Here is a 144179-nt window from a genome sequence, read left to right as displayed (position 1 = left end):
ACATAAATGGGGTGGATAGAGCAGAACAAGACCTGAGTTTTTGTATACCTGTGGAAGCTAATATATGAATTAAAAACAGGAAATGAGAGGGAGGGAGGTATAAAAAATGGTGGAATGAGACAGACATCATTACCCTGTGTACATGTATGATTACACGAATGGTATGAATCTACATTGTGTACAACCATAGAAAAGAAATGATGTACCCCATTTGTGTACAATGAATCAAAATGCAGTTTGTAAAAAATTAAAAGCTAAATAAAAAAATTAAAAAATAGGTTGTTATATATTTAAGAGGTTAATTGTAGGCTCTAGGGCAAAGGATGTGAAAATAATTTTTTTAAAAGACAGAAAGAATTAGAAAGGAATTGAAATTATACACTAAAACAATGCAAAGAAATCAGTAATGACCAGGCATGGTGCTGCACACCTGTAATCCCAGTGATCTGGGAGACTTGAGGCAGAAGGACTGGAAGTTAAAGGCCAGTCTCAGAAACTTAGTAAGACCCTTTCTTGAAATAAAAGGACTGGCATATAGCCCAGTAGTAAAGCATTCCTATCTATTTTAGATATTGGGAATTGAACCCAGGGCCTCAGACATGCTAATCATGCAATCTATCACTAAGACAGTCACATTTCCAGCCCTGCCCTGCCCTGAGTTTTTATGTGTTATGGATATTAAGTTGAAACCCAGTGAGCTGCCCTATCTTATAACAGAGTGACTTTCTCAGTCACAGTATGAATTGCTGTATCAATTTGTAGGATGAAGAATGTGGCAATGAACTTAGGGTTGTATAGCCATCAGAGTCCTTGGTACAATGAGAAAAGTTCAGAAACATTGTCCCTGCCAAAGGTAGAGACCCCATGTTAACTATCCAATTCAGCAGCTGCGTCTTGCAGAATGCTCACTGGGTGCACCTAGACCTGTGCTCCAGAGACCAGCAGATGGCGCAGCTATAACGTAAAATGCTAGCAGGCAGCTAGAGCCCCTTCTCAATGACAGGAGATTGTATAAACCACACTTTGCCTCAAACACTAGGGAAAGAAGCAGGCAAAACAGAGGATTTCCAAGTGACCAACCATTGTTTTATTCAATAGGAACTTAACGATTCCTAAAGGTATCTTTATTATTATTATTTTTTAAAAAACTACTTCACTGTGATATTTCATACATGCATGAATTGTGATTTCATCTTATCCACCTTCCTTCTACTCCACTCCCCACCTCCCAACCAGGCCCAGCCTTACCCTTCCCTAATAGTCCCTCTTCTACATTCAGGTAATTTTTTTTTTTAAAAATTCTCATTTGAGAGAAAACATGCAATACTAGTATTTTTGTCTGGTTTATTTCACTTAAACCACATCTTCCAGTTCCACCCATTTTACTGAAAATGACAATTTCATTATTTTTCATGACTGAACAATGCTGCATTTTGTATACAGAGCATATTTTCTTTATCCATTCTTCTGATGATGGATACCTAGGCTGATTCTATATCTTGTCTATTGTGAAAAGTATCACAGTAATCACGGGTATGAAAGTAACTTCTTTCTCTATAGACCTAGGAGTGGCATAGTTAGATTATACTGTAGTTTTGTTTTTAGTTTTTCAGGAAGTCTCCATAGTTTTTTCTGTAGTGTTTTATATTCCCATCAACAGGTATAAGCATTCATTTTATTCATATTCTTGCCAGCATTTGTTGTTTTTCTGGATTTTTTTTTTTTTTGTAATTAGTTGTTCTAACTGGGATAAAGTAAAATCTTAATGACTTTTTTCTTAAAAGTATATTTAGATGACCATATTGATATAAGTTCAAGCTAGATTGAAATTTTAGTTAATTTCTTTTCTTAAGTCAACCAATAGATGGGGATTTGGGAGGGATATCAGATTAAAATAAAGAGGGCAATATGTTTCTGTACATCATCCAAATTGTGGCATAAATCTTAGAATTCATCCCTGATTGCCCTTCTGCAAAGCCATTGAAATTCCTCCTTGAATGGGTTTCAGATGAGAAAAGAGAATCAGAGAGCTGCATATCAAATTACCTTTCTCTTTTCTCTTTCCTCTCCCTCTTTCCTGATCTGTCTTTGAGTTTGGAAAGTTGGAGGGAATTCAAACATAGCCCTCTTGTTCCTATTTCATTCTACCTTCTCACTGCTTGAGAGAACGCTAACCAGTCAGGAATGTTCTAAAGAATATCTTGTTTAAGGGGGAAGGTCACTGAAGTTTCACTAAGTGTAAGGCCCTTATGATCATCACGAGTACAGAATACACAAGATAGAAAAAGCTGACCATGGCCTGCATGTAAGAAGTAAAGGATAAAGGGAAATAGGCATTTAAACACATGATTGTTATAAGTACCATCCTTGAAGAAGAAGTTGTACATTGCCGCTTTCCAGGCTCATGTCTGTGAAGGCAGCCCTGACCCCCAAGCAGTTATCTCTTCAAACTTTTTTTTTTTTTTTTTTTTTTTGCAAGCATATTAAGCAGGTTTTATTTAAAAGTAGTAATAATACAGACTTCTCCCAAGGGGGAGAAGGGAGCCACGGGTAATGTTCTAGAATCCCCAGAAGTGAGCACACCCTACATCTTTATAGGTTAAGGTCTCTTTTGTTTTTTTTTTTTTTATTTTTTTATTTATTTTTTTTTTTTATTTTTTTTTTCAATTTTTTTTTTATTTTTTTATTTTTTTTTTACGTTTACATAGGGTAATGATGTTTATTATATTTTCCCCTCCCCCCCACCCCTCCCACCCCTCCCACCCCTCCAACCCCTCCCACCCCTCTTTTCCCTCTACACAGTCCTTCTTTCCTTCATTCTTACTGCTCTCCTTAGCCTAACTCTAAACCTAACCCTAAACCTAATGCTAGCCCGTCCCACCCCCCATTATATGTCCTCATCCGCTTATCAGCGAGATCATTCGTCCTTTAGTTTTTTGAGATTGGCTTATCTCACTTAGCATGATATTCTCCAATTTCGACCATTTGCCTACAAATGCCATAATTTTAACATTCTTCATTGCAGAGTAATATTCCATTGTATAAATATGCCACAGTTTCTTTATCCATTCATCAACTGAAGGGCATCTAGGTTGGTTCCACAATCTGGCTATGGTGAATTGAGCAGCAATGAACATTGATGTGGCTGTATCTCTGTAGTATGCTGATTTTAAGTCCTTTGGGTATAGGCCAAGGAGTGGGATAGCTGGGTCAAATGGTGTTTCCATTCCAAGCTTTCTGAGGAATCTCCACACTGCTTTCCAGAGTGGTTGCACTAATTTGCAACCCCACCAGCAATGTATGAGTGTTCCTTTTTCACCACATCCTCGCCAACACCTATTGTTGCTTGTATTCTTGATAATCGCCATTCTAATTGGGGTGAGATGAAATCTTAGGGTAGTTTTGATTTGCATTTCCCTTATTACTAGGGATGTTGAACATTTTTTCATATATCTGGTGATTACTTGTACATCTTCTTCTGTGAAGTGTCTGTTCCTTTCCTTAGCCCATTTGTTGATTGGATTATTTGTATTCTTCGTGTAGAGTTTTTTGAGTTCTTTATAGATTCTGGAAATTAGCGCTCTATCTGAGGTATGGTTGGCAAAGATATTCTCCCACTCTGTAGGCTCTCTCTTCACATTTCTGATAGTTTCCTTTGCTGAGAGAAAGCTTTTTAGTTTGAATCTATCCCAGTTGTTGATTCTTGCTTTTATTTCTTGTGCTATGGGAGTCCTGTTAAGGAAATCTGATCCTGAGCCAACAAGTTGAAGATTTGGACCTACTTTTTCTTCTATAAGATGCAGGGTCTCTGGTCTGATTCCGAGGTCCTTGATCCATTTTGAGTTGAGTTTTGTGTAGGGTGAGAGATAGGGGTTTAGTTTCATTCTATTGCATATAGTTTTCCAGTTTTCCCAGCACCATTTGTTGAAGAGGCTATCTTTTCTCCATTGCATATTGTTGGAACCTTTGTCTAGTATGAGAAAATTGTATTTATTTGGGTTTGTGTCCATGTCCTCTATTCTGTACCATTGATCTACCTGTCTATTTTGGTAGCAATACCATGCCGTTTTTGTTACTATTGCTTTGTAGTAGAGTTGAAGATCTGGTATTGCAATACCCCCTGCTTCGCTCTTGCTACTGAGGATTGCTTTAGCTATTCTAGGTTTTTTATTCTTCCAGATGAATTTCATAATTGCTTGCTCTATTTCTGCGAGGTACATCATTGGGATTTTAATTGGAATTGCATTGAATCTGTATAGAACTTTAGGTAGTATAGCCATTTTGACGATATTAATTCTGCCTATCCAGGAACATGGGAGATCTTTCCATCTTCTAAGGTTTTCTTGAATTTCTTTCTTTTTTTTTTTTTTTTTAAGGGATTCACAAAGAGATAGCAATGGCTTTATTTCCAATTTTCCTGTTAGACCCTGTTACAAGATTAGGCTTATTGCTGACATTCTACCCCCATAAGTTCTTAAATAAATAGCTATATAATGGTGACAAGTATAAGGTGAAGTGTAAAGACCTTAAAATATCATTCTTAGAACAAAAGTTACACTCATGACATTTGGCAAGCATACATATTAACTTAGTGCTTTCAATCCAAAAAATAGTTTACATTTTTAGGAAGTAGTAAATGAGTACAAAAATGTTACTATTTGGTCACCCCCCTCACTTTTGGTTTTAACCTTGGATATTTCTACATTTCTCATTCCCCATTTTCCCATTAAAGCTATTAGTTCTTCTACCACTCACCAAAATTTCTAGACCTGGAGTTGCCACGATACAAGTTTTTTTTTTTTTTTTTTTTTTTTTTTATTTTTTTATTTTTTTTACGTTTACATAGGGTAATGATGTTTATTATATTTTTCCCCTCCCCCCCACCCCTCCCACCCCTCCCACCCCTCCCACCCCTCTTTTCCCTCTACACAGTCCTTCTTTCCTTCATTCTTACTGCTCTCCTTAGCCTAACTCTAAACCTAACCCTAAACCTAATGCTAGCCCCTCCCCCCCCCCATTATATGTCCTCATCCGCTTATCAGCGAGATCATTTGTCCTTTAGTTTTTTGAGATTGGCTTATCTCACTTAGCATGATATTCTCCAATTTCGACCATTTGCCTACAAATGCCATAATTTTATCATTCTTCATTGCGGAGTAATACTCCATTGTATAAATATGCCACAGTTTCTTTATCCATTCATCAACTGAAGGGCATCTAGGTTGGTTCCACAATCTGGCTATGGTGAATTGAGCAGCAATGAACATTGATGTGGCTGTATCTCTGTAGTATGCTGATTTTAAGTCCTTTGGGTATAGGCCAAGGAGTGGGATAGCTGGGTCAAATGGTGTTTCCATTCCAAGCTTTCTGAGGAATCTCCACACTGCTTTCCAGAGTGGTTGCACTAATTTGCAACCCCACCAGCAATGTATGAGTGTTCCTTTTTCACCACATCCTCGCCAACACCTATTGTTGCTTGTATTCTTGATAATCGCCATTCTAATTGGGGTGAGATGAAATCTTAGGGTGGTTTTGATTTGCATTTCCCTTATTACTAGGGATGTTGAACATTTTTTCATATATCTGGTGATTACTTGTACATCTTCTTCTGTGAAGTGTCTGTTCATTTCCTTAGCCCATTTGTTGATTGGATTATTTGTATTCTTCGTGTAGAGTTTTTTGAGTTCTTTATAGATTCTGGAAATTAGCGCTCTATCTGAGGTATGGTTGGCAAAGATATTCTCCCACTCTGTAGGCTCTCTCTTCACATTTCTGATAGTTTCCTTTGCTGAGAGAAAGCTTTTTAGTTTGAATCTATCCCAGTTGTTGATTCTTGCTTTTATTTCTTGTGCTATGGGAGTCCTGTTAAGGAAATCTGATCCTGAGCCAACAAGTTGAAGATTTGGACCTACTTTTTCTTCTATAAGATGCAGGGTCTCTGGTCTGATTCCGAGGTCCTTGATCCATTTTGAGTTGAGTTTTGTGTAGGGTGAGAGATAGGGGTTTAGTTTCATTCTATTGCATATAGTTTTCCAGTTTCCCAGCACCATTTGTTGAAGAGGCTATCTTTTCTCCATTGCATATTGTTGGAACCTTTGTCTAGTATGAGAAAATTGTATTTATTTGGGTTTGTGTCCATGTCCTCTATTCTGTACCATTGATCTACCTGTCTATTTTGGTAGCAATACCATGCCGTTTTTGTTACTATTGCTTTGTAGTAGAGTTGAAGATCTGGTATTGCAATACCCCCTGCTTCGCTCTTGCTACTGAGGATTGCTTTAGCTATTCTAGGTTTTTTATTCTTCCAGATGAATTTCATAATTGCTTGCTCTATTTCTGCGAGGTACATCATTGGGATTTTAATTGGAATTGCATTGAATCTGTATAGAACTTTAGGTAGTATAGCCATTTTGACGATATTAATTCTGCCTATCCAGGAACATGGGAGATCTTTCCATCTTCTAAGGTTTTCTTGAATTTCTTTCTTTAGTGTTCTGTAGTTCTCATTGTAGAGGTCTTTCACCTCTTTTGTGAGATTGATTCCCAAGTATTTTATTTTTTTCGATGCTATTGTGAATGGGGTAGTTTTCCTAATTTCTCTTTCTGAAGATTCATCACTTCTGTATAAAAATGCATTGGATTTCTGAGCATTGATCTTGTAACCTGCTACTTTACTGAATTCACTTATGAGTTCTAAAAGTTTTCTGGTGGAATTTCCAGGTTCCTCTAAATATATAATCATGTCATCAGCGAACAGGGATAGTTTGAGTTCTTCTTTTCCTATTCGTATCCCTTTAATTTCTTTGGTTTGTCTGATTGCTCTGGCTAGAATCTCAAGGACGATGTTGAATAGAAGCGGTGAAAGAGGGCATCCCTGCCTTGTTCCAGTTTTTAGGGGGAACGCTTTCAGTTTTTCACCATTTAGAATGATATTAGCCATGGGCTTAGCGTAGATGGCCTTTATAATGTTTAGGAATGTTCCCATTACCCCAATTTTTTCTAGTGTTTTGAGCATGAAGGGATGCTGTATTTTATCAAATGCTTTTTCTGCATCTATTGAAATAATCATGTGATTCTTAACTTTAAGTCTGTTGATATGGTGAATGACATTTATTGATTTCCTGATGTTGAACCAACCTTGCATCCCTGGGATAAAACCCACTTGATCGTGGTGCACTATCTTTTAATATATATTTGTATGCGATTTGCTAAAATTTTGTTGAGAATTTTTGCATCGATGTTCATTAAGGATATTGGTCTGAAATTTTCTTTCCTTGATGTGTCTCTGTCTGGTTTAGGTATCAGGGTGATATTGGCTTCATAGAACGAGTTTGGTAGGGTTCCCTCCTCTTCTATTTCATGGAATAGTTTGAGGAGTATTGGAATGAGCTCTTCTTTAAAGGTTTTGTAGAACTCGGCTGAGAACCCATCTGGTCCTGGACTTTTCTTTGTTGGTAGGCTTTTGATGACCTCTTCTATTTCATTGCTTGAAATTGGTTTATTTAAGTTGTGTATGTCCTCCTCGTTCAGTTTAGGTAGTTCATATGTCTCTAGAAATTTGTTGATGTCTTCGAGGTTTTCTGTTTTGTTGGAGTATAGATTTTCGAAATAGCTTCTAATTATGTTTTGTATTTCACTTGTGTCTGTTGTGATGTTTCCTTGTTCATTCCGAATTTTAGTAATTTGAGTTTTCTCCCTCTTTCTCTTTGTTAGTGTGGCTAAGGGTTTATCAATTTTATTTATTTTTTCAAAGAACCAACTATTTATTTTATTAATTTTTCCGATTGTTTCTTTTGTTTCGATTTCGTTGCTTTCGGCTCTGATTTTAACTATTTCCTGTCTTCTACTACTTTTGGTATTGGTCTGCTCTTCTTTTTCTAGTGCTTTGAGCTGTAGTGTTAACTCGTTTATTTGTTGATTTCTACTTCTTTTTTTGAATGCACCCCATGAAATAAATCTTCCTCTAAGTACTGCTTTCATAGTGTCCCAGAGATTTTGATATGATGTGTCTTTGTTCTCGTTTACTTCTAAGAATTTTTTTATTTCCCTCCTGATGTCTTCTGTTATCCATTCATCATATAATAGTGTATTATTTAGTCTCCAGGTATTGGAGAAGTTTCTGTTTTTATTCTGTCATTTATTTCTAATTTCAATCCATTATGATCTGATAGAGTACAAGGTAGTATCTCTATCTTCTTGTATTTACTAACAGTAGCTTTGTGGCATAAAATATGGTCTATTTTAGAGAAGGATCCATGTGCTGCTGAGAAGAAAGTGTATTCATTCTTTGTTGGATGGTATATTCTATATATGTCCGTTAAGTCTAAATTGCTGATTGTGTTGTTGAGATCTATAGTTTCTTTATTCAATTTTGTTTGGATGATCTATCCAGTGGTGAGAGAGGTGTGTTAAAATCGCCTAGTATTATTGTGTTGTGGTCTATTTGATTTCTGGAATTGAGAAGGATTTGTTTGACGTACGTGGATGAGCCAATGTTCGGGGCATAGATATTTATGATTGTTATGTCTTGCTGATTTATGCTTCCCTTAAGCAGCATGTAATGTCCTTCTTTATCCCTTCTGACTAGTTTTGGTTTGAAGTCCACATTATCTGATATGAGGATGGATACTCCAGCTTTTTTGCTGTGTCCGTGTGCATGGTATGTTTTTCCCCATCCTTTCACCTTTAGTCTATGGGTGTCTCTTTCTATGAGATGAGTCTCTTGCAGGCAGCATATTGTTGGATTTTTCTTTTTAATCCAATCTGCCAGTCTGTGTCTTTTGATTGATGAATTCAGGTCATTAACATTCAGGGTTATTATTGTGATATGATTTGTATTCCCAGTCAATTGACTCATATTTGTTTTTGACATGATTTGGTTTCTCCTTTATTTGGCTATTCCTTTAGGCTAGTTCCTCCCGTTGCTGATTTGCATCGTTGTTTTTCATCTCTTCCTCATGGAATATTTTGCTGAGAATGTTCTGTAATGCTGGCTTTCTTTTTGTAAATTCCTTTAGCTTTTGTTTATCATGGAAGGATCTTATTTCATCGTCAAATTTGAAGGTAAGTTTTGCTGGGTATAAGATTCTTGGTTGGCATCCATTTTCTTTCAGGGCTTGGTATATGTTGTTCCAGGCCCTTCTAGCTTTTAGGGTCTGGATTGAAAAATCTGCTGATATTCTTATTGGTTTCCCTCTGAATGTAATTTGATTCTTTTCTCTCGCGGCCTTTAAAATTCTGTCTTTATTTTGTATGTTAGGTATTTTCATAATAATGTGCCTTGGTGTGGGTCTGTTGTAATTTTGTATGTTTGGAGTTCTATAAGCCTCTTGTACTTGGTTTTCCATTTCATTCTTCAGATTTGGGAAATTTTCTGTTATTATTTCATTGAATAGATTGTTCATTCCTTTGGTTTGTTTCTCTAAGCCTTCCTCAATCCCAATAATTCTCAAATTTGGCCTTTTCATGATATCCCATAGTTCTTGGAGATTCTGTTCATGATTTCTTACCATCTTCTCTGTTTGTTCAACTTTGTTTTCAAGGTTAAATATTTTGTCTTCAATGTCTGAGGTTCTGTCTTCCAGGTGTTCTATCCTATTGGTTATGCTTTCTATGGAGTTTTTAACTTGGTTTATTGTTTCCTTCATTTCAAGGATTTCAGTTTGGTTTTTTTTCAGTATCTCTAACTCTTTATTGAAATGATCTCTTGCTTCCCGTATTTGGTCTTTTAACTGTTGATTGGTGCGATCATTTAATGCCTGCATTTGCTCTTTCATCTCCTCCTTCAATGCCTGCATTTGCTCTTTCATCTCCTCATTAGCTTCCCTGATCGTTTTAATTACGTACATTCTGAACTCCCTTTCTGACATTTCTTCTGCTGTGCTGTCATTGGGTTTTATTGATGTAGTATCTAGGTTTGTTTGGGACATTTTCTTCCCTTGTTTTCTCATAATGGTCAGTTGTCAGTGGGACCCTGAGATATTTCAGTTTTCCACTATTGGCTTATAGTGTCCCAGTAGATTTCCAGTGTATCACCTCCCAGCCTTCAGTAGCCTGATGTCTTGGAGGAATCTGATAAAGCAGCTCATTCGAAGAATACTGCCCCTAGCCCCCTACTGGTTCCACGTTTTGGAACTGGCTCTGTGCGGAAATGCTCTCACTGTGGGCCTGCACCGTGCAGCTGGCCGTGTGGGAGGAGCCCACTGCCGGAGTGTGGAAGACTACCTTGGGAAGACTCAAGCTGCCCTGCCCGGCTCTGCTAAGCCACCTCTATCTGGGCCTGCCACCCGGGCTGAGCTTTACCCAGTGGGCAGACTCACCTGTGGCTCTATTTCAGTCCGAGTCTCTCTATGCCTCCCCCTCTTAGCTCCTGGGTTCTGGAGCGACCGGGGGTGCAGTCTCCCTCTAGGCCGCCATCTTGGATCGCCCCGTGAAGAGAGCCCGCAGCCGGAGTGGGCAGAGCCGCCTGAAGAGGTCTCCGGCTGCCCTGCCCTTATCCCTGCAGTGTACATCTTTAGAAGAAGAGCTATCCTAATCTTCTTTAGAAGAGTTATCCTAATTCATGTTGTAAAACTCTGTGTCCTGGCAAAATTCTAGATATGTAGACCACAATGGGTGTGAATTTCTGTTTATGGTGGCGAAGATCTTAGGAACTTCCCTTACCTATCAGTAAGAACTTGGCTAATTTCATGCAAAAATATTATGTAGGCATTAATATTAATTATTGAACCAGATCAGTATCTGTTGGCCTAGAAATAGATTCATAATAGGTTTTTAGTAGAAAATGAGATTATAGGGGAGTATGTATAGCATGCCTTGCTAAAACTGTGTGCTTTTAACCTTGTGCCCATATACCTGAGAGGATGGTCATTAAAATGTTCAGAGAAGGTAGGATTTTTTTTATTTTTCCACATTTAAAATATTTTTTGTTTGAATATAGGGTGCATGTTATTTGTTCAGAAAATACATTCATTAAACTTCTTCAAACTTTATTTTATTTTCTGCTATTCAAAATTCATTAGGGTTCCATTGAATGATGGTTCTCAATTGGGACGATCCAAATGTTTCAGGAGTATTTGACAAGGGTACAGACATTTTTGGTTGTCTTGTCTGCTGGGACTACTCCCTGTATCTAATGATAGAGTCCAGAAATGCTTCTAAGCATCCTATAATGCACAGGACAGTACCTGCAACAAAGTTGTCTGACCCTGAATGTTGACAGGTTGAGCTGTCTTGGAATCTAATAAGGCTCATTACCATCTTCTGGTAAGAGAAGGGCCTGAAACTTCATGAACGTTTAACCAGAAACCAGATGATTGAGCAAAGTCCTCAGTAAGATGGGAGGCCATATGAAAGATAGTTATAGGGTTGGAGGTAAGTAAAGAGCAAGGAAAATTCATGGTTGGCAGATGTGATGCTCTAATTAAGACCAGCGTTTGCTCCCAAGAATACCATTCTGTGTTTACAGACCCTATAGTAATTACTATTTTCCAGTCTCATTGTGTCTCCAGAGACCCAGAAAACTAGGTGCTGATGTAAGAAAGTCTTTGGGTAAACATTATAGATTTAACTTGGCAACTGAAAGTCCAGAATCTCTAACTGCACCTACAGGTGTCTCTTCAGTACATAGGTTGATGAAGTTTTAGCTCTAAAAATTTCTAGGCTGAAGCATGTTGGACCAAGGTAAATCTCCTTGTTTTGGCTCGATTTATCTCCGTCTCATTCCTAAGGAATGTGTTAACTAGAACTAGGCTTCTTTCCTTGACTTCCCCAGCCCCATTTCAAAGGCCATGGGAAAAATATTTATTTTAGCTCTGGCCCATTAGTTTCATCTCTTATTGTAAACCCACAGTTTTCTGTTTTCTAATGATCACTAACTAATGAGTTGCACATTGGGCAGCTACATCTCATGCTCCTCTGTACTGCTTTCAGCGGGGCTGTGGGCCTGTTTTGCTTTGGATTCCAGGTGTCCCTCAAAATCTCCTGTGTTCCTATAGGAATATTCAGAGGTGAACTGATTAGATTATGAGAGCAGTAACCTACTCAGTCCATCTGAATGTGAATGGGCTAATTGTGTGTAATTGTAGGCTGGTGGAGCTTGTCTGGAGGAGGGGCGTCACTGGGGTGTGCCCTGACAGGGTTCATCATCCATGCAGCCCCTCCCCCTTTCTCCCTCTGCTATCTGGCTGCCGTAAGCAGAGCAGTGCTCCTCCACCACAACCTTCTGCCTCGGTGTTCTGCCTCGCCTTGGGCCCAGGGCATTGGAGTTGGCCCACCATGGACTAAGTCATTGAATCTGTGAACCAAAATAAACTTTTACTCCTTTAAATTGTTCTTGTCAGGTATTTTTGTCATAGCAATTTAAAGGTGACTAACTCAGGTGACTCACTTTCCTGCCTGCTGTTCACTTCTGGAAGACCTGTATTTTCTCACCCTTTGAAAAGATGATGCTTCACTCCTACAGATGGTGGAAAGAGGATATTATGTAGCCTTTCTTTTCTTCTGGCACTGCATCTTTATTATCCACAACCCATTGTTAAATCCATCTGGACCTGACAATCTTTATCACGACTGATAAGAACATCGATGATCAATTTTTCCAGAAGCAGATTCTGAAACAGCATGCAAGATATTTCTATGAAAGAAGTGGGCAGGAACAGGATGTCAGAGGAAGAAACTGAACTGTGGTGCAGGCCTCAGAAACCTTGAAACAGGCTAGAGTTCTGGAGTGAGTGGAGCCTACCAGAGAAAGTATCCTGTGTCAGGCCATCATGGTGGGGTCTCTGTGTCTCACTCAATCACTGGATAAAAGTTGCCCAGGAGGACATGAACTCAGGCAAAAAGGCTCTCTGCAAGTGAGGCGGAGTAAAAGATTAACGACTGATGAATGGCTGCTTCCTTCACTCCCCTCAGCTGGGCAGCAAATCCTCCTTGAAGGAGGATCTGGGTGGTAAACTTTGTTCTATCATAGAAGAGCTGAGGGAACAAACAGTGTAACCCACCAGATAAACATGATTGTTTTTCTAGTTCAATGGGAAAGAAAGATAATTAAACTATGGGGGAGGGGTTGTTCCCAGGAGAGAATGGTCTGGTTCCCATCTTCCCCAATTTATGCTATTACCTCTGATTGCACTAAAAATATAAAAATAAATATGATATTGGATAATATTATATAGTTGTTGTTAAAGCAACCTTATATTGCTCTTATTCTGCCTTAATTCCCTGCGTTTCTTACCCCATTTCTGAGTCTTATTGTTTTAATTCTACTTTATTTTAAAATAATATTTATGGAAAATAAAATACCCAAAGGGAAAATAGCAACATACTTTTGTAACTACTACTTGGGTTCAAATATAGAACTTGTTCTTCTTCATGAATGTAAAACTGAGCACAGACTGTAGGTACAACCATACTTTAGTATGTTCATAATAATGTGTCAATAACTAGCATAATTACTTATATTAATGTGACTCTGATCCCTGATAACTACTGCTACCTAACATCTGAACACATGCCATGGCCAGACCTATGTATTATTTCAAGTCATCCTCAGAGTTTTATGAGGTAGCAACATTTTATACATGAAGAACATGAAACCAAGGCAGGAATATTCATTCAAGGTCACACACAATTTTGGGGACCCTAAGCACAGCTGAGCAGTCTTATTTCTGAGCTTTACTTTTAACTACTTGTTACATTCCCTAACTCTCAGCACTTGACTCATCCCTCCTAATTTACTTTTTCATCTTGAATCCCTTTCATCTTTTATCCCTCTTTCTGCTTCCTCTCTCCTTTATTCATTTTTACTGGAGTACCTTCTCTAATAAATCACTTGATCTGTGTCTCAAGCCTGCTTCTGATCAACCTGAGACATTATATTCCATACTGAAAAAGAATTGTGGCAGTGACTTTGACTGAATCTTTGGCTGGTTGACTGGTTTTTGGAATAGCTGTAACTACTTAATGAAGTACCAAAGAATTTTGATAGTTTTGAGTTATTAAGTGATAATCACATTTATTGAAAACAAGCTATATTCTCAAATGTGATTTCCCTAGGAGTCCATGTTGAATATTCCTGCCAGTGATCCCCAGGTGAGAATACTTCAACTTATGAATGTGGCTAGTTCTAATAGAAAATTTTTCAAAAGCAAGGAATAAGGAACTAGCAAGAGGCAGTATAGCATAACAACATAATAATGGACAGAGTTGTTACTCTGTGTGTGGCATTGTTCTACATGCTTTACATGTAGAAATTCACTTATTCTTCTTCAAAGGTGCATAAGAAACCTCCCATTTCAGTGCTAGGGAACTGGGGGACACAGAGGTTAAATTACATGCACAAAGTCTCACAGACACTGTTTCTATGATGATAGCAGTACTAGTAGTCATGATGACAATATCAGTATTAATATCTCACTTCCCCCCCTGCCTTGTCCATGCATGCACCACAGTACTAAAATAAAGGGTCGAAGAGCTTGTTCAGACTTTTCCCAAGGATTGGAATAGAGAGAATCACAATTCTGAGAGGAGGGGAAAATGAAAATTGTATGTCTCACATGTTTTTCTCCATAGTTCAAAAGAAAATTATCCCCAAATTCATGGGAATCAATTTTTAAATATTCCCTTGATGTTTTTGAATTCACATTGTTTGTATCTAAAAAACAGATCTCCTTTAAAAACACTCAGTGCATTTTTCTGTTTAATTTTGAGTAACTCATACTTTAATTTTATTTTACTTAAAACCAAATTTGGTTGACAGATAATAATTGTACATAATCATTATGTATAATTATGGGGTAAAATGTGATGCTTTCATACATGTATATTTTGTCCAATAAGCAAATTAGGCAAATTAAAATATTCATAACTTTATGAACTTACCTTTTATTGGGTAGTAACACTTAAAATTCACTCTTCACAAATTCAAATTGTATAATACATTATGTATTATTGTTTGAATGCCACTTTATTTTTAAAATTGTATTTAGATATTTAAATACAGATAAGAAAACAGTTACACTAAAACTTTTGTAACTACTACTTGGATTAAAGTAGAGAGCTTGAACTTACAAGTGAGCACAGAATGTAGACACAACACACTTATGTAAGATAGCAGTACTAATAATGTCAACAATTAGCTAAATTACTAGTCACCTGGCAGCGTAGTAGATCTCCAGAACTTACTCCTCTAGTTTAACTGAAACTTTACCTTTTGACCAGCTTCCCCCTTTCCTCCACCCACCCCTCAGTCTCTGGTAACCTCCATTCTGCTATCTACTTCTGTGAGTTCTAACTTTTAGAGTCCACAATGAAGTGCATAACTCACACCTTGTTCATGAAATGGGATGCTCTCCTAGGATCCATTGCCATCCTAGCCCCATCCCTACTGGCCTTGTGATTCCCTTCCCACTCTACTTGGTACCTCTGCCTTAACTGACTGGAACATCCTAAATCTGCTGATGTGGTGATCCTCAATTCCTGTTTCTCCGCTTCCCAGTTTAGTGTCTGAGGATCATTCCGCTGCCCCTGAGAACCCTGCCCCCACTGACCTTGTACCTCTTGCCAGCTCTAATTCTGTGACCTTCAGTCAGACCCAGGGTTCTCCATCTTGATGGTCTCATCCCACTGACTCCTTTCCCCTGCTCCACCGTTCCTGAGGGCTCTTCCCCAGTGACACACAAACCACTAGCATTGTCATCTCTTCCAATTCTGACTCCATGTTGATTATTTTCCCTACTTCTATCACAGAAAGCACTGTATGAAAACTATCTAGTTTTTTTTTTTTATATTCCGATTTAACTCCTAATTTTTTTTATCATTTTTCTAAGTTGGCCTCTGGATCTCATTTAATAATCACACTGCTGAAATTCCTGAGGAATTATCAAAGAACTTATGTTACTTATACAAAATAATTTTAGCTTGAAAATTGAAAGTGATATATGATACTTCTTAGAGCCTTTATGAATTTATTAAACAAATGTAAAAAGCATTTGGGAAATGTTAACAGAATATCGAACCCTTTCCAAGGGTGCAGTGATGTGAGAGAGAGGCACACTGCTCTGTCAGGGTTCTGCTTTCATTACCACTCCCATTTAGTACTAGGAGGAGATGCTCCCAACTCTCACCAAAAATGTTTTTCTGAGAACCAACAGAAAACCGTACTGTTCAGGAACACCTATATTCTTTATAAATTTTGTTTTCCAAGACTTCTAAAAGCCAGGGTTGGTGATGAACACCGATAATCTCAGCTACATGAGAGGATGAGTCAGGAGAATCACAAGTTAGATTTTAGGGAAACCCCATTGAGAAAGAGGGCGGGGGGAGGTGGAGAGAAGAGCTGTGGTTGAGTGATGCTCCCTAGCATGTGCAAAGTCAGGGTTTAATTCCCAAGACTACAACAAACAGGAAACTTCTGGAGATCATAGTCAGTTGTCCTGAAACTCAGAATATGCTTGAAGCCCTATGAAGGGACAAAGGGGACAGAATCAGCATTCCTATCTCCCATCTCTGAAGATCCATGTTGTTTAACTGCTGTCCCTTGGGCTGTTTTCACTGCCCATGGAGTGTAGAGACTGTACCAGGAAATGGAAACCAAAGGATACCATTGTGTCTAAAAGGAGGAAATTTTCTTCTTTGCATCAGAATTCCTTTAGCTCATCAGCTTTGAGAACTGTGCATCAGGGATAGGTTTGCAGAAGAGCAAATTCCTTCCTTCTCAGGCCCTTGGTTGACTTCAGAGTTTTCTTCATTTTTATTCTGATCATGCCTTTAGAATTCAAATAATCTATAGAGCTACAAATATGTCTGACTTGGAGATAAGCATTACTTTATATTTTTATATATAAAATGAATTTCTTTTGAAATATGAAAACACAAGTATAAATCCTGTGAGATTTTAAAAACTCTGTATTTCTGATATTTTTCTTTAAGGGATAGTGTTTGTAATTAGTACTGGATTAATCAAATTTGACCTCATGGGCAGACATGATTAATATTGTCCTGTTTACATGGTTGTCATGAATTTTGTTTCAGGAAGCATTACCTTCTCAGGAATTCAGTATTTCAAGACCTAAAGTTTGTGAATTCTTAAACCTTTTGTTGCAAAAACAAGGAATCCTCAAGACACCAGGAACAAGAGAGTGATGGCTAAATGAGGAAAACAGTTTTTTGATTTTTTATTTCACATATTTGCTTGACAATGTTTCCTGAGTTGACAGAGGCTCTCCTTTGCTCTAGGCTCTGGTTTGCTCTTTGCTAGAACAAAATATACATAAATAATGCTATGTGTGAATCATAAAATTTCCATGAATGTTTTTTTCAATTAAGGATGGGTAAATTTCCTTCACGAATTGAACGAGTGAAAAAAATAAACTTAAGGAGTTAAAGTCCATTTGTAGTTTTCAGACAAGAAAACTACAAATATATTGGTTCAACTGTAATGTAGCTACCCTAAAGGAATTTGAAGATGCAATGATTAAATTTCCTGTGTAAAGATGACTTTCTCTGAGATATTGTATATTTAAAAAAATTCAGAACAATATTTCAAAGTAGGCAGAGGTATTTTAAATAAATTTTATTTGATTTTGACATATGTTCCTATTTTAGTAATTTGTTTTTAAAGTCATTGGGCTAAGTGATCAAGCATTATTTTATCCATTAGAGGCTGAGTAATTCCTAAAAGTACATTTAAATTGTCAGATTGGGTTAAGCATAAAGTAGATTGAACTATTAGTTAATATTTTTTAATTCTGCTAACCAATGAATGGGGATTTGGGAGGGATATGATTGTAGAGTAAAATAAAGAGAATAAAACATTTCCGTTTATCATTGAATTATAGTGTAAGCCTTAGGATTAATGCTCAATTGTCCTGAAAAGTCATTGGGAATTCTCCTTGGATAAATTTTCAGAAGAGGAAGAAGAGGATCAGAGAATTGCATATCATTTTACCTTTCTCCCTTCTTCCTGTTTCGTGATTTGCCTTATAGTCTGTGAGGTTACAAGGAATTTGAACCTGTATCCACAATCTTCTTGCTTCTCTGTGATCTCCCATCTCTCTCCTTTAGAGAATATTCTCCAGACAGGAAAGTTTGTGCCAGCATTAAGTAAGAAGGTTTATGAAGGTTCACTAATTGTGAAGTCTTATGCTAAATACAGGATATATAAAGAAGAGACAGCCTGACATTAGGAAGCTGGCTAATTACATAAAAAGAAATACTATACAGGCATTAAATTAATTATTAAACTAGAGCAATATTTGTTGACCTGCACCTGAGTAAGAGAAATAGGGAAATAGAAATTAAAACAAATGATTGTTATAAATAATGTTGTTGAAGGGAAAATTGCCAAGACTTTTTACTGCCTTTTTTCCAGGCTAATGTCCGTGAAGACAGTCTTGACTTCCAGTCAGTTCTCTCTTCATTTTCATGAACATTTCCATTTGCATTTCAAGGCTTCTTATCACATTTTATTTGGTCCTGTATTCATATTCTTTCTATCATTTTGAGTACATCTTTGGAAGAAGACCTATGTTTAATGCACTTTATAAAGCTCTGGGTCCTGTCAAAATTGTAGATACATGGGAAATGAGTGTGTAACAGTGTCTATCTCAAGCTGTGCAAAGATGTATATTCAAATATATTGAGTGAAGTTCTATTTATAGTAGCAAAAATTCAGAAACTTCAGTTGCCTACGAGTAGGGCTCTGGTTAATCACATGAAGGAACATTATGTAAGTATTAAAATTAATTTTAAAACTACATCATTATTTGTTGACCTAGAAAGATGTCTGTAGTAAATTTTTAGTGGAAAAGGAGATCATAGGAGACTATACATACATATATATATATATATGTATGTATATAAAATCATTTGTATTAAAACTTGTGTTCATATCCTGGAAGGATGGTCATAAAATGTTTACAGAGGTGGTATTTGGCATTTTAAACATTTTCCCACACTTTAATTTTTTTCAATGTATACAGTATTTTATTAGAAAAATAACAAAACTTTCAAAAAGTCCACCAAAATTTCTTTTTCTCCTATTCAAAATTTGTTGGATTTTCATTGCAAAATGGTTCTCAGGGCAATCCAAATGTTTCAGGGGCATTTAATAATGTCTGAGACATTTTTGGTTTTTACGACTGCTGGAAGTGCTACCAGAAGCTAGTGTGCAGAAGCCAGGAATGCTGCTAAACATCCTATAATGCACAGGATAGGCACCCTTCCGCCCCAACGCACAACAAAGAATTATCTGGCCTTAAGTGCTAAGGTCAAGGTATCTTGAAATTCTTTTTTTTTTTATTGTAAACAAATGGGATACATGTTGTTTCTTTGTACATGGAGTAAAGGCATACCGTTTGTGTAATCATAAATTTACATAGGGTAATGTTGTTTGATTCATTCTGTTATTTTTTTCCCTTCCCCCCCACCCCTCCCACCCCTCTTTTCCCTCTATACAGTCCTTCCTTCCTCCATTCTTGCCCCCCCAACCCCCCATTAATTGTCATCATCCGCTTATCAGCGAGATCATTCATCCTCTGGTTTTTTGAGATTGGCTTATCTCACTTAGCATGATAATCTCCAATTTCATCCATTTTCCTGCAAATGCCATAATTTTATCATTCTTTATGACTGAGTAATATTCCATTGTATATATATATATATATATATATATATATATATATATATATATCACAGTTTGTTTATCCATTCATCAATTGAAGGACATTTAGGTTGGTTCCACAATCTGGCTATGGTGAATTGAGCAGCTATGAACATTGATGTGGCTGTATCTCTGTAGTATGCTGATTTTAATTCCTCTGGGTATAGGCTGAGGAGTGGGATGGCTGGGTCAAATGGTGGTTCCATTCCAAGCTTTCTGAGGAATCTCCATACTGCTTTCCAGAGTGGCTGCTCTCATTTGCAACCACCAGCAATGTATGAGTGTACCTTTCTCCCCACATCCTTGCCAACACCTATTGTTGCTTATGTTCTTGATAATTGCCATTCTAATTGGGGTGAGATGGAATCTTAGGGTAGTTTTGATTTGCAATTCTCTTATTACTAGAGATGTTGAACATTTTTTCATATATTGTTGATTGCTTGTAGATCTTCTTCTGTGAAATGTCTGTTCATTTCCTTAGCCCATTTGTTGATTGGATTATTTGTCTTCTTGGTGTAGTGTTTTTTGAGTTCTTTATAGATTCTGGAAATTAGTGCTCTATCTGAAGTATGAGTGGCAAAGATTTTCTCCCACTCTGTAGGCTCTCTCTTCACATTACTGATAGTTTCCTTTGCTGAGAGAAAGTGTTTTAGTTTGAATCTAACTCAGTTGTTGATTCTTGCTTTTATTTCTTGTGCTATGGGAGTCCTGTTAAGGAAGTCTGATGCTAAGCCAACAAGTTGAAGATTTGGACCTACTTTTTCTTCTATAAGATGCAGGGTCTCTGGTCTGATTCCAAGGTCCTTGATCCATTTTGAGTTGAGTTTTGTGCAGGATGAGAGATAGGGGTTTAGTTTCATTCTGTTGCATATGGATTTCCAGTTTTCCCAGCACCATTTGTTGAAGAGGCTATCTTTTCTCCATATCTTGAAATTCTTTTTCCTAGTAAGGTTTCTTGCCACCATTTGATGGTGAGAGAGACTGGAAACTTTATGTAGCTTTAGCCATAAGTCAGACATAGGATGGAAGATCATAGGAAGGTAGCTATAGAAAAAGTGGGAGGAATAGAAAGAGTTAAGAAACATTCGTGGTTGGCAGGATCTGATACTTTTATTAAGATCAGTAGTTTCTCTTGAGGCGACGATTCTGTGTCTGTAAACTCTGAATTACAGTTCCCATTCTCCTTTGTCTTTGGGACTCCAGAAACCCATAATAACAAGATACTAAGGCAAATCTTTGATAAACTTTATAAATTTAATTTGGTGGATGAAAGGAAAGAATTTTTATTTGTGCCTGTAGGTGTCACCCTAGTACATAGAATGAGGAAACTTTTCTTCTGCCAGGAATATTTCCAGTCTCCAGCACAGAGGACCAAGTCAAGTCTTATTTTGGTTCAATTTAACATTTACTTCTATCTCACTACTCCTAAGGAATGCATTTTCAGAACCTAGTCTTTACCCCACCCTCCTACTCCAAATTCAAAGACATGGAGGAATATCTATTCTTCCTATGCTCATCAGTTTTACCTCTCTCTCTCTCTCTTTTAAATTCACCCTTTTTTGTTTTTTGGATTATCACTGCCTAATGAGCTACTTATCAATAGCTATGTCTAATGCTTCTCTTCTTGAACCTAGCAGGAGTTCTGGAGCAAGTGAAAACTATCAGGGCATCCTGTGTCAGGACACCATGGCTGGACTTCTGTTTCCTACTCAGTCACTGGATCCAAATACACCAGGAGGGCAAGAACTCCAGTGAAGATGTGACAGCTGATGAGTGGCTGCTTCTTCCTCTCCCCTTAGCTGGAGTATGTTCCTCCTTCAAGTCCTTCTCTGAAGGAGGATCTGAATGGCCCATTTCTCTTCCACCATAGAGGAGCTAATGGAAATCCCAGTGTAAACTACCAGATAAACATGATTATTTTCATATTTCAAAGGGAAAGCACCAAAGATAATTAAGCTATTGTGTAGGTTGTTCCAAGGAGAACATTCTCTGGTTCAAGTCTTTTTCAATTTAGAATGAATGCAAGTCCTCAGGATTGCACTAAAAAGAATTAGGATACTGGGTCTAACAAATAACCACTGTCAAAGAAACCTAAGAAAGGTTTTATTCTGCCTTTCTTTCCTCCATCCCTCACTACTTTATGTGGTTTATTATTTTAATTCTACTTACTTTTCAAATCCTATTTAGAGAAAATAAAACACAGAGAAAAAAAATGAGACAACATTTTGCCACCACTACTGGGATCAAAACATAGAACTTGAACCTGCTTCTTTATAAATTTATAATTGAGCATAGAGTGTAGGCACAACTCACATTTCAGTATAATAAAAACAATAATAATGCAAATAATTAATATAATTACTTCTGTTAACATGACTTCATTCCCTGGTACTAGTATTACCTAATATCAGAACACATGCCATGTGCTAGTCATATATATTATTTCAAGTCATCCTCACACCTCTATGAGTTGATAAAATTTTATAGGTGAAGAGCATAAAGTAGAGACAGGTTGATTCATTCAAAATCAGACAGCTAGTGGAGGCTGGATGCAGTTAAACAATCTAATTTCCAAGTTTGTGCAATTAACTACAATTTTAAGCTGACATTCCTTAACTCCAAACACTTGACTTAATTTGACTAATTTGCTTTTGACTAAACACTTGACTAATTTATTTTCCATCTTAAATTCCTTCTTCTTGATTCCTCTCTTCCTTATTCATATTTACTGGAATAACTTCTTTAATAATTACTTCCACACAAATCTTTTTCTCAGGCTTGCTTCTGAGCAATGTAAGACATTGTGGCAGTGACCTTGCTAAACCTTTGATTTGTTGATTAGTGTTTGGAATGCCTGTAATTGCTGATTAAGGGCCAAAGAATTTTGATGTTCTGAAATTCATCTTGAACTAGTAAGTTATAATCCACATGTATTGAGAACTATATTCTAAAATGTGATTTTTCCAAGGAGTCCATGTTAAATATACTGCCAACAAAATTCAAATGACACCATTTCAACCTATGAACATGGTTCTAATAAAATTTTATTCAAAGTAAAAAAAGTAAGGAACTTAGGAGAGGCAGTATAACATTATAATTTATGGAATACTTAATTGTGTGGCATTGTTCCATATGATTTAAATACAGTGGTTCATTTATTCTTTCCAAAGGGAGCATGAGAAACCTATCATTTCAATATGAGGACACTTGAGCACTCAGCAGTTAAATCAGAAGTCCAAGTTTTCATGGCACTATTATTATACTGATAGCAATGTTAGAAGGCATCATGACAATATTAGTGGAAGATCTCATTTTTCCTTTGCTACCTTGTCTACTTATGTACCACACCACTAAAATGGAGGGTTGAATAGCTTTTTCAGACATTTTTGAAGAGTTGGAATGGAGAGAATTAGAATTCTGAGGCAAGAGGAAAATGAAACGGTATTTTTTGTATGTCTTTCTCTGTAGACCAAAGGAAAAGCATTCCAAAACTATGGGGGTCAATTTTTAGACACCTCCATTCCACAGACTTTTGGGTATTTATATTCTTGTCTTTAAGAAAAGAGACTTGCTTCAAAACTTCTCAGTGCAACTTTTCTTCCTCATTTTAGTAACTCACATTTTTATTTAAAATTTTTATTTTATTGATAAATATAATTGTACATATTTATGGGGCACAATGTGGTGCTTTGATGTATGTATACATCGTGGATTAAGCAAATCAAGCTAATAAACATATCCATTATTTCATATACTTCCTTTTGTGGTGAGAACCTTTAAAATTAACTTTAGCAATTTTGAAATGTACATTATTAACTAGTTACTTTGCTGTGCAGTAATCACCAGAATTTTTTCCTCTTGTCTAACTAAAACTTTACTCTTGGACTAACATTCCCTCTTTTCCTCATCCTCCCCACAGCCTCTGGTAACTACCATTCTACTGTTTACCTCTATTCAGGGGTTTTGTTCCCATCACCATTTCAATTTTATCCCAGTAGGAGATGCTCCCAACTTTCACCAAGACTATTTTTCAGAGAACAAAGGAAAAAGCATACTGTTCAGTATCCTTTATAATTTTTCTGTTCCAAAACTTTGAAGACAGTAGGCTTTAAACACTTTGCAGGGATACAAAGGACAGAGTCAGCACTCCTATCTTCCATTTCTGCAGATTCGAGTTGTTTGTCTCCTGTTCCCTTCACTACTTTCACTGCCTATAGAGGGTAAAGAGTGTATCTGTAAATGGAAGCTAATAGATGCCTTTATGTCCAGCATGAAGAAATTTTCTTTATATCAAGATTCCTTTAGATCATCAGTTTTGAGAACTGAGCACAAGCAGTAGGTTTGCTGAAGGGTGATTCCTCCCCCTCATATGTGTTTAGTTAACTTAAGAATTTTCTGAATTTTTATTATGATCATGTCCTTCTGACTGAAATAGTGTGAAGGGGCAAAATGTTTGACTTGGAGATAAGCATTTTCTTTCATTTTTATGTGTAAAATGAGAATTTTTATTGAAATACTACAACATTAAAATTTAATTACTGGAAGATTTAAAAAGTATGTATGTATTCACATATACATGCATATATATGTGTATGCATACAATAATACATACACAGACATATATAAATATATACTTTTTGATAATTTTCCTTTAAGGAGTAGTTTTTGTAATCATTAATGACTTAATCATTTTTACCATCTCCATAGACATGATTAAAATGTTCTATTTTCCTTGTCATTATAAATTTTATTCCAGGAGTGCATAACACCAGCTTTTGAGTCAAAACTTTATGAATAATAGCTCTTTCGTAGCACAAATAGAGAAATGCCAAGATACCAGGAAGAAAGGAGTGAAGGTTAAACAATAAAAACAGTTATTTGATTTCTGTTTCCTACATGTCCTTGATAATGTTTCCTGAGTTGATGGATGCTGTATCCTGGCCCAGTCTCTGGGTTATTCCTTCCTACAACAGCATGTATGTAAATATCTCGATGTCTGGGAATCATGAAATTTTCATGAATGTTGTTTCATTTAAGGGTGATAACTCTTACTCACAACTTCAAAGAGTGAAAAAAAAATCCACTTAAAAATTCAAAAAGTCAATTCGTAGCTTCCAACCAAGACATGAATGTTGGTTGAAATGTCCATAGAGTTTTTATATAGAAAGTAATAGCAACCTGCAATCATTTTAAATTTTCTGTAATAAGATGACCTTCTCTGAGACGTTTTATATTTTAAAATATTTAGAATAATAGCACAGGGTGCGGTGACTCAGGCCTGTAATCCCAGGAGCTTGGGAGGCTGAGACAGAAGGATGGCAAGTTCAAAGCCAGTCTCAGCAAACCAGCGAGGCACTAAGCAACATCAGGACCCCCTGTCTCTAAAATATATATATAAAATATAAATTATAAATTATATAAAATATAAATTATATATGTAAAGGAATGGAAATATGGCTCAGTGATTAAGTGCCCATGGGTTCAATCCCCAGTACCAAAGACAAAACAAAAAAACAAACAAAAAAAAAACCCCCAAAACCCCCCCAAACCAAAAACAACACAAAAGCAGAAAAAAAAATTTAGAATAATAGTTTAAAGTATGAAGAAGGCATTTTAAAATGGATTTTTACCATACATTCATATAATTTTAGTAATTTGTCTTTAAATCAGAGGAATTGAGGCAGAGAGAATGAAGTCCTTTTATAATAAAATCTGCAAAATTTTACACGTTTCATTTTTAAAATGGAAATATTGAAGTTTCTCATAAAGATGAGGTGTTTTAGGATCCTTTAGGGACTTTTACTCCTTTTTCTCAGATGCTGGGACTCTTGTGTGGTAATTGAGAATTATTGATTTTTCAAGTCATCAAGCACATCCTGCTTTGTGATTTTGGCCCATGCATCTGGGATTTTACCAGTACCTGTAAATTTTTTCTGATTTTTTCTTCTAGCTTTGATCTGAAGTGAGAGACAAACCATTTCCAATATGGCTGGGTGGATGAATCTGGGGTGATACTCCAAGTGGCATAATCCCCTCCTGCCTCCCGATAGTTCTTATATGGGATTTCCTGGTCATCTTCAAAACGTATGAAGCGATTACTTGCTACTGAACTAGTACAGCAATCAATTACAAAGTGGTCTGTGTTTTGCTTATACCATCCATTGACAGCTTGGGGATGGTGAAATGGAACACTATGATCTCCTTCGTGTGTAGGAATTGTATTTGTACAAATTGCATTACATAACGGACATTGTTTCCAGCAGCCACAGAGATGTTCAGAGAGTATTTTCTCAATTTCAGGAACCATTTCTTCTATAGGTATGCTTGAACAATTCTGTTCCACTTTCTTCATTGCAGGATCCAAAGCTGAACTCATGGCTTCTTTGAGAAATTCAATATCTTTTATCTCCTGGTGCTCAATACTTATCAGATCTCTTCGTGGGAAGAACAAATTGTTTCCCAGGTGATCACAGAACAAATCCAACCACCCAGACACAGTGCTGCTTTTATCTTTAGCTACTGCTGTGGATTCCTGAATGGCAGAAAGGATGGCATTCTTGATGCTGTTTAAATTTATTTTGAAAAAAGTCTTTATTTTTTCACTTTCGTTGTGTGAACAGTATCTTTTAATATGGTTTTCAATGTAACTGCTAAAAAATGATTTTGTATTATGAAGATATTGGCAATACTTATCAAAGTTTTCTTCTTCTGCCAGTGAAATAAGAATGTGTTTCTCTAGGTTAGCCCTGTTTCCATTGAATGCAGGGCAAGTTGCTTGCATGTCTCCAGCTATTTTAATGATCATTTTTTCCCATATAGTGGCAGAGACAGCAGGAGTTAACTTGTTCCATAGAAAATCAACAAATGCTTTGCGCCTTGGCAAGAGATCTTAAAGCTCATGAAGAAATCATCTTTCTTACTTTCTAGATAGTTTACAGGATCATTTGCTCTCTTGAATACTTTGTGCATTTCCTTAAAACTCTTTGATGCCTTTTCGAATAAATGTAAAGATAATTCAGTGGTGTACTTACTTGTAAATGTGTATCTTTTCTCAGTGGGTGCAGAATTTACTTCCTCATCTATAATTCTCAGGATTTCATGGAAATAACTTGGATTGTAATCACATTGTTGCCTGTGAATGTTGTTAATAGTTTCATTAAATCTTGAAACAATGCAGTCAGTAATCATATTAATGGACTCTATATCATGGGCCTTTAGGGTCCTTGTCATAAAGTTATATTTTTTCTTCATTTTGACATGCTCATCATAATTGACTTGAAACTTCTCTCCAGAATTTCTCTTTAGTATGTCTATCATGTCTGTCTCCTTTTGGAAATATTCCCACAGGATGCTTTCAGAATCTACATCTATGTCAGGCTCTATAACTTGAGGGAGATCTGAAGACACATCATAGACACATTTTTTCCACAGTTGATTGAATTTATCATATAACTCTTCCTCACTCAATTCTTTACCCTTTACAGTTAAAGTAAATTTTCAACTCCTTTCCAGTAATTTATTTTGATAACTTATCTTTTTCTTATTCAATCTTTCTTGATTTTTTTTAAAGTGAATAAGTTCATTTGCTTTTCTTTTACAGTCTGAAATAAGGGCCTCTTTAAGGAAGATTATCTTATTCTCAAAACTTGCTTTCCATTTAACCAGTATTTCAATATCTGGGTCTTCATTAAAATATTTTTCAAGTTCTTGCTTGATAGCTGTATATCTTTCTGTAACTGAAGACTCAAATACACTAGCTTTGAGTGTCTGGATTTTTCCATTCTGAATCTGTTTGATTAGTTGATTCTGCAAGTCCAGCACATGACTCCTGAGCTCCCAGGTCCAGTGGTTGTACATGGTTTCCAGTTTGCTCATGGCCATGACCTCTCGAGTATTCCTAAAACTGAAAATGAAGTTCTCACTTACCAGGGCTCTCCACAAATCTTGAACTCTGAATTTTACATCTGATATCTTCATGATGCTTCCCATGGATTCCTGTTTGGCAGTCAAAAGGATTCTACACTTCAGTTCCTGGACATTGTGGCTATAGCGAGGATTGGGAGGGGCCATGGGGGGATTGCCATCCCAGAGGTGAGCAAAGTAGTACACGTGAGTACTGGCAACAAACTTGATGACGTCACCGAAGCGTGTTACCTGTGAGCATCCTTCTTGTTCAGCAGCAATTATTGCCATTTGATCTAGCCTCTGCTTTAGCAGCCTTCGTCCTTCCATAGTTTGGTCTTCAGCTGTAACTTCTCCAACATTCTGATGAACAAACAGGCAACTTGGGAAGATTTTCACCTTTTTCATCCTCAGAAAGGCTTGGATAGCTATTGGTAGGATGTCCTGCATCTCTGATGGATTGTCCCCAAATATATTGATCAGAGTCAAGTTTCCAATTCCAATGACAAAGGTTGCTAACTCGTTGTCCCAATTCTGGGACTTGTTGCTGAGTTCTGGGGCCTGAAGTCCTTCTGTGTCGAAAACCAGCACAAAGTCAAAGCCAAGTTCCTCTGTGGATGTCTCGTCCACCTTCAGGAGCTGCATGTAGGCCCCCTTGGTACATCTACCTGCACTGACAGTGAACTGCAACCCAAAAAGAGCATTTAGTAGGGTGGACTTCCCTGAGCTCTGGAGGCCAAGGATAGACAGAACAAAGAGCCGTTTGTCTCCAAGTTTCTCAGAGAGCATTTCAAAAACAGCTGCCACCCATTTTAGGGGCACATAGGAAGCATCTGCATCCATCAGCTCTATGGGAACTCCAGATATCATCAGGTCTGCAGCAATTTGGGAAAGGGAGAGAAAAATTGTGTCTCTTTTGGAGGAAGTTTCTTCCAGAGCTTCATAGATCTAGTCAACTTCTCTGAGAAATTGCTCAGAGATTTGGAAGCTGATAGTCCATTACCAACTCTAAGGAAGGACACAATGGGGGGTGGAGATACGACACATCTGCTGACTCTTGTGACTGGTCTTCCCTTGTAGTGATTTACTTCCTTGCTGCCAACTCCTCCTAATTTGTCTGAGAGACCAGAGGGAGAATTCAATTTGAGGAGTGCAGGGATTTGGCACCAGGAGGGGCAGGGCAAATTGACAGATGGATAGTTTGGTCAGAATATATTGTCTGGCCAAATCATCTGCAGTGTGAAAAATGGCCATCTGAATAGCCATTGGGTGAATACCGGGTCTGGTCTTAGAGACTAAAAGGTTAGTAAAAGTATCACCGTCTTCAACAAAGTCTTCATATGGATCAAATATGTCATTTTCCTCACTTGAAGCACTTGAACAGACCTGGTGATCTGTGTTTCCATCATCTTTGAAGATCAAGTGTCTCAGCCCATAATCCAGCATTAGTTGTTTCTGAAGGAAATAGAAGGGAAGTTCCCTTTCTGATTTCGGCTGGGTGTTGTACACAGATGTCTTGTAGATCAGATGGAAATTAGCTCTGCTCATCCTTTTTGGATAGTAATGTTCTAGGCCTAGACGCTGGAGTAAGTCTAGGAAGGCTCCATTTTCTATCACCTCCTCCTGTTTATTTTCATTTTCATGTGGTTCCTGAGACTTTTTCTTTCCATGGAAGAGACATTGCAATTCTTTTCTCACCTTGTCCATTTTCAAAGAAGAGATGGTGGCTTCATAATCCCCATCAATGAGTAACCTCAAGTCTTTTTCTAGATTTTCCCAATCATGATCTGCACCATGTTTGGTGAGGACTTGTAAAACTTCTTTAGACAGTGACTGTTCCATATGCTGTCTCATTAATTCCATGTGCTGCATTTTGTCTTTTGTAGAAATAGCTGCAATTCCAGATGTTGCTGTCAGACCTGTGAGCATAAGGAATGCCTGAGCTCTATAGTTGCAAATATTTTTGAGCTCTTGGTATTTCTTGTGGGCATATTGCATATCATCCAGTAAGAAGTTTAACTCATTGCACCCTAGAAGATACTGAAAAGTATTGCTTTCCACCTGATATCCTGCACCAACTGCAATGGAAAGTAGCAAGAACTGTGTGTCTGGCTGCTCTGTTGCTTGGAGGTGATTCAAGAAGCATCTGAGAACTAAGCAGACCTCATATGTGACATTTCTTTGAGCTTCTTCTACTGTTTCTGGGGATTCAGATTTGACATTCACTTCTAAGAGTTCATTCTGTGTTTCTTTTAAAATTTTAATGAACTCAGAAAATTGGGAGATGTTAACTTGCTCTTGCTCTGGTTGGCTTATCCATTGTATGATGGAGTGAACCTGAGGAAAGTTTTTCACTTTGTAGATGTGAGGATCTAGAAGGCTGTGAAATTGTGTTTTAATAAATTTAGTTTTATGGATTGAAGAGTTTTTGCAAAAGTTGAAAATGTTTACTAGAAAATTCTGCAGATTCCAGTCTGTGAGGCATATGTTAATCCAAGTGTCATAACCTTTTATTTTTTGACTCAACATTTGCATGAAATCTATCAGTTTTTGAAGTTGCTCTTCAGGATCAGATATCTCCCAGGATTTCACATCCTCTAGGAAAATTCTAGTTTCCTGCATAGCACTCAACAATTCCTCTCCATCCTGGATCTGGGCAGTGAGTCCAGTAAGAGCAGTGTAGTTGTCTTTCATGCAGTTAGCCACCTTAAGGGGATCCTTGAAATCACTTCTGTGGTCGGAGAGAATGATGTCCCAAATGGGCACTAGCTGAAGTCCCCGGTCAATGACACACCAGATTTGATTGCTGGCAACAAGGCCAGCTTTCCACTGGATAACGCCATCTGCTTCTGGTGGACCACCTGTCTGGGCCACAGATAATTGGACTTTGATTTGGAGATTTTGGAAAATTTGGTTCTGAGAGGCTTTTTTTGTAAGAGCATCTGACACATTCATACCTGCAGTCACATCTACTCCAAAGCCACTGTAGCTGCCCCTTATGTAAATATTCAGTGCCTCTTCTGTCTGCTGCTTCACATCAGCCAGCTGCTCACTTTGGAAACCCTCTGAAGTTGCCTTCCACCAGTAGATTCCTCCCAGGTGCAGAGGGCCTTGGTTAGCATGAGAGCCAAACCTTTGGAAGAAATTCTCAGTCCTGTGCCTCAGTAAAGGGAATATGTCTGGATTTGCAGTCTGATCCAGGAGGTTTTCAATGCATTTCAGTTCTTGAAGAGCAGGTTTGGAGAACTGGAGTTGATCAATGGGAAATTGGCAAGAGGCCAGGGGGATGTAGCTGAACTTAGTTGTGCAGAAATAAGAGTGTTTAGAATGAAATTGTTCAGTTTCCTTTGGTTCTGAATGTTTGCTTTTATCCACTCCAGCTTCCAGACTGTATCTCCAACCTTCCTCTTTGGCAGAGGCAGTGATACTGAAGCCCAGCCTCTCTATAGTCTGAGTGAACATGGATTCTTCTTGAAAAGATGTAAATTGTTTTGTATCTATCCGTGTGCTTTGCTGAGGGCCATAGAGGGAGAAATCCTTGGGGATGCTGAGTAGCTCCTCTCTCTTCTTTATCATGTCCATTTGGTGGCATGTTTTGTAAATGCCTTGCAGAGCCAGCCCTCCAGATGCCCATCTTATTAGATCTCTATCTGGGAGGTTTTCCCTATGGGACAGTGTCTGCTGAGTGGGTGTGAGTTGTCTCTGCATGATTTCTAAGACTTCCCTTAAGGGCTTTTCAGGCACTGGCCAGTACTCTTCAGGGATCTCCATGGCTTGCCTCAACTCTGCTCCCTTTTTCTATACTGCCTCTTCTTGTCTCTGCCTCCCTTCTGACAGAAAGTTCCTCAGGTCCTGCAGTGCTTGTTCTGCCTGCTTCTGCTCTTTCTTCATCATCTCCCTTGGTGACTCCTGTACCTCTGGAGGACTATTTGAGTGGAATAGATCAATGAGCTTCTCTAGGGTCTTTTTCTCCCATGGATGTCGTACCTGGGATTTCACCTTCTGGAGGTCTTTTTCTGTTAAATATTGTAAGGCCTGGCTACAGGTCACACACAGGTCTTCCTGTAGTTTGTGTAACCAGTACTCAACATCCAGACACACTTCTCTAAGCATCTCTTGCAGATCTTTCTTTCTTTTTTCTTTGAACAGAGCTTCATCTGAGGTGTACTCTGATGTGGCCATGCCTATGTGGAAATTAGACACTCAGTTAGCCTTGAATGTGCCCTGATCTTAGAAAGTGTCAGGTACATGATCAAAAGTGTGAGTGTATTAGTGATGCAAGTTTTCAAGACCTTCTCAACCCCAGCTTTAATTTTTTTCAACATATTCATATTTTTAAAACCATTTTTTTTAATGTGATGAACTTCATTGTGTTTGTTCTCAACATAGAATTTTATTTTTATTTGCCATGGTGAGTTGCAACTTAACAGGTTGATTTTGGCTTTTTCTATTATACAGAATCAACTCTTGGCAAGTCAGAGACTAATGTTTGGAGTTTGAAAACATGCATAAATTTGATAGCCTGATGTTTTATTTCTGAAACAGGTGGTAACATCAATTCTTTATCTTTCCAATGTCATATTATTGGAAAACCACATTGGCTCTATTCCTATCTCTCTGTCACATCTTAGGTCATTTAATAATTTTTGCTCTCTCTTTTTTTTTCAACCACATTTCTATAAAAGTTTATGCTTGTCACTGACTTCCTGCTTTTACTCTCCCCCTGTTAATATCATCTTTCTATTAAATGAACAACTTTATATACTAAGTTCTCTCTACATGTCAATACAAGTAATCTCCTGTATCCAATGTCCTATGGGGTAGTGCAATATGCCTGGGGTGGTATTATGCTGCCTACCTCATGCACTCTTTTTGGACAACATATGAGATGAGATTTCACATGTTTCAGACTCATACATTATTCAGGTTTTCTTTGTTCCATTCAATGGCACTACCATAACTAGCTAATGGGTATTCTCCCCATCTTTCTTCCTGTTAATGTAAATTTAGTATACCATGTCTTTTCAATTTATTCTCTTAAATTTCTTTTTAATCTCATCCCCATACCATGTAACAAGGAATCAGAAAACTGCCTTTGTTAAAAGCAATGAGTCTTTTCTTAGGTATGTAGTTTCTTATGGGTAACAAAAAGCGGGATAAATTTTGATATCTCTGCCTTCATTTTGTATCTGACTCCTTTTTACCTTAAGCTTTGGTCAGTTCCTGTTCAGTTCTACATGGAGGCATGTTAATAATTTAAGGAGTGTTTATCTAAAAACTAGTAATACAGGGTTAGTTAGCCCTGAATTTATAAAACCTCTCTCGGCACCTTTTAAGACTGTGGTCAGACAGATTTTCAGAGAGATTGTAGCTGCCTGTTTCAGTTAGCCTGAATCGTGCCTGGAGGCCTTTGGTCATCACTTCCTTCCAGGAACACATGCCTGAGAGACAAACATCCTGAGCATCAAGTGGACATTGCTTCCTCAATTGATAAGGATTTTTCTGGAGTCATCTCCTCAAAGAACCAGAACTGAGGGAATGATCAACTAGACCTGATTAATTATGCATGCACCTTCCCACCCTCAATTCTTCCCCTTTTTAAACTTAAAGCTTATGTCAGCAAGTTGAAAGAATGGTTGAGACTGCTGGATCTCACCTTGCCTTCCCAATTTAGCTGTATTGATTAAAGTTTCCTTTCCTGTTTTTACCATTACCTTTTCTGCTTGGTGTTTGGGGCTAGTGGCTGGACCTGGTTTGTTGGGGCCCCTGGAATCAGTCCTCTGGCCTATGATGCTGGCAACACTACCAGGTGTCCCTTACTTTTCTCTTCATGTCTTTATTAGATTGATAAAAAAGTCATCTCCTCTGCTGTGCTTTGAACGTTTGTCTCCTCCAAAACTTAGGTTGAAATTCAACTGCAATTTTACAGTATTAGAAAATTATGCCTTTGAGAGGGGATTAGGTCATGAAGACTGAACCCTCCTGGGGAGTATTAATGCCATTACCAAGGATGAGTTTCACATTCTTTTGCCTTTTTGCCCTTCTGCTTTCTATGTGTGATGATGTAACAAGGTCCTCTCTGGAAACTTATCCCTGGATCTTTAACTTCCCAGCCTCCACAACTGTTGAAATTGGAATTTGGGGGTGCAGAAAATTAAGATCTACTGAATCTCAAAAATGTAAGTGACCAAGAACCCAGGAAATGCCCATGAACCTTTGGAATTCAAGACAAGCAAATGTGAGCCATCCAGCCCATGTTCTTAGTTCTAGTCCTTGGTCAGATTCATTGCCTGAAAAAAGTAGCATGATGAGTAGACACAAGGAAAGCTGATGTCAAATTGTGTTAACTCCACCCTGTCTACACCTTTAGTTCAGCCTCTAGCTATTGTCCTTCTCTAAATATCAACATACCTGCCCAAGGGGTTGCATCTCTCCCTCCGGAAATGACTCTTATTCTCTCTTGAGTGTATATTCCTTTCTTTACTCCAAAAGTTTTTCACTGTTAAGACAGCCAACATTTATTAGTGCTTGTATACTTGATCATTGCTATTCTGACAAAAGTGAGATGAAATTCGAGTAGTTTTGATTTGCATTTCTCTAATTGCTAGAGATGTTGGACATTTTTCATGTATTTGTTGATTGATTATAGTACTTCTGTGAAGTATGTGTTCAGTTCCTTAGCCCATTTATTGATTGGGTTATTTGCTTTATTTTTGTTAAGTTTTTTGCATTATTTATATATCCTAGAGATTAATGCTTTATCTAAAGTACATGTGGTAAAGATTTTCTCCCAATCTGTACTCTCTCCTCACATTATTGTTTCTTTTGCTGAGAAAAAGCTCTGTAGTTTGAATCCAAAGAGGTATGGGGGTAGGAGGAATAGTATAGTAAAACAGACATTATTACTTCATGTACATATATGACTGTATGACTGATGTGATCCTGCAACATGTACAATCAGAAAAGTGAGAAATTATATTCCATTTATATATGATTTATCAAAATGCATAAATGCATTCTACTGTCATGTACAGCTAATTAGAACAAAAAATTTAAAAAGACAGCAATGTTCTCTTATGGATAAATATCTGCTTTCCTAAATAAATTTCTGTGTTTCTGACTGGTGTGTGCTAAAATTCTTTTCCACGTGTATAAGTGAAGTCCTAAACTCCAGAATTCCTTGGTGATAGTGAAGCCAACAAATTTCTGTTCAGAATTAACTGCTCAATCTGAGGTGTTTTATTATAGCAACACAAAATGGACTAAGACAGAAATTGGTATAGAGGAGTAAAATGATATTATGACAAATACCTACAAATGTGGAAGGGGCTTAGGAACTGACTGATGAACAGAAGGTGGAAGAACATGGAGGACGAGGATGGAGAGAGTCTGCATTTCTATGGATGTGGTATTAAGGGCAATTCTGGTGAAGGCAGCTGAAGAGAAGAAATGCAGGAGAAGTCTGAAACTTTTTGGAGAAGATGTAAGTAGTTCTGATTGGAATGTTGGTAGAAATATGGATGTTAAAGGCAATTCTGTGAAGTCTCAGGAAGAAATGTGGAACAAGGTATTGGGAACCAGAGGAAAGGCCACCCTGTTATAGAGAGACAAAGAACATTGCTGAATTGTGTCTATACCTGAAGGCAGAATTTAGGAATGATTCATTTAGTAGAATAAATCTAAGTAGCAAAGTTAACAGATTTTTCAGTTAGGGAAATTTCATAGAGAAAAATGTAACATTTACATTGGGAGATGATAGAGCCTCCAGGGATTGGTGCTGTTATTGAAGGGCAAGTTTGGCCCCATTCTGCCTCTCTGTTGTCTGTCTCCCACTATTTGAAGACATGAGAGGAATAATCAAGAAGGTTCTCACCAAATGCCAGTGACTTGTTCTGCATCTTCCCAGTTTCCAGAGTGGTGAAATAATTAATTTCTGTTCTTCATAATTTACCCACTTTCAGGTGTTATGTTCTGGTTTAGGTTATATTGTCATGGTAGTACAAATGGTCTAAAGCCACTGGAGAAGGAACCGATTTCATCCTCCCTAAGGTTGGTGGCAGAATTCATCTTCTTTTGTTTATAGAATTGCAGTTCCTGATTTTGTTGTTGTTGCTATTGTTTGCAGTTTTCTAGAGACCACTTACAACTCCTAGAGGCTGTCTATAGTTCCTCATCATAAGATTCTTTTTTCTATAGGAGTTTCCTTTAGTATGGCAACTTTGTTCTTCAAACCCAGCATGGAAGAATTTATTCCTCCTATCTGTTAAGAGGGAAGCTCAGACAATGTAAGCTAAGCACAGGTGCTTAGATCCCTTCAGCCGTGCCATATTCTTTTTCTACAAGGAAGTCCTAGTACCACCTATATTCAAGCATGGGATTATACCAAATCATGGACCCAAAGAGGTGGAAAATCATTGATAGGCACCTTGAAGTTTGCCTTTCACAATGTTCTCTGGTCCCTAAGAATTCATGTGCTTACCAAACAAGAAATAATTTCATCCTTCTCAAACTCTAAGAGTATCATCTCAGTATTCACAAGCTTGAACTCCAGAATATCATGTAAATCAGGATAAAGTATGGATTAAACTTCTTGTAATCTATTAATTATCAATCCTGGGGTACTGTTTGTTCCTATGTATGGACCTGTGAAACTAAAGATTTATGCCATCAGAATCCACTAATCCTGACATACAATGATATCGGAAAGATACAGAATAATAGCTGTTGTCATTCAGATCGAAAAAGGGAGTGTAGGGAGGAATGAAATGAAAGACAATCACTTGTCCATGAGAGTTCTAAAATCTAGCTGGGAAAATTTCAAATGGAGTTTCTCAGTTAGGTTTCCACATCTGAGTGTAAAACTCAGTGGTTTATGGTTGTAGTTCCTGGACTTTTGACACTGCCCAATGCCTCATTCTTCCTTTTCCATGAAAGGTAGGAAAGGTTCACAGCTAAGCAGTTTTATTTGTGTCACTTGGGGCACATTTCATGCTTTAATACTAATCCTTGCTGCTCTCCCACAGTGGCTTATTTTAAAACCAACATGGTTTTGATTTCCCCTTTCTCTTCTCCCTCTCTGGTCCCTAACTTTGGAGAAAGCAAGCTTACCCTTCTTCCAACCTAGGCCGAGTTATCTGTCTTTTTTTTTTTTTTAATTGTAAATAAATGGGATATATGTTGTTTTCTCTGTTTGTACATAGAGTAAAGGCATACCATTTGTGTAATCATAAATTTACATAGGGTGATGTTGGTTGATTCATTCTGTTATTTTTCCCCTTCCCCCACCCCTCCCATCCCTCTTTTCCCTCTATACAGTCCCTCCTTTTCCCATTCTTGCCCCCCTCCCTAACCCTCACTCTAACCCTAAAACTAACCCCTCCCACGCCCCATTATGTATCATCATCCACTTATCAGCGAGATCATTCTTCCTTTGGTTTTTTGAGATTGGCTTATCTCACTTAGCATGATATTCTCCAATTTCATCCATTTGCCTGCAAATGCCATAATTTTATCATTCTTTATGGTGGAGTAATATTCCATTGTATATATATGCCACAGTTTCTTTATCCATTCATCAACTGAAGGGCATCCAGGTTGGTTCCACAATCTGGCTATGGTGAATTGAGCAGCAATGAACATTGATGTGGCTGTATCTCTGTAGTATGCTGATTTTAAGTCCTTTGGGTATAGGCCAAGGAGTGGGATAGCTGGGTCAAATGGTGTTTCCATTCCCAGTTTTCTAAGGAATCTCCATACTGCCTTCCAGAGTGGCTGCACTAACCCCACCAGCAATGTATGAGTGTACCTTTTTCCCCACATCCTCGCCAACACCTGTTGTTGCTTGTATTCTTGATAATCACCATTCTGATTGGGGTGAGATGGAATCTTAGGGTAGTTTTGATTTGTATTTCTCTTATTACTAGAGATGTTGAACATTTTTCCATATGTTTGTTGATTGTTTGTAGGTCTTCTTCGGTGAAGTGTCTGCTCATTTCCTTAGACCATTTGTCGATTGGGTTATTTATAGTCTTGGTGTTGAGTTTTTTGAGTTCTTTATAGATTCTGGAGATTAGTGCTCTATCTGAAGTATGATTGGCAAAGATTTTCTCCCACTCTGTAGGCTCTTTCTTCGCATTGCTGATAGTTTCCTTTGCTGAGAGAAAGCTTTTTAGTTTGAATCTATCCCAGTTGTTGATTCTTGCTTTTATTTCTTGTGCTATGGGAGTCCTGTTGAGGAAGTCTGGTCCTAAGCCGACATGTTGAAGCTCTGGACCTACTTTTTCTTCTATAAGATGCAAGGTCTCTGGTCTGATTCCAAGGTCCTTAATCCATTTTGAGTTTAGTTTCGTGCACGGTGAGAGATATGGGTTTAGTTTCATTCTGTTGCATATGGATTTCCAATTTTCCCAGCACCATTTGTTGAAGAGGCTATCTTTTCTCCATTGCATATTTTTGGCACCTTTGTCTGGTATGAGAAAATTATATTTATTTGGGTTTGTGTCCGTGTCCTCTATTCTGTACCATTGATCTACCTGTCTATTTTGGTACCAATACCATGCCGTTTTTGTTACTATTGCTTTGTAGTACAGTTGAAATTCTGGTATTGCAATACCCCCTGCTTCATTTTTCCTGTGAAGGATTGCTTTAGCAATTCAGGGTTTCTTATTCTTCTAGATGAATTTCATGATTGCTTGTTCTATTTCTGTAAGGTACATCGTTGGGATTTTAATTGGAATTGCATTGAATCTGTATAGCACTTTTGGTAGTATGGCCATTTTGACAATATTAATTCTGCCTATCCAGGAACATGGGAGATCTTTCCATCTTCTAAAGGTTTTCTTTAATTTCTTTCTTTAGTGTTCTGTAGTTCTCATTGTAGAGGTCTTTCACCTCTTTTGTGAGATTGATTCCCAAGTATTTTATTTTTTTTGAGGCTATTGTGAATGGGGTAGTTTTCCTAATTTCTCTTTCTGAAGATTCATGACTTATGTATAAAAATGCATTAGATTTGTGAGCATTGATCTTATATCCCGCTACTTTACTAAATTCACTTATGAGTTCTAAGAGTTTTCTGGTGGAATTTCCTGGTTCCTCTAAGTATATAATCATATCATCAGCAAATAGGGATAGTTTGAGTTCTTTTTTTCCTATTCGTATCCCTTTAATTTCTTTGGTCTGTCTAATTGCTCTGGCTAGAGTTTCAAGGATGATATTGAATAGGAGTGGTGAGAGAGGGCATCCCTGCCTTGTTCCAGATTTTAGGGGGAATGCTTTCAGTTTTTCACCATTAAGAATGATATTAGCCATGGGCTTAGCGTAGATGGCCTTTACAATGTTAAGGAACATTCCCACTATCCCTATTTTTTCTAGTGTTTTGAGCATGAAGGGGTGCTGTATTTTATCAAATGCTTTTTCTGCATCTATTGAAATAATCATGTGATTCTTGACTTTAAGTCTATTGATATGGTGAATTACATTTATTGATTTCCTGATGTTGAACCAACCTTGCATCCCTGGGATGAAACCCACTTGATCATGGTGCACTATCTTTTTAATATGTTTTTGTATGCGATTTGCTAAAATTTTGTTCAGAATTTTTGTGTCGATGTTCATTAAGGATATTGGTCTGAAATTTTCTTTCCTCGATGTGTCTCTGTCTGGTTTAGGTATCAGGGTGATATTGGCTTCGTAGAATGAGTTTGGGAGGGTTCCCTCCTCTTCTATTTCATGGAATACTTTGAAAAGTATTGGAATGAGCTCTTCTTTAAAGGTTTTGTAGAACTCGGCTGAGAACCCATCAGGTCCTGGACTTTTCTTTGTTGGTAGGCTTTTGATGACTTCTTCTATTTCATTACTTGAAATTGGTCTATTTAAATTGTCTATGTCCTCCTCGTTCAGTTTAGGCAATTCATATGTCTCTAGAAACTTGTTGATATCTTCGAAATTTTCTATTTTGTTGGAGTATAGATTTTCAAAATAGCTTCTAATTATGTTTTGTATTTCAATCATGTCTGTTGTAATATTTCCTTGTTCATTCCGAAATTTAGTGATTTGGGTTTTCTCTCGTCTTCTCTTTGTTAGTGTGGCTAAAGGTTTATCAATTTTGTTTATTTTTTCGAAGAACCAACTATTTATTTTGTCAATTTTTTGTATTGTTTCTTTTGTTTCAATTTCGTTGATTTCAGCTCTGAGTTTAACTATTTCCTGTGTTCTACTACTTTTGGTGTTGGTCTGTTCTTCTTTTTCTAGGGCTTTGAGCTGTAGTGTTATGTTGTTTATTTGTTGAGTTTTGCTTCTTTTGTTGAATGTGCTCCATGAAATAAATTTTCCTCTAAGTACTGCTTTCATAGTGTCCCAGAGATTTTGATATGATGTTTCTTTGTTCTCATTTACCTCTAAAAATTTTTTAATTTCCTTCCTAATATCTTCTGTTATCCATTCATCATATAATAGCATATTGTTTAATCTCCAGGTGTTGGAGTAATTTCTGTTTTTTACTCTTTCATTTATTTCTAATTTCAATCCATTATGATCTGATAAAATACAAGGAAGTGTCTCTATCTTCTTGTATTTGCTAACATTAGCTTTGTGGCATAATATATGGTCTATTTTAGAGAAGGATCCATGTGCTGCTGAGAAGAAAGTGTATTCACTCTTTGTTGGATGGTATTTCTATAAATGTCTGTTAAGTCTAAATTATTGATTGTGTTATTGAGATCTATGGTTTCTTTGTTCAATTTTTGTTTGGAAGATCTGTCCAGTGGTGAGAGAGGTGTGTTAAAATCACCTAGTATTATTGTATTGTGGTCTATTTGGTTTGTGAGATTGAGAAGGATTTGTTTGACATACATGGGTGAGCCACTGTTTGGGGCATAGGTATTTATGATTGTTATGTCTTGCTGATTTATGGTTCCCTTAAGCAGTATGAAATGTCCTTCTTTATCCCTTCTAACTAACTTTGGCTTGAAGTCCACTTTATCTGAAATGAGGATGGATACCCCAGCTTTTTTGCTGGGTCCATGTGCATTTTAAGATTTTTCCCATCCTTTCACCTTTAGTCTTTGGGTATCTCTTTCTAAGAGATGAGTTTCTTGCAGGCAACATATTGTTGGATCTTTCTTTTTTATCCAATCTGCCAGTCTATGTCTTTTGATTGATGAATTCAGGCCGTTAATATTCAGGGTTATTATTGAGATATGATTTGTATTCCCGGTCATTTGACTCATTTTATTCATTTATTTGTTTATTTTTGACACGACTTGGTTCCTGTTTATTTGAGAGTTCCTTTAGGATATCTCCTCCCTTTGCTGACTTGCTTCTTTGTTTTTCATCTCTTCTTCATGGAATATTTTGCTGAGAATGTTCTGTAATGCTGGCTTTCTTTTTGTAAATTCTTTTAGCTTTTGTTTATCATGGAAGGATTTTATTTCGTCGTCAAATCTGAAGGTAAGTTTTGCTGGGTATAAGATTCTTGGTTGGCATCTATTTTCTTTTAGGGCTTGAAAAATGTTATTCCAGGCCCTTCTAGCTTTTAGGGTCTGGATTGAAAAATCTGCTGATATCCGTATTGGTTTCCCCCTGAATGTAATTTGGTTCTTTTCTCTCACAGCCTTTAAGATTCTGTCTTTATTTTGTATGTTAGGTATTTTCATTATAATGTTCCTTGGTGTGGGTCTGTTGTAATTTTGTGTATTTGGAGTCCTATAAGCCTCTTGAACTTGATTTTCCATTTCGTTCTTCAGATTTGGGAGGTTTTCTGAAATTATCTCATTGAATAGGTTGTTCATTCCTTTGGTTTGTTTCTCTAAGCCTTCCTCAATCCCAATAATTCTCAAATTTGGCCTTTTCATGATATCCCATAGTTCTTGGAGATTCTGTTCATGATTTCTTACCATCTTCTCTGTTTGTTCGACTTTGTTTTCGAGGTTAAATATTTTGTCTTCAATATCTGAGGTTCTGTCTTCCAGGTGTTCTATCCTATTGGTTGTGCTTTCTATGGAGTTCTTAATTTGGTTTATTGTTTCCTTCATTTCAAGGATTTCTGTTTGGTTTTTTTTTCAATATCTCTAACTCTTTATTGAAATGGTCTTTTGCTTCCTGTGTTTGCTCTTTTAACTGTCTATTGGTGCGTTCATTCAATGCCTGCATTTGCTCTTTCATTTCATCGTTTGCTTCCCTTATCATGTTGATTATGTACATTCTGAACTCCCTTTCTGACATTTCTTCTGCCATGCTGTCATTGGATTTTATTGATATAACATCCAGATTTGTTTGAGGCATTTTCTTCCCTTGTTTTCTCATGTCTTTCAGGTGTCAGTGGACTGCAGAGATGTTGCAGATTTCCTCTATTGACTTATAATGTCCCTGAAGATTGCTAGTGTATCCCCTCTTATCCTTCAGTAGCCTGAAGTCTTAGAGGAAGTTGATACTGCGGTGTTCCCCAAGGAAGCTGCCTCTCTAGGGGTGGTGGTCTTCAGGTGGTGTATATTTCCTGCTAGTGAACAGAGTTGCCTCTACTTGTTGACCAATGGTCATCCAAAGGGGAACTAGGCTGCGGGCTGAGGCAAGGCCTGTTTGTGCCTGTGTCTCTGGTTTTACCGTCCTTGTGGGAAAACCTCATCCGTCGGGGAAGACTCACCTGATGGGGAGGTCTCGCTGGTAAGTTCCCCTCCTAGAGGTTCCCCTCAGTCCACAACTACCACCTGGGCAGGGCAGCCTTCCCAGGCAATGTTCCCAGGGGCCCGGGCCTACCTCCTGGGCCTCGGAGTCCTGCCCTTCGCAGACGAGTCTCCTTAGGTTGTCCCTCCTTAGAGAAGCTGCCCGCAGTCCTGGAACCTTCGCTCCACCCTTCAGCTTGTCTCTGTGTAGCTCTTTCAACAAAAGGTGCCTAGGTCCCCAGACCGGACCGTGCTTTGCACCTAATTGCCTGGCTATGGGACCCGTCCTCTGAGCAGTCACTTGGAGCCTCGTACATATGCTCCAAGCCCCAGTGATCCGCCGCTCGTCTCTTCCTCCAGGCAGCCACCCGGTGTTCTGTGTGGGCGCTTGGAGACCAAGCAACTCACTGCGCACCTCCACTTCCTCAGGACAGCCCCCCCCGTTGTTCAGGCGGTTGCTGAATCCAAATAGCTCGCCACCCAGTTCTTCCTGTGGCAGCCGCCGAAGCCCCAGCAGATTGCTCCAAAACCAAGCGCTGTGCTGCGCGGCCTCCTTTGCAAAGTTCCCTGCTGTCCGTGTTTACCGCTCCAGCGGGGGGAGGGGCGTCTAGCCGAGCCACTCTACTTCACAAAGTTCCCTGCGTTCCAGGGCTACTGCCCCATTCAGGACGCCTCCCCAATGGGAGAAACTCACCTGGCGGCTTTGAGTTGGTCCCAAGTCACTTACTGTCTCCTCTTTTGAATCTTGAGTCCTGGAGCAACATGAAATGTAGCCGCCCTCTAGTCCGCCATCTTGAAAACCTGAGTTATCTGTCTTTAAGCACACCTCCCACAGGAATGAATAGTTGAGAGTTTGAGGACAGTGCCAGAAGACTTAAGAAACAGCTACCTACAAGTAAATTATGACCCCTGACAGCGCACACCTGTAAAGTAGTCTTTGAATCATCTTTTTAGAAGTTGTTCCCACTGATGATCAGAATCACAGCCTCTGGGACAGGAGTTCCTTTTGCTCCATTGCTAGCAGAGCAATAAAATTTCTTTTTCCTTTTCATCAAAATCATGTCTTCATTATTGAATTAGCACTTGGGACAAGGACTGGGTTTTTGGTAACATTAATTTGCTTCCTGCCAGTAGAATTTTTTATGTGTGTGTGTGTGTGTGTGTGTGTGTGTGTGTGTGTAGGGACATAACAGCTTCCTGTCATTTTGTACTCTGTCTCTTTTAATTCAAGCTGGCAGTGTTTATGTTGAACTAATTTTCTGAAGACCTTGTGGGTCTTCTGTGCATTTCATTGGGAGTTTACTCTTAGACACAAGTCATATCCATATTTAATTTTCAGATAGGCCCTACCATACACTGGTCTCCTGCACTGTTTTAATGAACAGTGCCCTACATGTTCCTCCAGGACTTCTAGTGTGATTGAAATCACTGGCCAAACTCTTATTCTCTTGACCATCTTCGTGTACTTGATTACTCTGACCTTTGGATATTTCCAAGTCTTTAGCAAAAGGTTGCATAATCATACCCAGCAGAGATTCACAACTGAATCTCTTAATTCTAATGCGTTTAGCCTTTCAGACAGGCTGAGAAATTCAACATTATGTAGTCTTTCTTTTAGTATATAAATTCTTTCCTGCATTTATCTTTCTCCTCTCACACTTTATTATAATCAGTAATCATCAGCAGACATCTTTTATATTTCACTTGGAAGTGCCTGAACTGTTCAACCAAAATAACAAAAATCCTCTTCTTTCTTTCTTTCTTCTTTTTGGATACCAGGGCTTGAACTCAGAGGCACTAGACCACTGAGTCACATCCCCAGCCTTATTTCGTATTTTATTTAAGACAGAGTCTCACTGAGTTGCTCACTACCTGGCTTTTGCTGAGGCTGGCTTTGAAATCACGATCCTCCTGCCTCTGCTTACCAAGATGCTGGGATTACAGGTGTGCACCACTGCTCCTGGCTATTTCTCCTGTTTCTTTTTTTTTTTTTTTTTTGGTACTGGGCATCGAACTCAGGGCCCTGTGCTTGCGAGGCAAGCACTCTACCAGCTGAGCTATCTCCCCAGTCCCTATTTCTCCTGTTTCTAATAACATGTTTCTTGCTTTCTTCTAAGCCCTCACTATGCATCCTTAGGTAATTTCTACTTACAGTGTTTTCAAGGTAGTTTAAACTTTACCATGCTTCTCAAAATTCTTCTAGCCTCCACCCACCTTATTCCAAAGATGTTCTCAAGATTTTAGGTATTTGTTATAGCAGTGCCCAACATCTCAGGGCCAAAAATATGTATTTTTTTATTACTATGCAAAAACTAGCACAATCTCAGTATCTTAAAATAAAAGGACATATATATCTGTTACATATTCATAACATGTATTCATGCAATATATATATCTATATATGTTTGTTTATTTATTTATTATTTATTTATATTGGGTGTCCAGGCACTGCTTAACTGTGCCCTCTGCTCAGGGTCTCATAAGGCTGTAATAGAGGTGGGAATTGAGCTATATTCTCACCTGGATTTGTTTGGAGTGAGCTTACTTTGGACTAACACATGCGGGTGGAATTCAATTCTTTGTGGTTGTAGGAGTGAGGTTCCTATTATAGCTGGCTGGTACCTGTGACTACTCTCAGCCCATGGAGTTCTTGCCAGGAAGCCCTGTGCATAAATCCTCTCATAACTTGACAGCTTACTTATAATAGCCACCAAGAGAGAAAAGTATTTACCCTAAGAAGAATCCAATTACTCTTAAAATGACTTTCATATGATTTACTCAGTCTCACCTGGAATTATCAATTGATAAATTATTAATTATTTATTAATAAATTTATTAATTAAAATAAACTGATTCTGGGCCTCAATTGTATCTGAAAAATCACCTCTGCGGTTGCCATATTTTGTTGGCTATAAGGAAGAGAATGGTATTATACATGACATGAATCTTGGGGTGTTCCTCAAAACACTGAAAAAATATATGAAGAACTTCTTCAAGTGCTTGACCTATTGTAGGAGCTCAATAAATGTAAACTCTTTTGACTTTTGAGGGTTTTGGAAGTCCTTACCAGAGGCAAATCTGAGTTCCCAGTGGGTTATGGGACTCAATGAGGTTCATTCTTATCAAAGGGTTGATGGACATAAAGGAGGTTGCCACCATTGAGGGAAAATCTCATTCTCCTAAAAAGAATAGCATTTTTAACAATTTGTGAAAATCTGGGACATTAGCCATAATTGGGGACTTAGAAGATCAAAACCAGATAACTTGTAAGAAATAGATGTTCAAAATGGGTTCCAGAGAATTTGTTAGTGGGACAAATTATAATACAAGAGAGGAAAAAGATAGCACAGCCTTCAGGGGTTTATCCCATTAAAACAGTACAGTATGTCTGTCTTTTAAGAAAATATATAACCTCCAAGATGCCCATTTTCACACACGATTTTATGTTTAGTTAACAAAAGGAATTTGGGGCTTAAGGAGAGTCAGGAATTTAGCTGAACTTTCAGCACATAATTCATTAAGTAGGTACCTCCTCTTTGCAGGTATGAAGGCAAATTTGCTGATGTGCTTTCTGGTTAAGGTGGACCTAGGAATCAAAATACCCAGGAAACTGACAAATGAATCAGCATGAAAAAACACTAGAGGCTTGAATAGGATGAGCAAGGTCTAAGAATCAGGAGATCTAATAGGACTGGGAATGGAAACACAGGGAAGAGAAGCTTCTAAAGATGGACTCTCTGTAATCTCCAGGGTGCCATGAAGATTAAAAGTGGAATGAGAAGGCTGAGGGTGCAGCCTGTGGTAAATTGTGCAAGGCCATGGCTTCACTCCCCAGATTCATTCATGGGGAGGTAAATTGATGGAGCCGTTTAGGTTTGTAAAGTCCTCACTTGTATGCCTGATCAACTAGTGCATTTGTGTATCAAACAGACTTGTTTTTAAGGCAATGTAGAGCTAAAAGTCTGAGCAAATAGTTCAAAGTAGTGGTTCTCAATCTTTATTTGGGTACTAATCACAAGGAGACTTGTTTTTAAACTGTGGATTCTTCTGGGTGTGCTGGCACAGACCTTCAATCCCAGTATTCTTTCTGCAGACTATTTGCATAAATATACCTCAGGCTTGGTTTACTGTGCTAAGATGTTCATCTGAAGAGTGTTTTGGAATTTAGATTCAAGGATAAAGAAATGGAAAATGTGAACTATAAAGAGACACACAGCATAGATCCAGCAATGCTGCCAACTCTGAGTGACTCTGCTATAATTTTGAGGAGAGGTCAGTAAGAAAATGGGAGAAGAAAAGATAATGTTAACAGTATAAGGACATTTTCCAAGAGCAATATGGTCTGATTCTTCATGTTGAAAGCATACATCAAATGTTGATCAGAATAAATAGCAAGAGTAATTTTATAATTAATTTGTTTATATGTCTAGATCAAATTCCCTACTCTTAAAGAGTAAACCACTCAGTGTAGTCAGGGACATGCTTATAATCCTAGTGGTTCAGGAGGCTAAGGCAGGAGGATCACAAGTTCAAAGTCAGTCTCAGCAAGTTATTGAGACCCTCAGCAATTTAGTGAGACCTTGTCTCTAAATAAAATATAAAAAATGCCTGGGGATGTGGTTCAGTGGTCGAGCACCCATGGGTTTAATTCCCCCATCTAAAACTTAAAAAAAAAAAAAAGATTAATGGATACATTAAAGAGCACACTGTCATTTCCAGAGAAGTTAAAAGCAGACTGATATGGGGATGTCATCAGCAGCACTGGCTACTCCATGATAGTACAGCACCATTTTAAATATTTTTAATGAATATGATTTGAAACCTAAGATTATATAGATACCAAATTTGTAAAAGAACAGGTAAAACTATGAGTATAAGTAATTATTGTTGTATAATGTGGAAATTAAAAGCTGTTAGTAAAGTTCCAGCTGGTTCAAAATAGGGAATTATGTTGCATGAATGGGGATAGTGTGAGTGTGAGTGTGAGTGTGTCTGTGTATGTGTGTGGTAAGAATGAATATGTGTGAAGTTGATACAAAATGATTTTTTTAATGTATTAAAAGTCAATGGAGAGTAGTCATGATACATTCAAAACAGGGTGATTACATTTTAATTAAATGGAATAATAAAATGAAATAAACCTCAGTAAATACCTCAAAGGTAGGTAAGAAAAAAGTACAAATGGATTATGAAACCATGCATATACATAATATGAAATGGTGGGAGATAGCCAAGATGTCCATCTCTAGGTATATGCCAACATAAGCAAATATGCATCAAGACACATGAAAGATTCATGAAAAAGTTCATGGAAGCAATAATCATAAAAATCACACAAAACAACCCACATGCCCATCCATATCCAGAGGAGTATATAAATTGTGACACATTTATACAATAAAATGTTATGCAACAATGAAAACAAATAGCATGACTACACATAACAATATGGCTTAATCTCACAATATTGAAAAAATGTATATTGTGTGCTTTTCTATAAAGAAAGAAAAATAACTGATGAAAATAACTTGAAAATAATATCCCCATCTTCCCAGTCTTTTAAACTCCAAAGTGTGTTGTCCTTGACTTTACTTGTTCCTATAATCAACACCATTAAACTTCATATATTCATAATTGAATATCTAACATATACAGTTATTGATCTCTCTCTCTAAATGCTGGTCCCTTTGCTACTCAGTGGAGTTGGAGAGATAGATTAAAGAAGGTCTAAGAGGGTTAAAGTTCCATTTAACCTACAATTCAGGAGCACAGAAGGAAGCCAGGTGCAAAAGACAAGCTATATCAAATCAAGTATTGCTTGAGGCTCCTCTTGCTTTGGTAACCTCATTTTCTAATTCCAGGTAATGTGGAAGCCTTCTGGTCAGAACTTTGTCACCTTCAAAATTAAGATTACAGTGAATATTTTTATGTTTTTCTCTCTGGTCCCTCAAAGAGTTAAGGATAAGGTATCTCAAAATATGCTGAATTGGTATATTGATTATTTCAAATCACTTGAGGAACAGTGACTTCACGTAGAGCCACTGGGACTGTGTTTTCTGACATGCAGCAAGTCTTTGGAGAAGTGCCTCATGGTGTCAAGGTGGAAAAGTAGCCTTAATCACCAGAGACTGGTAGTTGGGGTGGTAATGAACCCGGTAAAGAGACCCTTTGGAGTAACCCTTTCCTTCCACTGGTACAAAGCTTCATGATATATCTAGAATTTACTACCCTCATCCAGAGATCCATTTGTACTGGCATCCCTTCCAAATGTATTTTCTTTTATCTGAAGAGTATGAAAAACACTGATCTTAACTCCCATGTGAAGATCCCTATGCCCACGTAAATTTAATAAAACTTACTGCTTTTCTCTTTTCAATCTGCCTTTCATTAATTTGCTTCTTAGATCTAGTCAAAGAATGCACATAACAAGTAAGGGTTTTGTATAGGGGATTTCTCCCTGTCCTACATCTCCAAGGGAGTTTTGCTAACCTCTTTGCATTATCAACTGTCTTCTAAACCCTGCTTCCACTCTCCTTACCTCCCTTGAGTCTCCTTTTCTATATATTGAGCATCTTAATTTCATGGTTGCTTCACTTTGGACAAGAAATCTTGCTCAAAAAAGTACTGAAATCAGTATATCTAGCTCAACAAATGATTGCTGATGAAAAGAAATGATGACTGCATTCAATGCTTGTTTTATTATTTAGTTTCACTTTTGCCTTTTTTTTTTTTTTTTCTAAAACAAATATCTTGAGATTTTTAAGTTGGGATTTCTCTCCAACATTTTCCTTGTGTTCATTCTCAGGAATTTGTCAGCTATCTTTCCCATCATGATACTGGGTCTTTAAGCAATCCTGATTACACGGTTCATATGTATTAGAAATTTAGCAAAGAGATTCTAAAAATCCTAGAATTTTTTTCCATGCATGTTTAGTGAGTGCTTTCAATACACCAGGAAAATTCCTGGGTGCTGTTTGCTGACTGATGTACAAGACAGACTAGTTTCCTGCCCTTAAAGAGTTTACATTCTAATTTGGGAAGACCATGAACTTATACACACATGAATAAGCAAGATATGTTTTAAGTGATAAGAGAGGAGTAAGCAGGGAATGGAAAAAAGTAGCTTGAGTTGACATTAGATTGTGTGGTTGGGGAACACATCTCTGAGGGGGTGCAGCTTTGCTGTAAATCATGGGATGATTTAAACTCTTCCTGCATTTTCTAGTTCCTTTACATTGTGGCTTGCCTCTCAGTCTTGATCTTCTATCCTAGCGAGTGTTCTTGGATTTGGAGCTGATCTTCGGACATAGATCAACTATGAAGAATGGCTTATGCAGTTAGTAAGTCATCCTGAATTTCCAGTTCCAGTTCTGGGTTCAAATTTTCTTCTTAAAAATTTTGACATGGAAATTCACACAGATTTATTGGGTAAATGGTGGAACAAGTACATTTAATGTCTTGGAACTTGGTTTTTCATATTTCTTCCCCTATAGCTATGCTCCATGATGAATACCTATTACATAGTGGACATTAGTTTGGCCTATTTGCTGTGTAGGAAGAATTCTTGAATCTACTTTTAGCTTCTGTTTTTTTTGGTCCATCTTCATGATGCGTTCAGAAAAGCATATTTAAATCACTTATTACTTGGTTGTGAATTTTTGAAAGCTTTGTATTCTGTTAAGGTACAATAAAAACTACTTGGACATGACATCAAGAAACTTTTAATGTGGCAACTATCAACCTTTCAAATATCTCTCTTTACCTAAATCTGGATTTGTTTTTATTTGATAAAAAAAAAAAATCACCTAATTGTTTCTTGTCTGTTATCTCAGATTTGTAGCTCTTTTGTTGAACAACGAAGATGCCAAATTCATATTTGTGTCCATAGCATATCATGATTTCTGTGCTACTGATTATTCCTGAGGGCTATTGCCATCAATTTCTGTTCACATTTCAGTCTGAGTCTGTCCTTGTATCTCTCAGTTTATTCCATTTCTTACCTTTTGTTTTACCTGCCTGTCTCCTTGACACCCAGTGTTTTTCATTCTGGTTGTTTCAGACAGAAGTGCACCAAGAATAGGTTCCTTCCTGGAGTTTGGTATGCAGCTGACTCATCGCCACAGCTCAGGTTTTGTCTCCTTACATGAGAGGAAGCTGAATTTATACTGAGATCAGGGCACCTCCCAGTCCTCTTTTTATGTGGTGGGAGGTTCTCTCTTACTCTTGATTATTTCATATCCCATTAATTTTTGGCAGGTTGAGCATCTTAATGCAGTGGGAGAAGCTCTCTCTGGAATTCCTTTTATCTGCATTAAAGCCAGACTGCAAAAGGAAAGGATGCCTTCCACGCCATTCTGAAATTCCATTATGTACCTCAAAAAGAGGACTGAGGGATGTAACCACACCTTCATGAACTTCTCTTACAAAATTCTGTCCCTTGGGCTCGTTCAAAATTCAGAGACTATCCCTGAGACCATTGTTTCACCTAATAATTGTTTATAAGCCCTCAAATTTTTCTCTACTCTGCACATTTTATCTCTTTTATAGGAAAGGGAATATGTGATATGTATGTTCGTGAATAATGTTAAACATACTCTTGTGATTGTCCTTCACACGGTGGTTTTTCAATTTTGCATGAAAATAAATCTGTGTCCCACTTCTCCTATTTAAATTTTTGCGGTTTCATTACTGTGATCCTTGAGAGGATAGAGGGGAACTTCCCCCCACATCTCTTGGGGGGATTGTCTTATCCTTTTGTACTGAGGCTTGCACTGGTGCCTGTGTTCTCTGTTGCTATGCTAGGAGTCCACAGATGATAGTTTTTGTCTGATTCCCCTGAGATTACTTCACAGTGAGAGTACACTACCTGTGCTTGGTTCAGTCTCAATAAGTGTTGTCTCAATTGATGAAGTGGGTGAAGCCCTTCATTCCACATTTTGGCTGTGTCATGCATTTCTGAACCATCCCCACTACTAAAAACAGGCTTCAGTTTTCGTTTCCCACTCTCAGTCTCTATTCCCAGAAACACTATTTGTAAATGAGTAATGACAGGGATGTTTGTTGATTAATGAATGTGGTTTGTCATCTGTTTTCTCTAAGTGCTTCTGTAAGGTCATGGGCCACAAATGATAGAGCAGGGACGGGAAGCAAACCTCGGATCAACAAGCTTTTCTTTATTCTGCAGCGAAGTTCATTGATCAGGCATGGGAGGGTCTATTTTCTGGGTATGGAGCTGGCCCCCAAGTTACAGAAGGAGTCTGGGTTTTATAGTTTTATTGGAGACTACAGATGTGCAGTTTGGACAGTCAGGGGCTAGTTGTTAAAGTTTCACAGGTTAAAACTTTAACTTAGGAGAGTACTTATAAAAAGGTTGAAACTCATTGTTATTTGGGGAAATAGGAGTCCAGATCCCGAGGGATGAGTACTCTAATCTTGCCCACTGCTTTTCTTTCTCTGGGATCCATTTTCCAGATATTCAGTATCTGCTGTGCCTCCATTTAGGACTAATTTGTGATAAGGGAAGACCAAAGTTCAGGGTCCAGCATTCAGTATTTGCCGCCTTCCTTCAAGGTCCATAGTTATTGGCAAAGGAGAAGTTTAATGTTTGGCTAATCTCGTCTCTCTCCTCCCAAGTCACACTGTCCCTCTGTTTTTCTTGGTGAGTCCTGTAGGAATATTATTTTCTATAACCCTTTAGCTCCTGTTTCTTTCTTTTTCATTGTCAGTTTTCTAACAAGTTTGTTTTAAAAAATTCTAGCCTTATTATGATACACTGAATAAATGAGAATTTTCTTTGACTTTCCCAGGGGACTTTAGAGGGAACCCAAACACCCAGGGACCACCCAGGCCAGAATCCTAATAGGAAAGAGAGACACCTACAGAACAAGGAAACCAGAGTGTTTAAATTTGTACTCCAGTTGCCTCACTTGCTTCCTCCTATTTCCAATCTTTGCTCAGTTTTGACTAGACGCTTTGTGGATAGGACTCCCAGATCCCAAATATATTGTTTGAAGAAGGAAGGGAAGATAAAATTGCAGGTTCTCTCTTGCTTGGGATTTTTTCCCTGATCCATCCTTAAGGCAGGCTCAACATTTGTCTAAGATGATTTTTCTCTTAAGGGACTCTATTGCTCTCTTCTGAAATCTAGAGAAATATTTGCTATCAAGGAAAGAAAGGAGAAAAAGAGTAAAAATCAGATAACCCAGGGAAAGACACAGAGGCTTCAATTATAGCCTACTAAGGACCTTTCTCCCTACCTCTCAGGAATGTGTCAACTGCAATGGGTAGGACTGTGCTTGCCAGAAGAGGGCAAAAGGAAGAGTGTCCCCCATTCTCCTGTGAACCTTGAATTTTTTGTTTGTTTGTTTGTTTCTGCTGTTTGCATAGTCTATACTTCCCATAGCGCTCAGTTAATCCCAAGGATCTTCACGCTTAGTCAAGGAGTCTAGGGAGGAATTGCCATTTCCATTACCTTGGTGTCTGACAAGGGGCAGAGGACAGGAGAACCATCATCTCTTGCAGATGGGATATATTGAAAGTGCAGGTTTGGCTCCATCCCACTTAGGGTGCTGAACTTGTAGAATGTTGTCTCCAACACCCCAAAAATGAGGGACTGTTGGAGCTAGAGAATCACAGGCTGAGTGTCTGTTAGAACTTTTACTTCTATTTCCTGGAAAATTCAGAATTCAGTCATTTGCTGTTTTAAGTATGCATGGCATGAGACCTGGAATGCAATGTTTTCAATCAGAAGCCCTAAGGCATCTGATGACCTTTCCTAGGTTGCTGAGACTCCAGGAGGCAGGACAAAGGCTGCTGAAGCCTCTGTGGTGGAGGAGAATTTGAGTTCACTAACAGGATCATCCAAGGATTTTAACATAGAAATAAAATTTATAAAAGAGGAATATGTTGCCCCAGGAACCCAAAGTACTAGGAAATATTGTACTTAATTGTCTTTTTATTTATTTATTTATTTATTTTTATTATTGTACACAAATGGGATACATGCTGTTTCTCTGTTTGTACATGGCGTAAAGGCATACCATTTGTGTAATCATAAATTTACATAGGGTAATGTTTGATTCATTCTGTTATTTTTTTCCCTTCCCCCCACCCCTCCCACCCCTCTTTTCCCTCTATACAGTCCTTCCTTCCTCCATTCTTGCCCCCCTCCCTAAACCTAACTCTAACCCTAACACTAACACTTCCCACCCCCCATTATGTGTCCTCATCCACTTATTAGCGATATCATACTTCCTTTGGTTTTTTGAGATTGGCTTATCTCACTTAGCATGATATTCTCCAGTTTCATCCATTTGCCTGCAAATGCCATAATTTTATCATTCTTTATGGCTGAGTAATATTCCATTGTATATATATGCCACAGTTTCTTTATCCATTCATCAACTGAAGGGCATCTAGGTTGGTTCCACAATCTGGCTATGGTGAATTGAGCAGCAATGAACATTGATGTGGCTGTATCTCTGTAGTATGCTGATTTTAAGTCCTTTGGGTATAGGCCAAGGAGTGGGATAGCTGGGTCAAATGGTGGTTCCATTCCAAGTTTTCTAAGGAGTCTCCATACTGCTTTCCAGAGTGGCTGCACTAATTTGCAGCCCCACCAGCAATGTATGAGTGTACCTTTCTCCCCACATCCTCGCCAACACCTATTGTTGCTTGTATTCTTGATAATCGCCATTCTAATTGGGGTGAGATGCAATCTTAGGGTGGTTTTGATTTGCATTTCTCTTATTACTAGAGATGTTGAACAATTTTCCATGTTTGTTGATTGTAGATCTTCTTCTGTGAAGTGTCTATTCATTTCCTTAGCCCATTTGTCGATTGGATTATTTGCATTCTTGGTGTAGAGTTTTTTGAGTTCTTTATAGATTCTGGAGATTAGTGCTCTATCTGAAGTATGATTGGCAAAGATTTTCTCCCACTCTGTAAGCTCTTTCTTCGCATTGCTGATAGTTTCTTTTGCTGAGAGAAAGCTTTTTAGTTTGAATCTATCTCAGTTATTAATTCTTGCTTTTATTTCTTGTGCTATGGGAGTCCTGTTGAGGAAGTCTGGTCCTAAGCCGACATGTTGAAGCTCTGGACCTACTTTTTCTTCTATAAGATGCAAGGTCTCTGGTCTGATTCCGAGATCCTTAATCCATTTTGAGTTTAGTTTCGTGCATGGTGAGAGATATGGGTTTAGTTTCATTCTGTTGCATATGGATTTCCAATTTTCCCAGCACCATTTGTTGAAGAGGCTATCTTTTCTCCATTGCATATTTTTGGCCCCTTTGTCTAGTATGAGAAAATTGTATTTATTTGGGTTTGTGTCCGTGTCCTCTATTCTGTACCATTGATCCACCTTTCTATTTTGGTACCAATACCATGCCGTTTTTGTTACTATTGCTTTGTAGTAGAGTTGAGGATCTGGTATTGTGATACCCCCTGCTTCACTCTTTCTGCCAAGGATTGCTTTAGCTATTCTGGGTTTTTTATTCTTCCAGATGAATTTCATAATTTCTTGCTCTATTTCTGTAAGGTACATCATTGGGATTTTAATTGGAATTGCATTGAATCTGTATAGCACTTTTGGTAGTATGGCCATTTTGACAATATTAATTCTTCCTATCCAAGAACATGGGAGATCTTTCCATCTTCTAAAGTTTTCTTTAATTTCTTTCTGTAGTGTTCTGTAGTTCTCATTGTAGAGGTCTTTCACCTCTTTTGTGAGATTGATTCCCAAGTATTTTATTTTTTTCGAAGCTATTGTGAATGGGGTAGTTTTCCTAATTTCTCTTTCTGAAGATTCATCGCTCATGTATAGAAATGCCTTAGATTTATGTGCATTGATCTTATATCCTGCTACTTTACTGAATTCACTTATGAGATCTAAAAGTTTTCTGGTGGAATTTCCTGGTTCCTCTAAGTATACAATCATATCATCAGCAAACAGGGATAGTTTGAGTTCTTCTTTGCCTATTCGTATCCCTTTAATTTCTTTGGTCTGTCTAATTGCTCTGGCTAGAGTTTCAAGGACAATGTTGAATAGAAGTGGTGAAAGAAGGCATCCCTGCCTTGTTCCAGTTTTTAGAGGGAACGCTTTCAGTTTTTCACCATTTAGAATAATATTAGCCATGGGCTTAGCGTAGATGGCCTTTACAATGTTAAGGAACGTTCCCACTATCCCTATTTTTTCTAGTGTTTTGAGCATGAAGGGGTGCTGTATTTTATCAAATGCTTTTTCTGCATCAATCGAAATAATCATGTGATTCTTGACTTTAAGTCTATTGATATGGTGAATGACATTCATTGATTTTCTGATGTTGAACGTACCTTGCATCCCTGGGATGAAACCCACTTGATCATGGTGCACTATCTTTTTAATATGTTTTTGTATGCGATTTGCTAAAATTTTGTTTAGAATTTTTGCGTCGATGTTCATTAAGGATATTGGTCTGAAATTTTCTTTCCTCGATGTGTCTCTGTCTGGTTTAGGTATCAGGGTAATATTGGCTTCATAGAATGAGTTTGGGAGGGTTCCCTCCTCTTCTATTTTATGGAATACTTTGAGAAGTATTGGAATGAGCTCTTCTTTAAAAGTTTTGTAGAACTTGGCTGAGAACCCATCTGGTCCTGGACTTTTCTTTGTTGGTAGGCTTTTGATGACTTCTTCTATTTCATTACTTGAAATTGGTCTATTTAAATTGTGTATGTCCTCCTCATTCAGTTTAGGCAATTCATATGTCTCTAGAAACCTGTTGATGTCTTCGAAATTTTCTATTTTGTTGGAGTATAGATTTTCAAAATAGCTTCTAATTATGTTTTGTATTTCAGTCGTGTCTGTTGTGATATTTCCTTGTTCATTCCGAATTTTAGTGATTTGGGTTTTCTCTCATCTTCTCTTTGTTAGTGTGGCTAAAGGTTTATCAATTTTGTTTATTTTTTCGAAGAACCAACTATTTATTTTGTCAATTTTTTGTATTGTTTCTTTTGTTTCAATTTCGTTGATTTCAGCTCTGAGTTTGACTATTTCCTCTCTTCTACTACTTTTGGTGTTGGTCTGTTCTTCTTTTTCTAGGGCTTTGAGCTGTAGTGTTAGGTCATTTATTTTTTGAGTTTTACTTCTTTTATTAAATGTGCTCCATGAAATAAATCTTCCTCTAAGTACCGCTTTCATAGTGTCCCAGAGATTTTGATATGATGTTTCTTTGTTCTCATTTACCTCTAAGAATTTTTTAATTTCCTTCCTAATATCTTCTGTTATCCATTCATCATATAATAGCATATTGTTTAATCTCCAGGTGTTGGAGCAGTTTCTGTTTTTTACTCTTTCATTTATTTCTAACTTCAATCCATTATGATCTGATAGAATACAAGGTAGTGTCTCTATCTTCTTGTATTTGCTGACATTAGCTTTGTGGCATAATATATGGTCTATTTTAGAGAAGGATCCATGTGCTGCTGAGAAGAAAGTGTATTCACTCTTTGTTGGATGGTATTTCTATAAATGTCTGTTAAGTCTAAATTATTGATTGTGTTATTGAGATCTATGGTTTCTTTGTTCAATTTTTGTTTGGAAGATCTGTCCAGTGGTGAGAGAGGCGTGTTAAAATCACCAAGTATTATTGTGTTATGGTCTATTTGGTTTCTAAAATTGAGAAGGATTTGTTTAACATACATGGATGAGCCACTGTTTGGGGCATAGATGTTTATGATTGTTATATCTTGCTGATTTATGCTTCCCTTAAGCAGTATGAAATGTCCTTCCTTATCCCTTCTGACTAACATTGGCTTGAAGTCCACATTATCTGAAATGAGTATGGATACTCCAGCTTTTTTGCTGAGTCCATGTGCATGGTATGTTTTTCCCCATCCTTTCACCTTTAGTCTATGGGTATCTCTTTCTATGAGGTGAGTCTCTTGCAGGCAGCATATTGTTGGATCTTTCCTTTTAATCCAATCTGCCAGTCTATGTCTTTTGATTGATGAATTCAGGCCATTAATATTCAGGGTTATTATTGAGATATGATTTGTATTCCCGGTCATTTGGTTCATATTTAAAATTTTATTTATTTATTTATTTATTTATTTTTTGACACATCTTGGTTCCTCCTTTATTTGACAGTTCCTTTAGGATAATTCCTCCCTTTGCTGATTTGCTTCTTTGTTTTTTATCTCTTCCTCATGAAATATTTTGCTGAGAATGTTCTGTAATGCTGGCTTTCTTTTTGTAAATTCTTTTAGCTTTTTTTTATCATGGAAAGATTTTATTTCATCGTCAAATTTGAAGGTAAGTTTTGCTGGGTATAAGATTCTTGGTTGGCATCCATTTTCTTTCAGAGCTTGAAAAATGTTGTTCCAGGCCCTTCTAGCTTTTAGGGTCTGGATTGAAAAATCTGCTGATATCCGTATTGGTTTCCCCCTGAATGTAATTTGGTTCTTTTCTCTCACAGCCTTTAAAATTCTGTCTTTATTTTGTATGTTATGTATTTTCATTATAATGTTCCTTGGTGTGGGTTTGTTGTAATTTTGTGTATTTGGAGTCCTATAAGCCTCTTGGACTTGATTTTCCATTTCATTCTTCAGATTTGGGAAATTTTCTGATATTATTTCATTGAATAGATTGTTCATTCCTTTGGTTTGTTTCTCTAAGCCTTCCTCAATCCCAATAATTCTCAAATTTGGCCTTTTCATGATATCCCATAGTTCTTGGAGATTCTGTTCATGATTTCTTACCATCTTCTCTGTTTGTTCACCTTTGTTTTCGAGATTAAATATTTTGTCTTCAATATCTGATGTTCTGTCTTCCAGGTGTTCTATCCTATTGGTTATGCTTTCTATGGAGTTCTTAATTTGGTTTATTGTTTCCTTCATTTCAAGGATTTCTGTTTGGTTTTTTTTCAATATCTCTAACTCTTTATTGAAATGATCTTTTGCTTCCTGAATTTGCTCTGTTAACTGTCGATTGGTGCGATCATTCAATGCCTGCATTTGCTCTTTCATCTCATCGTTTGCCTCCCTGATCATTTTAATTATGTACATTCTGAACTCCCTTTCTGTCATTTCTTCTGCCATGCTGTCGTTGGATTTTATTGATGTCACATCTAGATTTGTTTGGGGCATTTTCTTCCCTTGTTTTCTCATATTGTTCATTAATCAGTGGGTCATTGAGATATTGCAGATTTCCTCTTTCGACTTATAATGTTCCTGAAGATTGCTAGTATATCCCCTCTTATCCTTCAGTAGCCTGATGTCTTGGAAAAGTTGATAATGCAGAGCTCCACGAAGAAGCTGCCTCTCTAGGAGTGGTGACCCTCAGGTGGCATATATTCCCTGCTAGTGGGCAGAGGTGCCTCCACTTGTTGACCAATGGTCATCGAACGGGGAACTAGGCTGTGGGCTGAGGCAAGTCCTGTTCGTGCCTGTGTCTCTGGTTTTTCCATCCCTGTGAGAAAACCTCTCCCGGCAGGGAAGACTCACTCAGTGGGGACGTCTCGCTGGTCAGTTCCCCTCCTAGAGGTTCCCCTCAATCTACAACTACCGCCTGGGCTGGGCTGTCTTCCTCTGCAGCGTTCCCAGGGGCCCAGACCTATCTCCTGGTCCTGGGAGCCTCACCCTCTGCAGGCAAGTCTCCTTAGGCTGCCTCTCCCAGAGAATCCGCCCGCAGTCCTGGAAACTTCGCTCCTCCCCTAGGCGTGTCTCTGTGCGGCTCTTCCAGAAGAAGCCACCTAGCTCCTGGGACCCTGCTCTACACCTAATCACCTGGCTATGCAGCCCCTCCTTTGAGTTGCCACCTGGAGCCCCGTACAATAGCTCCGAGACCCAGAGACCCGCCACACACCTCCTCCACCGGACAGCGGCCCGGTTTCCAACGCAGTCACTAGGAGCCCAAGCAACTCACTTCGAGTCTCCTCCTCCCGCCAACTGCCCGTAGCCCTAGGCAGTCACTCCAAGCCCAAGTGACCCGCCCTGTTCCTCCTCCTCCTCCTCGGGGTAGCCCCCCGAGTGTTCAGGAGCGGTGTCTCCGAGACCAAGCGACCCACCGCGCTCCTCCTCCAGGCACGCCACTGGTGTTCAGGAGTGGTCGCTTTGAGTACAATCAACTCACCACTCGCCTCCTCCTCTGGCGACCGCCTGTGGCTCTGATGCAATCACTCCTAGACCAAGCAACCCACCGCGCTTCTCCTCTTCCTCCGGGCAACCCCCCGGGTGTTCAGAAGCAGTTGTTCTGAGTCCAAACAGCTTGCGATGCAGCTCCTCCTCTGGCAACCGCCTGTGGCTCTGATGCAGTCACTCCTAGACCAAGTGACCCGCCGAGCTTCTCCTCTTCCTCCGGGTAACCCCCCTGTTTCGGAAGCGGTGGTTCTGTGTCCAAACAGCTCGCCACGCAGCTCCTCCTCTGGCAACCGCCTGTGGCTCTGATGCAGTCACTCCTAGACCAAGCGACCCCCCATGCTTCTCCTCTTCCTCCAGGCAACCCCCCGGTGTTCAGAAGTGGTCGTTCTGCGTCCAAACAGCTCGCCAGGCAGCTCCTCCTCAGGCAGCCGGCCGGAGTCCCAGTGGTTGCTCCAAGTCCAAGCACTGTGCTGAGCCGCCTCCTCTACGATGATCCCAGTTGTCCGTGTTTACTGCTCCATCGGGGGGAGGGGCATCTCGCCAAGCAACTCTACTTCACAAAGTTTCCTGCGTTCCGGGGCTACTGCCCCATCCAGGACGCCTCCCCAACGGGAGAGACTCACCCGGCGGCCTTGAGCTGGTCCCAAGTCTCTCACTATCTCCTCTTTTGAATCCTGCGTCCTGGAGCAACATGAAATGCAGCCGCCCTCTAGGCCGCCATCTTGAAACTCCCCTTAATTGTCTTTAATATGTATATTAAATGAATCTCTTTGGAGAAGGAGGAAGAGGAGGAGGTCCTCAATGCAATGTAACGCTGTGCTCCTGGACAAGGTGAATGTTGTTAAGGTCTCCTCTGCAAAGATTATGTGTGATGACGAAACTATGGAATAAACCCCAGGAAGCTTGGAAAGATGCACTGTGTCCTTTAAAGGTGCAGGCAAACTGCAGCTGGAAGACTATGAAATAGGTTTTGCACAAAACATGTTAGATATTTCTATGGGAGCAAAATATTCACTATTGGGATTCAATATCGACTGATCCCCAGAGAGTCAAAGTGCACACACGATAATGCAAGACACACAACGAGGTTTTATTGCAAGCTCCGGCTTGGACTGCAACCAGCTTCTCAGACCACTACAATGGCTGAGTGGGGCGTGGCCCTGAGGGGTGAGAAAGCACTCTATTTAAGAGATTTTCAAGCATTCACACACAAAGCCTATATATTATTGGTTAACATTTGAACAGCTAAACATTTGTCCTCTTTGGTTGGGTCCCGCCAATCTATTTCATTGGGTCCTGCCAGAACTGAAAGGTCCTGGAGGAAGAAGGGAGGAGGGAAGGGGTGAACTATGCAGGAGATGAGTTGGGGCTAGGCCCCCTTGTCCTTGATAGATAAGGTTCCCGGGCAGCTGCCCATTTCTTGGACAGATATCTCTTAACAGCCTTGATAAACCCCGGGGGCCCAGAACGTCCTGTTTGTCCTGTATTGGCTCTTGAGGGTAGCACCTTCGCGCCCTTTCCTGGGGGGGTTTTATGGGCCAGTTCCCGAAATGGCTTGTTCATACAACATGCCTGCACAGATGTCACCTTGTTCTCAACATCACCAGTTGTTGAATGGAAATTATTAATAGTTTTAATAATATTAAAAACAATTTATGGGCCCTAATGAATTAGACCACAGTGTTGAGGTTGTTGTAACTATCAGTGTTTTTATATGTATTTTTCTTTTTAGGTGAATAATGGTATATAATTGGGGTTGTTAAATGGAGAAGAAAAAGGGAAACTTGCTACTTACTTAAAAATTTTTAATACTTAAGACTTTCATTAATTTACATTGGGCCAGATTATGTATCTTAATTGGGAGCTTATGAGGCTCCATTTCATCAAGCAAACTTGCAAGTGTCTAAAGCTTAAAACCTTAGGATATTTTACAGCTCCGGGTGCATGACTACAGGAAACACAGGCAAGACTACACTTAAAGTGAGCTCCACTTATTTAAAAAACACATTTAATTACCTTTCTTAAGATTAAAAGGGCAAAGAGTTTCAAATTTAGTGGAATTCCTGGGTGTAAGTACAATGGTTGAGCTACAGTATTAAAATTCCTGAATTTTTGTCATTTAGTACATTTTAACAAATGTTAAAGTAAAATCAAAACCTATGTTGTAGAGGCACATTGCCTTATTTTTTACATAAATTCTTTAGTGTATAATTTAGTATATGAATTTTGAACTACTTGAATCAACTTCGGAAAATACATACATATTTTATAAATCTATTACATGTTTTTGTTAAAATATTAGATATATAATTTATTTAACCACTTTTATTTCTTCCTGTATTTGTTTATAAATCAGTTGGTAATTTAAGGCTAACGTGAAGTTTACTAGACCTGGGACTTACTCAGTTCTTTAACTTCCACTTTTCTTTTTTCCTCTTAAAGTTACACCCACCTAAAGCAGTAGTGTCTCTGTCTCTTCTTATCTTCATGTGTTTGTGCTATTTGTTCATGTGTTGACGTAAATTTTTTCTTTTTAGAGTTTTAATGTCTGAAGTCAAAGTTCTTAGTTTTTCTGCCTCTGAATGAAAATGAAAAAGGGAGGAGAAAAGCAGGTCAGTTTTTCTAGGAAGTAGTTCTCTCTCTGGGACAGTCTGCTATGAGTAGATATTCTGTACCTTTTTTTCCTTTTTTTCTGTTATGTAAAATATTTGGAATGACTTGAACTTCTGTGCAACTGAAAACAATATAGATATTTTTTCTTTCTCTGTATGTTTTCCTGACCTGCTCCTGGTGGTATGGAATAGCCTTCTGTTGTTTTGCCTTACAGATGGTTTCTGGCAAAGATTTGAGAGTGACCTTCTGTACCCATATCACTGGCACCTGCTTCCCTTTCCAACATGTTTCAATCAGCCTCTGAGTGGTTAGCCAAAGAGAAACCAAAGCCACAAGAAGTGCAGCAGCCTAAGAGGCACTTGCCTCTGCTTTCCCTATTCTTGGGAGGTGCCCTGGTGACGCAGGAACAGTTATACCATCACAGATGGGGGTAAAGCAATTTGATCCTTTCATTCTGACTGCAGTTCTGACACTGTGAAGCCCAATAATTTATTCAAATAAAGAGGAATTGCTTCTCCCCTGGAGCCCAGTAGTCTGTGTCTTTATCACCTGTAATATCCTGACCAGGATTAGGAACTCAGGTCACCAAAGTAAGACAACTGGTTCAAGGGACAGCACACCCTCAAATAGTGGCCTTCTGTGACTGATGCTGTTGAGGGAAACATATTCTTTTGACAGAAGGACTTTCTCTCCCATGACTTCAGGTTTGCCCTGCCACTCAAAGGACTGTCTATAGCTACCACAATTTTGGGTGAATCAAAAGGCAGTATTAGAAAATCATTACACAATTAAGCACTAGAAAGGAGTAAGAAAAGGTTACATTTGGGGACAATTAAGCAGGACCCTGGGTATTCCTTACTCTGTATCTACATGTCTTCCCTAAACAGATGTCATATTTATCCTGTAGAAATATACCTGATTCCATCTCATAAATTGGAGGTAGAAATAAAAAGGTTTTATATTCATGTCAAAGGTCCACAGCCACAAAACCAATAGCAGGGATGGATTTTTATTATTCTCCAAATGTGTTAGTATAGGTTCTGTGGAGAAACGTATTTCAAGCTCTTAATGTTTCTATTTCTTTTAGGGTCCTTTCATCTGAGTTTATTCTCAAGCCCAGGACCTCCAAAAACTTCTACTCACAGTTTATTTCCAGTTCTGAATATTATGAAAGAGTCTCTCTTCCCATTATAAACACCTCAAAAATTTTGAACAATGCTTCCATCCTTGTCCCAAAGCCTAGTTTTAAAGACATTTCTCTTGAGAGGATCTCTTTTTATCCTCCCCAGCTCTAGAGTTATCACCCATAATTCTTTTTTTTTATTTTTAAAATTTGTCTAATTAGTTTTACATAACAGTGGAATGTATTTTGACATATTATACATATGTGGAGTATAACTTCTCATTCTTCTGGTTGTATATGATGTAGAATTACGTTGGTTGTGTAATCACATCAGCACAAATGATAGTAATGTCCACAGTGATGCAGTCATCAGTATACTACTTTCCTTTTCTTTCCTATACTCTTGGGACTTGAACTAATTCTTTTTTTTTAATTACTTATTTATTTATTTATTCATTTTTTTATTATTGTAAACAAATGGGATACATGTTGTTTATTTGTACATGGCGTAAAGGCATACCATTTGTGTAATCATAAATTTACATAGGGCAATGTTGTTTGATTCATTCTGTTATTATTTTTCCTCCGGCGCACCCCTCTCACCCCTCTTTTCCTTCTATACAGTCCTTCCTTCCTCCATTCTTACCACCTTCCTTGTCCCTAACCCTAAACCTAACCCTAACCCTAACGCTAACCCCTCCCACCCCCCATTATATGTCCTCATCCACTTATCAGTGAGATCATTTGTCCTTTAGTTTTTGAGATTGGCTTATCTCACTTTGCATGATATTCTCCAATTTCATTCATTTGCCTGCAAATGCATAATTTTATCATTCTTCATGGTGGAGTAATAGTCCATTGTATATATATGCCACAGTTTCTTTATCCATTCATCAACTGAAGGGCATCTAGGTAGGTTCCACAATCTGGTTATGGTGAACTGAGCAGCAATGAACATTGATGTGGCTGTATCTCTGTAGTATGCTGATTTTAAGTCCTTTGGGTATAGGCCAAGGAGTGGGATAGCTGGGTCAAATGGTGTTTCCATTCCAAGCTTTCTGAGGAATCTCCATACTGCTTTCCAGAGTGGCTGCACTAATTTGCAACCCCACCAGCAATGTATGAGTGTACCTTTTTCACCACATCCTCACCAACACCTATTGTTGCTTGTGTTCTTGATAATCGCCATTCTAATTGGGGTGAGATGAAATCTTAGGGTAGTTTTGATTTGCATTTCTCTTATTACTAGAGATGTTGAACATTTTTTCATATATCTGTTGATTGCTTGTACATCTTCTGTGAAGTGTCTGTTCGTTTCCTTAGCCCATTTGTTGATTGGATTATTTGTATTCTTGGTGTAGAGTTTTTTTGAGTTCTTTATAGATTCTGGAAATTAGCGCTCTATCTGAAGTATGAGTGGCAAAGATATTCTCCCACTCTGTAGGCTCTCTCTTCACATTACTGATAGTTTCCTTTGCTGAGAGAAAGCTTTTTAGTTTGAATCTATTCCAGTTGTTGATTCTTGCTTTTATTTCTTGTGCTATGGGAGTCCTGTTAAGGAAGTCTGATCCTAAGCCAACAAGTTGAAGGTTTGGACCTACTGTTTCTTCTATAAGATGCAGGGTCTCTGGTCTAATTCCGAGGTCCTGATTCCATTTTAGTTGAGTTTTGTGCAGGGTGAGAGATAGGGGTTTAATTTCATTCTGTTGCATATGGTTTTCCAGTATTCCCAGCACCATTTGTTGAAGAGGCTATCTTTTCTCCATTGCATATTTTTGGAACCTTTAGTATGAGAAAATTGTATTTATTTGGGTTTGTGTCCATGTCCTCTATTCTGTACCATTGATCTACCTGTCTATTTTGGTACCAATACCATGCCCTTTTTGTTACTATTGCTTTGTAGTAGAGTTGAAGATCTGGTATTGCCTTACCCCCTGCTTTGCTCTTTCTACTGAGGATTGCTTTAGCTATTCTGGGTTTCTTATTCTTCCAGATGAATTTCATAATCGCTTGCTATATTTCTGTAAGGTACATCATTGGGATTTTAATTGGAATTGCTTTGAATCTGTATAGCACTTTAGGTAGTATGGCCATTTTGACAATATTAATTCTTCCTGTCCAAGAACATGGGAGATCTTTCCATCTTCTAAGGTTTTCTTTAATTTCTTTCTTTAGTGTTCTGTATTTCTCATTGTAGAGGCCTTTCACCTCTTTTGTGAGATTGATTCCCAAGTATTTTATTTTTTTTTGATACTATTGTGAATGGGGTAGTTTTCCTAATTTCTCTTTCTGAAGATTCATCACTTATGTATAAAAATGCATGGGATTTCTGAGCATTGATCTTGTAACCTGCTACTTTATGAAATTCACTTATGAGATCTAAAAGTTTTCTGGTGGAATTTCCAGGTTCCTCTAAATATATAATCGTGTCATCAGTGAACAGAGATAGTTTGAGTTCTTCTTTTCCAATTCACATCCCTTTAATTTCTTTGGTTGTCTAATTGCTCTGGCTAGAGTCTCAGGGGAACGCTTTCAGTTTTTCACCATTTAGAATGATATTGGCCATGGGCTTAGCGTAGATGGCCTTTACAATGTTAAGGAATGTTCCCACTACCCCAATTTTTTCTAGTGTTTTGAGTATGAAGGGATGCTGTATTCTGTAGAATGCTTTTTCTGCATCTAATGAAATAATCATGTGATTTGTAACTTTAAGTCTGTTGATATGGTGAATGACATTCATTGATTTCCTGATGTTGAACCAACCTTGCATCCCTGGGATAAAACCCACTTGATCGTGGTGCACTATCTTTTTAATATATTTTTGTATGCGATTTGCTAAAATTTTGTTGAGAATTTTTGCGTCGATGTTCATTAAGGATATTGGTCTAAAATTTTCTTTCCTCGATGTGTCTCTGTCTGGTTTAGGTATCAGGGTGATATTGGCTTCATAGAAGGAGTTTGGGAGGGTTCCCTACTTCTATTTCATGGAATACTTTGAGGAGTATTAGAATGAGCTCTTCTTTAAAGGTTTTGTAGAACTTGGCTGAGAACCCATCTGGTCCCGGACTTTTCTTTGTTGGTAGGCTTTTGATGACCTCTTCTATTTCATTGCTTGAAATTGATTTATTTAAGTTGTGTATGTCCTCCTCATTCAGTTTAGGTAATTCATATGTCTCTAGAAACTTGTTGATGTCTTCGAGGTTTTCTGTTTTGTTGGAGTATAGATTTTCAAAATAGCTTCTTATTATGTTTTGTATTTCACTCATGTCTGTTGTGATGTTTCCTTGTTCATTCCGAATTTTAGTAATTTGAGTTTTCTCCCTCTTTCTCTTTGTTAGTGTGGCTAAGGGTTTATCAATTTTGTTTATTTTTTCAAAGAACCAACTCTTTATTTTGTTAATTTTTTCCAATTGTTTCTTTTGTTTCAGTTTCGTTGATTTCAGCTCTGATTTTAACTATTTCCTGTCTTCTACTACTTTTGGTTTTGGTCTGCTCTTCTTTTTCTTCTTCTTCTTTTTTTTTTTTTTTTTTTTTGGTGCTTGGGATCGAACCCAGGGCCTTGTGCTTACAAGGCAAGCACTCTACCAACTCAGCTATCTCCCTAGCCCCATGCTCTTCTTTTTCTAGGGTTTGAACTGTAGTGTAAAGTCATTTATTTGTTGATTTCTACTTCTTTTGTTGAATGCGCCCCATGAAATAAATCTTCCTCTAAGTACTGCTTTCATAGTGTCCCAGAGATTTTGATATGATGTGTCTTTGTTCTCATTTACCTCTAAGAATTTTTTTTATTTCCCTCCTGATGTCTTCTTTTATCCATTCATCATATAATAGTGTATTATTTAATCTCCAGGTATTGGAGAAGTTTCTTTTTTTTATTCTGTCATTTATTTCTAATTTCAATCATTATGATCTGATAGAGTACAAGGTAGTATTTCTATCTTCTTGTATTTGCTAACAGTAGCTTTTTGGCATAAAATATGGTCTATTTTAGAGAAGGATTCATGTGCTGCTGAGAAGAAGGTGTATTCGTTCTTTTTGGATGGTATTTTCTATATATGTTCATTAAGTCTAAATTGTTGATTGTGTTATTGAGATCTATGGTTTCTTTATTCAATTTTTGTTTGGAGGATCTATCCAGTGGTGAGAGAGGTGTGTTAAAATCGCCTAGTATTATAGTGTTGTGGTCTATTTGATTTCTGGAATTGAGAAGGATTTGTTTGACGTACATGGATGAGCCAATGTTCGGGGCATAGATATTCATGATTGTTATGTCTTGCTGACTTATGCTTCCCTTAAGCAGCATGTAATCTCCTTCTTTATCCCTTCTGACTAGTTTTGGCTTGAAGTCCACATTATCTGAAATGAGGATGGATAATCCAGCTTTTTTGCTGTGTCCATGTGCATGGCATGTTTTTTCCCCATCCTTTCACCTTTAGTCTATGGGTATCTCTTTCTATGAGATGAGTCTCTTGCAGGCAGCATATTGTTGGATCTTTCTTTTTAATCCAATCTGCCAGTCTATGTCTTTTGATTGATGAGTTCAGGCCATTAACATTCAGGGTTATTATTGTGATATGATTTGTATTCCCAGTCATTTGACTCATTTTTGGTTTTTGACATGATTTGGTTTATCCTTTATTTGGCTATTCCTTTAGGCCAGTTCCTCCTGTTGCTGATTTGCATCGTTGTTTTTCATCTCTTCCTCATGGAATATTTTGCTGAGAATGTTCTGTAATGCTGACTTTCTTTTTGCAAATTCCTTTAGCTTTTGTTTATCACGGAAGGATCTTATTTCATTGTCAAATCTGAAAGTAAGTTTTGCTGGGTATAAGATTCTTGGTTGGCATCCGTTTTCTTTCAGGGCTTGGTAAATGTTTTTCCAGGCCCTTCTAGCTTTTAAGGTCTGGATTGAAAAATCTGCTGATATTCTTATTGGTTTCCCCCTGAATGTAATTTGATTCTTCTCTCTTGCAGTCTTTAAAATTCTGTCTTTATTTTGCATGTTAGGTATTTTCATAATAATGTGCCTTGGTGTGGGTCTGTTGTAATTTTGTATATTTGGAGTCCTATAAGCCTCTTGTACTTGGTTTTCCATTTCATTCTTCATATTTGGGAAATTTTCTGATATTATTTCATTGAATAGATTGTTCATTCCTTTGGTTTGTTTTTCTAAGCCTTCCTCAATCCCAATAATTCTTAAATTTGGCCTTTTCATGATATCCCATAGTTCTTGTAGATTCTGTTCATGATTTCTTACCATTTTCTCTGTTTGGCCAACTTTGTTTTCAAGATTAAATATTTTGTCTTCAATGTCTGAGGTTCTGTCTTCCAGGTATTCTATCCTATTGGTTATGCTTTCAATGGAGTTTTTAACTTGGTTTATTGTTTCCTTCATTTCAATGATTTCTGTTTTTTTTTTTTTCAATATCTCTAACTCTTTATTGAAAAGATCTCTTGCTTCCCGTATTTGGTCTGTTAACTGTTGATTGGTGTGATCATTTAATGCCTGCATTTGCTCTTCCATCTCCTTGTTTGCTTCCCTGATTGTTTTAATTATGTACATTCTGAACTCCCTTTCTGACATTTCTTCTGCTGTGCTGTCATTGGGTTTTATTGATATAGTATCTAGGTTTGTTTGGGACATTTTCTTCCCTTTTTTCTCATATTGGTCACATGTCAGTGGGACTCTGAGATATTGCAGATTTCCTCTCTTGCCTTATAGTTCCCCTGTTGATTTCCAGTATATCACCTCCCAGCCTTCAGTAGCCTGAAGTCTTGGAGGAACTTGCTAATGTAGTGCTTCTGAAGAAAACTGCCCCTAGCCCGCTACTGGTTCCAGTGTTTCGAACTGGCACTGTGCAGAAAGGCTCTCACTGGGTGGTCTACTTCGAGAAGCTGGCCGTGAAAGGAGCCTGCCGCTGGAGGGAGCCAGGCTGCTTGGGGAAGTCCCTGGCTGCCCTGTCCTGGTCCCTGAAGCTGCCTGCAGGCCAGAGCTTGCCACTGGTGGGACTTGGACCTGGTTCTGTGCAGAAAGGCTCTCACTGGGTGGCCTGCTCTGAGAAGCTGGCCGTGTGGGAGGAGCCCACTGCCGGAGTGAGCAGGGCTACCTGGGGAAGACTCTAGCTGCCCTGCCCTGCTCTGATACGCTGCCCCTATCCAGGCCTGCCACCCAGGCCGAGCTTCACCCGGTATGGGGACTCACCCTGTGGCTCTATTTTAGTCCGAGTCTCTCAATGTCTCCCCTTCTTGAATCCTGGGTTCTGGAGTGACTGGAGATGCGGGCACCTTCTAGTATGCCATCTTGGATTGCCCCCTGGAAAGAGCCTTCAGCCGGTGGGGTCAGGGCCACCTGGAATAGTCTCTGGCTGCCCTGCCCTGGTCCCAGAGGCTGCCTGTGGGTCAGAGTTCTTCGCTGGCTCTGGGACTTGTGGCTGGCTCTGTGTAGAAAGGCTCTCACTGCGCGGTCTGCTCCGAGAAGCTAGCCTTGAAAGGCGCCTCCCACCGGAGGGAGCCGGGCTGCTTGTGGAAGTCCGTGGCTGCCCTGTCCTGATCCCTGAAGCTGCCTGCAGGCCAGAGCTCGCTGCTGGCTCTGGGACTTGGAGCTGGTTCTGTGCAGAAAGGCTTTCACTAGGGGGCCTGCTCTGAGAAGCTGGCCGTGTGGGAGGAGCCCACCACCGGAGTGAGCAGGGCTATGTGGGGAAGACTCTAGCTGCCCTGACCTGCTCTGATAAGCTGCCCCTATCCGGGCCTGCCGCTCAGGCCGAGCTTCACCCATTGGGGGAGACTCACCCCGTGGCTCTATTTTAGTCTGAGTCTCTCAATGCCTCTCCTTCTTGAATCCTGGGTTCTGGAGTGACTGGAGATGCAGTCACCCTCTAGTCCGCCATCTTGGATCGCCTGAAATTGGTCTTGATTTGAATGTCTGGTCAACTTGAGTATAAAATTTTAAAAATACAGACTACTAAGAATTTTAATCTCCAATGAAAGTAAGAAATTAAAAGAAAGAAAAATGGAGAAATAAAGCAAAAAAGAAGCAATGAATAGCAGAGCAAAATAGGGGAGGGAAAGTGGAAATACTGGGGAATGTTATTGACCAATTTACATGGTTATATTGTGTGCATATACAAATGTGAAACAATGAATCTCAACATTATGTACAACCATAAAAATCTAATAAGAATATAGGAAAAATATAGAATCCGAGTCACCTGGAACATTATGAACCTTCACTTACATATGATCCTTTGGGTAGTATTTCTTGAACTCTATGAAGTCGCTGGCTATATAATCATTACCATTAGGGGTATTTCACTTTTTTGACACTCAATATCAAATTATTTTCCTGTTTAACCACTTTCCTGACCCTGTGTTTCCTAATTGTAAACCCTTGTGGCTGTCTCTAACTGAATTTTCTGCCACAGTATCAATTTTGACTTGAAAAGAAAAGTAGTCATCACTTTTTAAAGTAAAGCCTACCCATCTCCTGTAATCACTGTTTATTACCAGCAAAGTCATCATTCTTTTCATGTGACCTTAAGTGAGAGTGTGATATCTGCTGCTTCTTTTTCAGGCAATCATTCCTCTGTCTTTTGGGTATTATCTTTTTGGGATTCTCGAAATCCTCTTCTTCATTTTAAGTCCCTATGTTCCTTTTCAATAAGTTCAATGGTTCATAGGGGTATTGTTTAAAAATTCTTTCTACTTTAATGATCATTTATGACACAAGCTTCAATAAATAATCAAATATCTTCTTAATATGTGACAGCATTGAACTGAATGTTGAAATTGACAGAGATGTCACTACTTTCGTGAAGCTTAACAACCAGTGGGAGAGGCAGACAAGCAATGAGCCTCTGAATCAGGTAATTGATCAATAAGCAAGAGAATAAATACTTGTAACAACAATGGATGTTTTTAAGTGCCAAGAAAGTAGTCAGGGATAGCCGTTGTGGGAGGGTAGATGGTAAACTGAACAGCAACAAAATTTAAACAAAAATAAGGAGACAGCCAAAACAAGAGCTTCAGGTAGAGAATTAGAAGCAGAGAAAGCCCCCAAAGCTCTTGAACTTGAGAAAATAGAAGAGAGTCAGTGTGGTTTGAGTTCAAAGGACAGAGCTACAAATAAGGCAGGAGAGGTTGTAAAAGGCTAAATCATGTTGGATCTTATTTCTCGAGAAAGGAGTTGGTATTTTATTGCAAATATTACAGCAGGTCATTGAAGTGCTCTAGGGAAGGGAACAGCATCTCCTATATGTTTAAAATTATGCAACCTGATGTGAGAGGTTGTAGACTAGTCTAAAAGTCAAAATGTATGGCAGATGGATCAAATCATGTAATGTTTCAAGTCATCTATGCTCTGCAGTGTACATGCCTGAAATAATCAGTATTCCTTTTGTGTCTAACATTTGTAACATCGTCCATAAAAGTTACTTGACCACAAATGTAATTTAAAAATTTACCTTTGTTTATGTTCCAAGCATAGCTACTATAGCCGTCCACCTAAGTGTTCCTGTGTGTACTTTGTTTTAGATTTCCCCTCCTTCCCTGCCTTGATCCCAGTTTCCTCTCCTTCTTTACCACCTGTACTCCTCCTTCTCTTCCTCATTTCTTTTTCAACTTCTCAATGCTGTGGGCACTGTTCAAGTGCAAGGTACTTCTCTATGAGTTATGATTAGACAGGGACAAGAAGCAGTATATGATTGCACAGTATGGTGAATATAGATAGCAATAATGTTCAAAACCTTTCAAAAAATAAAAGAAAGGATCATGAAAATTTTCACCATAAATGATAATAGTTCAAGGAAATAAATATGAATTAAACCTTGTGCAATGTACACACAAATCAAATATTACACGGTATGTCATTAGCATGTCTAATTCATTTTTTAAATTTGTTCTAATTGGTATAGTTATAATGGCAGTAGAATGCATTTTGACACATCGTACATAAATGGAGTACAACTTCTCATTTTTCTGGTTGTACATGATGTACATGTACATGATGTGGTTGTGTAACCATATATGTACATAGGGTAGTAATGTCCAATTCATTCTACTCTCCTTCCTATCCCCATACCCTCTCCCTTCCCTTCACTCCCCTCTGCCTAATTCAAAGCAACTCTATTCTTCCCTAGCCACCCACCCCTTATTGTGAATTAGCATTCACATATCAGAGAAAACATTCGGCCTTTGGTTTTTTGGGATTGGTTTACTTCACTTAGCATGATATTCCTTAGCTCCATCCATTTACTGAGAACCAACATCATGTCTAATTCTTATGTTTTTAAAATGTATCACTTAAAGAATCAATTAAAAAAAAGATACTTCTCTGACCTTTTCCCTTTGTCCACTAACAGTGGCCTGTACAGTGTAGGTAATAGCAACTTTTTCTTTAATGGGCTAATGAAAATCATTAAAGTGTATTGCTTGTGCTTTATCATAAAAATTAAACTGTATTTTCCAACTTGAAAATATCAAAAACACCCAAGTAGTGTTGTCAATTGAATGTGGCAAACTCAATATTTCAAAATAATTCTCATTACACATTATACTTAATTTTGTTCCTGGTAAGTGATCCCTACCTGTGGTTTTAAAAAGTAGACAATAGAGAAATATTTTTTAAAGGAACCTTTAATTCTGCAATTGTCATTTCATTTTCTTTCTAAAAATTTTTCTGGTTTTACATATATAAATATACATATGTAAATTATGTATATTATATATGTACATGTTTATACATGTATTTGTCACAATTGGGAATTGTGCACAATTGGGATATCCTAAGAAGACATTTTTGTTGCTTTTTCATTGACATTATACCTTGAGAAACTTTCTGGAACTTTAATTATAATAGCCATACAATTTCCTTCAGGTAAATATCTCATAATTTATTTAATTTCCTTTCTTTGGTTTTTAAGTTCATTCCCAGATTTCCCAATGTAAATAATTCCACAAGGAAATATATTGCTGTGAAAACCTTGTGTCTATATCTTTGATTTTTTTCTCTGAAATGCAGAAGAGGGCTAGAGGTGGGGCACATGTATTCATATTGCCTTGGCAAAGGGGTTGGAGATGGTCCAATCTCCAGTGACCTGAGTTGCAGTGCCTTGGACAGACCAAACACCTGTCTGAATGAATGAAAGAGGGATAATTGAATCTTTACCTTTATTATGTTCTCTCTTTTCTTTTAAATAAGATAGAGAATGAAGTACACACTTTCTACAGCGTCCTGACAAATTTCAAACCCTCCTTCCTATGATCCCAACTAATGCACTGAGCCTTTGTGTTCATCCTAGTTTGGTCTCTTCAACCATATTTTTTCTCTGGAAGAAAAACATCCTGGTGCATGTTAGGTATTCTACTTCCAGGGACACAGTACCACATAATGGCCTTGAAATTAAACATTGTGTTTTCAAATCCAAACTTTGTCCCTTTCAACCCAAGTCACTTTGTTTTTCTTTTTCTGTAAAGTTTTGACATGTCATATAATTTTTTAAAACAGCTGGTCAAATTTGACACACATACAAATTGCTTGTTCTGATTTTGATCAGGTTTTTATTAATTATATATTAATTTTAGGAATTGTCATGATAATGTGTGAACATCGTTCGTTTTCCCATTGATTTCTTTTTTAAAATATATTTCTTATTTGTTCTAATTAGCTATTCATTACAGTAGAATGCACATGATACACAAATTGAGTGTAACTTCTCATTTGTCTAGCTGTACATGAGGTAGAGTTACGCAGGTTATATAATCATATATGCAGATAGGGTAATAATGTCCAATTCATTCTACTATTATTTCTACACCCATGTTCCCTCCCCTCCCAACACTCCCCTCTGTCTAGTCCAAAATACCTCTATTCTCCACTCCCCACCGCTTATTGTAAATTAGCACCTGCATATCAGAGAAAACATTCACGTTTGGTTCTTTGGGATTGACTTATTTCACTTAGCATAATATTCTCTAGTTTTATCCATTTACTGGCAAATGCCATAATTTCATTCTTTTTTAAGGCTGAGTAATATTCCATTGTGTGTGTGTGTGTGTGTGTGTGTGTGTGTGTGTGTATATATATATATCACAGTTTCTTAAATCCCTTCATTTGTTATATCACAGTTTCTTAAATCCCTTCATTTGTTGAAGGGCACCTAGATTGGTTCAATAGTTTAGCTATTGTGAATGGAGTTGCTATAAACATTGATGTGGTTGTGTCACTATAGTGTGCCAATTTTAAGTCCTTTGGGTTTATAAAAGGAGTGGGGTAATTTGTCAAATGGTGGTTTCATTCCTAGTTTTCTGAGATGTTTCTCCACTAATTTCTATCTTAATATTTTTCAATGACATTTTATAATTATTTCCAAAATATTTTACAAATTTCTTAATTTAAATATCCAATGATTAGAAATAATTTGTCAAAAAGTATTCCCATAAGTTATAGTATTCTAACAGAAAAATATTTGAAATTTAGATAAACTGAAGCATTAAAAACTAAGCAATAAATTTAGACAAAAATAACAATATAAAAAGAAATTCCATTTATATTGAACAGGAAAAAGTTAGAAATTTAATTTTGAACGGCTTTCAAAATACAATTAAGTTTCTAGTATCTTCCCCTGGATTCTACCAAAAGCAGAGCCCAAAACATAAATTTATTCTTTTTTTGTTTTGTGGCATGAGATTTTTCTTATGTGACATTCCTGACATTGGTCACTCTTCAAATTATTTTTATGTATTTTTTCATGGTTTTGGTGCATTCTACCTGTACATAATGGTAGGATTTGTTGCACATTCATACAAGCACACAATATAGAAACAGAATTCAGTTAATATCATTCCCCAGTATTTCCCCTTTCCCTCCCTGCTTTCCTTCCCTGAACCTCTTCCTCTACTCTATTGATCTTCCATGAGACTCACTTCAAACTTTTTCTTTTTTCCTCTCTAATTTCCATACATGAGAGAAAACACATCACCATTACCCTTTCTGAGTTTGATTTATTTCACTTAACACAATGTTTTCTCAAGTTCCATTCATTTTCCTGCAAATGACATGATTTCATTTTTCTTTATGGTTGAATAAAGTTCTATTATATATATATATATCACATTTTCCTTATCGATTCTATATCCATTCATCCATTGAACATCCATTCATCATATGGAACTGAGGCTGGTTCCATAGTTTAGCTGCTGTAAATTGTGCTGCTGTAAACACGGGTATGTATGTATCACCATAGTATGCTGACTTTAATTCTTTAGGATTAATACTGAGGATTGATATAGCTGGGTCATGTGATGGTTCCCTGCCTAGCGTTTGAGAAACCTCCATACTGATTTCCATAATGGTTGTACTAATTTACAAATCCGCCAACAGTGTAAAAGTGTTCCTTTTTCTCCACATCCTCTTCGGCATATATTATTACTTGTTTTCGGCATATATTATTACTTCTTGTTATTACGGCATATATGGTTGCCATATTAACTGGAGTGGTATGAAATCCCTGTGTAGTTTTGATTTGCATTTCCCTAATTGCTGAAGATGTTGAACACTTTTTCATATATTTTTTGACCACTTTTATTTCTTCTTTTGGGAAGTGTCTTTTTAGTTCACGTGCCAATTCTTTATTTGGGTTATTCGTTTTGAATTTTGTGTGTGTGTGTGTCTGTGTGCTGTTTTTTGAATTCTTTATATATTCTGGATGTTATTTTTCTGTCAGAATATCAACTAGCAAAGATTTTCTCCTATTTTATAGGTTCTCTCTTCACATTCTTAATTTTCTTCTTTTGTTTTGTGCTAAAACTTTTCATTTTGAAACCATCTAATAATTTGTAATCTTACAAATTGATGGGTTTGTAAATCTTATTTCCTGAGCTTTAAGAATCCTATTGCGAAAACCATTGTTTGTGCCTAAGTTGGAGTGTTGACCCTATGTTTTCTTCCAGGAATTGTGTAGTTAGTTTCTGGTCTAATTCCTAGGTCTTGGGTTCATTTTGAGTTGACTTTTGTTTTAGGTGAAAGATAAGTATCTAGTCTTATTCTTCTATATAGACAGAACAAGTTTATCAGCAACCTTTGTTACAAAAAGCCCTTTTTTCCAATGTGTGTTTCTGGCACATTTGTGAAGGATCAGATGATCATATCTGTGTGGGATTCTCTCTGTGTTCTCTATTCTGTTCCATTTGTCTATGGATTTTGTTTGTTTGTTTGTTTGTTTTTGCAGTGCCATGTAGTGTTTGTTAGTCTAACTCTGTAGTATAATTTGAAGTCAGATAGTGTGATGCCTATAGCATTGCAGCTTTGGCTTAGAATTGCTTTGGTTATTCTGGGTCTTTTATTGTTCCAAGTGAATTTTAGAATTTTTTTTCCTCCTACTGTTGTGAAGAATGATATTGATACTTTGATGGAAATTTCATTGAATATATAGCTTTTGGTAGTGTGGTCATGTTAACACAATTAATTCTGCCTATCAAAGACATTGGAGGTCTTTTGATCTTCTTGTGTGTTCTTTAGTTTCTTTCTTTAATATTTTATTGCTTTCATTGCAGAGGTCTTTTATCTCTTTAATTAGATTTATCCTAGGTTATTTTATTTTTTGGAGACTGTTATGAATGAGATTGTTTTCCTGAATTTTTCACAGAAGATTCAATTTTGGTGTATAGAGAAATGCTTGGGTTTTGTATGCTGATTTTGTACCCTAGTACATTGCTGTATTTTTTAGCTCTAGCAGTCATCTGGTGGAGCTTTTTGAATCTTCAGACTGTAGAAGTTTCAAATCATCTGCAAACAGTGGTCATTTGACTTCTTCCTTTTCTATTTTTATCTCCTTGCTATGGTTTGTATGTGAGGTGTCCCCCAAAAGCTCATGTGTGAGATCATGCAAGAAGGATCAGAGGAGAAATGATTGAGTTGTGAAAGTCTTAACCCAATCAGTGAATTAATCCCTGATAGGGAATAACCGAGTGGTAACTGAAGTGGCAGGGAGTGGCTGGAGGAGGTGGGAATTGGGTGTGGCTATGGGGTATATATTTTGTATCTGGAGAGTGGATTCTCTCTCTCTCTCTCTCTCTCTCTCTCTCTCTCTCTTTCTCTCTCTGCTTCTTGGTGGTGATGTGAGCTGCTTCCCTCTGCCAAACTCTCCCACCATGATGTTCAACCTTACCTTGAGCCCCAAGGAATGGAACCAACCTTCTGTGGACTAAGACCTCTGAAACTGTGAGCCCTCAAATAAACTTTTTCTCCTCTACAGTTGTTGTGGTCACAGCATTGAAAAAGCTGACTAAAACATCCCTCTATTTCCCTTTCTTGCCTAATTTCTCTGGCTAAAATGAAACATAAATTGATAGTTAAGTTGTTCATTTGTAATCCTAGAAAGTAGAAGAGAAGCAAGAAATGAAGAAAGATCCATTATTGAATTGGTCGCTGTAGGGATGACTTATCTCAAAACTGCATGAGAAGCCTTGTAAAACATTCCTCAGAAGTATCTATCTGGGACAAGAAAGGAGGGAACAGTTATTCATCAATTTCCATTCACATTGCTCCAAAAAGGTCTGGTGGAAATATATTTCATTACCCTCTCATGTTACATAGGTAAGAAGGCCAATAGTTTCCCATGGGCACCCTGTGACATCATACAACACCCTCAGAAATGAAAAAAGAAGTTTTTCAAAACTTAAACATTATTAATAAATCCACCACTTAACACTATCTTTTTATTTATCATTGCTTTTATTCTGTTCAATGGCATTGTCATAACATAGCCCAATGATGGATGATCCACTTTCCTCCCATTCGGGTCCCCTACAGGTTATTCACTGTGATGTCACTGCAGTGAGGAGTAAGCTTTAAGTCCTTGTTATGGACTATTGGATGGTATGAGTCAGTTTAAAGACATAAACAATGGCCAGATCAACAGGTGATATGAAACCATGGTAGCATTTTATCAGTGATTGATGTAATTTCATCCACAGCTACAACAAATGCTTTGATTGCTGTAATACAAACAATGGACTGGTGGAGATTCCAGATTATGAACAGTGGAGTACATATGTTGACCAAGAAAGCAAGAAAAAAAATGTTCACGTATTGCTAATATATCACTAATTCTACTGCAAATAATGTCATCAGCAACATGCACCCTTTTTAAGTCCTGTATTTCCAAGTGGCCCAGTAAGGTTTTGTTTTGTTTTGTTTTCCTGTTAATTGCCACTGAAATCAGTCCTATTTTAGCTTTGGGTATTATTTTCATGTAAGGATCAATGAACTAGTCAAAAAGTGCCCCATTCATGTCTTTAGGTGATTTATTTTCAATAAAAATTTTACATTTTGTATTTAAAGATTATCACAAAATTGTAAGATATTTTCTATTGTTCTGTCATATACTAACAAAAATTTAAATGACAAATGAATCTACATAAATTGATTGACATTTAATTATTTTTTTTTTCTGCCTTTTAGATGTATTCTTTTTTTTTTATGTTTAGTTTATTTTTCCCCCTCCCCCCCACCCCTCCCACCCCTCTTTTCCCTCTACACAGTCCTTCTTTCCTTCATTCTTGCCGCTGTCCTTAGCCTAACTCTAAACCTAACCCTAAACCTAATGCTAGCCCCTCCCACCCCCCCATTATATGTCCTCATCCGCTTATCAGCGAGATCATTCGACCTTTAGTTTTTTGAGATTGGCTTATCTCACTTAGCATGATATTCTCCAATTTCGACCATTTGCCTACAAATGCCATAATTTTATCATTCTTCATTGCGGAGTAATATTCCATTGTATAAATATGCCACAGTTTCTTTATCCATTCATCAACTGAAGGGCATCTAGGTTGGTTCCACAATCTGGCTATGGTGAATTGAGCAGCAATGAACATTGATGTGGCTGTATCTCTGTAGTATGCTGATTTTAAGTCCTTTGGGTATAGGCCAAGGAGTGGGATAGCTGGGTCAAATGGTGTTTCCATTCCAAGCTTTCTGAGGAATCTCCACACTGCTTTCCAGAGTGGCTGCACTAATTTGCAACCCCACCAGCAATGTATGAGTGTTCCTTTTTCACCACATCCTCGCCAACACCTATTGTTGCTTGTATTCTTGATAATCGCCATTCTAATTGGGGTGAGATGAAATCTTAGGGTAGTTTTGATTTGCATTTCCCTTATTACTAGGGATGTTGAACATTTTTTCATATATCTGTTGATTACTTGTACATCTTCTTCTGTGAAGTGTCTGTTCATTTCCTTAGCCCATTTGTTGATTGGATTATTTGTATTCTTCGTGTAGAGTTTTTTGAGTTCTTTATAGATTCTGGAAATTAGCGCTCTATCTGAGGTATGGTTGGCAAAGATGTTCTCCCACTCTGTAGGCTCTCTCTTCACATTTCTGATAGTTTCCTTTGCTGAGAGAAAGCTTTTTAGTTTGAATCTATCCCAGTTGTTGATTCTTGCTTTTATTTCTTGTGCTATGGGAGTCCTGTTAAGGAAATCTGATCCTGAGCCAACAAGTTGAAGATTTGGACCTACTTTTTCTTCTATAAGATGCAGGGTCTCTGGTCTGATTCCGAGGTCCTTGAACCCTGGAGTTAAGAAGGGGAGGCATTGAGAGACTCGGACTGAAATAGAGCCACGGGTGAGTCTGCCCACTGGGTAAAGCTCGGTCCGGGTGGCAGGCCCAGATAGAGGTGGCTTATCGGAGCTGGGCAGGGCAGCTAGAGTCATCCACAGGCAGCCCTGCGCACTCCGGCGGTGGGCCCCGCCCACACAGCCAGCTTCTCCAGGTTCTCGGATCGGAACTGGCCCGCTAGTGAGAGCCTTTCTGACCAGAACAAGCTCCGAGTCCCGGAGCCCCTGCAGCGCAGCGTACTCCGGCAACGAACCAGCGGAGAGCTGCGATCCGCAAACAGCCTCTGGGATTAGGGCAGGGCAGCCAGAGACCTCTTCAGGCGGCTCTGCCCACTCCGGCTGCAGGCTCTCTTCACGGGGCGATCCAAGATGGCGGCCTAGAGGGAGACTGCACCCCCAGTCGCTCCAGAACCCTGGAGTTAAGAAGGGGAGGCATTGAAAGACTCGGACTGAAATAGAGCCACGGGTGAGTCTGCCCACTGGGTAAAGCTCGGCCCGGGTGGCAGGCCCAGATACAGGTGGCTTATTGGAGCCGGGCAGGGCAGCTAGAGTCTTCCCAAGGTAGCCTTCCACACTCCGGCAGTGGGCTCCTCCCACACGGCCAGCTGCACGGTGCAGGCCCACAGTGAGAGCATTTCCGCACAGAGCCAGTTCCAAACCGTGGAACCAGTAGGGGGCTAGGGGCAGTTTTCTTCGGATGAGCTGCTTTATCAGATTCCTCCAAGACATCAGGCTACTGAAGGCTGGGAGGTGATACACTGGAAATCTACCGGAACACTATAAGCCAGTAGCAGAAAACTGCAATATCCCAGGGTCCCACTGACAACTGACCAATATGAGAAAACAAGGGAAGAAAATGTCCCAAACAAACCTAGATACTACATCAATAAAACCCAATGACAGCACAGCAGAAGAAATGTCAGAAAGGGAGTTCAGAATGTACGTAATTAAAACGATCAGGGAAGCTAATGAGGAGATGAAAGAGCAAATGCAGGCATTGAAGGAGGAGATGAAAGAGCAAATGCAGGCATTAAATGATCGCACCAATCAACAGTTAAAAGACCAAATACGGGAAGCAAGAGATCATTTCAATAAAGAGTTAGAGATACTGAAAAAAAAAAACAAACTGAAATACTTGAAATGAAGGAAACAATAAACCAAGTTAAAAACTCCATAGAAAGCATAACTAATAGGATAGAACACCTGGAAGACAGAACCTCAGACATTGAAGACAAATTATTTAATCTTGAAAGCAAAGTTGAACAAACAGAAAAGATGGTAAGAAATCATGAACAGAATCTACAAGAATTATGGGATATCATGAAAAGGCCAAATTTAAGAATTATTGGGATTGAGGAAGGCTTAGAGAAACAAACCAAAGGAATGAACAATCTATTCAATGAAATAATAACAGAAAATTTCCCAAATCTGAAGAATGAAATGGAAAACCAAGTTCAAGAGGCTTATAGAACTCCAAACATACAAAATTACAACAGACCCACACCAAGGCACATTATTATGAAAATACCTAACATACAAAATAAAGACAGAATTTTAAAGACCGCGAGAGAAAAGAATCAAATTACATTCAGAGGGAAGCCAACAAGAATATCAGCAGATTTTTCAATCCAGACCCTAAAAGCTAGAAGGGCCTGGAACAACATATACCAAGCCCTGAAAGAAAACGGATGCCAACCAAGAATCTTATACCCAGCAAAACTTACCTTCAAATTTGACGATGAAATAAGATCCTTCCATGATAAACAAAAGCTAAAGGAATTTACAAAAAGAAAGCCAGCATTACAGAACATTCTCAGCAAAATATTCCATGAGGAAGAGATGAAAAACAACGATGCAAATCAGCAACAGGAGGCGCTAGCCTAAAGGAATAGCCAAATAAAGGAGAAACCAAATCATGTCAAAAACAAATATGAGTCAAATGACTGGGAATACAAATCATATCACAATAATAACCCTGAATGTTAATGGCCTGAATTCATCAATCAAAAGACACAGACTGGCAGATTGGATTAAAAAGAAAAATCCAACAATATGCTGCCTGCAAGAGACTCACCTCATAGAAAGAGACACCCATAGACTAAAGGTGAAAGGATGGGGAAAAACATACCATGCACACGGACATTTAATTTTAATTTTATGTACTTATTTTGGTGACAGAGAAACCACATGTGCAAGACAGAAAACTTACAATGGTCTTACAAACAGAATATGGAAAGAACTTCTATAAAACCAATCCAAAATAAGAATGGATGAAATGTAAGCATATTATGTAAGTGAATATCCAAATAGTCAATAGAGTATTTAGAATATAAAACTTCATTATTAAGAAGGGAACTGAATATCAAAACCATATTATATATTAAAATGATGCTGTACACACTGGAATGGGAAAAAAAGAGAAAGAATAAAACCAAATGCTTACAATATACATAGAAACTAGAACTCTCTGACATTGCTGGCATGAGTTGGTTCACACACTTTTTTAAAAATTCATATTTTTTAACAACTGACAATCAACTTATTACAACAGTTGGCTTTGGCATCTGCAGTGCTGACTTTAGCCTCCACTCCTGGCTCAATACTGATGGAAGTAATTTGTTTACCAATCTCAGAAGGACTGTGCCAGTCAATGAGTCCCTCGAGGATTCTCATGTGGAAATGATCCCATGTCTTACAACCTTCACCACAAGGTGTTTTTCTTGCAGTCATTCTTAATCTTGGTAGGCATGCAAACAGATCCTTTCCCTTTGAGATTCTTTTCCCTTGTGCCTCTGATGAAGTGAACGCACACTTTGTCCAGCAATTTCATATTGCAGGTGGTGAGGGTGATTCTAGTTCACTGAATTGCTACCTCATATTCTAGGGTTTCTTTCCAGTATTTGTGCTATTTTGCAGCTTCTTATCTGATTTGTTCCTTGGCGAAAGAGAACAGCATTGAGTCTGGAGTAGAAGCAGTCTCAATGGTGTTCTGCAGCACCACAATCACACCACTCTCTAAAAATAACCACAACCAAAAACAAACAAAACAAAACACAAAAGTGGTTCACACACTTTCAAAGTGTTTTGGTATTCCTTATTGATGTTGAAAATACGTATGTGCTTCTACTTGACCATTTCAACTCCTAATGTATACCTAATGGAAATGTGTATGTAGGTGCAAAAAAAATGTGCAAAAGTGTTTACTACAGCATTATTTAAAACATTTTCAAGCTTAAAATAGTCAAAGTGTTCATCAGTGGTATAGTGGATAATATAACATCCAATGTGATCATATAATAGAATATCATGCAACAATGAAAATGAACCAACACAGTTCCCGGGTAGTAAGGTGAATAAATCTCACAAACATAATATTCAGCAAATGAAGTCTGGTACAAAACATAGATACTTTATCATCCCAAACAAGATCTAATCTATGTTGTTAAAGTACCTATGGGGAAGTAAGAGGGCATAGTGATTATGAAAAGGCATGTGTTGGGGGCAAAATGTGGGGGTGTGGATAATGTTGTACAACTTGACCTGGATGGTGGTTACTGGAGTTGTTTGCTTCCTGACAAAACTGACCTGCTCATATGGAATCTGTGTATTGTGTATAGTGTGACTGTTAATATATCATTTTTTAATGTTAAAAAAGGATTAACCATATTTTTCATAGTCTTCTGACTCACTGAGTGTTGGTCTCTCTTTGAGTCTGGTACTGAAAGATAAAGTTCCCCAAAAGATATCTACATACCAAAGCCTAGAGCCTGTGAATATGTTCTGTGGCAAAAAATGTCTTTGCAGATATGTTGAGATTCTCCTGGGTTATCAAGGGGCCTAATGTAATCACTAGGTCCCTTTGAGAGGGAGACAGCAGGATCAGAGACAGTGCTACAGCATGGATACGACTTGACTGGCCATTGCTGACATTGAAGATGGCAGGGTCATGAGTCTAGGAATGCAGGCAGTTTCTAGAAGCTAGAAAAGTCAAGGAAATGAATTTTCCCCTAGGGCAGCCAGAGGGAATGAGCTGTCAATACCTTACTTTCAACTTCAGAAGACCTAATTTGGGACTTGGCCTCCAGAACTGGAGGATAAACTTGTTGTTTCAAACCGGGTTGTGGTAGTTTGTGGCTACATCAAAATGAAGCTATCGGTGAGTCACACATTTGTCAAAGTATGTTTCACATAATTACTCTGAATGTGTATTGAATGAGTGGCCACACTCCCACATGACTAAATCCTGAATATTCTAGAAGTAAGTGTGCCTCTCTGAGAGTTCAGGAATAGCAACAGTGGCCTTGACGAGGCAGTGGCCTTCCAGTCCTTCTCTCTCTAATCTTCAGATTTCAGACTTTTCAGACCAGAGGCCTGGAGGGGAAGTGGACCCAGCACAGTCTCCATATTTCCATATTCATCAGACACGACATACTGAGGACAAAGATGTGGATGAAGATGGCATGATTAGTGTTTCTAGTCTACCTGAGGAATTCATTTGTCTGGAAGGAGAAAGGAATTTCTTTTTTCTTTTTTTTTTCTTTTTTTTAACAGAAGTAGAAAATAAGAGGTCTGAAAAAATATTAGTCATTTGACATCTAAAAGGGATTTTCCCATGTATCAGTTTTAGGATTCAGTCACAGAAATGTCTCACATCCTGGTCAGGTAGAGGGAGGTCCTGGGGTTTCACTTTACAAAAATGCCCTGAGATTTTATGTGGCATGGATGTTGAAATGAAACCCAATTGGCTGCCATTGGCCTACCATAGCAGCGTGACTTGACATAAACATAAGCTTGTATGGCCTGCTGGACCAGTGTGAGGGATGGAAGATGTAGCAATAAAATCAGAGTTCTGGAGCAGAATCCTTGGAACAGTGAGATTGGCTCAGAGGCATTGCCTCTGTCAACTGTATACAGCCCATGTTAGCTGGCCAACTCAGTAATGGTGTCTTACAGATTATGCATAGAGAGCTGTGTTCCAAGGACCTGCTGATGGTGATGCTGTAACATAAAAACCAGCAGAAAGTTTAGTCCCCTCAATGCCAGAAAAACTTTTGCATAAGAAACAGCCTTCCAAAATATATTGAGAAAAGAAACAGGGAAAGAAGACTTTGTGTAATTAAGCACTGAGCTTTCAATAGACACAAATACTTCCCATTTATAGTGTCAGAATGGGTAAAGTTTGAACTAGGTTGAAATTTTATTTTTTTCCTCCTCCTACCAATGGAAAAGGACCTGGGAGACATCTCATATTATAATCTGTAATAAAGAGAGTAAAATATTTCTGTATATCATTTGTAGTGTTCTGTAAACCTTCTATAAAGTCATTGATATTTCTCTTTGAATGGGTTTTAAGCGGAGAAATGGGTGAACTGGAAAATGGCACATCAACTTTTCCTTTCTCTCTTCTTATCTCATCTCTTTTCTCACCCATTTTCCTGATTTGCCTTTGAGTTCGGGAAGTTGGAAGAATTTGAACTTGCATCCTTAGCCCTCTTCTCCTGTGTAATTCTTTCTTTCTCTGATTTTATCCAGAGAAGAAAATTTCCCATAATACTCCCATTAAGTGTGAAGTTACTGGATGTTCATTAAGAGGAAAGCCTTGTGATAAATACATAACACAAATGGAAGCAAAATCTGGCCCTGGCCTGTCCACAGGGAACAAAGGAAATGGGCATTTATAGAAATAGTTGCTGCATGCACTATCATTAAAGAAGTTGCCGAGATGTTAATATCAACCGTTTCTAACATGACTTTCAAGACATCCCTGACCTCCAAACAATTCTTCCTTCATCTTTTGCCAATATTTGCAACTTAAATTTTTAACATCACTAATCACATTTTATTTTGTCCTGTGTTCATATTCTTCCCCTCAGCTTGTGTAACTCTTCAAAAGAAGATCCATATCTAATTCATTCTATAAATCTCTGGGTCCTGGCAAAATTCTAGATCAATAGTTCCCATTGAACAGGAAATAGTGTCAAACTCATATTGTGCCAAAGTGTATATTTAAAGATGTAATATTTATAGTAGTGAAAATTTAGGGACTTCCCTTGTCCACGAAAGGATACTGAAGGAATACATTCAAGGAAATCTTATGTAGGTATTCAAATTAATTATTTAAATTAATCAATATTTGTTGACCTAGAAAAAGATACATAATAGGTGTGTGGTAGAAAAGATTAAAGGAATGTGTATACTATACATTGTCTGTGTGCAAAATTGTGTATTTAACCTTGTGTCCACATGCCTGGTGTCAGGGGTGGTTGTTATGCCCTTCAACAGATGAATAGATAAAGAAACTGTGGTGTATATACACAAAGGAATATTATTCAGCCATAAATAAGAATAATATTATTGCATTTGCAGATAAATGGATGGAATTGGAGAATATCATGCTACGTAAAACAAGCCAATCCCAAAAAACCAAAAGCCAAATGTTTTCCCTGATAAGTGGATGATGATATACAATGGGGATGGGGGGGTAGGGGGTGAGAGAAGAACGGAGGAAATTTAGATTATGTAGAAGGAAATGAGAGGGAGGGGGTTATAAAAATGGTGGAATGAGACTGGCATCATTACCCTATGTACACGTATGATTACATGAATGGTATGAATCTATATCATGCACAACCATAGAAACAAAATGATGGACCCCATTTGTGTACAATGAATCAAAATGCAGTCTGTAAAAAATTTTTAAAAAATGAAAAAAATATTCATGGAGGTTGGTATTTGGCATTTTATCATTTTTCTTAATTTTTGAATTTTGTCAAAAATGCATGTTATTTATTAGAAATAAACTTAGAAAAATTTCATCAACATTTCATTTCTTTTTCTCCTATTCATAATTATTTGGGGATCATTACATAGTGGATCTCATTTGGAGCAATGCAGAGGTTTCAGTGACATTTGGCAAAGTCTGGAAACATTTTTGGTGCTTCATTGATTGAAAGTGCATCAGCATCTGGTGGTAGACTTATAGAGATGTAACTAAGCATCCTATAACACACTGTACATTCCCCCACAAGGAAGACTTTTCTGACTGTGAGTGTTAGCATTGCTTGGTTGAGATATCTTGGAAGTCTTTAACTTCATTAGGCACATTATCACCACTTGGTGGTGAGAAAAGGGCCTGCGACTTTAATGTAGTTTCAACCAGAAGTCAGATAATTGAACTGGGTATTGAGGCAGGAAAGTCTTGGAGTAAACTTCATAGATTTAACTTGATGGATGGAAGGGAAGAATCTCCATTTGCACTCAGGGTTTTCTCTCTATTACATAAGATGATGAAACTTTAACTCTTTCTGGAGCATTCCAATCTGGAGCACAAAGGAACACAGCATGAACATGGCGTTTTTCCTTGTTTGGGCTCAATGTGTTTCCTCCATCTCACTTTAAGGAATGAATTTGCAAGACCTGGCTTCTTTCCTAGACCCCTACCCCAACTCCAAATTCAAAGGCCAAATTTAAAATATCTTTTTTTTTTTTTTTTTTTTTTTTGCTTTTCCTCTTTTTTAAATCTATTGGTTTTCTGTTTTCTGATTATTACTGACTAATGAGTTGCTCATCTAGCAACTGTCTTATCTTTCTCTTTGCTTCTCATGTTCCTGTCTGCTAGTCTTTAATCTTCCAAGAATAATTCCAACCTGGAGCACAAAAGACCACAGCAACTTCCCTTGTTTTGCCTCAGTGTGTTTCCTCCATCCCTCTCTAAGGAATGAATTTGCAAGACCTAGGCTTCTTACCTTGACCCGACTCCAACTCCAAATTCAAAGGTCACATGGAAAATATGTGTTCTTGTTCTGCTCATTAGTTTTACTCCTTTTTAAATCTACTGGTTTTCTGCTGTTTTGTAATTATAACTGACTAATGAATTGCTCATCTAGCAACTGACTTATCCTTTTGCTTCTCAAGTTCCTGCTTGCTAGTCTCTTCTGGAAGGCCTGCATCCTCTCTGCTGCTCTCTTCCTACTGGTGGTGGGAAGAGAATATTTTGTAGCCTTTTTTTCTTTTTACATTGTTTCTTTATTATTCGCAACCCTTAGCAATCTTTACCAAGGCATTGAAGGATGTCATAGATTTGTTTTTCCAGAAGCAGGTGTTGAAACAATGTGCAAGATATTTCTCAGGGATCAACATTTATGAAAGAAGGCAGAAGAACTAGGATTTGGCAGAAGGAGAAACTGAGTTGTGGAGCAGGCCTCCCTCACAAAGTTTCTAGGACAAGGAGAAGCTTGGAGAGAGTGGACCCCATCAGAGCAACTTGTGTTAAGCCAACATGGTGGGGTCTCTGTGTCACTCAATCACTGGATACGAGTTGCCCAGGAGAGCCTGACCTCAGGGGCAGAGGCTCTCTGAAAGAAAGGCAGATGTGATAGATGTGAGGGCTGATGAGTAGCTGCTTCCTTCACTCCCATCAGCTGGGTGGCAAGTCCTTCCTTGAAGGAGGATCTGGGTGGTGCACTTCTGTACCCCAGAGAGGAGCTGATGAGATGCACAATGTAAGGTACCAGATAACCTGACCATTTTCATGATTCAAAGGAGAAGAACCAAAGATAATTAAACTATTAAGGGGGTTATTCCTAAACTAACATGGTTCACATTTTTTTCCAATTTATGTAAATCACTTGTATTGCACTAAAAATAATACTGACATTGGAGCAATTAGCTGTTGTCAAGGGAACATTGTAATGCTCTTACTCTGCCTTTCTTGACTCTGATTCTCATCAATTTTTCACATTTACAGATTTTATTATGGTTTATTTTTACATCCTATTAGTGAAATAAAACAGACGATAAAATAATAAGACAAATACATTTATAACCATTACTTGGGTAAAATATGTAAGTTGGACCTGCTTTTTTCAGGAACTTACAATTGAGCTTTGACTGGAGGCCTCACCACATTTCAGTATCATAGCATGAATGTCAGTAACCAGCACAATGACTTCTATTAAGATGACTTTGCTCCCTGGTACTACTATTAACTAACATGGAACATATGCCATGAGCCAGGCAAATATATTGTTTCCAAGTCATCTGCACACCTGTATGAGATGGCCGTGTTTTATAGAAGAAGAACATGAAGCAGACACAGGCTGATTTGTCCAAGGTCAGATAGCTAGCAAAATAGTGGGGCCCCTATTTACCTAACATTTAAGAAGTCTCGACTCCATGTTCCTGCTCTTATCTACAGTTGCAAGCTAGCATTCCTTAAGTCTCAAAACTTGACCTAAACCTACTAATTCCCTTCATCATCTTAAATCCTTCCTCTTCTTATTTCCTCTCTCCATTATTCATTTTTACTGGAGCGACTTTTCTAATAAATTTTGTGCATGCAGATTTGTTTCTCAGGCCTGTCTCTAGGAAAACTAAGATATATTCCACACTGACAAAAAATTGTGATAGTGACTTTGTTACATTTGGTTAATTTGTGTTTGTAAAAAAATCACTATTAATAAAGTACCAAATGACTTTGATATTTTGAACTGCATTTTGAACTCTTGTTATAATTACAAGACTATTTTGGGGGGACTATTTTTTCAAATGTGATTTCCCAAGGAGTCCATGATGAATCTACTTCACCTATTAGTGTAGTTATAGTACAATTTTATTCAAAAGCAAAGGAATAGGGAACATGAGATAGGCATTATAATAACTGATGCACTTACTACATGTGTGGCGTTGTCCTCCATGCGTTGTACATAGTCATTCATTTATAATGAGGATCCTAGCATTGCATGTTAGGCTACCTGAGGACACAGGCTAAAATTGCAATCCCAGGTCTCACAGGCATCACTACTACAGTGATAGTACTATTAGTAGTCATCACAACAATATGAGATAATGTAATATAATATATCATATGTCACTTTCTTTTACTGCCTTTCACACTCATGTACAAAACACTGAAATAAAATTTAAATAGCTTGTTTAGAATTTACTGAAGAGTTGGAGTAGAGAGAATAACAAATCTGAGAGAAGGAGAAAATGACAATTGTACATTTCATATGCCTTTCTCCATAGTCCCAAAGCACTCCAAAACTTAGGGAAACAATTTTTAGACATACCCCATTGCCTAGATGTCATTAGTTTCATGTTGTCTTTCTCTAAGAAAAAGAGATCTACTCCAAAATTTCTCAGAGCAATTTTCCATCTTCTTTTAAGGAACTCACATTTTTATTTTATTTTTTATTTTTATAGACAGAAAATAAGTGTACATAATTATAGGGTACAGTGTGATGATTTGATACATGTTTACATTGTATCAAAAGCAAATTAGGCAAAATAACTTTATGTACTTATCTCTCTTTGGGGTGGTAACTGAAAATTTACTCTTGGCAATCTTGGATTGTAAAAAACATTATATATTATTGCTATAATTCTACTTAATTTTTAAATTATATGTAGAGAAAATAAAGCAAAACAGAGATTACAGAAATACAAACATTTCTGTAACTACTGCTTGGATTAAAATAGTTTGGACTTGCTTCTTCATCTACTCACAAGTGAGTACAGAGTGTAGACACAACACATTTCTGTAAGATAGAAGTACTAATAATGTTAATAACTAGCATAATTATTAGTCAACTCACTGTGCAATAGATCTCCTGAACTTACTCCTCTAGTTTAACTGAAGTTTTACCTTTTGACCAGCTTCCCCCTTTCCCCCACCCACCCCTCAGTCTCTGGTAACCTCCATTCTGCTCTCTACTTCTGTGAGTTCTAACTTTTAGAGTCCACAATGAAGTGCATAACTCACACCTTGTTCATGAAATGGGATGCTCTCCTAGGATCCATTGCCATCCTAGCCCCATCCCTACTGGCCTTGTGATTCCCTTCCCACTCTACTTGGTACCTCTGCCTTAACTGACTGGAACATCCCTAAATCTGCTGATGTGGTGATCCCTAATTCCTGTTTCTCCGCTTCCCAGTTTAGTGTCTGAGGATCATTCCACTGACCCTGAGAACCCTGCCCCTACTGACCTTGTACCTCTTGCCAGCTCTAATTCTGTGACCTTCAGTCAGACCCAGTGTTCTCCATCTTGATGGTCTCATCCCACTGACTCCTTTCCCCTGCTCCACCGTTCCTGAGGTCTCTTCCCCAGTAACACTGAAACCAGTAACACTGTTAATTTCTTCCATTTCTGGCTCCAATTTGATTTTTTCCCCCTACTTCTATCTCAGAAAGCACCATCTACATAGTCCTCTTTTTTCTATCTCAATATAGCTCTTCCCAGTATTTTTGTCCTCTTTCTAGGCTGGTCTTTGGATCTCATATAGTAATCATACTGCTGAAATGCCTGAGGAGTTTATTAAATAACTTTTTATTATAAAAATATTTTGGCTTGAAAATCAAAAGTAATATATGATACTTCTTGGTTAATGTCCTTTGGATTTATTGAATATTAAAAAAATTAGCAATGTTAATCGAATTTGAGCCTTTTCACAACTTACCGTGAATAGAGTGACAGACACTTCCTGAAAAGGGCTTCTGTTCCCATCCCTACATCAGTTTGATCTCATAAGGATATTTTCTCAACTCTCACCAAGACATTTTTTTCAGAGAAAAGAGAAAAACCATACTGTTCACAAACACCTATATCCTTTATAATTTTTCTTTTTCTAGACTTCTGAAAGCCAGCATGGTAACAAATACCTTTAATCCAGCTACTTGAGAGGCTGAGGCAGGAAGATCACAAGTTGCATCTTTACAAAATTCCATCTCAGAAAAAAAATAAAGGTGTAGTTGAGCACTAATGTGCTCCCTGACATGTGCAATGCCAGGGTTTAATCCACAGCATTACAACAAACAAACAGGAAACTTCTGGAGATAGTAGTTAGTTGATCTGAAACTGATAATATGCTTGTAGCCCTAAGGTGGACAGAGGAGACAAAGTCAGCAATCCTACCTCACATTGCTGAAGATTCATGTTTTTTAGCTACTGTCACTTGGGCGTTTTCACTGCCCATGGAGGGGTAGAGACTGTAACAGGAAAGGGAAACCAAGGAACACCTTTATGTCTAAAATGAACTTTCTTTGGATCAGAATTCATTTAGATCATCAGCTTTGAGAACTGAGCAAAAGGTATAAGTTTGCAGAAGGATGGTTTCCTTTGGACTCCAATAGTAGAAAGAGCCACAAATATGTCTGATTTGGCCATAAGCACTTCTTTACATTTTTACATATGAAAAAACAAATTTTTCATTGAAATATAAAAACAATTAAGTTTAATTATTATGAGATTAAAAAATATATTTTTTTGATGTGCTTCTTTGAGGGATACTGTTTGTAATCATTAAAGGCTTAATCAAATTTGACCTTGTTCACAGATATAATTGATATGATCCAATTTACATAGTCATCATAAACTTTTTTCATGAAGGAATCATTCTCAGGTACATAACACCAGGCTTTGAAGACCTAAATTTTGTGTATATCTCAACTTTTGTACCAAGGATAGAGATGTCCCAAGGAACCAGAAAGAAGAGAGTGTTGATTAAATGAAGAAAACAGGTATTTGATTTCTGTTTCCTATGTTTGCTTGATCAAGTTTCCTGACTTGATGAAGACTCTATCCCGGACAAGTCACTGGTTTGTTCTTCACTAGAACAAAATATACATAAAAAACACAATACATGGGAATCATGAAATTTCCATTAATGCTTTTGTATTGAAGGGTAAGTATATTTTCTTCATGAATTGAGAGAGTGAAAAAAAATCATGTAAGGAGGAAAAGTCTATTTGTAAGTTTCCAGTGAAGACCTGCATGTTGATTCAACTGCCATGCATTTACTGTACAGGAATTTGTAGCATAACAAAATGACTCTAAATTTCTTGTTTGAAGATGTTTTCCTCTGAAATATTATTATTTTAAAAAATAACACAGAACAATATTTCAATGTAGGACAAAGTTATTTTAAATAGATTTTATTTCATTCCCTCATACATTCTTATTTTAGCAATTTCTTTCCAATCCAGATGGAATTAAGGGAGAGGGAAATTAAGTACTTATACAGGAACTCTTAAACTCTTGAAATGATAATTGATCTATTTTTACACATTTTATTCACAAAGTGAAATATTTAAATTCTAGTTGTAACAAGGATGTGCTTTAAGACTGGTGTGCGCTGTGATATTTGTTCAGATGCTAAGGTTCTTGTGGGGTCATTGAGAATTATTGCTTTTTCAAGTAATTAAGCATGTCCTGTTTTGTGATTTTTGTCCATTCATCAGGAATTTTACCTCTTCCTTTAAATTTTATCTGATATTTTGCTTCCAGGTTTGTTCTGAAGTGAGAGACAAACCATTTCCAATATGGCTGGATGGATGAGTCTGGGGTGATGCTCCACGTGGCATAATCCCCTCCTGCCTTCCGATAGTTCTTATAAGGAATTTCCCAATCATCTCTCAAAACAAGCAAAGAATCACTTGCTACTAAAGTAGAACAACAATCAATGACAAAGTTGTCTGTTCCAATCACCTTCCCACCTTGTACTGCCCGAGGACGATGAAATGCAACACTGTGATCTCCATCGTGTTTAGGGATTGTGTTTATACAAATTGCTTTACATAGAGGACACTGTTTCCAGCAGCCACAGAGATGTTCAGAGAGGATTTTCTCAATTTCAGGAACCATTTCATCTATGGGTCTATTGGAAAAGTTCTGTTCTACTTTCTTCATTTCAGGATCCAAAGCTGCACTCATGGTTTTTTTGAAAAATTCCATATCTTGTATCTCTTGGTGTTCAATACTTGTCAAGTCTCTTCGTGGGAAGATAACGTTGTTCCCCAGGTGATCACAGAACAAATCCAGCCACCCAGACGCAGTGCTGCTTGTATCTTTCCCTACCTCTGTGGATTCATAAATGGCAGAGAGGATGGCATTTTTGATGTCATCTAAACTTGTTTTGAATAAAGTCTTTATTTTTTTATCTCTGTTGTCTGAACAGTACCTTTTGGTATGGTTTTCAATGTAAGTCTTAAAAAATGATTTTGGATTGTGAATATATTTCCAATAATTGTCAAAATTTTCTTCTTCTGCTAGAGAGATGAGAATGTGTTTCTCCAGATTCGCCCTGTTTCCATTGAATGCAGGGCAGGTAACTCGTATCTCCCCAGCTATTTTAGGGGCCAGTTCTCCCCAGATGGTGGCAGAGACAGCTGGTGTGAGCTTGTGCCACAGAAAATCAACAAAAGATGTGACGGAGGTTGCACCTTGGCAGGATATTTTGAAACTCATGAAAAAATCATCTTTCTTGCATTCTAGATAGTTTACAGGATCATGTGCTGTCTTGAATGTCCTGTGCATTTCCTTAAACTGCTTTGATGCTCTTCGAAATAAACACGAAGATAATTTAATATTGTATTTGCTGGTAAATACATATCTTTCCTTAGTGTGTGCAGCTTTCACTTCCTCTTCTATTATTCTTAGGATTTTATGGAAGTCATTTTGATCATAATCACGTTGTTGACTCAAAATACTATTAATATATTCATTAAATCTTGAAAAAATGTGTTCAGTAGTTACATTAATGGACACTTTATCACAAACTTCTAAATTTTTTGTGAACACCCAATATTCTGTACACATCTTGACATGTTTTCCAAAATCTATTTGAAAATCCTCTCCAGTATTTTTCTTTAGTTTTTCCACTATGTTTTTCTCTTTTTTGAAATAATCCAAAAGGATATTTTCAGCATCTATATCAATGTTAGGCTCTATGGCTTGAGGGAGATTTGAGGACACTTCATAAACCCATTTTCCCCAAAGTTGATTGAATTTAGCACATAACTCTTCATCACTCAATTCCTTACCTTTTACATTTAAAGCCAGGATTCGACTCTTATCCAATAATTCATTTTCATATACATTCTTTTTCTGTTCCAGTCTTTCTTGACTATTTTTGAGACTAATAAGCTCATTGGCTTTTCTTCTGATATCTGAAATAAGTGACTCTTTAAGGATTAGGAGCTTATTTTCAAAATAGGTTTTCCATTGGACAATTATGTCAGATTCTGAGTCTTCAGTAAAATATTTTTCAAATTCTTGCTTGATGGTGTCATATTTCTCTGTAACTGGATACTCAATTATGCTTGCTGGGAGTGTAAGAATTTTTCCATTCTGAATCTGATTCTTCAACTGGTTCTGCAATTCTAGCATATGACTCCTGAGCTTCCAAGTCCAATGATTATACATAGTTTCCAGTTTGCTCATGGCCATGACCTCTCGGGTGTTCCTGAAACTGAAAATAAAGTTCTCACTTACCAGGGCTCTCCACAAATCTTGAACTCTGAATTTTACATCTGATATCTTCATGATGCTTCCCCTGGATTCCTGTTTGGCAGTCAAAAGGATTCTACTTTTCAGTTCCTGGACATTGTGGCTGTAGCGAGGATTGGGAGGGGCCCTGGGGGGATTGCCATCCCAGAGGTGAGCAAAGTAGTACACGTGAGAATTGACATCAAACTTGATGACGTCACTGAATCCAGTTACATCTAAGCACTCTTCTTGTTTGGCAGCCAGTGCTGCCATTTGATCTAGCCTCTGCTTTAGCAGCCTTCGTCCTTTCATGGTTTGGTCTTTAGCTGTAACTTCTCCCACGTTCTGATGCACAAATATGCACCTTGGGGAGATATTCACTTGTTTCATCCTCAGAAAGGCTTGGACTGCTATCTGTAGGATATCTTGCATTTCTGACGGATTCTCCCCAAATATATTGATCAGAGTCAAGTTTGCAAGTCCAATGACAAAGGTTGCTAACTCGTTGTCCCAATTCTGGGACTTGTTGCTGAGTTCTGGGGCCCGAAGTCCTTCTGTGTCTACAACCAGCACAAAGTCAAAGCCAAGTTCCTCTGTGGATGTCTCGTCCACTTTCAGGAGCTGCATGTAGGCCCCCTTGGTACAACTGCCTGCACTGACCGAGAACTGCAACCCAAAAAGAGCATTTAGTAGGGTGGACTTCCCTGAGCTTTGCAGGCCAAGGACAGAGAGAACAAAGAGCCGTTTGTCTCCAAGTTTCTCAGAGAGCTTGTCAAAAACAGCTGCCACCCACTTTAGGGGCACATAGGAAGCATCTGCATCCATCAGCTCTATGGGAACTCCAGATATCATCAGGTCTGCAGCAATTTGGGGAAGGGAGAGAAAAATTGTGTCTCTTTTGGAGGAAGTTTCTTCCAGAGCTTCATAGATCTGGCCAACTTCTCTGAGAAATTGTTCAATTCCTAAGGTAGAGTCACTAATCTCAGTAGAGATGGCTTCTATTTTACTTTTCAAAGAGTTGCTGTTTTGGAATTTTTGCTTATCTGTTTGTACATCTGACCACAAATGAATTAGTTTTTTGTGCAGGTTTTCCAAATGCTCTGCAGTCAGGCTATCTAAAAACACACTCAGCCACTGCAAAAAGTAGAGTGTGGTGTGAGTTTCTGAATACTTGTAGAGAATTTGAAGGACAGATTGCATTACATCTTTGAGAGGAAATGCTCTTTCCAACTGTTGTTGCCGTATTCTTTGTTTATCTGTCTCAATGTCACTCTTGTGTTGTTCAATACTTCGATTCCCCTTTTCTCTCAGATGGTACAGTTCTTTGTCCTTCTTACACCAAAGATGCCACAGTTTTCCCTGAAGGGGTAAGAAGGTCTCCTTCACCTGAGACAACTTCCTTTGTCCTAGGAGAGCTATTATCGTCTGTGCCTTTTCTTTGACTTCCTTGCAATCTCTCTGGTCTTCATCAATGAGAAATCCCTGCTGGCGAGCAACTTGAGAACAGTCCTCTAAACTGAGAATAGTACCAGAGAGCTCTAGCAAATGTCTGATGGTAGTTGTGAGCTCCTCTGTCAATTCTGCTTCATTTCTATTCCTTAGACCAATTTTCACTCTCCTATCACAATTACTAGGTTTGCATTTTTCTTTGTCATCCAGCAAGCAGATCAATGATCTTGACGACTGACATAGGTCACAGACTATTTTTTGGTTTTCTTTATTGTCATCAGAAGCTGACATGAGGACCACGATGAGAGAAGAGACCTCCTTCAGGAAGGCGAGCTGCCTTTTATGCTCCTTTGCATCTCCATGAAGATTGGTGAAGGTCACACAGCTGTCAAACCTGTCCTCCTCTTCCCCGCTAGGGCAGAACCAGCAGATTTCCACCACACCCCCCATCAAGAGGCAGTTCTTGCTGCTTTCTCTGCAGTGGCGGTGGAAGAACACATCATGTTTGCGTTCACTGAGAAGACAGTTCATGATCTGAGATTTGGAAGCAGACAGTCCATTACCAACTCTTATGAAGGACACAATGGGGGTGGAGACACGACACATCTGCTGATTCTTGTGACTGTTCTTCTCTTGTAGTGATTTGCTTCCTTGCTGCCAACTCCTCCTAATTTGTCTGAGAGACCAGAGGGAGAATTCAATTTGAGAAGTGCAGGGATTTGGCACCAGGAGTGGCAGGGCAAATTGACAGATGGATAGTTTGGTCAAAATATATTGTCTGGCAAAATCATCTGCAGTGTGAAAAATGGCCATCTGGATATCCATGGGGTGAATATTGGGCCTGGACTCAGTGGTCAAAGGCCCAGTGAGACTATCACTGCCTTCAACAAAGTCTTCATATGGATCAAAAACCTCATTTTCCTGATTGGAGGCTCTTGGAGAAACCTGATATTCCAATTTTCCTTCGTCTTTGAAAACCAGGTATCTCAGTCCATAATCCAGCATCAGTAACTTCTGAAGGAAATAGAAAGGAAGTTCCTGTTCTGATTTGGGCTTGGTGTTGTACACAGAACTCTTGTAGATCACATGGAAGTTAGCTGTACTCATCCTTTTTGGGTAGTAATGTTCTAGGCCAAGTCGCTGGAGTAAGTCTAGAAAGGCTCCATTTTCTATTATTTCACTTGTGTTATTTTCATTAATATCTGGTTCATGGGACTGTTTCCTTTCATGGATAAGACTTTGTATCTGTCTTTTGACCTCATCCATTTGGAAAGAAGAGATGGTGGCTTCATAATCTCCATCAATGAGTAATCTCAAGTCTTTTTCTAGGTTTTCCCAATCATGATCTGCCCTAAGTTTTGTGAGGACATGTACAACTTCTTTAGAAAATAAATGTCCCATGTATTTTGTCATGAATTTCATGCGTTGTGACTTCTCTTCTGGAGAAAGGGCTTTTAATCCAACTGTGGCTGTCAGACCTGTGAGTATCAGGAATGCATGGGCCCTATAGCTGGAAATACTTTTGAGCTCCTGGTATTTATTATAGGCAGTTTGTATTTCATCAGGTAGAAAGTCTAACTCATTATGCCCCAGGAGAGGTCTAAAAATATTGCTTCCCACCTGATATCCTGCACCAGCTGCAATGGAAAGTAGCAAGATCTGTGTGTCTGGCTGCTCTGTTGCTTGCAGGTGATTTACAAAGCTGTTGAGAGCCAAGCTCACCTCATATGTTGCCTTTCTTTGAGCTTCTTCTATTGTTTCTGTGGACTCAGATTTGACCTTCACTTCCAAGAATTCACTCTGTGTTTTCTTTAAGTTTTTAATGAATTCAGAAAATTGGGAGATGTTCACTTGCTCTTGCTCTAACTCTGACTGTTTGATCCAGTGCATAATGGAGTGAGCCTGAGGAAAGTTTTCCACCTTGTATATGTGAGGATCTAGAAGACTGCACAATGTAGTTTTGATAAAATCAGTTTTATAAGTGAAAGACTTTTTGCAAAAGTTGACAGTATTGACTAGAAAAGTCTGCAGATCCTGATCAGTGAGGCACATGTTAATCCACATGTCATCACTTTTTGTTTTTTGACTCAGTGAGTGCATGAAATCTCTCAGTTTTTGAAGCTGCTCTTCAGGATCAGACAACTCCCAGGACTTCATGTCATCTAGGAAAACTCTAACCTCTTGCCTAACACTCAGTAACTGCTCTCCCTCCTGGATCTGTGCAGAGAGACCAGTCAGAGAAATGTAGTTATCTTTCAGACAGTTAGCCACCTTAACGTGATCCTTAAAATCACTTCTGTGTTTGGAGAGTATGATGTCCCAAGTGGGTACCAGTTGGAGTCCCCTATCAATGACACACCAAGTTTGATTGTTGGCAACCAGGCCATTGTTCCACTGGGCAGGATCATTTGCTTCTGGTGGGCCACCTGTCTTGGCCACAGATAATTGGAATTTGGTTTGGAGGTTTTGGAAAGTTTTGTTCTCAGAAGCTGCTTTTGAATGTGAGTCTGCCACATTCATATCTGCAGCAACATTCACACCATAGCCACTGTAGCTGCCCCTTATGTAAATATCAAGAGTCTCTACAGCCTGCTGCTTTATATCAACGAGCTGGTCACTTTTGAAACCCTTTAAGACAGCCTTCCACCAGTAGATTCCTCCCAGGTGCAGAGGGCCTTGGTTAGCATGAGAGCCAAACCTGTGAAAGAATTTTTCAGTCCTGTGTTTGAGCACCTGGGATTCTGGTGAGTCTGTATTCTGATCCAGGAGGTCTTCAAGGCATTTCAATTCCTGAAGGGCAGCATTGGACAACTGGAGCTGATCAATGGGAAAGTGGCAGGATGCCATGGGAACATAACTGAACTTCATTGAGCAGAAATAAGAGCACTCAGAATTTGCCTGGTGGGTTTCCTTGGATTCTGAATGTTTGCTCTTATGTAGTTCAGTTTCAAAATTAAATCCCCAACCTCCACCCTTGGCTGAAGTAGTTAAACTGAAGCCTAACTTCTCTATAGACTGGGTGAACATGAATTCTGCTTGAGAAGATGTAAATTCTTCAGTTTCCATCCGTGTGCTCTGCTGAGGGCCAAGGAGTGAGAACTCCTTGGGGACACTGAGTAGCTCTTCTCTTCTCTGCATCAGGTCCATTTGGTGGCATGTTTTATAAATTCCCTGCAGAGCCAGCCCTCCAGATGCCCATCTTATTAGATCTCCATCTGGGAGGTTTTGCCTGTGGGACAGTGTCTGCTCCATGGGACTGAGTTGTCTCTGCATGATTTCCATGACTTCCCTTAAGGGCTTTTCAGGCATTGGCCAGTACTCTTCAGGGATCTCCAAGGCTTGCCTCAGCTCTGCTTCTTTTCTCTTCACTGCCTCTTCCTGTCTCTGCCTCCCTTCTGACAGCAAATTCCTCGGCTCCTGTAGCAATTTTTCTGCCTGCCTCTGCTTTCCCTCCTGTGGTGATTCCTGTATCTCTGGAAGACTATTTGAGTGTGACAGGTCAAGCAGCTTCTTCAGGGCCCTTTTCTCCCATGGATGTTGTACCTGGGATTTCAGCTTCTGGAGGTCTTTTTCTTTTAAATATCCTAATGCCTGTGCACAGGTCACACCCAGATCTTGCTGCAACTTGGGCAACCAGTACTCAACATCCAGTCCTGCTTCCCTCAGCATCTCTTGAAGTTCTTGCCTCTTTTTGCCTCTGAGCAGAGGCTCATCAGGGATCTGCTCAGTTGTGGCCATGACTGTGTGAAAAACAGACAGTTAGTCTTGACTGTGTTCTGAGCTTAGAAAGTGTCAATTACTTGTTATTTGATGAAAAGCATGAATGTATTAGTAAAGCTAGTCTCCATTGGCTTCTCATCCTCTGGTTTATTTATCTAAAATATATTTTCATCTAAAACCTCTATTTATGATCTATCAAAATGTATAAATGTATTCTACTGTCATGTACAACTAATTAGAACAAATACAATAAAAAAAATTTTAAAAACCCTCTCTGTGGATGTGCTAAACATCATTGTGGGTGTTGTCAACTGCTTTTTTATTTGTGATGGTGAATTGCAACTTCATAGCATGATTTGGGCATTTACTATACAAACTCAATTGGACGGAAAGTATGAGACTGAGCATGGAGTTTGAGAATGTGAGTTTTTACGCTTGATGCTTATTTTTAAAACTAGTACAATACCACCATTTGGTTATCTTTCTTCTATTTTTTTTTCTTTTGATTGTTTCATTCCTATCAGTGTGTCAGTTCTTCTTAGGTTATTGAATGCTTATTTACTTTCTTGTCCTTTAAAATGAACATCTAACCTGATTTACACTTCTATATCATTTCTTATGCTTCATCTTCACCTAGTTAATATTATCTTCCTGTTACATGAAGAATTGTTGATAGGTGGATGCCATTCAAGTCTATGTATATGGATCCCTATGATCTCCTCAGTCCAGGATTTCATTAGTGTTTTGCAGCCTCTCTGTCTTTAGTGCATATCCTTAAATGCAGATGAGATGTAGTTTAATTTGTTTCAATTTTACACATTATCCAGGATTTTTTTCCTTCTATACTTCTATCTCATTTAATGTCATTGGCATAATTGCTCAATGGGTATCCTATATAGTGGTCTCTATGAATCTAAACTTATGACACCATGTCTCTTCAATTTACCCTCAATTCTCTCCCTTTTATTTGACTTTTTGTTTTATTAATTTTAATTGGGGCATTATCATTATATATAATAATTCACTATGCCTAATCAAACAAGCCTATAGCATAATTTGATCAATCTCATTCTGCAAGACCTTCCTTTCCCACCACGCCTCCACTGATCCTCTTGTTCTACCCTACTGATTTCCCTTCTATTATTATTATGATTGTTGTTATTATTAGTTTAATTAGGATAAAGGCTCACTCCCTTTATTCTTATTTCTTTTTGATATATTTTATTCTCTAGTACTTTCCCATGCCAATCCCTCCTCCCTTCCTCCTGGTCCCCTTCATCTATTCTATTGTTCTCTCTTCTATTTCATGAGATCCTTTTTTTCTATCTAGCTTCCTTTTCCTCTAATGAGAGATAACATTCAATCTTTTTCTTTATGGGGCTGATTTATTTCACTTAACTTGATGTTCTCCAGTTCCATCTATTTATCATCAAATGACATAATTTCATTTTTATGGCTAAATAAACATCGATTGTGTATATACTGCACTTTTTATATCCAGTTTCTTTCTTACACACATGTAGGCCAATTCAATAACTTGGTTATTATGAATTTCACTGCTATAAACATTGGCATGCATGTATCACTCTAGTCTGCTGATTTTAGTTAATTTGGGTAAATAGAAAGGTGTGATATAGTGGAGTCATAAACTTGTTTCATTCCCAGTCTTTGGAGGAATCTCCATACTGCTTTCTTAAGTGACTGTACAAATTTGCAGTCTCAAAAATAATGTATAAATAAATGTACACTATTTTTCCTCACATCCTCACCAGCAACTATTGTTATTTGTGCTCTTGATGTTAAAACTCCCTTTATTCTTATTTCTTTTTACTTGCTACACATGGTCTTTTAGATTTTTCTTTCACTTGCCTTTGCTGGATTTAACATCTTCTCATCTGCTGTGGTTTGAACGTTTGTACCCTCCAGTACACTTTTTTGAAATTTTCCATTTAGCAGTATAAATAGGTGTATAAATAGGTGGTACCCTTGAGAGATGATTAGGGCTTATAGACGGGAAACACTTCATTATAAAATGATGATTTCTTTTCCCTTTGGCCTTTTTGCACTCTGCTTTCTCTTTGTGTTAACACAGCAGGAAGGCTCTGTTCAGACATCTTTGCCCTGATCTTGAACATTCAAACCTTTAGAACTGTTAGTCAATAGGTAGTAGGGTTGCATTTAAGTCACTAGGGTCCAATTTATGCTTCAAATATAAATCTTGCTCTTTGACCACTGGTGGTTTATTTTAAAACTGACACGTTTTCTTTGTTATTTTCTTTTTTCTCCCACAAACTATGAGGGAAGTAGGACTAACATTCTTCCTGACCTAAACCAAGTTATCTGTGCTTCCACTTATTGTTCATAAGAATAAAGAAACTCTGGACTCAAACCTGGCACAACAAATCTTTTAAGGATATGACTTCTTAGACCCACTGATAATAATAGTTGTAAAACAGTTCTTGTATAGCTTCCTTTTAAAGCCCTCTGTTCCCCCTGGCAGGTAGAACGGTTTGTTGCCTGTGTGATGTGAGTCTCTTGCATTTATCCTTTGATAACAAAGGAATAAAACCTTTCCTTTGTATAAAACTTAGTCTTTGTTATTGGATTGGCATCAAGGACAAGGACTGAGGTTTGGTATCAGATTTGGCACCCCAGGTGAGACCTGAGAACAGCCTCTGCTTCTTGGGCAGGTCTGGCACTCCAAGTGTGAGCTGGTTGAGAACAGACCACTGGAGAATTGAGAGACAGATAAATTTGCCTCTGGTCGGACTAGAGCAGTTGTTCCCATAAGGAAAAGGGAGCACCTGAGGAACTATCCTATCAGCTTACCCAGTCTCCTTTGACTTCATGGAACTCCTACTTTCTCTCCCTGAACTGTATTGTATACTGTGCCATCCAGTTTATTTGAGAAAAAAAAGATGTTCAGTGGGATATATTTGCTGTGCCTTGGCAATCTGTTAACTCCTGTGATGCGTATGCCAAGATGCTTGAGTCCACCCATCTGGTTCTCCTTCATGGGAACATTTGATACCTCTTTGTGGGAACATCTGTGAATCTTAGGTGTAGGAATCACAGTTGAGTGGGAGTAGAGAAACTGTGGGATTTGTCCCCATATGGTCTGTCTGTTTTAAAAGATTTCCAATCTGTTGGCCTTGATTTTATGGAACCCCTCTGCTATGGTTTGGATATAAGTTTTCCAAAAGTTCATGTGTGAGACAATGCCATAAGTTTAGAGGTGAGATGATTGAGTTATGACAGTCTTAACCCAATTAGTGAATTAATCCTCTGATAGGGATTAACTGAGTGGAAACTGAAGGTAAGTAGGGTGGGGTTAGATAAGATGGGACATTGGGGACATGCCTTTGGGATATATATTTTGTCCCTGGAGAGTGAAGTCTCTCTCTCTCTCTCTCTCTCTCTCTCTCTCTCTCTCTCTCTCTCTCTCATTCCTGTTACTGGGTTCCAAACAGCTTTTCTCTTCCATACACTTCCATCCTGATGTTGTTTCTCACTCCAAGTCCCAAGGAATGGAGTAGGCTATCTATAGATGTAGAGGTCTAAAACTGTGAGCCCCCAAATAAGGTTTTCTTCCTGTAAATTTGTTCTTCTAGGTCTGGCTGGCACTGTCTCTTCACTCTGCTTCTAGCACTGACCCTACGCTCAGACAGTTTGAGGTTATCCCTGCTGCAAATCAAGATTTGGAGATGTTGGTCTCAGGATGAAGGAATTCGTTTTGGAATCTGAATGGAATGGGGAGAAATGTTTGATGAGTGGGGCAGGTGGGATCCCAAGGACTGAGTTTCTGGCTCACCTTCCAACCTGCCCCTGCCTTGGCAGACTCTCCTCTGCCTGCTGGCTGAAGAGAGTGTGGCATCAGTAATTCCCCTGTTGCTCACACCAAGAGGTTATGACCTGGCAATGGAAATGTTTTCCTCTTTTAATACCTGTAAGGGAACCCCATTTGGTCAGAGAAACACCCAGCACTTGGGCAGGAAATTTGTGTTATTACAGTACACCATTGGTATGAAAGTGCACGGGGATGGCCAGGAGTAAAACAATTGCCAGGAGTAAAACAGACACCCAGATGTCACTCAAGATTTGATGTTAAAATATAAAAACTATAGTCTTTTCCATCAGCCTCACAGCTCTAGGGTGAAAGGCAGGGAAAATAGTATAAGCCAATAGTCTAGGATCCTTCTTCAGCTGCATGTAGAGCAGGAGGGGCCATGTCTATATGGGAACAGGGAGGAACCACTTCTGGAGGAGCCCAAATATGGCTAGATCAGTAATGGTTCAAAAGTGAAAGATCCAGGAGGGGTTGCCTAAGAGGGATGATTCAAATCAGTTCCTGCTACAGAGATATTTACATAATATTCTGAGGTCATATACCCCAATAGAGCTGGTGGAGATGGGGTCCATCTTCAGGTAGAAAATGAGCAAGTATACTAACATGGACACTGGAGAGATGGGATGATGATAAATGGTATAGAAGGGTATAAACTGGCTTTATTAAATCTCCACCCTGATGACATTGGCACCTTTTCTGTAGAGCTGCTGATGAGTGTGGGGTCATTAATAAGTTGACATCTTCTGACCACTCAGAATATGTTGCCAAATTTAGAAGGTTTAATAAAAGCAGAGCCCATGGCTCCTATAAGGAGAATCTGTGCACTTGTTTGAGGGAGAATGTGAGGGGAATGTCAATTAATCAGGCATCTGAGCCATTTTTTATACTAGAGGCCATATATAAAACTTGTAATACATTAGTCTTCAAAAAATATTTGGAGAGCATATGTATTTGTGGACATGGGAACTGACTGTACTTGGTTATGTGGTAATCCTGAAAAGTTCTCGGGTAGATTAACTGCTAGTAATGAATACAATGAGCGCTTGAGCCACAGTACTGATGTTGTAGCCTATAAGTCTGTTGCCCACCCTCTTCCTGGTGTTTATATTTCCCATTAGTGAATACATTATAAGTGGTGATAAACACCTACAAACTACCATAAGCGAGTTCTGTTTGCGTTGCTGGGAGATTAAGCATGTGTCAGCTGGAAAGCCATTATGAAAGGATGCAAAACACCCTCCCATTGCTTGTTAGTTGCCACCTGACAATGACTCACCACTGACCATCAAGAGATAATAAAGTCAAACCTGTAATGCCAAGGACTGGGGAGGCTAAGGCAGGAGGATCTTGAGTTTACACCAGCCTCAGCAAAATTGAGGGGCTAAGCCACTCAGGGAGACCCTGTCTCTAAATAAAATACAAAATAGAGCTGGGGATGTGGCTCTGTGGCCAAATGCCCCTGAGTTAATCCCCAGTACCAAGAGGGCAGAAAAAAAAAAAAAAAAAAAGAGGAGATAATAGAGACCATTCACGAGTTGGATAGTGTACACATAATTTTCCCAAGTGACAGTGCTTTTAACTTCCCCATATGTCCCACAGGAAATACAAATGCACCATGGTACATGACAGTAGATTATGGGGATTTAAATAAGATGCTCTCTCCACTTTAGTAGTTGCTCAGCACTCCTTTGGAAATCAACCATTGCATACTAGATATTTCTAAAAGCTTCGTTAGCCAAAATATAGCTCCTGACAGTCAACACCCATTTTTTTTTTTTTTACGTGAAAGACCGACAGTGGACATTTATGTTGTTACCACAGAAATATCTCCATAACCACACTGTTTGTCATGATAAGGTAATGAACCTGGTCCTGGCTTTCACTGATTAAAAAGTTTACATAAGGATAGTCTAAACTTTTTTTTTTGTATGCACTGAAGCTGCTCCCATGCTTTTGACTCTTTTGCAAAGGAGAGGGTGGGCCATGAAACCCAATAAAATGCAGGTCCCTGGTTTATGGATGAAATGATTGTGTGCCTTCTGGTTGGGTAAGAGGAAGGTCATATGCAGGGCATAATGGATACAGTTCTGGCACTTTCACCTCCCAACACACTGGGACTGCCATAAAGAAGGCAAATGTTCTTGCCGAATGCCAAAAATGTCTTGCCTGCTTTCAGCACCACCCACAATGATTGAATTCCACCCAGGGGACTATCAAATGAGTTGATGTCACTCTTCAGAAATGGCAGATAAACTACATCAGCCTTCTCCCATCGTCAGATAGGGAGAAACATGCCGTGATTTCCGTGGACAGTCATGGAGTTCATGCAAGCCTTTCCCATTAAAAGGGCCAACCAAAGGTCATCTGCTGAGAGGCCTGTCTGCCCGTGCGCTGTGTGTGGCACAGCACAGGTAATTGAAACAGCCCAAGAACTCATTTCACAGAGCATGGCACACATCGGTGGGCTCAAGTCCAGGACACATTATCGATTTTCCATCTGTTGTAAAATGTAACAGAAGCTTAATTGGAAGAATGTCCTGCTCAAAGAAGCCTTAAAGACTGCAAATAACTATGCAAGAATGGACAGCTTGTCTGCCTGAGGTTTTGAATACGTTAAATGAGAAATCCCTGCATTGCCAGCCTGTGACTATTTTTATGTTAATTTGCTCATGCCAACCAGTGTTGCCATTATAGATGAAGGACACATCCACTGAACATTTTCTTAAACTGGCATTGGGCACAAGTAACAACTTTCTGTTGCCAGCACCTCAATAGCACAGCAAAAACCAGAAGAATAAGTTGGCCATGCAATGTACAAGTAAGTCCTGGTCTGGTTGTTTGCCCTACTGATCCTGTAAGGGAAGAGAAACTTTCAAATTTATAAATAAAGCTTACCAAGTGGGGAACATGGCCCTCACCGGTACAGACGGTGTTACTCTCAGGTGTCATCACACAAGAAACACCATGTATCAGTTTATGGCATTTATATATTCCAGAGTTGTCTTTTTCTTTCTATACATCTGAAGTACAAGCACATAGATTGGTCTTCTACATTGCCCAGGCAAGCCAACCATGCAGGTTAACTTTACCAACAGAAGATTATACAGTGGTATCCAGTGGCCTGTATACTGCCTCATAGAGCTGATTTCCCATTATTCAGGCCTAATAAACATTTTTTCAAACCCACCATAGGTTAGGAATAAATAACCTACTGCTGGACTAGGCAACAGAAATTATACATCATGCCACAAAACTATTGGATCTGCTCAGAGTTCCCTGTGACTACAGTATAGGACTTCCCAGGGTAGCTCAACCTGACAATGAGGTGGAATGGACTTGCTTTCTTAATTATTTTACCATGCTTGCTGACAGACTCTTCTTCTTTGTACTGCTGTTATAAAATATGGATATAATGTGTCTCCAGAGATCTGTCCTGAAGGCCTGGTAGAAGACGTGGGGTGGTGTAAGATTGTCAGGGACACTAAGGGGCTTCTGAAGCACTGAAGGGGTGATGTGTTAGGGCAAACACTGTTAGTTTCTAGAACAGCTTGTTATTCCAGGGAGTGAGATCATTTGAACGCTGAACCATGCGATAATAAAGGGAAGGGAGAGGGGAACTGACCACTTCCCCTGTCTCTTAGGTAGGGATCAAAACAGAATGATCTTGGTTGTAAAGACAACGAATGTATTCACAAAACATCTGAAGAAATCCATCTCTGCACTGGGAGCACGACCTATCTTATATATTCCTCCTGCTTGTAGGCATAGCGTGGTCTTCCATTTTGTCCTGGTCTGCCACTGCCAAGGAGCACACGGGTAACAAAATGCCTTCATTGCCTCCATTGAGTCCTCCAAGTTCTGTCTTTGGGATCAGTAAACAGATGCTGGGGAATTGGTAGTCTTAGGGTTGAATACTGAAAATGCACTCCAGTTTAATACAATTGCTTTTTTTTATCGTTATCTTGACAATTGACTTAATAGATTAAAAGTTTGATGGTTTCAAAAAATTTACCTAGTAAGACAGGGAACTCCATTTCAGAAGTTCAGAACTCTCATTCCTGGGTTGTAAGAAACTTGGGTAAGTTTGTCCAGAAGGTGAATATAAGGGACTGGTCACACTCACACCTTGAGCTACATCTTCTACCTGTTGGTGTTTGGGGCCTTCTGAGTCACATAAGAAGGAATGTCCAGATCATTGGTGAAATGGTGGACAGGAATATCTCCAAATAGCACATTTTATTGATCCCAAACATTTCTTATGTCTAATTCTTGCTTTAAAAAAATAATTTTTTAAAAAATGGAAAAAACTCACCTATGATAACTTTATTTTGAGCACATAATTGTTATTCTCTCGTGAAATCACTTTTTAAGTCTGTGTGCTTAAATGATATATTTTTACTTTGTCTCACTAAAAGCTTTTGATTTTTTCTGAGGATTCTCTCTCTCTCTCTCTGAACCAAACTTTTAATTCAAGTGTTGCTAGCCTGAATCCTTGAGAGATAAATATTCTACCTGGCCTCAACTGAGAATGCAAATTTAAGATTTACAGATTGTTAAAAGCTGTATCTTATATTATTTTTGTATTTAAAACTGCTGACGAGTCAATCTAAGCTATTTTTTCTGACTGCCTATTATGTTTATTGCTCACATGTTTTTTAATTACATGGTACCAAATTAGCTTATGGATAAACAAGCACATAACTTAAAACAGTTGTTAGCCTCAGTCAACTTCTCAACATGACTTTTATAAATCCATGACAAAGAAATTAATTTGAATACATTTTTGTGGTCCATTAATCAACTGGGATAGTATTCATCTCTACATATTTAAGATATAATGTTTAATGCTTTCTATGTCTATGGGCAGTTTAACAATTACAGTTAAAATGAGTTTGTGAGACTGACACCAGAGACCACACCCACCCCCCACCCCCACATTCCCTCTATAAACTGGAACAAGACAGGGATGCCCTCTTTCACCACTTCTATTCAACATCATCCTTGAAACACCAGCCAGAGCAATTAGACAGACCAAATTAAAGGGATACAAATAGGAAAAGAAGAACTCAAGCTGTCACTATTTGCTGATGACATGATTCTATATTTAGAGGATCCAAGAAACTCCACGAGAAAACTTCTAGAAGTAAAAAATGAATTCAGCAAAGTAGCAGGATATAAAATCAATACACATAAATCTAATGCATTTCTATTCATAAGTGATGAATCCTTTGAAAGAGAAATTAGGAAAATCATTCCATTCACAAAAGCCTCAAAAAAATAAAATATTTGGAAATCAATCTAACAAAAGAGGTTAAAGACCTCTACAATGAAAACTACAGAACACTAAAGAAAGAAATTAGCAAAAACCTTAGAAGATGGAAAGATCTCCCATGTTCTTGGATAGGCAGAATTAATATTGCCAAAATGGCCATAGTACCAAAAGCACCGGTATGAATCTACATCGTGCACAACCATAGAATGAAATGTTGTATCCCATTTGTGTAGAATGAATCAAAATGCATTATTTAATTATTTAAATAAAAAAATAATTAAAAAATAAAAGATGAAACTAAATTTAAAAAATGAGTTTTTGTAGTGCTATCATGGGCAAGGTATTTCACTGCCATCCTAAAATGTCTCTCAAACCTGTTAAATAATCTTGCATTATGTTTGATGTTCATAGTCTACTTTGCTTCAATTAAATGTAGAATCTTTTCAACAAAATAAATGGACTGTCTTTTAAACAAAATGTAGATCTATTTTTCTAATATGTCATCATATTGTTTGGTTTGCTTTTGTTTCAGGATTTGTGATTTTTTACTTTTTACTCATTATTTTTACTTGTACATGACAGTATAATCCATTTTGATATAATTATACAAGCATGCAATATAACTTATTCTAGTTAGGACCCCATTCTCATAGAAGTGCAGGATGGTGGCGTTGACCATGATGTTTTCACGTATGTTCTTAGGGAAATTATGTCAGATTCATTCTACTCTCTTTCCTTGTCCTATCCCCCATTCTTCATTTTATGCCCCATTGTCTTATCAACTGAATTTCTTTGAAGAATGACTTTATGACATTTGCCAGTAAGTGGATGGATCTGGAGAGTAACATGTGAAGTGAAATTAGCCAGTACCAAAAAGTCCAAGGTTGAATGATTTCTCTGAAATGTGGAAGCTAACCCAGGATATATAATATTTTAAATGGATATTTTTCTTCATGTTTAATTACTTGAAAGCATAGGATATTGCTTTGATGTTTTGATTAATGCATACATTCTAGAGGAACTTAAAGTAAATTTTTGATTGCATTTATAGTCTAGTTCTAATAGTTCAGCTTGACTCATTGGCTCTTAGCAAAATTTACAAAGAAGATGGCTTAAGAATAAAGATTTTATTTTATTTACATGTTTTTATTTTTTGCTCTAATTAGTTGTACATGACAGTAGAATTCATTTATATATTTTGATAAATCATACATAAATGGAATGCAAGCTCTCATTTTTCTGATCATTCCTATTGTAGGATCACATATGTATGATATGCAGATGCTAAGGTTTTATTTTTTATCAAGATTATTTCCTATGTTTTCTGGTGATTTTGTTAGGTGGATTGCTTAAAAATTAAGTACTGTAAGACCTAGGAATTATTCAAATATTTATTTGTTCTAAAGACTTTTTGGTTTATATCTGGTTAAAGAACTACTATTTGTGAGGTGATATGACTCATTAATACAAATATTCTGAAGCTTTAAATATCTGATGATCTGGACAGAATGCTGTAGATCATTACATTTGTCTTATATTGTAGGGGCAACTGACTTGTTTTATTAAGTTGATTAGGTCTCTATGTAGTAAGAGTATATTTTGTTTGTAGTCATTGTAGATAATCGGAGTCATATAGTTAATAAGCATACTCTTGCTTTATTCATTATTCATCTCAAGGTGAATCAAGGTTGTAGATCGAGTATAAGAGATGCATAAAACTGACTATTTTAAAGTGTTTGTCTCAGTTCTGTCTGCATTTTAATTTGGTTTCAAAACACATTTAAGTATATATGTTTATCTGCTTAATTAGTGACATAATATTAATTCTTGTACTTTGAATTTAAAACTTTTACAGTTCTATAAAATGTGCCTATATTCTAAAGATGTTATGAATATAATGCCCAACAGTGCCCAGATGATGATTAACTTTAATTTGTAAGAGAACCCTCCCAAACAGGCACTCTGGTGCAGATCTGACAGGACTACCCTTACAAATAAGTTGGTGTTCTTTGATTGAATAAAGAATATAGAACTAAAGAGATTGCTTATTAGTTCAAATGTACTATACAGACTGGATTGATTTGTTCATTAATGTCTTGCTTTTTTCTGACCTAAGAGCTAATCTTTCAAAAAACTCTCTGTTGCTTAAACTTGGTTAATAATGGATTTTCTGTTACTGACTCATATCCTGCCTGTCATTTTCCCTCTAATATAGGACATTCAGACCAAAGAGTAGGCCAAAGCTCCCATAGCATTGTAGGAAGATGCTGAGAAAATTATCAGCAATGTCTTCAGAAGAAATCTTTCAGAGAGAGGGGATGGGATCATATGGAGTCACTTGTCAAACCCCACCAGAAATAAACAGATGAACCGTAGCAGTAAAAAGAAAAAAATCCTTTTCATCAATAAGAAATCCACATTTCCAGTACCACTAGCTCTTCTGGGAATGCATCCTTCAGTCTGTCTTAGCATATTGTCATTATGCTATTTGATATGCATTCAAGTATCCCTCTGATAAAATCTTCTTGCCTAAGTAGGCCTATAAGTCAAAAATGTCAACATAAATATTCTAACTAGCTAATATTGTTCTTTTTGTTGTGAAAAATGATTTTGTTTTTTTTTAAATCTACCACAGCCCATGTATGTTGGAATGATCTAAAACCCATCACTGTAAAAGTTTTGGGTCACAAAATAGTGGCCAGATGCCCAGACCTGGACACTATTACTAAGTTGTACAAAATACTTAAAACATGGTTTAAAAGACTTTACCAAATATTGTCTATTTTCACCCTATTTTTGGCACTGAAAATTATCCTCTCCTCTTACTCTTGTTCTGTACATCTTTAACTCTCCAGTTCCATTCATAAGTAAATGCTAAAATCCAGAATATTATAAATGATTGTTACTCAGGTATATGAATAGCTAGACTTATGACCAGGTGATGACCAACCCTATTTAAGATTAGGTAGGAAACATTTTCACCACCCCAATTTTCTCCTCAAGGACATCCAACCAAGTTCAATCTGAAGTGATTATAGAAAATGGATCTTTACCTTTAAGTGTTCCTTGAAAATGAGAAGTAAAATAAGTAAAGAGGAATTTATTATCTCATCCTGCTCTTATACTACCTGGATGGCATAGCTGATTTTTTTATCCAATCTTAATCTTATTTATCTTTGAGGACAGGATACCTGAAGACTGGGTCTTTCTTTTCATGTGGGCTGGATAAAACCAGCTGTATCTAAGATGGATACCAGAATGGCCACAAGACAACTTCTAACTTCATTGTAATAAAGTACATAAATATTCCTCAAAATATTCCTGCATTATCTTATCCTTTCCCCTCATTTCTTTTACCCTGTATTTATAACCTCCTGACCCCACAAGGGGTGAGAACTTGGTTTGCATGTTTATTTTCCACTTTTTATTTTCTTCTACTCTAATCAATGAGGGCTTGGACTTGTTATTGTTCTACAATTCCAAAAGGGAGAAAGAACCCAGACTTGGGGCTCAAAATAGGTAACAATAGTGGGAGGGTTGTCTGAGTCTTTGGGAGCCCAACATCCACCCAAATCACCCAGAAGGTGTCACATGGAGTCAAAGGAGGCTATTCCAAAGTTTCAAGATTTAGTGTTATTCAGCCTGTTGAATAATACAGCCCAACAGAACTTTCTGGTGACCTGTTATTCATTTATTCTTTACTGTTCCAGTTTTTACATGGGGCGGGAGTGGGTTAAAACCAAGTTTGTTTTACCACTGTGCTAAATCTCCCATCCTTTAATTTATTTTTTTATTTTTAATTTTGAGACAAGATGTCAGAAGTTTCTGAGTGCCTCAGTAATTGCTAAAGCTGGCCTTAAATTGCAATATTCCTAACTCAGGCTCCTGAGTCACTGGGAGTATTGGAATAGACCACCATACCAGGCTGCTATTCCATTTTGGATTGGGAATGTCTCTCCTCTGCCTGTTCCATCATTGCATTTTTTTTTTTTTTAAGAGTACATGGCTTGTTTGATTTCACAGGCTCACATTTGAGTGAAAGTTGCCTCAGGATATATTTTGCTTTGAGTTTTTCCATAGACACTTAAGGTAAGACTTTGGACATTGGACATTTAAATTAAGAATTTTGAAATAAATGTATTTTATATGTGATGGGCATGAATTTCAAGAGGCTGGTGGTGGAACATTATGGTTTGGATATTGGTCTCCTCCAGAACTCATGTTGGAATTCAACTATTTTTTTGTCACAGTATTAATGTTGAACTTTTGGGAGATGATAGGACCAAAAGTGTGGTGCCCTCATGGGTGCCATTAACAACATTATCAAAGACTGAATAAGTCCTTGTTTGCATCCTTTTCTTCTGTTTCCAGCTGCAAGATTACCCAGCAAGAAATTGCTTTTCAGAGGCTAGCAACTTGAACCTGAAATTTGCTGCCTCCAGAACTCTAAGCCAATAAATTTCTGTTCATTTAAAATTATCCAACCCCAGATATTCTATATAACAATGCAAAGTGGAGTAAGACACAATACTATACTTATTTCATCTTGTGCTTTCCATATTTCATGATGTTATTAAAATTATCAATAAAATAAAAATTTAAGCCAAAATCTTTAAAGCATCAAAGAGCCTACTATCTATTTGTAAAAGGAGGTAAATAATTTGAAGAAATAATGAATGAAATTTTTCTATTACATAATAACAACCAAATTCTAAATTTAACAACTTGTCAAACACAAGCAAAAAAAAAAAAAAAGAAAGTCACTGTCAGACATACCAGTGTGAAACTAAAAAAATGACATAAAATATAAAATAAGATGACAAAAAATAGAAAAAGATATTTTTCAAAAACCTAATAGAGAGAGGTGACTTCTTTGCAGCTCTAGTGGAAGCCAAAACAGGGGAATGGAGTCTTTAATTCTCTGAAAGAAAATAACATACATGCAGAGTGATATAATCTTGAAAAATTATGGTAGAAAGAGGACATTGAAAACAAAAATTTGAGGATTTACCACTAGAAAATGCACAGTAAAGGAAATAAAAAATCGTTTTCCTCAGTGGAAGGACAATGTTACCTGCAGAATTTTAAATATGCAGGAATAATTAATGGGCTACAAAAAGGATAAATATGTAGAACTCAGCAGTAAGACTCCCTGATAGTCATACAAAGCAGTTGAAAATATGTCCATAGAAAAACCTGCACACAGATGTCTGTAGATGCTTTATTCACAATTGCCAACACTTGGAAGTCAGAAAAGATTTTATTCAGTTGTTGAATGAATAAATACACTCTGGTGTATTCACATGATGGAATATAATTCAGTACTAAATAAAATCTGTTATGAAAACATGAAAAAATGTAGACGACCCTTAAAGGTGTAGTAGTAAGTAAAGAAAGTCAATCTAAAAAGCCTATTTACTGTATAGTTCTAATTATACAATGTTCTGGAAAAGGCTAAACTATGAAAATAGTAAACATTGGTTTTCAGAGTTTAATTGTGAGGGAAGGATGAACTGATGAAGTTACAGAGGATTTTTTGGTGTGATACTATAAGGGTAGAGGCATGTCATTAAACATTTGTTAAAACTCGACGTGTACCATCAGAAAGGAAAAGTAACGTAAAGTGTGAATTTTGGATGGTATTTATGTGTCAATGAAGTTCATCTGTTTTTTAAAGAAAAGTACTATTTTGGTGGGGGATGTTGTTAACAAAGGAGAGTAGGCAGTAGAGAGGAAAGTGGAAGATGGGAAATCTCTGTACTTTCTACTCTGTTTTGTTTGTGAACATAAAAATTCCCTAAAAATAGTCTATTACAAAATGAAACAGAAATTTACAGCATTGCATGGGGAAATTGACAATCAATAATCACTTCAGAAAAGATTCAGTACAAGTCTTTAATAAATTGATAGAATAAACTTAAAATTCACTAATAAGAGCACTTTAACAATATGAATACAACCCGGCTGTATTGTCTGCATGTAGGACATTACACACACTGTGGCCATTGTGTCTCTAATCATTGGCTTACTCAGAGAAGAACTGGATTGATGGCATAGGAAAGTTAATTTTTTGGTAGGGGACAGGAGAGAAGAAAGTTGAATGTCTGGAATGAGGGAGTGAAGATGTGCATTTCTAGAGCTAGTTTAGTGATCAGCCTAAGACAGATGTGGTCTTCACCAGCAAAACTTCCTTTGTAGGAAAGACAACAAAACCGAAAGTAACAGGAGACTGAATAGAGATGAATTGAATTTAAGATTAAAAAAAAATAATGTCACTGGCTCTTTGCGGTTCCAAATCCACGGGTATTTGTCACCGCCTGCAGCAACAATTTGTGTGGGTCTTTATAGGTGGTGGACTGGAAACTGAGCTACTTCTATCTCTGGGCTGCTTCCTTCCTTACTTGCTTATTTATAGAGGATACAGGAAATGAGGCTTACTTGCTTTGAGAGGAGAGAGAGAGGCTTTGCATAAGAGAGAAAGAGAGACTTTGCTTAAGAGAGAGAGACTACATTTTCAGAGATCTATATCTTCTTAGTTCTGTGCTTCTTCTTAAAGGTGTGTCCTGCATCCTGTGAACTAAGGGTGCGTCTATCTGAGGTGCTTCTTAGTGATGTGTCCCGCGTACTGCGATCTGACTATCTGTGATCTAGAGGTGTGTTCTCAATTCTCCGCTCTGCCTTCTGCTGCTGCCTGCTGCTTCTCTCTGTGAGCTGCTTCTATCTGCCTGCTGCCTTTTCTTCTTCCTTTCTGCTAGTGGCTTCTCCACTACTTACTGCTAGCTGCTGCTCTTACTGCTGCTCCTTACTGTTGCGCCCCCGCCCACTGCCCACTTATATTCCCTCCAGGAATTGGAGGTCGGGGCCACGCCAGTTGCGATCAGGCGAGGAGCCAGCTGCCCTATCACAACAAGGGTCAAAACAAGCAAGCCCAAGCAGGCGCGCTCGGGAACACCTGTGCACGCGTTGTGAGCGTGGACTTAACTGAATATGGCCAGTGATAAATCACCTGAGTGTGCTTATGTCAATTAACCTCCCCACCGCCCATGTGATCAGTTGCCGTTCTGGCTGGCACAGCCCCCAACAATAAAGACATAGGAGGTAGCCAAAGAAAAGCAAAATAGGACACAGAAGAAAACTGAAGCAATGGACAAGAACAAATGCTAAAATCCACAAATAAAATAAGCTTACATTGCTAGAGAGGAAATAGTAAAAGAAAGATGTGGGGATCTAAAAATAATCAAAGGGAAATCAGTAGAAGAAGGGGACCAGAGGATAAGAGGCACGGAGGGAGAGGGATGTGCTGGGGAATGATTCTGGCCAAATAATATTGTTGCATTATGTATATGTACTGATACCTAACAACGAATCCTATCATTATGTACAACTATAATGTACTAATAAAAACTGTGGCAAGAGAAAAAAACTAAAATAAACTTACTTCTATAAATGTATTCTACTTTCATGTACAACTAATTAGAACAAACCAAAAAATTAAAAATTAAAAATGTTTAATAGTGAATTATGATATGGCCTAGGAATTCTAATGACATGTGTATGTTGCCTCAAACTGAAAATAAGTGGTAAGAAACACTTATACATAAGTGTACACTTCATAGTAGCTAAAAGGATGGATATAAACCAAATGCCCATTATTTAATGCATAAATAAGATGTGGTACATTCATACCAAAAAAATCTTCCATAAAAGGATGTTCTGAGGTAGCCACAGTGTGGCTGAACCTTGAAAACATTATGCTAAGGAAAAGGAACCATAAAGAAAATGTGAAATATTGTGTCATTACTTTTATAAGAAATATTCAAAATACATAAATCCACATAGACTGAAGGCAGATTGGTGGTTGCCAAGATCTAGGGGAGTTGGGAATGGGGAGCCATTGCTAAATGGGGTTGTCTTTTGAGATGATAAAATTAGTTTGAAACTTGGTAAAGATTCTTTTTCTATAACATTGTGAATATACTAAATGCTAGTGGACTGTATGATTTAAAATGGTTAATTTGGATTATGTGAAATTAACCATAATAAAAAAGAAATCATGTACATTTCCAATTAAATAAGGTGTATTAAAACCAAAAAAACTTAAAAGTAGAACTGAAACACTGATCAGTCTAAATTATCACATTATATTGTACTATTATTGATGCTCTGGAGTCCACATTTGCCCATCCTATATGTTCAGAGGACATACTACATAATGATGTGTTACTATTCATCTCTTCCCAACTTTCAGTTGGAATAGGTAACTTTCAGTTGGCCACAGAAGATGTATTCACGTGATGAAAATGGGAAAATTTTATAACCAGTAATTATGGACTGGGAGTATAACTCAATAGAGTACTTACCTAGCATGCATGAGGCCGTGGGTTTGGTCTCCTGCAATAACAAAATTCCAAACCAGGAGTTTTCTTTTTCTGAAAGTTAAACATTTACTACACACCATTGATTGGAACCTTCACGGTCTTGTCTGCTTCTCTTAGACCACTGACTGTGATCCCAGGAATACAGACTATGTCTTATTCAACTATCAGTTTTGAGGACAAAAAAACAGTTTTTGGCAAAGACTGAGCATATTCAAGAATCAAAGAATGTGTTCTGCAAACTTTTCTGTCTCCAGGCTTCTATGGTTTCTTTCCCTGTTTTCCAGTTGAAATTCCTTAGGAAGTTTTCTAGCTATATTCTGAATAAACTAAGAGAATCTGTCTATACTTTTTTTTTTAATGAGAGAAGAACAAGAACCCATGGTCCAGGTAGCCATCCCCAGCTTGGATTAAGCAATGTTTGGAACTCTGGAGCAGAGAGGAAATGTCAGGTGGCAGCTGTGATAATTGCTTTCTTCCTTACAGAGGTTCTCTCAGATTTTTCCTAAAGTTAATCATCAGCTGTGGAGGAATATTTCTTTCTATAGAATCAGTTGACCCCTACTAAAAGCCAACTTTCTTTCTGAGATACATAGAAAATATTTCATGGACACTTATTCCAATATCATTATGAAAAAAATCTGTTCAAGTTTTTCTTCACTTTTTTCCTAGTAAACTATATACATTCATAAAGCCTTTTTTGTTTCATGCAGCATAATAAAATCACAGTGTTGTGTGAAAAAATGTAAGTCTTAAAGAAAAATCTGTAGACATGGATTCTTTGATAGATGAAAATTTCCCCTTTCCTTTATAATTATAGAGAAATTTGTTTGATTAGAAATGTCAAGAATAGCAACAATGAATATTATTCTTATTCCTACAATCTAATCTGTGAATATTCATAAGTATTAACTTTTCCTGGTCTCTATTAACATAAATTGTAAGGCAAGAAATCTGCAATATTGAAAAAAGATAGTAGGCAAAAAGTTGCCTATCCTTCATTTCAGGAATCATGACTTCATTGCTGGATCAATGTCAGGGACAAGGACTGAGTTTTCTGTAACAGGTAGGTTATGACAATCTTTTGATAAAACCTCAAAAATATTAAACCATAAGAGTAATTTGGTACACAAACAACTCTTCCAAGAGAATTTGGCATAGTGCTATCAATTAAGCCAGAGGTTCTGAAGGAAGCTTTAGGACACCATCCTTTACAAGACCAGAACAAAACAGGGATGCCCTCTTTCACCACTTCTATTCAACATCATCCTTGAAACACTAGCAAGAGCAATTAGACAGACCAAAGAAATTAAAGGGATATAAATAGGAAGAGAAGAATTTAAGCTGTCACTATTTGCTGACAACATGATTCTATATTTGGAGGACCCAAGAAACTCCATGAGAAAACTTCTAGAACTAATAAATGAATTCAGCAAAGTATCAGGATATAAAATCAATACACATAAATCTAATACATTTCTCTTCATAAGTGATGAATCCTCTGAAAGAGAAATTAGGAAAACCACTCCATTCACAATAGCCTCAAAAAAATAAAATACTTGGAAATCAATCTAACAAAAGAGGTGAAAGACCTCTTCAATGAAAACTACAGAACACTAAAGAAAGAAATTAGCAAAAACTTTAGAAGATGGAAAGATCTCCCATGTTCTTGGATAGGCAGAATTAATATTGTCAAAATGGTCATACTACCAAAGGCACCGAACAGATTCAATGCAATTCCAATTAAAATCCCAAACATTCCTCATAGAAATAGAGAAAGCAATCATGAAATTCATCTGAAGAGTAAGAGACCTTGAATAGCCAAAGCAATCCTGAATAGGAAGAGTGAAGCAGGAGGTAACACAATACCAGACCTTAAACTATACTATAGAGCAATAGTAACAAAAACTGCATGGTATTGGCACCAAAATAGACAGGCAGACCAATGGTACAGAATAGAAGACACAGAGAAACCCACATAAATACAGTCACTTCATACTAGCAAAGGAGCCAAAAACATATAATGGAGAAAAGATAGCCTGTTCAACAAATGGTGCTGGGAAAACTGGAAATTTATATGCAGTAAAATGAAATTAAACCCCTATCTCTCACCCTGCACAAAACTCAACTCAAAATGGATCAAGGACCTCAGAATCAGACCAGAGACACTGCACCAAATAGAAGAAAAAGTAAGTCTGAATCTTCATCATGTAGGCTTAGGACCAGACTTCCTTAACAAGACTCCCAAAGCACAAGAAATCAAAGTAAGAATCAATAAATGGGATGAATTCAAACTAAAATTTTTTTTCTCAGCAAAGAATACAATTAATAATTTGAAGAGAGAGTCTACAGAGGGGGAGAAAATCTTTTCCGTGCACACTTCAGATAGACCACTAATCTCCAAAATTTATAAAGAACTTTCCAAAGTTTACAATAAAAATACAAAGAACCCAATCAATAAATGAAGCAAGGAACTGGACACTTTACAGAAGAAGATATACAGGTGATCAACAAATATATGAAAAAGTGTTCAACATCTCTAATAATTAGAGAAATGCAAATTAAAAGCAACCTAAGATTTCATCTTACTCCAATTAGAATGGCTATTATCAAGAACACAAACAATAATAGATGTTGGCATGGATGTGGGGAAAAAGGCACACTTTTACATTGTTGGTGGAGTTGCAAATTGGTGCAGCCACTCTGGAAAGCAGTGTGGAGAATCCTCAGAAGACTTGGGATAACTTGGATAACTTTAGACCCAGTTATCCCACTCCTCAGTTTGTACCCAAAGGACCTAAAATTAGCATACTACAGTAACACAGCCACATCAATGTTTATAGCAGCTCCATTCACAATAGCTAGATTGTGGAACCAAGTTAGATACCCTTCAACAGATGAATGGATAAAGAAACTGTTGTATATATACACAATGGAATAGTACTCAGCCATAAAGAATAATAATATTATGGCATTTAAAGATAATTGGATGGAATGGAGAATATCATGCTACATGAAATAAGCTGATCCCAAAAAACCAAAGGCCAAATGTTTTCCCTGATATGTGGATGATGATATATAATGGGGGTGGGGGTAAGAGAAGATTGGAGGAACTTTAGATTATGTAGAGGGAAATGAGAGGGGGAGGGGGGTTATGAAAGATGGTAGAATGAGACAAACATCAGTACCCTATGTACATGTATGATTACATGAATGGTGTGAATCTACATCGTGTACAACCATAGAAATGAAAAGATGCACTCCATTTGTGTACCTTGAATCAAAATGTAGTCTGTAAAAATAAAAAGTTTAAATAAAAAACTTGCATAAGGCCAATACACAGGAGAGTTTATCTGAAAATCACCTATGGATGTGGCTTGTGACTCATGAGGTGTGGCTCGAATGAAATGGATCAGAAGCGCTTGAGAATATCAGTGTAACTTCCTGAGAAGAGTCTCACCATAGATGAGAATGGTGGGAACACCTGGTTAAGAGAATAATTCTGTAAACTGGCCTGCAGTGCTGACCCCCACACATGCTTTCTTTGCCAAAGAGCAATCTGCCTGAAGCATTGCCAGGCCTGAGTGGACAGAATATGTGTCCACTGAGCAAACTGAAGCAGGGGGTGAAGGCCAGGCAGTCAGCGCAGGTAATGAATGATGGGGTCCAGAGGGGATGAGGACTGGTTGTTACACAGAGGACAATGGGTCATTGACCTCTGCAAGCATGCCCTGGGCACTCTGGATGGCTAACAAGTAACCCCCACTTCACTGCTCCGAGGCACATACATGGAGAAGAAAGAGAATAAGGATTAAAAGGCTCTATAAAGAACAAGATGCAACCCCTCCTGCATAATCAGCTCTGGTGCCTCTTCTCCTGGAAATCTGTCTCTACCATTCTCTCAGATAAAACTTGCTTTCTACACTTGCCTGGGTGTTTCTTGGGTTTTTAATCTTCGAAACTAGGGAACAAGGACCTGTTTCTGATCTGCAAGACCCATGTCATTAGTACAGCACAAAGCCTGCCAGCTTGATCTGAAAGGCACACCGAGTACAAAATGAAAGGAGGCTGTCATATCCCCTCATCCCCACCCCCAAATTCTACTGGCAGGAAGCAAGCTGATAAAACCATTCACTACTTTTCATGGAAAAGGAGGGATGACTCAGAGGGCAGAGCAAGAGCCCAGGGAGCAGACGCAGAAGCCATTATTGCCCTTGAATCTGGAAACCTAATCAAAGAACTCCAACTGCAGTTTCCCATCTGGATTTTAGAATTTGACATGGTCTGTTGTTATATCTCTCTGTCTACCCCGTTTCTCAACTTCTTTTCCACCTACTTGTCTCCTTAAGGTCACAGGCCTGTCTTCAGGTTGCTCCAGAGAAAAGTGCACCACGGAGAGCAGGTTCCTGGCCCACGAGTGGGAGGCAGAGGATTCACAGCTGCAGTCACTTTTAATCTTTTTAGTGAGAGAAAGGACTGCACTTAACCTCAGAGCAGGGCACCTCCCAGTTCTCCTTCCTGTTGTGGGAGGCTCTCTCATGCTCAGGTTTATTTCTTCAGTTCCAGTCAAAGAAAATGGAATATACGGATGTTCAAGCAATGTGTGATGACTGAATGAGGAAATGAGTTTATCTGACCTGATTTCCACATGTGTCTTTAGGGATGATAATGGCTATTCCAGTGAATTGACATGAGAAACACGGAGGGTAGAAGGCCGCTGACCCAGTGTCTTATCAGTGAGACTGATTTTCTCCCTTTGGGTGGGAGCACAGGCATTTTCTAATGAGCGAGCGTTTTAGTATTCGGTCAAAGTTGGAGCCCGGGATCCAACAGTTGCTAGTGAGGAAGATCAAACTATCTCATTCCAAACTTATTTCTGTGATATACTTTTAAGTTGGCTATTCAGAGAGACTGCCAACCTGTGAGACAAAGGAAGGCTCTGGAAGGCTTCTCTTTTGTTAAAAGAAATGTCTATCTACCTGCACTAGTAAAGTGCACAGTGCATGCAGGTAGAGGCTTTTCTATGTGATATCCCCTTCCTACCTAGGAAAGATCTTTTCTCAGGAAGAAGAGATTGAGACCATTTGCCCAAAGAGAGGTTACCCCAGCTGGCCTGGGAAACTTCACCTCTATGAAAAAGTGCCCGTGTCACCCTCCCTCCCAGAAGTCCAGCTGCTGTTCCCCAGTTTAGCTCAGTATAAAGTTCATCCATCTCGCCCTCTTGGAGTCTCATACTTGGGTATGCATTCCACGCTTAAGCACATTAAATATTTGTAGGCATGTCTTCCCTCACGGTATGTATACTGTGAATTCATTTTGGTGGTTAAACTTATTAAAACCTTTGGAGGAAAAAAGAGTAAATTTAAAGCTACCTGTATGTAAAAGAAGAGCAACCTAAATAATGAGAAGCAGCTAAATGGCAGATGAATTTTCTAGTGGCAGCACTATTATCTACCTCATGAGGACAAAGGAGATGACACAGGTTACTCTCACCTGGTGCTTGACCTGAAGTACATGTTCAAATATGAATTCTTTTCTCCCCAGCACAGAATTAACTTTGAAGATCAAATGTATCCAAAGAGGAGTTATTAGGGGGATCTCTCCAGCTACATTCTGGGAGTTTAATTTGAATATCTAAGACTTGCCCTGTGACTACCAGCAAGTTAGAGTTTTTGGGTCCTGGGAAATGTCACTCCTTGAAGATGGCTTATTTTGGCAGGCTGAGCAATTTGATACAAAGGGTGCTCTCTCTGGAATATTTTTTTTATCTGCATTAAGATCAGGCTGCAAAAGGGAGAATTGACTTTTATTACCACCCTTAGTTCCCATAATCACTCTCAAATAGAGGACTGAGAAATAAAACTACATTTGCATGAACTTCCCTTAAATGATTCTGTCCCTTGGGTTCATTCAAATTGCAGAGAGACTGTCCTGGAGATCACTTTCTCCACAAAGAATAATTTATAAGTCCTCAGAAACTTTCTATCTGTCCCAACCTCTCCCTCCCTCATAGAAAAGGGAATATATAAGTTTGTACATAATGTTAAACTGGTGGTTAATCATACTTCTGTGATTGTCCCTCATGCTGGGACTTCTCATTTTGCATAAAAATAAATTCATATGTCTTTTTTCCTGTTTAATCTTTGTCTGTTTCTTTCCAGTGGTCTTTGAGAGGTCAGAGGGGAATTTTCCCATTGCCCCTACACAGCTCTTGGGAGGGGATTTTCTTGACCTCTTGTGCTGAGGCTTGTACTGGTGCCTATGTTCTCTGTTGCTATGCTAGGAGTCCACAGGTGATTGTCCATGTCTGATTCCCTGAGAGTTCTTCACAGTGAGAGCACACTGTGCATGGTAGAATTTCAGTAAGTTTCTCAATTGAAGAAGCTGGTAAAGCCCTCCAATCCACTGTTTGACTGTGTCTTGTAAGGCGGGTCCACCCACAATGCTGAAAACACTTTCAGTTTCATTTACAGGTCTCAGCTCAGTTCTCGGAAATGCTTATTTAAAAATAAACATGAGTTTTGACACATTTGTGTTTCGGCTGTTTTCTCTAGGTGTTCCTGTGCCTTCTTTTCTCTTATTACTTTTTTTCTTTTTTCCTTCTTGTCAATTGCCTAATTTAACTTCCACTTGAAAAATTCTGATGTTTTATGAAGGAAAGAGAATATGCCAAACTTTTCCAGGGTAGCTTCAGAGAGTCCAGTATCACCCAGGGTAGGAGTAGGGTGAGGTAAGAGAGGCATCTGGGAGTGACAAGGGAAACTGAGAGTATTTGCTCAACTTTGCACTCCAAGTGCCTCACTATCCTCACCCTATTTCCAGCCCTCGCCTGGCTCTGACTGACAGCTTTGTGGATTGGACCAGTCCACTTCCAGTCCATTGGTTAAATAGTAAAGGGCAGCTAAGAGTGCTGGTTCTTTCTTGCCTGGAATTTACCTCTAGTCTTTTCCTTAAAGCAGACTCAAAGGTTGTGAAGAGGTTATTTATAAGCGGCTCTGTTAACCACTTGAAATCCAGTGAGCAATACTTGACAACAAAGAAAAAGGGAGAAGAGGAAGAAAAATCAGACAACCCAGAGAAAGTCAGGGAGGCATCAGTTCCTGCCTTCTGTGGGCTTCTCTCCCCACCTCTCAGGGCAGGGCCAGCTGCAGTCAGTAGGCTCTACTTACCAGAAGAAGTATAGAGAAAAAGTATCCTCCTTGCTCTGGATATTTGGAATATTTTCTATTTCAGATGTCTAATAAAATGTCCATCCTGCTCACTGTAGAAAGACTGAATTTCTGAGCAAATTATCAAGTGGTGTCTTCCTAGCAGATAGGGCTTCCTCTTACACACTGCAGGCCCCAGTGAAGGGAGTGTTTCAACATCTTTGAGCTATTTTCAAGTTCCTGAAAAACAACTTAGGCAACTGGTAACATTTTGACCTACATGTCAGAGAGGTGTTATCTAGAGTAAGGCTAGTGGGAATATATTGTTTTGCTCTGTGACCTTGAAAAATTGGTAACATTTTATCAATTGGTCAATTGAGAAAATCAAGTGAAATTAGAGGGTTTATTTAGGTTTCCTGTCAGTTTTGTTGATCAAATTAGATGATTCCAGTTGCAAACAAGAATTAGGGACTCAAAATGGAGTTGAAGAATATCATGCTAAGTGAAATAAGCCAAACCCATAAAAACCAAAGACTGAATGTTTTCTCATATGCGGATGCTAATTCACAATAAGTGGGGTGGGGCTAGGGAAGAAAAGAGTTTAGATTAGGTAGAGGAAGTGAAGGGATATGGGGGAGAAAAGATAGCAGAGTGAAACAGACATTAACTCATGTACATATATGACTACATGAACGATGTGATCTTACAATATGTCCAATCAGAAAAATGAGAAATTACACTCTATTTATATATGATTTATCAAAATGTATGAATGCATTCTCCTGTCATTAATTAGAATAAATAAAATTTTTTTAAAAATAGAAAATGTCCCTTTGTAATCAACTCAATCTCAACCTTGAGTGGGGATATTGAACCTGATTATGAAAAACAGAAGACATAACTCAAGTAGACTTCTACCACCAAACCAAAGGGAGAACTCCAGGTACTTTTCTAGAAATTATTACCTTTCTGATAATCTATGGTAATAATTTCTGCAAAATACAAGTTAAATATCCACCAGTGGATACCTAGAGAATTTAAGGTGGGTGAGGACTTGGGGTAGAGAATTTAAGGTGGGATAGTTTTTCAGGTGGGTTAGCTCCATTTGCAGAGAGTCCAAGGAACTGTCAACATGGCTGAGCTCTTCAGAGTGGCCACCATGGAAGTCAGTGATAGGGATGGGCTTAGAAGAGAAACTACTGGCCATGTGGCAGCAGTTCCTCAAGGGATTATACTCTCTTCTCACATGTCTGGTGATTTTGGAGAGCAATATAAAAGATTACTAATCACAGGGATTTGGGATCCAATTTGAGGAAGAAACTGATTCAGGGATTTTGTGAGTTTGGGCAAACAAGACTTGTAGTTCATGGAATTTGTGATATCATTTTAAAGAGATATTTATGAAACTTCAAAGTCATGAACCTGAATGGAGATATCATTTATGTATTGTGTTCAAACAAATCCTGATGGCACTACCATGAAAATGCTGTATATTCAAAATACATGCTGATTCTGATAAATTGTACCATATGCAGTACTAACCACCTCCCTTACCCAAGCTGCCATGGTCTCCTTCCTGGATTGTTACACAGTGTTCTAGCTCATTTCTCTGTTTTGCAGTTCTACTCTGAACCCCCTCCTCTCAGCTTATTCTCCATATGGTAGTATAATTGATCATTTTAAACTGGTAGGATGTTATTGCTCTGCAATGCAGACCTCCAACATTTTTCCATCTCACTCTTAGCAAAAGTCATACTCCCTATAATGCCCCCAAGGTCCTAGGCCATCACACCTGCTCTGTCCCTACTTTCTCTCTGACATCTCCTCCCTTCCTGTTGTGCTACAGCCACACTAGCTTCCTTGCTGTCCTCAGTCACCCCGGGCACCCCCCTTTGGAGTTCATCGATCTTGCTGCGTTTGTTTGAAAAGTGCCTTTCACAGCTCTCCCTGTGGTTCACTGATCACTGTCATCCCAGTTCTTCTCATATAACCCCCTCAAAGAAGTCAGCCCGGAAGACACACTATCAAGCACTGATCCTTCAAGTCTAGCAGGCAGCATCCCCTTTCCTTTGCCATGTTCTTCTCCATGGAAATTGATGCCATCCCATATACTATGTCATTCTCCTGCCTCAGGAAAACAGTTTCTTACACTCAGAGTTTCTAGAGATAGGTAGCACAGCAGGCCACACAGCAAAGACACCATCGTGTTCAGATGGCAGAAATCAGGAACAAGGGGAAGGTTCAGGCCATGGCCTTACTTAGGTTTCCAAGAAAGGGCAGGCAGGGCAGGGTGAAAGTTTTAGGATTGGCCTGTTTGAATAATTTTAGCCGGCTCTAAACTACAGGATGATCCTTGGTTGCCAGGCACCTGGCCTTGGGATGACAAAGGCCGAGAAATATTGTCACCTGGGGCACTTGAGCCAGAGAGAAAAGATCTGGCTCTATGCTGGTTGGATATCACATCAAACAGTAATGCAGCCACATCAGTGTTTATAGCAGCTCAATTCACAATAGCTAGATTGTGGAACCAACCTAGATGCCCTTCAATAGATGAATGGATAAAGAAAATATGGTATATATACACAATGGAATATTATTAAGCCATAAAGAAGAATAATATTATGGCATTTGCAGATAAATGGATGGAATTGGAGAATATCATGCTAAGTGAAATAAGCCAATCCCAAAAAACCAAATGGTGAATATTTTCCCTGATAAGTGGATGATGATATATAATGGGGGTGTAGGGGAGGGGCGTGAGAGAAGAATGGAGAAACTTTAGATTACAATAGAGAGAAATGAGAGGGAGGAGGGGGTGGGGGTATGAAAAATGGTGGAATGAGACATCACTATCCTACGTACATGTATGATTACACAAATAGTATGAATCTACATTGTGCACAACCATTGAAATGAAAAGATGTAACCTATTTGTGTACAATGAACCAAATGCAGTCTGTGAAAATAAAAAAAAAAATTAAAAAATTAAAAAAATAAAAAAGGCATGGCCTGGGGTGGTCCCTTTGTTATCTTTGAGAATTTGCTAATCCAGAGAAGGGCATTCTGTCCCCAGTCAGAAAGAATTTAGTTTTTAGGACTTACAAAATAGAGGTGTTTAGTTAATGATCTACTCTCTGACCCTCCTGATCTATTGCCCTGACCTCTAATGAGCACAGAATATAGTATTATCTTCTTGATAATACTTAAGGTTATTTCTTGATATCACTTCTTGACAAGCTGAATTTAAAGAAATTTATAATGTAAATTTTATTATTATTTTTTTCCTATAAGTAATGAGGCTTTGACAAAAAACATCTTTATGATATAGGCCCAATTCTCCATCATGTCAGTTTAGGAAACAACTTCCTCAATAAGACTCCTAAAGCACAAGAAATAAAATCAAGAATCAATAAATGAGTTGGTATCAAACTGAAATGTTTCTTCACAGCAAAGTAAACAATCAAGAACATTCTGAAGAGAGCCTACAGAATGAGAGAAATTCTTTGTCACCTGAACTTCAGATAGAGCATTAATCTTCAGGATATACAAATAATTCAAAAGAACCCACACACACAAAAATAAATGGGCAAAGCAACTGAAAAAGCACTTCACAGAAGAAAAAATATGAATGGTCAACAAACATACAAAATTGTGCAAAATATCTAGCAACTGGAGAAATGCAAATTAAAACTACACTGAGATTCCATCTCACTTCAGTCAGAATGGCAATTATCAAGAATAGAAGTAACAATAAAAGCTGGCAAGGACGTGGGGATAAAGGCACACTCATACATTGCTGGTGGGACTGCAAATTGGTGCAATCACTATGGAAAGCAGTATGAAGATTCTTCAGGATACTTTTACATTAATTTATTAATGTGTGTATTTATTTCCTTTTTTGAGGGGGGAGTACTGGAGACTAAACCCAGGGGCACTCTACTTCTGAGCTACTATCCCAGCTCCTTATTCTTTTTATAGTTTGAGATAGGGTTTCGGGATAAATGTTCTTAATATATATTAGATGATTCTTCTTGGAAGAGGAGGAAGAAGTCCCTAATGCAATGTCTTTATGATGCTCTTTGTGGTGAATCATGTCCAAGACATGATTATGTTAAAATTGTATCTGTAAAGATTATGTGTGATGACAAATCTGTGGAATAGCCCCCTGGCAGCCTGGAAAGGTATACTGTGTCCTTCAAAGGTGGAGGCAAACTGCAGCTGGGAGACTTTAAAACAGGATTTGCACAGAACAGGTAAAACTTGTATAGAAATAAAATATTCAGTGGTCAATTAAATACAACCAGTAGTTTTAGTAATATTAAAAATTAGCTGTGGGTCCTAACAACTGGGACCAATGTTAAAGTTGTATAGCATCACTGTGTGCACTTTGTTTTGTTTTGTTTTGCTTTCTTAAATTTGGAATGGGAACTAGTTTGGGCTGTTAAATGGAGAAGAAGTAATTGACTTTTAATTAGGGTTTATATAATTAATGTCAGTCCTTTAGGCCCTGTTTAATTTACAATGGACCACATGAAGCATCAAACCAGAGCTTATGGAATTCCATTTCATCATAGCAATGTGTAAATACCAAAGCTTACTTTAATTTCAATTTACTTTCTGTGTCAGAGGATCTACGATATATTTTACAGCAATGGGCATATGATTATGAGAAAACAGGCAAAGTTACAGTTAGAGGAAGATACACTCATTTAAAAAATAAAATATTTAGTCTCAAGATCATAGTGGCTGAATGTATAAATTTACAGAGATCCTCATGTATAGCCAGAAGTTTTGACCTCAGCATTAAGTTCATGAACTTTTGCTGGTTCATACATTTTAAGAAATGCTAAAGTTACATTGGAACCTATGTTGTAAAGGCACAAAAGTCAATCAATGCCCTTTTCATCTTTTGGTTATATTATTCTTTAGTACACAAATGAATGTATGATTTTCAAATTCCAATTGACTCAAATTATAGAAAATATATAAACAAGTTACCACTTTATTATATATTTACAGGCCTGCAGCCAAAGTCCTTAGTTTCTGAGTCAGGTTGATAAGAGGAAAAGAAAGATGAGAGAGGTTCAGTGTTTCTAGAAAATAACCTCTATCTCTTGGACAGTGGCCCATGGTAAGATAATCCATTTTTTTCTTTTAAATAAACTTTTTGGAATGGCTTTCATTTCTAGGTGATTGGGAAAAATTTCCTTTTCCAATTTCCGTGTATTTTACTGATGTGCACCTGGTGGTATGGAGTAGCCGCCTGTTGTCTTGATGTTATAAATTGTTATTGGAAAAAAAATTGTGGGCGGCCTCCTTATGTACTGGCCTTGCAAGCAGCCCTTTCCAGTGTGTTCCAACTGACCTCTGAGTGGTTGAGGGGTGAGAAACTGAATCTGTAAGAGTGGCAGCAGGTAAGTGGTGCTGGCCCCAGCAGCACCCAGGAGCCACAGAAACTCAGGCAATCTTACTCCATCAAAGCAATTTGATTCCTTCACCCTGGCTCCAGTTCACCTACCCACTGAATCCCAGTGTTTTATGCAACTGGTACTAAGGAGAAATTAATACTCTCCTGGAGCTTGGTGGCCTGTATCTCTATCACCTGCAGGATTCACCTTGACCACTCTGCCTTGGAAGCAGGACTGTCAATGACCACTACCAATAACTCAGGTCCCTGAAACGGGACACCTGTTGTAAGGGGCAGTATACTCTCAAATAATGCCCCTCCATGGGAGATGCTGCTGAGGGACACACATACTATCCCTCCATCTGCCCTACTTTGGTTTCAGGATTGCCCAGCAGCTCCACAAACTGCCTACAGCTACCATGATTTCAGGAAAATCTAAAAGACAGAGCTAGATGACAGCAGTTTGCAGCTGCACGAAGTAGCACAAATACTAGCAAGCACTAAGAAAGGGCCACTTTGGGGATAATAACCCTATATATTCCTTACTTACATGCCTTCCCTAGACAACGTTCATATTTTTCCTGGAGAAACATATTTTTACTCTATCTCATAAACAGGGTATGGAAATTTTTTAAATTAAATTTCTCACATTCATGTCAAAGTTCCATAGTCACAAAACCAATGGCAAGAAAGTGTTTTAATTATTCTCCAAATGGGTTATTTGTACTTCCATAAAGAGTAGTATGTCAAACTTGTGCTTTAATTTCTTTCTTTTATTTGGTCCTGGGGGATTGAACCCAGGGCTGCTCTACCAGTGAGCTACATCCTCAACCCTTTTTGCATTTAATTTTAGAGACAGGGTCTCACTGAGTTGGTAACACCTCCCTTTTTGCTGAGGATGGCTTTGAACTCTCATCCTCCTGCCTCAGCTTCCCTAGCCGCTGGGATTATAGGCATGCGCCACTGCACCCACCTGTGTTTTCATTTATTGTAAAATTCGTTTTTATTCTTTGTACCCAATTTTATTCTCAAGCCCAGAACTTCTAAGATACTTCTACCCACAGTCCATTTCCAATTCTAAGCACTCTGAGAGATTCTCACTTCTCATCATAAATACCTGAAATCTCTCTCCACCAATACTGCTACCCATGTCCAGACATAAATCTGTAGACATTTCTCTTGGGAGGCTCTCCTTCAAGCCTTCTCAGCTCTGAGATGATCACCCATCACTATACTTCATTCATTTCCCTTTCCACACTCTTGGGACTTGCACGTGTCCCTTAGACCATCTTATTCTGAGACCCCTAGTGAACAACATCAGGGTAGAGGACAAGAGGTTGAATAAAAGTGACCCAGTACTCACTTCTCCTTCACAAAGAAGAACCAGGGTATCAGGTGTTCAGCTGCATTTTGAGATGAGTGACCATGGAGAACACTGTAATTCAGCAAGAAAGGGAATGGAATCTGGCAAGATTCAGAGACCTAGGACAATAGCATAGTAAGATAAACAAAATATTTGGCATCTGTCACCCTATTTCTATAGCCAAGAGAGGAAGAATCTCCCTTCACAGGATGAAGGGTGAAAGAGGGTCCCAGAAAACCCTCTTTTCTGAGTGTGGATACTGGCAATCCTAACTACTGTTTCACAGTCCTCACAGATTTACAGACCACTCACACGAGTAACTTGAAATCTGCACAGTGGCCTTACTTTGGAAAGGTATCTCACATCATTTCTCAGTGACCCCCTAGAGAGCTTAGCCAGAAACCACATTGAGAAGGGAGCTATTTTCTGAATTTGGGTTGTTTGGGGGATGTGAACCCCTGCATATTCCCACCTCTGGGACCCTGCAGACATTCCACTGCATTAGTTTGGTGGGGTGTAGCTCCTCAGTGGAACCAGCAGAGTTACTCTGACTCAATCCCACTGGATTCCCTGCACTGAGGGGTCAGGTGTTGTGACATGGGGGTGGGGAACACTACTTTTCTCAAGAACCAGATTATGGAGTTTGTCCTGTGAGATCAATGGTATGTGTGGAACATGCAGACCTGTGCCTGTGTCAGGAATGAAGTCAGGTGTCCATGTGGTTCCTGCTTCCTCACTCTCCTACGCTTTGCTGCAGCACCTGTTGTTGATGAGGCACGGAAGTAACAGCACACTTTCTACTGCTGAGAGGCCTTGAGCAACTCTGTGGCTACAACTGTTACCCCACCCACAGTTGTGCATGGCTGGTGTTGGGGAGGCTATGTGCAACCTTGCTTGACTGTAGCCAAGGTTTTGCTCCCCGTGGATACTACCACTGTGGCAGCAGAGAGGAGCACCACAGTTCCTGGTGCCACACCAACAACAAGGTTCCTGCTGCCAGCTGCCTTGCACCTTCTCTGACCACACACTTTCATCTGGTGTGAGCACCAGACAGGAGGTGATGCAGTTATTGCTACTGCCTCTGCCATACAGCATCTGGGCCTGCACCACTGATTTGTTGGGGGACAGTTCTTCAGACCCCTCATTACTGTTGGAGCTGCCAGTCTCGGACGGAGGTCTTGTTAGTAGCAAAGCTAACAACACCAACAGTGCCTAAAGAAGTATCCATCACCTGATAATGGCCACCACTCTCATGGTAGGAATAGCCACACCATGAGGACCCCACATGCACTGCTGTCTACACCACACTTACCCAAACTTCTGTAATGGCCTGCAGAGACAGTGGGTGTTTCTAATTCTGACATGGTACATACTGTTCCCAAACTCACAAATCAGAACCAAAGAAACTACAGAGAGATAACATTATGCTGTGCAGATAGAATTAAAGTCAACACTGCATAACAAACTGACACTCTAAGACACATACATCTTCAGGAGAAAGTCACTTACTAAGACAGCCATCCCCCAAAACTAATAGATATTGGATCCACTTCTGGCACAAATCTCATGAAGGAACACAAGAAACATGAGGAATCAAGATAATATCATGACTCCAAAAGAACTTAATAACTCTTTAGCAACAGATTCCAAATAAATTGAAACAAATAAGATGTCTGATACAGAAAGAAATAGAATAATTACTAAAAAGCTCAATGAGATACAAGAGAATACAAATGAACAATTAAATGACATAGAAGACAACGCAGTGTATAAGTAAGACATTCAGAAAAAGCCAGAGATTTTGATAAAAAACTAAACAGAAATCTTGGAAATAAAGAACTCTAAAAGACAAATAAATAAATGGTGTTAGGAAAACTGGACATCCATATGTAGATGAATGAATTTAGATCCCTATCTTTCACTCTGCCCAAAAGTCAAATCAAAATGGATCAAAGATTTAGAAATCAGACTAAAAACCTTGTAACTGCTAGAAGAAAACATAGTCAACATTCAGTCATCTAGGTGCAAGCAGTGACTTCCTCAACAAGACCCCTAAAGCTCAAGAAGCAGTAAGTGGGATATCATCAAATTAAAATGCATCTGCACAGCATAGTAAATAAAAAGAGTGAAGAGAATATTGCTCAGCCTTAAAGAAGAATGAAATTATGGCATTTGCAGGTAAATGGATGGATCTAGAGAATATCATGCTAAGCAAAATAGGAAGGACAGTGGAATGAGATGGACATTATTACCCTATATACATGTATGACTACACTACCAGTGTGACCCTACACCACGTACAGCCAAAGGAATGAGAAGTTGTGCTCCACTTGTGCACAATATGTCAAAATGCATTCTACTGTCATGTATAACTAAATAAAACAAATTTTTTAAAAGAAGAGTGAAAGCTCCAAGTCCCGGAGCCAGCGCAGCGCAGCGTACTCCGGCACGCAAGCAGCTTCAGGGACCAGGATAGGACAGCCAGAGACTTCCCCAAGTAGCCTGGACCCCTGTGGTGGGAGGTGCCTTTCAAGGCTAGCTTCTCGGACCAGACCGCCCAGTGAGAGGCTTTCTACATAGAACCAGCCACAAGTCCCCGAACCAACGGAGAGCTTCAATCCGCAAGCAGCCTCTGGGATCAGGGCAGGGCAGCCAGAGACCTCTTCAGGCGGCTCTGCCCACTCCAGCCACAGGCTCTTTCCATGGGGCAACCCAAGATGGCGGCCTAGAGGGTGACTGCACCCCTAGTCACTCCAGAACCCAGGAGTTAAGAAGGGGAGGCGCTGAGAGACTCGGACTGAAATAGAGCCACGGGTGAGTCTGCCCACTGGGTAAAACTTGGCCCGGGTGGCAGGCCCAGATAGAGGTGGCTTATCGGAGCCGGGCAGGGCAGCTAGAGTCTTCCACAGGCAGCCCTGCGCACTCCGGCGGTGGGCCCCGCCCACACAGCCAGCTTCTCCAGGTTCTTGGAGCGGGCCCCCTAGTGAGAGCCTTTTGGACCAGAACAAGCTCCAAGTCCCGGAGACAGCGCAGTGTACTCCCAGCATACTCCGGCACGCAAGCAGCTTCAGGGACTAGGATAGGGCAGCCAGCGACCTCTCCAAGCAGCCTGGACCCCTGCGGTGGGAGGTGCCTTTCAAGGCTAGCTTCTCGCCCAGTGAGAGGCTTTCTACATAGAGCCAGCCACAAGTCCCTGAAACAATGAAGAGAGTTCGATCCGCAAGCAGCCTCTGGGATCAGGGCAGGGCAGCCAGAGACCTCTTCAGGCGGCTCTGCCCACTCCAGCCACAGGCTCTTTCCATGGGGCGACCCAAGATGGCGGCCTAGAGGGTGAATGCATCCCCAGTCGCTCCAGAAGCCAGGAGTTAAGAAGGGGAGGCATTGAGAGACTTGGACTGAAATAGAGCCATGGGTGAGTCTGCCCACTGGGTAAAGCTTGGCCCGGGTGGCAGGTACAGATAGGGGTGGCTTATCAGAGCAGGGGAGGGCAGCTACAGTCTTCCCCAGGTAGCCTTTCACACTCCGGCAGTGGGCTCCTCACACACGGCCAGCTGCACGGTGCAGGTCCCCAGTGAGAGCCTTTCTGCACAGAGCCAGCTCCAAACCCTGGAACCAGTAGGGGGCTAGGGGCAGCTTTCTTCAGATGCACTGCATTATCAAATTCCTCCAAGACATCAGGCTACTGAAGGCTGGGAGGTGATACACTGGAAATCTACAGGGACACTATAAGCCAATAGGGGAAATCTGCAATATCTCAGGGTCCCACTGACAGCTGACCAATATGAGAAAACAAGGGAAGAAAATGTCCCAAACAAACCTAGATACTACATCAATAAAACCCAATGACAGCACAGCAGAAGAAATGTCAGAAAGGGAGTTCAGAATGTACGTAATTAAAACGATCAGGGAAGCAAATGAGGAGATGAAAGAGCAAATGCAGGCATTGAAGGAGGAGATGAAAGAGCAAATGCAGGCATTAAATGATCGCACCAATCAACAGTTAAAAGACCAAATACGGGAAGCAAGAGATCATTTCAATAAAGAGTTAGAGATACTGAAAAAAAAACAAACTCAAATACTTGAAATGAAGGAAACAACAAACCAAGTTAAAAACTCCATACAAAGCATAACCAATAGGATAGAATACCTGGAAGACAGAACCTCAGACATTGAACACAAAATATTTAATCTTGAAAACAAAGTTGGCCAAACAGAGAAGACGGTAAGAAATCATGAACAGAATCTCCAAGAATTATGGGATATCATGAAAAGGCCAAATTTAAGAATTATTGGGATTGAGGAAGGCTTAGAGAAACAAACCAAAGGAATGAACAATCTATTCAATGAAATAATATCAGAAAATTTCCCAAATCTGAAGAATGAAATGGAAAACCAAGTTCAAGAGGCTTATAGAACTCCAAACATACAAAATTACAACAGACCCACACCAAGGCACATTATTATGAAAATACCTAACATACAAAATAAAGACAGAATTTTAAAGGCCGCGAGAGAAAAGAATCAAATTACATTCAGGGGGAAACCAATAAGAATATCAGCAGATTTTTCAATCCAGACCCTAAAAGGTAGAAGGGCCTGGAACAACATATACCAAGCCCTGAAAGAAAACGGATGCCAACCAAGAATCTTATACCCAGCAAAACTTACCTTCAAATTTGACGATGAAATAAGATCCTTCCATGATAAACAAAAGCTAAAGGAATTTACAAAAAGAAAGCCAGCATTACAGAACATTCTCAGCAAAATATTCCATGAGGAAGAGATGAAAAACAACGATGCAAATCAGCAACAGGAGGCGCTAGCCTAAAGGAATAGCCAAATAAAGGAGAAACCAAATCATGTCAAAAACAAATATGAGTCAATTGACTGGGAATACAAATCATATCACAAAAATAACCCTGAATGTTAATGGCCTGAACTCATCAATCAAAAGACATAGACTGGCAGATTGGATTAAAAAGAAAAATCCAACAATATGCTGCCTGCAAGAGACTCATCTCATAGAAAGAGACACCCATAGACTAAAGGTGAAAGGATGGGGAAAAACATACCATGCACACGGACACAGCAAAAAAGCTGGATTATCTATCCTCATTTCAGATAATGTGGACTTCAAACCAAAACTAGTCAGAAGGGATAAAGAAGGACATTACATGCTGCTTAAGGGAAGCATAAATCAGCAAGACATAACAATCATAAATATCTATGCCCCGAACATTGGCTCATCCACGTACGTCAAACAAGTCCTTCTCAATTCCAGAAATCAAATAGACCACAACACAATCATACTAGGCGATTTTAACACACCTCTCTCACCACTGGATAGATCGTCCAAACAAAAATTGAATAAAGAAACTATAGATCTCAACAACACAATCAACAATTTAGACTTATCAGACATATATAGAATATACCATCCAACAAAGAACGAATACACTTTCTTCTCAGCAAAACATGGATCCTTCTCTAAAATAGACCATATTTTATGCCACAAAGCTACTGTCAGCAAATACAAGAAGATAGAGATACTACCTTGTACTCTATCAGGTCATAATGGATTGAAATTAGAAATAAATGACAGAATAAAAAACAGAAACTTCTCCAATACCTGGAGATTAAATAATACACTATTATATGATGAATGGATAACAGAAGACATCAGGAGGGAAATTAAATATTCTTAGAAGTAAACGAGAACAAAGACACATCGTATCAAAATCTCTGGGACACTATGAAAGCAGTACTTAGAGGAAGATTTATTTCATGGGGCGCATTCAACAAAAGAAGTAGAAATCAACAAATAAACGACTTAACACTACAGCTCAAAGCGCTAGAAAAAGTAGAGCAGATCAATACCAAAAGTAGTAGAAGACAGGAAATAGTTAAAATCAGAGCCAAAATCAACGAAACTGAAACAAAAGAAACAATTGGAAAAATTAACAAAATAAACAGTTGGTTCTTTGAAAAAAATAAACAAAATTGATAAACCCTTAGCCACACTAACAAAGAGAAAGAGGGAGAAAACTCAAATTACTAAAATTCGGAATGAACAAGGAAACATCACAACAGACACGAGTGAAATACAAAACATAATTAGAAGCTATTTCGAAAATCTATACTCCAACAAAACAGAAAACCTCGAAGACATCAACAAATTTCTAGAGACATATGAATTACCTAAACTGAACGAGGAGGACATACACAACTTAAATAAACCAATTTCAAGCAATGAAATAGAAGAGGTCATCAAAAGCCTACCAACAAAAAAAAGTCCAGGACCAGATGGGTTCTCAGCCGAGTTCTACAAAACCTTTAAAGAAGAGCTCATTCCAATACTTTTCAAAGTATTCCATGAAATAGAAGAGGAGGGAACCCTCCCAAACTCGTTCTATGAAGCCAATATCACCCTGATACCTAAACCAGACAGAGACACATCGAGGAAAGAAAATTTCAGATCAATATCCTTAACAAATATCGACGCAAAAATTCTCAACAAAATTTTAGCAAATTGCATACAAAAACATATTAAAAAGATAGTGCACCACGATCAAGTGGGTTTTATCCCAGGGATGCAAGGTTGGTTCAACATTCGGAAATCAATAAGTGTCATTCACCATCTCAACAGACTTAAAGTTAAGAATCGCATGATTATTTCAATAGATGCAGAAAAAGCATTGAATAAAATACAGCATCCCTTCATGCTCAAAACGCTAGAAAAAATTGGGGTAGTGGGAACATTCCTTAACATTATAAAGGCCATCTAGGCTAAGCCCATGGCTAATATCATTCTAAATGGTGAAAAACTGAAAGCGTTCCCCCTAAAAACTGGAACAAGACAGGGATGCCCTCTTTCACCACTTCTATTCAACATCGTCCTTGAGACTCTAGCCAGAGCAATTAGACAAACCAAAGAAATTAAAGGGTTACGAATAGGAAAAGAAGAACTCAAACTATCCCCGTTCGCTGATGACATGATTATATATTTAGAGGAACCTGGAAATTCCACCAGAAAACTTTTAGAACTCATAAGTGAATTCAGTAAAGTAGCAGGTTAGAAGATCAATGCTCAGAAATCCAATGCATTTTTATACAGAAGTGATGAATCTTCAGAAAGAGAAATTAGGAAAACTACCCCATTCACAATAGCATCGAAAAAAATAAAATACTTGGGAATCAATCTCACAAAAGAGGTGAAAGACCTCTACAATGAGAACTACAGAACACTAAAGAAAGAAATTCAAGAAAACCTTAGAAGATGGAAAGATCTCCCATGTTCCTGGATAGGCAGAATTAATATTGTCAAAATGGCTATACTACCTAAAGTGCTATACAGATTCAATGCAATTCCAATTAAAATCCCAATGATGTACTTGGCAGAAATAGAGCAAGCAATTATGAAATTCATCTGGAAGAATAAAAAACCTAGAATAGCTAAAGCAATCCTCAGTAGTAAGAGCGAAGCAGGGGGTATTGCAATACCAGATCTTCAACTCTACTACAAAGCAATAGTAACAAAAACGGCATGGTATTGGTACCAAAATAGACAGGTAGATCAATGGTACAGAATAGAGGACATGGACACAATCCCAAATAAATACAATTTTCTCATACTAGACAAAGTTCCAAAAATATGCAATGGAGAAAAGATAGCCTCTTCAACATATGGTGCTGGGAAAACTGGAAAACCATATGCAACAGAATGAAATTAAACCCCTATCTCTCACCCTACACAAAATCAACTCAAAATGGATCAAGGACCTTGGAATCAGACCAGAGACCCTGCATCTTATAGAAGAAAAAGTAGGTCCAAATCTTCAACTTGTTGGCTTAGGATCAGACTTCCTTAACAGGACTCCCATAGCACAAGAAATAAAAGCAAGAATCAACAACTGAGATAGATTCAAACTAAAAAGCTTTCTCTCAGCAAAAGAAACATCAGCAATATGAAGAGAGAGCCTACAGAGTGGGAGAATATCTTTGCCAACCATACTTCAGATAGAGCACTAATTTCCAGAATCTATAAAGAACTCAAAAAACACTACACCAAGAATACAAATAATCCAATCAACAAATGGGCTAAGGACATGAACAGACACTTCACAGAAGAAGATGTACAAGTAATCAACAAATATATGAAAAAATGTTCAACATCCCTAGTAATAAGGGAAATGCAAATCAAAACTACCCTAAGATTTCATCTCACCCCAATTAGAATGGCGATTTTCAAGAATACAAGCAACAATAGGTGTTGGCGAGGATGTGGTGAAAAAGGAACACTCATACATTGCTGGTGGGGTTGCAAATTAGTGCAGCCACTCTGGAAAGCAGTGTGGAGATTCCTCAGAAAGCTTGGAATGGAAACACCGTTTGACCCGGCTATCCCACTCCTTGGCCTATTCCCAAAGGACTTAAAATCAGCATACTACAGAGATACAGCCACATCAGTGTTCATTGCTGCTCAATTCACCATAGCCAGATTGTAGAACCAAACTAGATGCCCTTCAGTTGATGAATGGATAAAGAAACTGTGGCATATATATACAATGGAATATTAGTCCGCAATGAAGAATGATAAAATTATGGTATTTGCAGGCAAATGGATGAAATTGGAGAATATCATGCTAAGTGAGATAAGCCAATCTCAAAAAACTAAAGGACGCATGATCTTGCTGATAAGCGGATGAGGACATATAATGGAGGTGGGAGGGGTTAGCATTAGGTTTAGGGTTAGTTTTAGGGTTAGGGATAAGGAGAGCAGTAAGAATGAAGGAAAGAAGGACTGTATAGGGGGGAAAGAGGGGTGGGAGGGGTGGGGGGGAAGGAAAAAAATAATCAAACATCATTGCCCTATGTAAACGTATGATTACACAAATTGCATTCCTTGACTCTATGTACAAATAGAGAAACAACATGTATCCCATTTGTATACAATAATACAAAAAAAATAAAAAAAAATAAAAGAAGAGTGAAGAGAGAGAGCCTGTGGAATGGGAGAAAATCCCTGTGAGTTAGTCCTCTAATAGGGAATTAATATCTAGGATATATAAAGAATTCAAAAAAACTCAGTGCCATCAGCAAATAACTCAATGAGTAAATGGGCAAAAGAGCTAGACAGAAATTTCTCAAAAGATACACAAATGGCCAAAAAGTATAAGAAAAAATATTCAACGTCTTTAGCATTCAGGGAAAAGCAAATCAAAACTAAGATTTCATCTCACTCCAGTCAGAGTTGAAATCATCAAGTATGCAAATAATAAATGCCAAAGAGGGTATGGAGAAAAAGGAACATTTTACACTGTCGTTGGGATCATAAATTAGGACGTCCACTATGGAACTCAGTATAGAGTTTCCTCAAAACCCTGAAAAACTCCACTAGAAAACTTCTAGAACTAATAAATGAATTCAGTAAAGTAGCAGGATGTAAAATCAATATGCATAAGTCTAATGCATTTCTATTCGTAAGTGATGAATCCTCTGAAAGAGAAATTAGGAAAACCACTCCATTCACAGTAGCAACAACAACAAAAAATACTTGGGAATTAATCTAACAAAAGAAGTGAAAGACCTGTACAATGAAAACTACAGAACATTAAAGAAAGAAATTGAAGAAAACCTTAGAAGATGGAAAGACCTCCCATGTTCTTGGATAGGCAGAATTAACATTGTCAAAATGGCCATTCTACCAAAGGCACTATACAGATTCAATGCAATTCCAATTAAAATCCCAATGACATTCCTCATAGAAATAGAGAAAGCAATCATGAACTTCATCTGGAAGAACAAGAGACCTCGAGTAACCAAAACAATCCCGAATAGAAAAAGTGAAACAGGAGGTATCACAATACAAGACATTAAACTATACTACAGAGCAATTGTAACAAAAACAGCATGGTATTGGCACCAAAATAGACAGACAGACCAATGGTACAGAATAGAAGAGACAGAGACAAAACCACATAAATACAGTCACCTCATACTAGACAAAGGAGCCAAAAACATACAATGGAGAAAAGACAGCCTGTTCAACAAATGGTGCTGGCAAAACTGGAAATCCATATGCAGTAAAATGAAATTAAACCTCTACCTCTCACCCTGCACAAAACTAAACTCAAAATAGATCAAAGACATAGGAATTAGACCAGAGACCCTGCACCTAATAGAAGACAAAATAGGCCCAAATCTTCATCATGTTGGCTTAGGACCAGACTTCCTCAACAAGACTCCCAAAGCACAAGAAATCAAAGTAAGAATCCATAAATGGGATGAATTCAAACTAAAAAGCTTTTTCTCAGCAAAGGATACAATCAAGAATGTGAAGAGAGAACCTACAGAGTGGGAGAGAATCTTTTCCACAAGTACTTCAGGTAGAGCACTTATCTCCAAAATTTATAAAGAACTTACAAAACTTTACAACAAAAATACAAAGAACCCAATCAATAAATGGGCCAAGGACCTGGACAGACACTTTACAGAAGAAGATACACAGGCAATGAATAGATATATGAGAAAGTGTTCAACATCTCTAGTAATTAGAAAATGCAAATTAAAACAACGCTAAGATTTCATCTTACTCCAATTAGAATGGCTTTTATCAAGAACACAAACAATAATAGATGTTGGCATGGATGTGGGGAAAAGGCACACTTTTACATTGCTGGTGGAGTTGAAAATTGGTGCAGCCACTCTGGAAAGAAGTGTGGAGAATCCTCAGAAGACTTGGAATGGACCTACCTTTTGACCAAGTTATCCCACTCCTCGGTTTATACCCAAAGGACCTAAAATCAGCAAACTACAGTAACACAGTCACATCAATGTTTATGGCAGCTCAGTTCACAATAGCTAGATTGTGGAACCAACCTAGATGCCCTTCAGCAGATGAATGGATAAAGAAGCTCTGGTATATGTACACAATGGAATACTATTCAGCCATAAAGAAGAATAATATTATGGCATTTGCAAATAAATGGATGGAATTGGAGAATATCATGCTAAGTGAAATAAGTCAAGCCCAAAAAACCAAAGACCGAATGTTTTCCCTGATAAGTGGAGGATGATATATAATGGGGGTGGGCGTGGGGAATGAGAGAATAATGGGGGACCTTTAGAATATGTAGAAGAAAATGAGAGGGAGTGGGTTATGAAAAATGGTGGAATGAGACAGACATCATTGCCCTATGTATGTGTATGATTACACGGATGGTATGAATCTACCTGTGTACAACCATAGAAATGAAATTATGTACCTCATTTGTGTACAATGAATCAAAATGCAGTCTGTACAAAATGAAAAGTTAAATAAAAATAATAAAAAAAAAAAAGCCTGGGCATGGAACCACCATATGACCCAGCTATACAATTCCTTGGTATTTATTCTAAAAAATTAAAGTCAGCACGCCCTACTGATACTTGGATAGCCATGTTTATAGCAGTACAATTCACAATAGCCAAACTACAGAATGAGCCCAGATGCCCATCAATGGATGAATAAAGAAAGAAAATGTGGTATATATACATAATGGAGTTTTATTCATCCATAAAGAAAAATTAAATTATGTCATTTGCAAGAAAATGGGTAGACCTGGAGACCATTATATTAAGTCACACTCAGAAGGTCAAGAGTCATATTCTTCCTCTTACATGTGGGAGCTAGAGAGGAAAAAGAAAAAGAAATGGGTGGAGAGTGGGAATCTACTGAAAACCAAAGGGAGCTCAGTAGAGGAAAGGAACCAGGGAGGGGAAGAAGGGAAGGAGGGCAGAGGAGCTGGGAAGTGATATTGGCCAAGTTATACTGTTAGACTGTGTGCGTGTGTGAACACAAATGCTATCATCATGTTGTTACAAATGTGGGTGTGTAACAACAAATACTATCATCATGTAAGACGATAATGCACTAATAAAAAAATGTGGAAAGAAAAGTAATGTAATCCTTAAAGTGTCTGGAACATTGGGGACCTTTGTCACTTACAAATAACATAATCAGTTATATGGGCCAGAGACTGACACAAGCATGATCTAACCTCTCATGTATAAATGAATTCTATTAAGAGCCCACATTCAGGTTCCTCAGAACGGAGACGAATGCTATGTGGCCAGGCAGGAAATAAAGCCCCTCCCTTTTCCTGGAGAGAGGACTGAATGTGAAAGTGACAAGTATCTGTCATTGGTTTCCTGTTTTGTCATCCTTGTTTTTGAATCCCTCTCTCACTGTGTTTGCCTCTTCTCAGCTTGCTGTGTCTTGCAGTTGTCCAGGTCATATTCTGCTCATTCATTTCCTGCCTCCTCTTTCTTCTTTTATTCAATGTACATGATATCTAAATTTACCCACTACTCTTTTTTGTGTTAAATCTTTCTCAATTTTTTTCTATGTAAGAAGGGATATAACCTGCTTGGAAAAAAAAATACATGTGTGAATAACTTAAGAAAAAAAGAAAAACTATAAACCATCTGGATTGATTTGTATTTTGGACACAGGAGTTTTCTTATATGAATCAATCCTCATGTTTTAAAAATTTAGCACCATAACAAATAATGAAAATCATTCAGTCAGAGCATCTGAAGATACTTTTGGTGCAGTGAGGTTACTATGAATACACCTTGGCTCAATTCAGTGACTTGTCTCGGACAGAGCAA

General features: G+C 38.3%; 1 protein-coding gene and 1 pseudogene across 1 annotated transcript; both read right to left on the bottom strand.

The window, feature by feature from the left end:
* Positions 1-25506: 25506 nt before the first annotated feature.
* LOC124959517 (interferon-induced very large GTPase 1-like) lies at positions 25507-31744 on the bottom strand (annotated as a pseudogene).
* A 60235-nt stretch (positions 31745-91979) lies between these two features.
* Positions 91980-122053, bottom strand: LOC124960397 (interferon-induced very large GTPase 1-like). The gene is made up of 2 exons (XM_047519148.1): positions 121947-122053; positions 91980-100136 (listed from the first exon to the last, which is right to left on the bottom strand). The coding sequence occupies exon 2, from the start codon at positions 100132-100134 to the stop codon at positions 92863-92865; it is 7272 nt and encodes a 2423-aa protein (XP_047375104.1). The 5' UTR covers positions 100135-100136; positions 121947-122053; the 3' UTR covers positions 91980-92862.
* Between the last annotated feature and the right edge of the window lie 22126 nt (positions 122054-144179).

Source organism: Sciurus carolinensis, chromosome 11, assembly GCF_902686445.1.
Source record: "Sciurus carolinensis chromosome 11, mSciCar1.2, whole genome shotgun sequence".
NCBI lineage: Eukaryota > Metazoa > Chordata > Mammalia > Rodentia > Sciuridae > Sciurus > Sciurus carolinensis.
The sequence above is the reverse complement of the archived record's forward strand: the minus strand, read 5'-3'. Positions and strand labels throughout refer to the sequence as shown.

Coding starts and splice junctions, on each gene's coding strand:
- LOC124960397 (XM_047519148.1), bottom strand. CDS start 100,134: ATGGCCACAACTGAGCAGATCCCTGATGAGCCTCTGCTCAGAGGCAAA.